Consider the following 106,167-nt stretch of genomic DNA (forward strand, 5'->3'; position numbering starts at 1 on the left):
AAGACCTTTTTTAAGTGAGAATGAATATTGTTTGATTTTCAGTGGAAGATAATTATGGAAAGTTCCTTGAATGAACAAAACATTTTTGTCAAACAACGTGGAAATGCTTTTTGGTAGAATCTCTTGAATTTTAAAATTAAGCAAATAATAATTGATAAGTCATGTTGCTTTTTTTCAGTTAGCAAGGAATGGATCTTGTAGGCATATTTTTCACTTAAGTTGCCTTTCACGTTGGAAGAGACCTGCCTGAATCTGAATTATACTGCACAGCACTTAGGAATAAACAACAATAATAAAAATGTGATAGATTGAACATAGACCCGAGGTTTTCAAAGGGTATTCCAATGGTGCAAAATTAATTATTGTTCCTTTTCATAAAGATTACCTGAGGCAGAGTATAAACACAGTCTTATTGGAATGTCCGCTAGTGTTTCTGCAGAACAACACTAGTTGCTTTATTACAGTTTTTCACAATGATCTATGCACTGAAACTGGTTTTATAAGTACAATTTACGAAACTGAAAGTACATGTGGTGATGTTGATGAAAATCCCTAGCCTAACCCAGGTCAGAGGTAGGATGCTGAAGCTGAATAAACTTTCTTTTTTTTGTTACTGTATAATTCTTAGTTCTTAGTTAGATTGCCATACAAGTATTGTTGTGTACTGTACTGTACAGTATGTGGGCTACCTGTGGTATGTGGTATGTGTAATTGTTTTGGGAATGTCAAATCAAATTCCAAAATAAAAAAATAACAAATACAATCTGTTTCTGTGTGTTTTCTAGTAACAGAATGTGCACAATACAGTAGCACTGTAGCACTGTAGCACTCTTGCAAGTGCAAGAGTTATACTGTAGTGGTAGTACTGGAAATGGTAATTGTGTTTTTAATTGATCTCACCAGTGTTTAGTAGGTACTCTGTGGGGTCTATTTATTCAATGGGTTGTGTATGTCTTGAATGCAAAGTTTCATTCAGATGGAAGATGTTTTTAATAGAATGTTTACGTTTTTTTAGTCTTTTGCGGTTTGGTCAGTTTGGCATGGATTTTGCTTTTTGTGTTTATAGTTTAGAGTGCACGGAGTCTAATTACAGAAACTGTGTGTAAATGGTTGTGAAAAGCTGTAACTTTCAACACTCAGGCTGAGGAGAAGCTTTAAAAAAAATTCCACCTCAACACCAAATTAAATGTTACCTTTGCTGAAATGTAGTAATGGGGAAAATGATATTTAGTGAAAAAGCTCAATTTGAAATATGTAGATACAGTATAAAAGGGCAAGTACAGCAGAGCATTCACACTTGTCATTGATGGAAGGGGGAAATGTGTCAGGTACTGTATATATAATCTGTCAGGGATCTACTGTAGTGTTTAAACTAAGAGGATATTAACAGAGTGCTATTGAGTGACACATAATGGTGTATTGGCAATGGCTGCATGCCCACTATTGAGTGATTATCCATATTATGCAGGTAGCTCCAGTCTTAGATTAGTGCCTTCTTCCTCTGTTTCTGTTACCTGACAAAGTGAACTCTCCTTAAAGCCCAGTGTAATCGATTACTGTCCTTCTATAATATTCATTTAGAAACTTTGCTAGTAAAAATAAAAAGCCCAGGACTCAAGTAAATAAATACCAAGAAAAAAAAAACGAGTTGCGGCATTACTAAGTTGCAGACAGGGGGCAACATTTCCTTTCCTGCAGTTAGATATTGTGTGCGTCTGTACAGTCCCATAACCTGCAAACAGGATGTAGGAGAGGCAGAGCTCTTCACTCAGGGCTCGGTAATGAGCCAGGAAGACCAGCCCTCTTCCTCTGGGGGGACAAGTCCACAAGAAGGGGACAGGGCAACCGGACGTCCCTAGCCAGCCCCTACAACAGCACAGGAAGAACATGCAGACTCCACACTGAAGGGTGTGCGGGGCCAATCTGGGGCCTCCAGAGCTACAAAGCAACAGTGCTAAACCTCAGGCTATGGGCTGCCCTACTGAGAGCATGCATGTAATTAGATTTTCTCTCAGAGATGGCAAATATTCCTTATTTGGCATATCAGTTCTGCTTACGTGTAACATCTCGATATCCGTTTCCCGTAATTGAGAGATTGTGGTTTATACCTCTTACACTGCTTACTTACTGTATATTATTTGTTTTTGCTACCATCTGCATGACAAGTAATACTCCCTCATTACAATATAATAATATTATTATAAAATACTAACTTACTTATTCTGGAAAAACGCATTGCTGTAATCTGAACAATCTCCAAAGTTTCCTGTAACAATGAAGTCATTTCATACTAAATACTTGTTTCTTCCCTTTAATGGCAGTTTTTGAAAAAGTTTCACTTCTTCGTATAGCCCCTTTAGATTTTGCATAGACATTTCTAGAAAAAACATTGAGACACACAGGAAAGTTCTGTGGTAGACAGAGGAGGATATGAAAATAAAATAAAATACATTAGAAAGATTCTTTTAAAATGCTCTGTTCATTGAATATGAACAAAAATACAAATATATACATGAGCTTCATTTGTTTTATTATGTGCAAGTTGTTATCAGGGAATCAATAACCCACTGAAGTGATAGGGTAACAACAAAAACTGGTATTGGTGAAGAATCAAGGGCTTATTGGCATAGTGAAGAGCATTCTATTTATTCTAAATATTTATTTAGTACACACCTCTCTGTGTAGTTGAAGCTGCTGAAATCAGAGATAAGGCTATATGCTCACCATGGCAACATGTCCTGTTAATTAATTTTGACAAAAAATAAGAGTGTGTGAGTCAACCTTTCTTTACAAACAGTTGGTCCCAGATGTCACTGTGTTTGAGTCTTGTACCTTTGATTAAAAAATCCATAGAACGTTGCACAGATTAAACACTTGTGATCGTTGCCAATCAATTTTGGATGAATAAAAGGGTGTGCATGTCTCTCCTTTTTGAAAAAAAAAACTGGCTTAACTTACATAACTAGAAAAAATATTAAGGCCTCTCTGCCGGCCTCCAATCCCCACTGCTCTCAGAGCAGATGATTCTGGGATTGACTTGAAGAGTCATATCTGAGACATACTGCATTTCCATTACTGTCCCAGGTCAAAACAATGCCCAGATTGTCCCATGAATGTGCAGTTCAGCTCCAAACAGAATTGTCCTCCTCACAGCCTCAGCTTAGGGTGCACATATTTCACAACCTTGAGGAAAACTTGCCCTCCCACATGGGGATTCAAAATATTTTGGCCAGTGATAAATGCTGAACTGCAGCCTATGATATAACTGTGCCAATTAAGACTTTTATCAGTGCACACAAACTGCTGTAATGATTCCTGTCATTTTTCAATTGCCAGAAGACTCAAATGTTTTAAGAATTACTTGCACACTTGCTTGTTTATCTTGCAGAAAACAAAGTTTAGGACAAAGATGCTCACAGTCCAAAAACTTTGGGAAACTCTTGTCAGATGAACTGCAGCACCTTCTACCTAGAAAGTAATACTGACCTTTACTTACTTTTTTTTTCAGAAGATGATGTAGCTTGCTTTTTTTATGGAGTTTGTAATAAAGGTTCAGGAAGGATGACAATAACCAAGTTCAATCAGACTTGGCTGTCAGTAATTAGCAATCACTCCTAATTACTCATTTCCTCTGCTGAAACACTAGTAACTCTGTCTGTGATCCTCTTTTCTCCAGCAAACACATCTGTTGCATCCCACCTCCACCCCATCTCCACCTCTGTAGCTGCCCCTTGGTCACTCCTCACTCTGCACCCAGCCACCGCACCCTGTTTCACTAAACACTCCATAATCCTCTCAGGACACTTTATGCTTGGGTGTCGTTATTCCTAGTGGATTATTTTTAACGTTTTAGACAAAGCTCAAATAGATTGCCCATCTGTGTTTTTGTTTTAAAATATAGCAAGTCAGGGTGGCGCTAGTGTTAAACATCACTGCCTCACAGCTCTGGGGCCCTGGGTTAAATTCTGGACTTGGGTTACTATCTATGTGGAGTTTGTATGTCCTCCGTGTTTTCACATGGGTTTCCTCTCATTCAGAGTGTACCCTGCCTTGCACCTGTTGCTTGCACGCTCCAGCACTCCTGTGACCCTGAATTAGATGAAGTGATTAAAAAATGGTTGAATGGATATAGACAGTCATCTTGGAAGAGCAGTGTGCTGAAGTATGTTGGCTTGGCCATCTGCTATCAGCTCTCACGCTGCCATTTCAGCTTGTGCCCACACTTCCTCTTGATGTCCTTTTGAGGAATGATTACGGAGATTATTGTGAAGAGACTGCAAAGAAGGTAGAACACAACCCTGATTTCCTGGGTGCCAGCAGGCTTGCAGTGATGTCAGAAATGGACTGGATTCTGTCCATTTTGCTCCAAAAGCTTGAAGCAATTTACCAGGCGCCAAGTGCATTATTAGGTATTTACTTTTTGTGGGTCTATGTTTAAAATGCTGTGTTAGTTTTAGCAAAGTATCAAATGGGAGCAAAGCTTTGACAAAGTAATTTTGTTAACCACACTGTAGTGGTTAACATTCTGGTAATATCACATAAAAAGCAAGCAGAACTCCACAACCTTGTTAAGTTTTCAGTAAAACTAGACAAACTCCTTCCCAGTCAGTAAGCTGTAATGGAGCAAGATGGCTGATGACTGTCTCGACCTTGCCCTCACAAACACTTGAAGAGTGTGTTGTCTTCCTTTCTTTTTACTCTTCAAGGTGGAAATCACCTCTATGTGTTCCTTTGCAGACTGAGAGCTAACACAGTCTAACCTTGTCAGTTTTCTGACGATTTATAATTTAAAGACAGCGGCAAGTCTTGACTTTTAAGCACTTTTTGGAAACATGTTTTAAATAGATTTATATTTATTTTGAAATAGGCGAGAAGCCTGATAACATCCATGTCAGTAAAAGTGTAAAATTATAACCAAGAGACACAAGGTAATGTTAAGGAGAGTTTTTTTATTTTTATTTCGGACATACAGAAGATTTTTAGCAGCAGAAGCCACATCTTTGGTACAACCTGCAGACATCCTGTTTTGACCTGCTGCAATTGTCTTCTCACCTCGGAAGAAAAAGCCATAAAATGAGCTTGTGGTTTCCAGGTAGCAGGAGTTTGGCTGCATTCCGAGAACAGGCAGGCCAAGTGCCTTGCAGTGTCTGAATGTTTTGTAACACAATTCTTACATTTCCTTTAAACACCTAATATAAGTTAGGTTTTTTAAATTTGGTATTAATTTTAGCAAAGGTATTCACCTTTGATTTTGGAGAATTTCCATCACCTAAGCTTCAAAACATAAATGTGTATTTTTAGGCTTGGTATCAATAAACAACCCCTCTGGTTTTTCTTCCATGATGTCCTCTAATCTAAGTGCATTTGTAGTTTTGTAGGTCATCTGGCAACTCAAAATACCCACTTTGAGAAGTTTGTATGATTCATGTACTGTACATGTGTATCTGAGATAAATGCATTTTTCCAAAGACAAAATGGAAGACAACAGACCACTACTGTCTTCCAAGTGCAACCAGTGGTAAGAGCAAAAAACACGCAATGGTTTTGTGCTCAACCATATTTATTACATAAATACATAAATAAAAAAAATGCTTAAGCCAGCAGCCATATCACCCTGCAACTCACAACTGGCAACCCACTGAAGCTAAGCAGGTGTGAGCCTGGTCAGTACCTGGATGGGAGACCTCCTGGGAAAAACTAAGGTTGCTGCTGGAAGAGGTGTTAGTGGGGCCAGCGGGGGGCGCTCACCCTGCGGTCCATGTGGGTCCTAATGCCCCAGTATAGTGACGGGGACACTATACTGCAAACAGGCGCCGTCCTTCGGATGAGACGTAAAACCGAGGTCCTGACTCTCTGTGGTCATTAAAAATCCCAGGGCGCTTCTCGAAAAGAGTAGGGGTGTAACCCCGGTGTCCTGGCCAAATTTCCAATTGGCCCTTACTAATCATGGCCTCCTAATAATCCCCCTCTATGAATTGGCTACATTACTCTGCTCTCCTCCCCACTGATAGCTGATGTGTGGTGAGCGTTCTGGCGCACTATGGCTGCCGTCGCATCATCCAGGTGGATGCTGCACATTGGTGGTGGTGGAGGGGAGTCCCCATTACCTGTAAAGCGCTTTGAGTGGAGTGTCCAGAAAAGCGCTATATAAGTGTAAGCAATTATTAATTATTATTATTATTATTAAAAAAAGCGATAAAAGCACAGAATCCACAGATAAGGCTTACAATCTCTCCAGACAGCAACAGCACCTCCAAGACTCACTGGCACCCTGTTTCCCAAGACTCATCAGTTACCCTGTTTCATGAGAGTAACTGGCAGGAGCACACATGGACAGGAACAAATCACACTGCTGGGCAAATAAACCATGCCAAATAAAGCATGAAATAATGAAAAAGAGCAACAATTCTAGAACTCTTTGCGGTATGAGGGTGATACAAGGTTGTTTGCATGGTGACTCTATGAGAACTTTTAAAGGATGTACCTGACATGGAAGTGATGATCCTTGCCGTTTCAGGTTTTGGAGCAGGTGATAACATTAATAGACCAAAGTCACGTTGCTAGGTTCTCTGCATCGGCTCTTTAGTCATGTCCAAGCATGGTGGTCAAAGGTGTTCAAATGAAGTTCTGTGTCAAAACAAAAAAAGCTGGGGGTCATTTAAACTATCTTTCGAGCTCATCAGGAAGTTGTTTTTCTCTCTTTTTAGAAACATTGCTGGTTTACATTCAGTTATGTTTGTGCCTGCTGTGGACAGACCATTATATGCTTTGGCTTTGTGCAGAGTTGAGTACTGCAATGCCTTACTTGGAGGATGGTCAAGGAACACCTTACAGAATATCTAGTTACAGTATGTTCAAAACTCAGCTAATTCTGATAATTCATGTTCATGTTGCTGCTACCTTATACAGGAACATTTGATTTGAAATCCTGAAGTTTGCTTTTGGTTTAAGTTTGTACAGATGATAGTCAGGACTTTCCACATGCCATTTAAGCGCTTTAAAAATATTTTTTTCTTCCTTATATTTCTAACTCACTGAGGAACTCCATGCTTAGCTAAACACTCTGGTTTTCTGAAACTGGTCTCTTTGTTTGCTTGTACAACAAGATTCCAATCTTTGGTTGACAGAATCCTCCTGTCATGCATGAAAACTGTTCGATATTCATCACACTGAAATGGGAATTTTGATATTTTCAGATCTTGCCATAAAACGTACTTATGTAAATTGGCATTCCTATTGATTTTATAATGTCTGTAGTGTATTGTAAACTATCAGAAACTTTCTTCCTGATTGTATTATAATACATTTAGGAATTGTATAACCCTACAGTTTTAAAATACTGTATATACATGTTTTATTAATGCTCTGCCTGATACAAAAATGGTCAGGCCTATGTGTTTCAAACCCCAAAATAAGGTGATGCAATCATGCTGCTCTAGCAATATGTACTGTTCATTTTTGCCACTCGACTGGGATGTAAGAGAGTTACGCATTCTTCACAAACCACTTCCCTCCAGATGTCGATGTCATGTCAATGGTAAAACCATGAAGAATACTGCACAGATAATTTCATGTTAATCCAAGTTCAAAGTTTATTTGCCATTTGTAACGAGTACATTTGAATTTTCACGCGCACTTGTTCTCTCAGTGCACAGACATGGGGAAGATAGCAATTAATAAAAATGGGAAATGGGTAATGCAAAAAGACAGTATCATCCATTATACAATACAATTCAACATACTGTACGTATTGTATAGAAAATCTACAATTAACAATATAAATTGAACACCAGTGTTCAGTATGCAGTGCAAAAAATGTAACATTTATAAGTCAGTGGTAATGTGTTGTAGTCAAGTTAGTCAACTTGCAATTAGCTATTAGTAATTGAAGACGATGTATTAATGTATTTCTGAACCTGGTGGTCTGTGTTTTGATGCTATAGTACAGTACCTCCTGTCAGACTGAAGAGTTGAAAACAGCTTTGTGTTTGGAGTGGTTATAATACTGTATTATGGCACAGGCCTTATTTCGGCACCAGTTCATACAGAAGTCTTCAATCGTTGGTGAGTCAGATCCTGTGAGGTTTTTGCTGATGTCACAACTCTCTGTATGGCCTTCTTGTCCTGCGTGGCTGTGTTGCAGTTCTATAGTAGTGATGCCACCAGTCAGGACACTCTCTGTGGTACAACGATAGAACTCAAGAGTGCCCACTTACTCACCCTGCATTTCCTCAGACGCCTCAGAAATTGGAAGCACACTTGCTCATGACAGTATGCCATTCTCTGGACTGAAAGAGCATTTCATTTTATACATTTCATTACAGCTCTTTTGGGCAGCACAGTACAGCACAGCTTGCTTGAGTTTATATGTTCTCCTCATGCTTGTGTTGGTCACCTGTAGGCGCTCTGGTTTCCTCTCACAGTCCAAAGACAAACAGGTAGGTTAACTGGCTTCTGGGAAAATTGGCCCTGGTGTGGATTTGTCTGTGTTTGTGTCTGAGTGTGTGCTACGATGGACTGTCGTCCTGTCCAGGGTGTACCCTGCTTTGATCTCAATGCTTGAAGGTATAGGTTCTGGCTCCCTTGTGTCCCTGAATTGGATGAAGTAGTCACTGTAGGAAATGGCAGGATTACTGCTCTTTTTACAGTATGGGGAGAGACACTATTACTGTATCCTTATCCAGTCCATTTTTTACTGCCAAAACATGCCTCAGTCCCGACTGCTCATGAATATGATTGTAGTCAGCAAGTTCTTCAGTAAAGAGCTCCGACTAAGTGAAAACATGGAACGTGTAAATTCTAGCAAAAATGTGTGAGGAAGGGATGCCTCTAAGTAATGTCTCAAAAAGGATATCTCAAAAACCTAATCCTGACCAGAGCCGGAACCTCAAAAACCTAATCCTGACCAGAGCCAGAACCACAATCCTAACCCTAATGACCGATTTTCATTTACAACATCATAAACACAACTTTATAACCAAGACTCTGAAGAATGAAAATATTTCTACCCTCTCAATAAACATTTCTTTATTTGAAATACCTTAATCTCAAGAAAGATATTGTTATGCAAAAATAAACCATTTTAAACCTATTATCACTTGTTATTACAAGTCATTGATTTGCAGTAAAAATAAAAGTTAATGTAAGTTTTACATACAATTTAAATGTTGTGCTGATTGTGTTTGTCTACATTTGCAAAACTAAAACAAGCAATACAGAAACAATGGATGTGCTTTCTGCAGGTTTCTCCGTTCAGCAGTCTTGACAGGAGTGGAAAAATAAACAGAAAGATTAGACGCAGATTGCACGAGAATATAGCGGTGTGTTTACCGAGACAAAAATAATATTGATTTTGCAAGGAATACAAACTGTAGCTACACACACCAAGCAGTTCACACAGTAAATCAAAATAGTAATAACTAGCACCGGCCCTTTTAATGCATTCTACAATAAGCTGACTCTACCTAGCTCATAAGAAAGCAATAACACACTTCAGCAACATGTTTTATCTCTACAAAGCATCTGTATATTTTAATATAGGTCATGGTTAAGTTGTATATGAGGCGTTTTGACAAAAACATTAAAAACACACATAGATTAGAGGGCCAACATGCAATTATTTCTGAAATGCCTTTGTTGCTTTCCATTTAATATATTTATATGGCTGTTACTCACTTTTTCGAAAGAAAAAGATAAACAGTCGTGATTACCTGTTAAAATGGCATACATGGTAGCTAAGTAAACAAGCTTTAGAATCATATTAATTCCTCTGTTTGTTACGACAGATTTAATTTCTCCTTTTTGTGTTGAGATGGGAAGCCTGAGCAGGGCACGGGGTTTTTCTGATTTGAGACCACTCCTACTTCTTGCTAACCCTTCAGAGGAACCACTACATAGTGTTCAAAGCAGCACAGAGCTCTGAATGGAGTCCCACCTGCCACTGGTTTGGGGAATTTCTGCAGTGAGTGTTTTACTTCAGCTACTGTACCAGGCAGCCTCTGCTCAGAGCTTGTTAGATGAGATCCATGGAAAGGTGGGTAAACTTTTATATGAAAAGATGTGCTGTATTAGTAGTGTCATACACTGTATGCGGACACAACAATCGAAGAACCGGTGCTTCATTTATTATAGGAATATTGTCGGCCTTGCACTAATTTTGCTAATCTTAATTTCTTTAATCTAGAATACCAATGGCTATAAGCACACATCGGAACTCCCAGTGCCATTATGATCTTGGGAAGATACGGTATCTGCAAACAACAAAGATCTGAAGCAATTTAGAGCTAACGGTATTGTATAGTTTACTTTAAATTTAGCAGCTTCAAATACTGGGCCTTCATTAAAATATACCATGAAAAAAAGCTGTAATTGATTTCCATGTGCTTGCTGCATGACTTTATGTGGATTTTATTCACTTATGTTCAGAATGTTTATTCAAAACAGTCTCGGACAGTATTTATTCTCTATGCATTTCACAGGCCAAGCCTCTGCATAGTATGACCTTTTGATTTTGAAACTTCAAAAATTATGTTATCCTATAAGTATAATACTGGACAACACACTCTATATAAGGAGCATGGAAACTCTGTAGTCATTAGATTAAATTTACTAAATTTGCTAATTTACACAAGAATAAAGATTCAGACTCATAAAACACCCACTTGTTGAATACTACAAAGTCTTCAATCACAAAAATGCTTTGAGTTGGAATGTAATCTGTACCCATCTCTCTTTAAAATCCCATTTTCCAGGCTTCATCTGCAGCCCAACCAGCCTGGGTTTGTTGTGTAAAATGGTTTAAGTAAAAGTGATATCAAGAACAAGTGTTTTGAATTGAAATCCATATATCAACACAGGGTTGTAGACAAATTCTTTAGGATTTGTCATGTTTTTAAAAGAGATCTTCGACATGGAAATTGATGCAGTTTTGGATGTAGGACATTTGACACAAAGGTCTGAGGCCTTGTATTCCTGCTTCCTCACAATGCTAATCATACAATGAAACCTGATTTCAATATAATTATGACATCTGGATTCCTACTGTTTAGATTAATTTCCTGTTCACGATCTTTTTAGTTGTTGTTTCCTTATTGCGTTGATCTTTCAACCTGATGAAAGAAACAGTCACTCTGAAACTTGGGTATATGAGAAAAAACGGGCTTCCTGCAACAGCCTTCATAATTTATAAGTGAACTCTATAAAAATAATCCTCAGAGGCCTCTGTCTTTCATTGACTGCTCAGTCTTACGAAATTTGTGTTGGGAGAGTTACCTGTACCTACGTTACCTCAAATAATAAAAAATGTCAGTTTACATACAAGTTCAACTGCAGTATTCTTTTCTTTTTTAGGAAGCATGAACATATCCAACAGCACAGATGACAAACATAATATTGAAGAAACAATGAAGACCTACGTACACCTGCTGGCTTTTATCTTCACCTTTGTTTTCAGCTATTGCATCATGCGGACCATCAGGAAAGAAGCAGCTCTGAGGAATCAGGTCCGGTACATTCTTCTCTGCCACCATCTCATCTGCGTTGTGGCTTTCTTTGGAGTAGGCATTTTGTTCCATGGCCTACGGATGTTTAGAGTGGCTGTTCCCAGGATTGTCTGCTGGATTATATTTGACATCCAGGTAACATTAGGGAGGGGGATCATCCTGACTTTGACACTGATGGCTCTCAACACATGCTTGTCTGTCTGCGCTCCTCTGCGATACCTGTCCATCATCCACTCTCTAAAGGGCAAAGTCATTATCATTATGTGGATATTGGCAACACTCAACCCAGTCTGGTCCACAATTCAAGCAAGTTGCACTGTGCAGCTGACCTACTTGACGGAAAGAGACCCCACATGCCCAACTGCCCTTCATGGGACAGACTCGCGGATCGCTGCCATAGTTTTCCTTTCTCTGCTTTCCCTGCTCATCATCTTCAGCTACTGCCTGATCTACAGGGAGGGCAAAAGGGCTGGGCACTTCAGCAGGTCTAACATCAGGGGGAGAAAAACCATTCTCATTCACAGCCTGCAAATGAGTTTGCACATCATCCCTACCTTTATCATCCTAGCAACTGTGAGGAAACCCTTTGAGGTTAAATTGCTCAGCTTTTTGGTGTTCTCTGTAGCTCAGGCCTTAAGTCCTATTGTTTTTGGACTAAGAAGCAAGGAGCTTAAAAGTAAGCTTCCAGAGATCAAACTGAGCTGTCGTTGGATTTGTGGCCTTAAGAATTGCAACAAAATTATGGACACAGAGGGAAATCAGCCGTCAGTTTCGGTTCTAAATGACTCTGAGTCCTATGAGTGAAAAATTATATTTCTTCAGTATTTTTAAAAAACACATATTTATTACTCTGTTGATGAAAAACAGTCAATTCCCATTGATGTCTTATATCTTATTTTTGTTAAATATTGTTTTTTTTTACAGAATTCCTGATCAGTGCATATAAGTTATAGGTTATATTTGATGCAGGATTGCACATGAAAGCGCATTTAAAACCGAGAAGAGGAGGAATCTTTTTACTCATTTTTTGGACCTGGGGTGTTATTTGCATGGAGTTTGTATGTTCTCTACATGTTTGCACGGGTTTCCTTTGTATGCTCAGGTTTTCTCCCACAGTCCAAAGACATAAAGGTAGATTGATTGGCTTGTGGAAAAACTGGCCTTGGTGCAAGTGTGAGCATGTTTGTGTCTGTGTGTGGCCAGCGATGGAACAGCAGCCGATCCAGACTGCATTTTTCCTTGCACTTGTTGCCTGCTGGGATAGACTCCGGCTCTACTGCGGCCATGTATTGGAAGAATGGGTTGGAAAATGGATGGATGGAAATGATCCAATCTTCTCTGCTGTCACCTGTTGGATATAGATACGACTGTGAACTCTGAAGATGAAACTTAGGTATTTATTTATTATGTTCTCACATTTTTCTCATGGGTGTCAATATTCACAAGGAATAACATGTTTAGGAGAAATGTATTGAGGTGTTCAGCCATAAGAGGCTTTGGTTTTAACCTGCTTGTTTGAGGGCCGGTCTCCTGGCTGTAGGACGAAGAAGTCCTACACAGGCCCTCGCACAGAGAGAGAAATTCAGCCAGGCTCATCTGGTGGTATTAACATTTGTTAGGAAGTGACGTCAAAGAGAGTCAGAGTAATAGAGGATAGGTGGCTGTCATTCCTTTCAAAAAACTTTCATTGAAAACTCCTTTAAATCTTTTTTTTTAAAGAAAGTATATGAAGCTAGAAAAACTTTCAGTAATCATCCACAGTACAGGGGCAGGTGATCCAAAGCTTTGAGTAGGTTTGGGAGATGAAACGCAAATGTCACTCAATTCTTTCCAAGTGTTCCTCCAGATTTCTATAGGAACATGATGAGCTTTGACCTGCTGTGACTACAGTATAAGAACAAAACAATAAGCCGTGATTAAACAGTTAATGTCTTTAAATGCTTAACCAATCACTCAGCACAAGACATTAATCTCCTCGGATGTATTAAACATAAATGAAATTCAGCAGCATTCTGGAAATGATAAAAAGTCTGCTTTAAATAAAAATAACACATTCTCAATTACTCTAGCCTTTGTGCTGTTTTTTTTTTCTGTTATCTATGAACACAGTATGAGTATTACAGTTTGAGTACAGTACATTGCACAATGATACACACATTTTAACAATAACTGCAAGCCTCATAGCAATTAATATTTTCGGCTGTCTGGAATATGCCTCTGTACATCTTGTGTAAATATTTTCACTTTGTGTAATACATGGGTCATTTAATTTATTTAAAATTAATCATAGTCTGTTTATTCGTGTTCTGTGATCCATTCCACTATCTTTGAATAAGATTCCTCGGTACTATTATGGATTGGTTGATACTGAACTGAACGCTACTCAGTTCAAACGAACGCATATCAAGACTAATAGGACAAATACGTACGTAAAATGAATTAGCTACAAACAGACCTGTCATTTGGGGAACCTAACAAGCGATATAAAGGGGGGAAATGGTAAAAGCTTAAAATGCGAAGAAGCTATTGTATTGTATATGCAGGTAAGTGGGAAGATAAGCTGTGACGCTATTGTTTAATTAATCAAAACGTGAAAACGCATACATCTCACGCAAAATTTCCGGAGTTAATGCATAATCTGGGTCTTTCCGTTATGTTCCATCAAATAAAATTAGACAAATGTTTTCAAAATAACAGGAAGTAAAATCATCTAGTGTTTAACGACACATCTTCTGAGTTTATTTGTAAAACTATACACTACCTTTTACTTTTATTAACATGGGATTAAAGGGCTAAACCTTTGCTAAATTAGAGCGCGGGAATGACAAAACAAAAGTCTCGAGCAATATTTTTTTGCAATTTTAAAACTCGCGAATATTTTTTTCGATGTCATTTGAATCAGTCCAGTCATATTCTATTATCAGGTACCACACTTAATACCAATTTAAGTAAAGGTTTAGCTGTCAGTCAATTTACAAGTGAATTAATTTCCGTTTCACGACAGCATTTAAATGTGCAACTAGATGACATCCTCCAATTAAAAAGAATTACGTAATGGATAATCAAATCCTGTATTTAGGGCATGGGTGATGTTTTCATATTGTTTTACTTACCAGTAGGCATTTTATCACTAAGGCCGTTTCTGTTGCCGATCACTGGATATTATCAGTGAGTTTTAAATATCACTGAAATGCATTTGTGTTTTAACGAAACTTCTAAATTTAATTCGACTGACTCGGAAAAATAAGCTTGAAAGCTTCAACATGTAATTTGAGTCTTCTGCCTTGTACTGTAGTTTCTTATTGATCACAAGAGGGCGCGCGATGCCAAAGTACCGTAATTATTCTTACTCAAGGGCAGGAAAGACGAACTGGAGAAATCCGCAGACACCACGGGTGACGTGACTGAGCATAAACCAAAGATGAAAAGAACAAAACCAACAGAAAACAGAGGAATGCTATTCGCGTGTTTGTTTTTTGTGAACCGTTCTCTTAAGTTTTGATTGTTTAATCTATTGACTGCCCATTTGTACAAATTTATCTCCATTGTGATACATTTTTGAAATTATTTGTTGCCTATTAATAAACTACTACTTCTGCTGTAATACTGTTATAATATATTTATTCTTCATACCATAAGGTAGAATCAGCTTCATTTTGTTCTATATTATCCATTATTATTGTTCTATATTTTAGATCATACAGTTAATGATAATTGTGTATTATAGCATAATAGAAGTAGTATTATTACACTTAAAATGTGATAATACAATGTCATTTAGTGGAAGGTTAGTTACTATGAAGCATGTTACTCAAAGGTTAAATGTTTAAAATAGCACTATGACTATTTCCTAATGGTCTCAATTGTTTAACAGTACTTATATGTAACTAAAGCACCATTCAGGTCGATAATTACTATTTTCTACATCTTAACTGAAACCAAATATTCGAAGTAAGAAGAAGGAAAGTTGGGATGGGCTAGTTTTTGCTCAAAGGACGAATATGAATCCTGTACGGTAAACAAAAAGTATCCAAAACCCGCCGGAAGAGAAACAAAATGTACTCCCAGAAATAACCAGAACAGAGAGAAATATATCGAGGCGCCACCAGGAGTGGAAAAACTCTGGGCCCTCTGCACGGTGAGGAGAACTGTTGAGTTTGCTCGGGAAGGTCAGGTGAAGGTAGCTGGCAGGTGTTCGCCGAAGACACATATAAAATTATGGAGTCAGCAGTGAGCGGTAAAGGTTCATGTTTATTCAGGCAGTGACGACGAATAACGTAAAAGTGTCCTTAATTTATTTTTGTGTGGTACTTGCCCAGACTTACGCATGCACAGTAGTATTCAGCTGTGCACTACAAGTCACAGCAAAACAGGGAAAAACATTTTTTTTTAACATACAGTAACCTTCCATTAAAATGTTACAGTTTGGCACATGAGGAATTTTGCAGTATAGCATTTTAGGCCGGAAGCGTAGATTACCGTGACAATTGTTAATCCAAGCAGAAACAGCTGCAGGAATTGACACATACAGTACTTAGACAGCAAGATCGTAACAAGTATTTTCAGAATGAAAGAAAACAGCGTCCACTGATTTTAAGCTCATATTATTCTAAGATTTCTTATTTTTTGTATTATTTATCATGGTGACCGCTTCTCTACACGATATTGTTTTTATTGAATAAAGGCATAAGGCTTATTTGAAGGCATAAGGCTTTTCACAACGTGTGAAGGCATCATATTCAGATTTTAAATTACTTTGAAGAAGAAGGCCTATTTCAAAGAGCAGTTTTTATTCCCGTTGTGGGAATCTCTTGTATGACAGTCACATAGAAGTTTAACGTCTGACATTTTCTATTTCCATCTTTATTTTTGTTATTTTAAAGCGCTTCTTTAAAACAGAACTAGGCAGGAATACTGCGTGTGGTGTTTCTTTCCCGCTTTGTTTTTTTTTTCAATCGTTTTTATTTACGTGGCTAACGTATTTAGCGAAAGCGACTTATATTTGCACCTTTATATACAGATGGGTACTTCCTGGAGCAATTCGGGTGATGTACAGTACCTTGCTCCAGGGTACAACAACAGTATCTAGCCTGGGATTTCAACCTACAACCCAGTTAAGAGTCCAGAGCTCGGACCACTGCACCACGCCGAATGTGGACTCTTACATGGGCTGAAACCCGAAGTAGTTAGACACAACAAAAAATAGTGCATATTTCTGCATCTAGCAACTTGTTCGTTTACAGTCTCGTTGGAGTAACTTGACTGTTGTGTGATCATGATTGTCACAAGCAAAGGAGAGACCTGAGAGACTGCTGTGGCTTGAATAATCACGCACACAACGCGTCTATTGAATAAACTGCTACTGTATGTGCCAACACCAGTATGACTTTATCAACGCCATCGTTTTGTCCACAGGCCTGGGGTCACCTAAACAGCGCACAAGTTAATTAGTGGCTGCTGCTCCTCCTTTGTAAGGAAGAGTGTAACAAAAATAGTAGACACAAAGCGCCAAAAGCAAAGAGGGTGAGAACAGCATGCTGTATATTAAAAAACAAAAATACCATATTTCTGTTTATTTCCAAGTACTATTACAGTATATGCAATAGTTATATACTGTATTATTTGTATGTACAGTATATACAGTATGAACAGAAAATTCTTACCCTAACACGGTATGATCATTTTATTTTGAAAACCAGAAGACGACAGAATAAAAATACCCTATTCCTTTCAGTTTTCTGGATGTAATGAAGGGCAGCTCCGGGGGATCTGAGAGCAAATGGGGTCTTCTCATGCCTGGTGTTGTTTCTTCCCGTCTGTGATAGTTTTCCAGGGCTGCGTCATGGCCTCACCGGGTCACTTGATGCTGCTGGCAGGCTCCCTGCTCCTCCGCGCTCCAAGGCTGCTCCCGTGACGCAGTGCTGACAGCAGGCGCGGCGCTGGTTCCAGGGCCCTGTCAGACTGGCTGGGGAAGGAGGAAGGGAAACAGGCTCACACAGCAGCCCAGCGGGGCCAGAGAAACCTCAGGAGGAAGGTGTGGAAGGTAAATCCTTTAATCAAGGTTACTGTGAAAATGCCAAATACAAACCAAGGGCCTATCAAATAAAATGCCCTGCAAGGCCGAAGAGTTAAGTATTCAGTTACTTAATACTATAAATGTAATACTGTACTACGTCTTTGCCTTAATATGTTTTGAATACACGGGTTGAAAGAAAGATATTGGTGTCTTTCTGAACATCTTTTGTGGCTCAGCTATCAGAACTGTAGACTGCAGATTAAAAGGCTTGGTTCCTTTTCGGCACAAAACGTTTTCCTTGATTAAGCAGACAAGTCTCACAAATGTATGGGAGGTCCCTCTTTCTCCTTATTTGTAATTAAAGACGTGTTGTTCCGTCCAGTCTTGAGGGTTGATTGAAAACACGGAAGGTCCCGCATGAAGCAGAGCTGGGATATTTCTGTACAGGGCTGTAAGGGCTTGCAGCCTCTACTGCTGAGCGCTGTCACTTTTCCTGCGCTCCATCTTGGAGACAACGCGCTCACTTCCGCCGGCCAAACGCTTCCTGCCCTGCTCCAGGACAGCCAGAGACGCCATGTTTCGATACCCGTGTTTATTTCAATCTCAGGGCCGCAGCCACAAGCCCAAGGACACCTCCACCACACGTTTAATCATCTGTACTTTTTATCAGGGTCTCCTGAAACCCGGATCTCTTTGTAAAGGCAGCCAGGCATGGTGAGCAAAGAGTTACGGGTTTAAGCATGCAAGTTACTGCATGCACACACTCCTAGGGCAAATTTATTAATTTATTCATTAGTTTAATTTAGTATGAATTTGGCTGAGCAAGCAACGTTAGCTTCTTGATATTTGGATATCGAGACTGCAAAAATTGAATCTCTGTCTATACAGCATGAAATATAGGAATGTAAACATCAGTGTACAGTAGATGTATTTAATATAAATACAAAGACACTTTCATTGTACATTACGAATGGGAACTTTTTCTCTTTGCCTTCACTGCTGCTTTATACCTGTTTTGAAATTGTCTTGGTGTTGTTCATTTTCAACGTGCTTTCAGGTTCATCACATCTACACTGAAAATTGCAAGAAGTCCCTCAATTAACACACCTCAAAGTGATTATATGTACATGTAAAAACTAAAGGCATAATTCACTTGTCCATAAACAGAACAAAACATCTACAGTATATAGCCAAAGCGCCTTTTCATGTACTGTATATACCAAGCTGTATCTGAATACAGTTCTCTAGGATCAATCGGTGTTGGGCTTGGATAGCTAATTCCTTGTAATACAGTATGTGTAATTTCTTAGAAAACACTTTCCATGATTACGTATTTATCAGCATGCATTTTCTGTTCCGGTGCAGTTGATAAATCACTTGCCTGGGCCACCTTAATAGGAGAGCACCAATAAACATCTTGTTTTAAGGAACAAGTAAAGGTTTATTTCATGCTGAAAAGAAAAAAAAAGAAATGGTGTGTTTAGGCTGTGGAGTCTTTTTCGGGTTTGAGGAGGTGGTTAGAAGGCTTGGTCTTGGAACAGATCTCTGTGAAGAGACGGAATGCCGGTTTGGTGAGAGAAGGGGGCAAGTAGCCCAGGGGGAGAAGGAATGAAGAAGATTAAGCAGAAGGCATAGTGGGACGCAGCAGAAGTGAGCCGAAGTAGTTCAAGATGGTGGCTGCGTTAGCATACGCAGGCTGCAAAGGAACAGGTAAAGGCTTATTCCTGCTAAAAAGAGAAGAAAAGAAACACAACTTTTTGGCTGTGGAGCCTTCCAAAGAAGCCAAAGAAGGCTCCACAGCCGAAACATATTTCTTTTGTTCTCTTCTCAGCATGGAATAAACCTTTACTTGTTCCTTTGCAGCCTACACATGCTGACGCAGCTCCCTACTGAACTACTGAACTATCTTTTTTTAATGACCATCTCACATGTGCACTGTCCTGAGATACTCATCACAGGATAGCACCATGAATGACAAGGTCCCAGCATTCACAAAGAGCAGAGCAACAAAGAGCTTATGCCTACAATTCTATATTACACTATAGCATATCTGAGAAGAAACGGCAAGGTAAGATGCCATTTGGTATTTTACTTTATAGTCTCTTAGACAGAGTGTGGGTGCCTTTAAACAAAATGTTATGGCAAGGGACTGGTCAGATTTGCCTGAGAGGATTCATTCACATTTACAGATGTGAATGCCAGCCGATCAAATTGGTCTCAGTTGCTGGATTCTGTAAACAGACATATGGAAACAGTCAGTCAACGGCAGTTATAGAATACCAGAATTATTAAAGGACAGCACTGAGACACATCTGAGGACTCTGAGGACAAATCGCACAGTAGAGGTTGTGCTATTTTACATAGGTGTCTAGACTGGGAAATCTCATGGAGTTGTCGGAGCAACAGTGTTGGTGCTTCAGGTAACTTGAAAGTTTATGAAGAACACGCTGTAGAACAGCAGCTCTCTCTCCTCATTATCTCCTAATTTCAGCTGATGTGTCAGGTAAAAAGAGAAAGGCCTTTTTTGGAAAATGTTGCTACTGTTAAAGCTTCATATGGTTAATTCTAATAAGAAAAAACAGCACCTCTTATTAAAAATAAAAATAGGCCAACATCATACTGTCTTTTAAAATTTAGTCTGGCATAAGTGTTCCCCATTCTGAAAAAGCGCTAACTCAGGAGGGCAGCGATTCCTAATCCTGGTTCTGGAGTTCCACATACCTGCTGGTTTTTGTTCCAGCCGAGCTCTCAGTTATGCAACCGAACGCTTAACTTTCTTAATAATAGGACTGATTACGATGGTTTTATTTTTGTCAGCTCTTAATCATGTAGGAGGTTGCCTTCTTACTACTGTGTTTCATGAGTAACAGCAAACACCAAATCTCGAAGTAACAAAAACTTGCAAATGTTGAAATCAAGCCACTTTATAGTTCGTTAAAGCTGTAATTAAGTAGTTAAATGTGGCTAGTATGAAAATATTTTCTGAATGCATCTAATTGCTCATACACTGGGACAAAAAGGTCTACAATTTGTTTACTTAATTTACTATACACACTGGGTTCTATCTAAACTGTCACTTGCATGCCATTAGAAGATACAATTCAGGATCAATTGCTCAGTTTTATTTTTTTCTTTTGGTTGAGATCATCATCCACAGTTACAATAGTGGTAAGAATAAATGTGATGTTTGTGGTGCTAATGGTTAACAAGTACATGGAAAACAAAAAAACAAAACTGGTGCAGTATAAAGCTGCATGTGCTTGAAAAGATGGTATAAAAAGCTGGTTTATAGCCCCTTCTCTGAGAGCAGTTCACATGGCAGAGTAGGGTTTTTGTTCAGGTATTTTGTTCAGGCATAATTAAGTCTTGTTTATAGCCAAAGCTGGCTAGATAATAATGTAATCAAGAACCAGCTTCATGGTTACAAGAACGATACAGAGACAAGATTAATGAAGATGGGTTTATTTGACCAGGACTTTGCGTTAGGAATGAGTAAAGTTATTTCCATGTTAAAGAGCAGAAAGGAAAAAAAAAACATTGTTTTGCATTTGTTAAGCCTTCTTCAGGTGTGTCAGCCAGCGTTTCATGCTTGCTTAACCATTGCTAATCTGTTCAATATTTTGGCAGCATTAAAGCAACTGAAAACTCTTAGGCCTCAAAACCTGTAAAGAAATGGAAATAAAATCAATACATTAAAAGTTTCTTCAGAGTTATATAGTTATTTCTGCTAAAATGACTCATTGGCAATACAGCATGAATGTCGCCTTTAGCCTGGGAGTGGTTTTGGGTCACAGCGTTAAAACTTTTGTAGAATTTACTTGTTTGTGGTTTTACTTCCCCTCCTCGTCTAGAAAGCAGAGCAAGGCTGAAAAGGGGCTTCTGGCTGATGGACACAGGAGACGGCTTGAGGTGGTGCTGTTCACATATTCCCAGTCCAGGTAAGACACAGCCGACTATAGTTACCTGCACTCTGTTTTTATAGGTAAGACATGCATGGATAGACTGGAAGATGTACAGTATCCTACCCTTTTCTGCCTTCCGTACAGCTATGAGTAAGAACGGAGCAAGGCACTTGAAGTAAAGCATTTTCCATCAAGGTGCAAAATGTTGTACAACGAATGCAGCAGCAGATACACAAGTTGTTACCTAACAGGCTGAGCTATAAACAGGTTAGTTGAATCCCAGCTCCCTAATCCTAATTAATTGTATTAGCAAAGGCTTCTGCACATCCTCAGAATACTTCATATTTCAGAATGCCGGGTGCTCACGCTTTGTAAGCACAGGTTGCTTACAAATGTAAAACCCGCTTTAAAATGTTATCAGTTCTATTGATGTGCTTTGCCCAACCATTTTCTCCAATCACAAAAAGTTCCTGATTCATAATTGGGAACAGTCAGCATGGAAATTAAACAAAGGGAAAAAAATCCCACACAACAGTTTGGATTTTTTTCTTTATTACTCTATTTTCGGTTGGTAACTTCTTTCTCAAGAAACTATTTATGTCGAAAAAAGTAAGTAGAAATGCGAAAGGCAAATAAGCTAGCACCTGTGGACGAGTAGGTTAGGACTTGTTTTCATGTGCAGCTGTTCATTTTGCAGACTCCTGCACATTCATTTTGTGGCAAATTACTTGAATTTGCTTATAGATCTGCTGCTGCCCCACTCATTTCAGTCACTGAACTGAATGATATGAGAAGCAGGCCAAGATGATTATCGTAAACATAGTACTCGATGGCTCATTTCATTCCCCAGCGTGTTCTTCTTTTCCTCTTGTCCGTATCTTTGATAACACTGTCTGGCAGGTGGCATATTAGTATTGACTAGAAAATAAATGTGGCTAATGATCAACCCCCCACAGAACACAAATTATTACTATTTGATCATAATAATTATTAAGAATAAAAATGCCTGTAAATGTAACAATCCCAGAAGATTTATAGGCCTCTCTTAATGAGTGAGGATGGAGTAAGTAAGGTAAAAAATAATGCTGGCAAACCACATGAGGTTAAAGAGTACACTGCTACAGTATGTCTTTATTGGTAGCATGGTGACGTTTTTTGTAATGAAGTTCCCGATGCTTTGTGCTTACTCTCACTATATGTTTCCAAGTACACCAGGATTCATACCATGATAATTAAAATAAAGACTTAAACCTTTGCTTGTTTTGGCATATCTTTTGAGCTATTTATTTCCCATCATCACAAAATTAGTCAGCAAATTCCATACAAGTCATCAGTCCCTGAAATAAGATCCAAAAAAGTAATTATACAATTGTTTGTGTAATTAAAATGCAGTAGGTGTATGTTTAAAAGTTGGTGTGCATTTGGCATGGAATATACTAGCATCCTTTATTGTACTTACTATTACTTATTACTACTTTTTCCTGTTTTTGAGTACAATACGTAGTATTGTACTGTTTGGAAAGGACATTTATATCAAGAGCGATACTGAAATAGTGGGAGGAAATCATGAAATGTCAGATTAATAGAAACAGTCTTTCTGGGACTGAACAAAAACAACTCTGCAAGGAACCCTCAAAGAAACTTCCTTTTTCATTTATTTTAATGTATAGTGTAATTACTATTATTAACCTTATATCCTTTTGATATTTTAAATTTGGAGATTTCCTCCAAGTCAATTAATGCTGAATCTGCCATGAGAAGTTTTTTGCTTCCTGTAATTTAACAGGCCATCTTTGCGTGAACGTTGTGCTGATTGTGCGAAAATAAAAAGTTCAGGTCTGACTCACTAATATGACGATACTGTCTAGCAAGCTAAAATTATCTGACAGGAGAAGTTTGTTTTTCTTCTCAATTCAATCCTATATTGCTGCTCCTTGCTTTACTATTTTGTCAAGTCAGTGCAGAGAAATGAATACAAAAAAGCGATACACATAAAAAATGCTAATATTCCTTCTAAAAGTTAAAGCTGGTTAATTGCAACTTTGCAGGCTGATAGATATATACACATACTGTATGTACTTTATTACCTACATCTGTGTAAAAGATAGACAGTGTTCAAACAGAGCCACTTTTTGTTAAAAATGAGCCTATATTTTCTTCCACCATCAGTGCTCGTATTAACCAGCTTTTTCAAAATCAGAAACCTAACAATTTTGCATACCAGTTCTTGTTTTTAGCAGCTCCATCTGTTCATTTATAAATTAGTATGTCTGTGTGACTGAAGAATCTGAAATAACTTTAAATTTCCAAGTCCTATGTGTGTATACTGTATAATGTACTGTACATTACATATTATATAAGTACATTACTATATGTATATAAGAACTGGGCATGTTTCTGAAAGGCTGTCACTGTAATACGTGTACAGTATAATTTCTCTGCTGTTTACTGTGGACTAGAATTTTTAGCACTGTGTCAAATTCTAAGACAGCTTACCAGACTCAGGAACATACTGTGAAGGCTTTTCAGTTTTTGCATCATAACATTCAAAAAGAGGGTAATTGATTTTCCTTTGTGAAAATAAAACTTAGACAGCAGAAGGAAAACAAAAAGCAAAGAACACTCGTACCACAGCTACGCATGCAATGTACCAACATGTCGAATCAGAAACACAATAAGTAATTTTAATCTGGCTTCTGAGCACCAAAATATGTCCTAACGGCAGGAATGAAACGGCGAGCTGTTACATAATGAGACAAGCAAGTACGCTGAAGCTAGACAACGCTTATCTGGCTGCAAGTCAGTAGCAAGCATGAGTGTGCGCATTTTAAGATGGTTGTGTTCAAGAGTGCTGCCTGGATTTCAGCGCAGAAAAAACTGCATTTTTGGACTTGATGATGTCAGAGGGACGAGGGACGTTCATCTAGCAAAATGGCTGTGCAGTGTGAAGATAACCTGAGGCAGATTATGGCTATTTCATTTAACAGTTGTGCAGGGGTTTTGTTTTTCTAATATTGTACTGATAAGGCATCTCTGGGCTCGGCTTTTATGTTTTGTCGCTTAGTAACATTTCAGTTTCCTGGCTGTGGTCCTCAGCATATGATTTAAATCTGCTGCTTTCTTCCTTACTCTTTATAGGTCAGTATGAGTTCAAGTTTTGGCTATTTATCTTGCATTGTGTGTTCACAGGATTGATTGTGCTGGTGAGATTTTTGTTCAGAATATTTTGCATCTAAAAATCACTGAAAATGCACAGCTTAGGACATGGATCATTGCCAAACAAAGGGCCTTGTTTACTTCTGCTCCTGCAGCAGGGCTAGAAAACGTTAAGGTGACGACTAAGGCTCATTAAAAAAACACCGATGTACCATCCTCTAGAAATAGTTCCACTGTATGTGCTTGTGGTTAATAGGTTGCAGCGCAAACATAAACAGGCGCTCATGTGACAGAGCCCGTGTCAGTGAGCAGGGTGATTGTTTGCAGTGCTGAAACACACTTTAGGTGATGCACTTCGGGAAAACAACAGGAGCACGCTGCCTTTGTCTTCCTTTACTGCACAGCCTCCACTTTCTCCTTAAGAAAGAGCAATCGTAACAATAACCACATACGCATAAACGCACTGCTTTCCTACTGACACAGCTATGAAGAGCTTCACGATCTGCACCGCCAAAAAACACTATGAATCTTGTAAGCAGGACTGTTTACCACTGTGCATTACAAGCAGGTGAGAGGGTAAGTTTCACGCTGTTTAACAAGCATCTGCATGGGAAGTGCCAGCTACCCGGTCTCACAGCTGAATTTGGGTTAGCTCTCCTCCCTTTTGCAATCGGGCTCATTTCGCATCACCAGTTGATGATGACACTGTTCCCCGTTGCCTCCTACTGCCCCATTCATCCTGCGCTCTCTCTGTGGCCGATAGTGCAATGTCAATGTGTACATTAATCAGCTACTGCTTTTAAGGTGAGCTGTCCCTTACATTCTCCCTTTGCAGAGCTCTCTGGTGTAGTGTAATTTGCTTCTCTCTGTCTCTCTTTTTTTTCTTAAACTGCACTCCTGCAAGCTTAAAATGGCAGGCAGGCAGACAGGATTAACAATGCCTCTTGTCTCTGCATGCTTGCTATTGATTTTATTGTATCATCTCTGGTGTTGTGGATGTGAGTTTGTAAATGCTGTACATATGTGTGTATATGTATGACATTGCGCTGAACTGTACCTCTGCTTTTGACGTGTTCTCTGCTGCGCTGTAAGGTATTTAAGATTGCCTGCAAGTAGCTAAAATATTTTGTTACGCGGTGTAGTCATTGCTGTACTATCTGTACTTCATTCATCCGAGGCATGTCGTGAATCCCAGTTTTTGCAGTCACAAAGTCAGATTTTGATGTGATGCGAAATGCACTTCTGGGTATTCAGTCTGCACACAACTAAGCTAAATAAAGTTGATGTTTCCTCTTCGGCTTTAAATTGCTCTGGTTCGTGATGCAGGTTGCAAGCACGATAAGGCTATTTTTAACTTTAATGCGGTGCTGGCGTTGAAGGAGGCTTTGGTACTTGTGCTTGTGACTAATATTTTCGGCACTGATACCAATAGGTTGATTTTCTGTTAGCATGACAAGTGCCCTTTACGATGGTCAGCTTTTGAGTTCTGCAACCCTGAGAGAAAAAGGAAACAGCTTCGCGAAGGAAGTCTCTCCGAAGCCTGGAAAAGGGAGAATTGCACCGAGCCTTGATCAGCTGAAATGCCAGGAATGAAGTCTGCTCAAATATACAGCTGCTTTCGCCTTCAGTTCATGAAGATTTTTTTTTAAACGTAGAAATTGTATAGGTTACAAATCGTAGAAGAGTGTTACTGCACGGTTTCTTTTTGCGTTTATATTCTGCGGCATAATTTTCACTGATGGTTTCAGGTATGTTATGCATGTTATTTATCAAAGACAACCTTTTAAATAAGACAGATGGAGAAAAATGTTGAGCCTCTTACAGCTATAATTTAAGGATAAATTAACAATGTTTTCACTCTTTTAGCAATATGCCTTTTATTCCAGACGCGCTGCACTCCGCACTTTGTGACAGAAAGAATTGTCTTTTCGAAAGGTTAGCCTTGTATGTTATGGAAAAACAAACTGGATTTTGGGCGTGGCTGACGGTGTGCCCTTAAATGACGACTAGTCGTTTTGCGCTAAACTTAAATAAGACAAAGCACAGATCAACGATGACAAAAAAATATTTTTTCCAAATAATCAGCAGAGGAGAAAAATATATAAGCACGGTATGCTAAATTTTACCCCACAACGACAAATAAGTACCAGCCTAAATTATGGAACATCAGCCTTTAGCACTTAAGGCTGGTGGTGCCAGTGACAGGAGCTAAACAAAGTGCCAGATATTGTACGAATACAGATGGCATGTGCCATTTGAAATGCATAATGTTGACATAACAATTCTCTCATTACAGAATTCTCTAATAGTAATTGGGAACTACCATACTTATTTCGCAATTCATCTCTTCCTTAGTGCTATAGATTTATAAAGTGATGAAATGGATATTACTTGCCATGTATATGCATAAATCCCTAGACAGCTAATGCAGTAGCTTAGAATTCAGTTGAATCCCAATAAATACTGCGCCACAGCCTGTTTCCTTGACAACCACATCCTGTTGGAGGCAGAGAGGATAAAGCATTACTGTTTTCTCAATGTTAACCTAAGTACAGAGCAGGACACAGCTTTTCTTTCGATTCCGATTCAGAACTAAATAATACAGATAATATCACAAACAACCATAGAGGGCCTAAATGAAGTGCAGTTTATATCTCACATCTTTGCACAGTTTCACCTTTCAGAATGATTGTAAAATGTATCAGGCGGTGATAGAAACTGGTATTTCTGTTAGACTACCTATCACACCTTCATAAACTGGCTGGAGGTCGATATTTCAATGTACATAAATGTTTACTGCTCAGAACACAGTACATGCGGCCGAAAAGCAAATATATTTTAAAAATGTGTTCCGTTGCATTTTGTGTTTAAACGGAGATTGCACTCACATTGAACAAGATATTTCCCAGCTGCATTCAAAGACGATCAATGTAATAAATGCATTGATTTGAAAATAATCCACTTTTGTAACAATTTGACTGTGAAACATTTTTTTTCTTTTAGTGTCCAGAATTATGTTTCATTCCCTTTTGTAAATATCAGGGCCTTGATGGGCAGTTTTTTTTCTGTTAACCTTGTCATCTGCAAAATTTTAGAATGCAGAAAAAATCTGCAAATCATAAGACAAGTGACTAGTGACTGAGAAAATTCTTCTGGGCTGCCTGGTTACGTATAGTCTACATGTCTGGCAGCCATTTTATCTCTCTACCATCGACTGTGAATCAGGGTAAAATGGCTACTCAGCATGAGAGAAACAGTCTGATTGCACCCTCCTGACACTGAGCTTTGCGAAAAATGAGTCATTGTAAAATTGAGCTATGTTACTATAGTTCTTGCATGTCACGTCATTCTCTTCAATGACATTATCCGTTATATATTTTGATATATATATAAAAAACGCTTGCCCTGAATTTCGCACAAGTAGTTGTTCATATCAGAGAAGTCCATTTCAACTCCCCACACTAAAGCTCCCCCTGAGTAAAACTGAAAAACACTGAATGCAAAATATGTTTCCCACATGGACCATCTTGTAAACCAACCTCGGCCTAAAAACGAAAAGCTGAGACAAACACTAAAAAGTGGTGATAAAAATTTACTGTATATAGTTCTATTTATGCTCAAGACGACTGTACGGCCTGCGTAACGGTGTCAGCTTTGAACTCAACTATTTTATGCATATCTGTAGAATATAATTGGTTTCCCCACAATCCTCCGATACAATTAAATTAATTCTCATATACTGTATGTGCACAACATTCTTATATATGTGAAGCGTACCTGTATTTCAGAAGATTATTGAGCTGAAAACAAATTAATGCTTGATTTCTTAAGTGTATATTTCATACAAGATCAACAAGATTTTGTTGTGCCTTATAATGGCATAAAGTACAGTAAAGAAAAATGGCCCATACAGAATATACAGGTTCTTATTTTGTTACGAATGTATATATTGTTAGATTCAGTTAGCTTTCAGATACACTATATTGTAAAAAATGATTGGCCTGATTGCTATTCGTTATTTGAATAGTTTAAATTGTATTACTGAAGGCTCCTTCAGTGTCAGTAAAGACACTGCTTTACTAGGCTTACTCTCTTGAGTCATTAATGAAAGAAAGGAAAATCCTAAAAACCATGTCTGTAGAGGACTGGGAAGCTAGAACTTCCACAGAAGCAGCTGCTGAAGCTACAATTGTCAGTGCTGTAGAGACCTTTTTTCCCTTTTTGCACGCACAGTACTGATGGCTGCTATGAATAACAGGAGAATGGATTCTGACAGAGAGATAATTGACCCATTTTGCACATTAAAACTGCCAGCTGAGCAAAAAAAAAATAATTACAGGCACTTTGCTAAGCAGTTATATGTGGGCAGGAAATTGTTTTTTTCTTCTTTGTGCAAAATCATGAACTTGCACATTCATCACTGGAGGCTGATGCAGATGACCTGCCACTTCAGACAGCTGAGAAACAGCAGTTTTACAACGCTGAGGTGCTTAAACCCTGATAAATGAAAGGCACATTAAACCAAAGGTTAAAGCAAGTGCTGGTGTGCGGGTTTCTTCAGAGCAAAAGCAATGATCACTGCTCTGGTGTACTGGAGAAGTAGCCCATGTGTAGTGTAGATTTCTTCTTGGCCGGAAAGAGCTTTGGGAGTTACGCCAGTAGAAACATTCCAGCCTGCTTGTTTTTCCACCTCGAAACGGTAAAGGCTACCCGAACAAGCAGCTTTCACTTAGGCAAGCATTCGATTCTTTCTCTAATTGTTTGCAAAGCTCCTAACTAAATGCTTAATTTCATGAACTCTTGCACTTGCCTACCACTGAGGAATCCACGGGGTGATGAGAGCAGAGACAAAATTTCTTTTTTACAGTAGTTTAGTGGATTTGGTCATTATAGTTAAGTCAACCATAGCCTGAGCTAACGTTTTCTGTTAAGATTCAGCCTCCTCACAGTCATATTTAACCCTTTTTCTGTCTGCTCAATTGGGTGTTTCAAAAATGCCCAACCTGGGGAGTCTTTTATACAATCAGTAAACTTCCACCTATAGAAATCTGCAGTTTTCTTCTGTCTCACAAGTGACATTTAATGTAACCAATAATAAATTACATCTGCTTGTATAAAATTGGGTTAGTTTCAAGGCATTTATTATTTTAAGCTGAATAATGTTGTGCTACGCACTATCAAATAAAAAAAGAGAAGCATTTTTATTTTTAAAAGTACACACTGAACACACCCAGTACTGAATTGATGGAATCTAAATTTCTTTAAGACACAGGTTTCTTATCAGTTTAAAATAATAAAAATGAGTACCACCTGATGGCCTTACAGGAACGCAAAGCACTTCTCATTTCAAAATTAGGTGAATTTTCTTCGAAAAAGTTTAAGTCAAGTCACAACTGTTACTGGTAACTTCAGATGATAAAAACTAGATGAACAAAATTAAGAAAATTAAAAAGGTTCTTGCTTCCTCTAATGTCGCTACTTAAATTTGTTCAAAAATGACTTTAAATCTTTCCAAGATCAAATTACATCTTTGAAAAACACCAAACTAGTCAGCAATTTTTTAATAATAAAATACGAATTTAATGTGCTCCAAAAATACCAAAGAATAAAAAGCTCTTTTATATAAAAATTACAAGACAGGGCAGTCTCCTATCAGGACCAGGGTGTTAGAACTTGCGCTGATCAATTTCAGTCGGAGCTTTACTCTTTTCTGCTTTTCTTGTACTGGATTTCTAGGAGATGCACAAAACCTGTTACGATGTTTGTTTTTCTCTAGAGGTTTGTTTCCTCTACTTTCTGTATTTTTTCTTCATCATTTTTATGTTCCAAGATTTTTATGTCTCTTGCATGTTTCTACTCTCACGTCCTGAATTCTCACATCACTTACAGTTTGGGTTGGTGGTATCAGCCCCTTTATTTGGACTGGTTGTGGAGTGTTTCTAAATCTCGCTTGGCTCAAACTTTTCCCAGCTATCTACTATGGTCATTGTAGAGCCTTTCTCATCTTTTTTTTTTCCCCGCTCTTGCTTACGGCTCCTTTTAGATTATCATTTTCTTCTGAAACGCTCTAGTTCTTCTACTTTTTTCTTCTGCTAGGGCTTGATCTTTCATATCTGGGGTCTGTGTTGATTTTCTTTTCTCTCTGCCTCGGTAACTCCTATTCCTGCTTCTCAGTCCTTCTGATAAAAGCTTTTTTCTCTCTCTTACTCCTTGAAATAGGCCTTGGTTTGAATCTAATTTTGTCAAATAGACAAAATTAATTTCTCACTTCAAAGGCTCATGTGAGCAGCTTTAGTTTATGTTCTGAATGTATACCTCTGGAAAGAAAATTCTGCACATTTTTATTCCAGATGCTTAATAAACTCTTAAATGTGTATTTCACAAAATAAAACTATTTCCAGTACCGTACAAAGGTAAACTAAAACAGAATTTGAAGTAATACAGGAACGTTTTAAGTATTAATCACCTTCATAAGTACATGTATCAACTCCAAAGACACAGAAATTTTACAATTTTGACATTTAACAAAGATGCAGACAGAGCACCAGTTTTGTGTTGCTTTTCCTTTGCTGAAGCACACAGTGAAGAGTTTTTTTACCTAAAATCATGTTTTACTTTGGGGTAATGTGCGGCTGACATGTTACTGTTGTGTTCGAAAGAAGCTGCTTTGGTTAAGTTAAAGAACAAAAAGTACAAGAGCTTGTGTCTTGTTAATTAAAAAGAGCAAAGGAGGTGTCATATTTATCTCTGAATATGGAACACGCAGAAGTTAATTCTGTGCTGAAGTGTAAAAGAGAGAAAACACACAATGTTTTGAGTGCAGAGTGTTTCAAGTGTGTGAAATCTCCACAGCTGAAACATTGCGTTCTCTCTTCCATCTACTTGTCAGAGTGGATTTAAACTCCACACTTTCACTTTCACATTTTTAAAAAAACCTTTAATTATTACAATAATTTAAGATAACTCTAGAGATGCTAACGAAAGCTCATAATATTGTTTAGCTTGTAAAATAATTTAATAGTTACCCCCCAAAAATAATTTGAAGATTATTAAAAAATTTAAGATTTAAGATAACCTTTGCCTCAAACTTAGATACATTTTTTGGCATCAAGTATTACTTTTGCGTGAATAATAGTTAAAGTCAGCGAGTCGTTTTTGTCCCAGTTAACGGTCTCCCACTTAACAATCGGTAGAGTAATAAATGTTTCACCTAAATGAGCACAAAGGCCTAGACGATGATTGTGCATTTAACCTATACTATCGTCTTATTAAGAGTCATTTATGAGGCATATGTTTAGCAAGACTAAACTAATAAATTCATTTACTCTATATTTGTAGGCAGTGCCTCACATCTTCAACTTCAGGAGATTAAATGATGTTGAATGATTTAAGCATGGTTGTATATTTTTACATTTTATATTGTAATTATATCACAAATATAATATTATATTTTTTCCAATGAAGGACGAAATATATTTCTGTCTGTGTTTGCATCACTTGCAAAGTGTGCTGGAAATGTATAATACGCGTAAAAAACAAGGATCTAGTTTTGGTTTAGGTGATAAAACCTCACAGCCCCTAACCCTGTGTATGCTGTTGTGCAACAAATAGCTTGCTGACACATACCTCCCAGGCTCCACATGCCTAATTCTGAATCGCTAAAAAAAGAGAAGATTAACATAAATTCTTGTTAGAATGATTGTTGTCATTGCAGCTAATTTTGAAATTCTTAAAACAATAACTCTATACATTTCTGTAATAAGATTCACAAGATACGGTATCTAAAAATCCTAAGAAAACATGCTGCTACTGTATGTCAGGCTGTTTAGTTTGCAATTTGTGCCGAATTATCTTTAGTCTCCTGATATGCAGCCTTTGCAGGTATACTGAATCAGGTGACGGTTCAAAGAGCACAGTTAAATAAACTGTGGCTGCAAAGATCCAGCCAGCTAGTCCTAGCTGCTGTGTTTATTTTGGAATGACGAAAGCAGATACCTAATGTTTAAAGGCAGTGGCAGAAGGAAAATGTGGACTGACTCAGTATTCTGATAATCACAATTAATACAGTTCTACAGAGTTGTTATTATTATTATTATTATTATTATTATTATTATTATTAATAATAATAATATAAAGTAATAAATCACCTACCATCAACGTGCAGCATCCACCTGGATGATGCGACGGCAGCCATAGTGCGCCAAAACGTTACCCTCACACTGGCTATCAGTGGGGAGGAGAGCAGAGTGATGGGAACAGAGTTCCATCAGCTCCCAACCACCTCCTCTGTGGGATCACTAAGTCTGGACCGGCCATCTTAGTCCCATCCTGTCACCTGTGTGTATAAATGTAAGGGTCCCAGCACCAATGCATATTTCATGCTGGCTTGTCTGTCCTCTTGGGTAAATGCAATCGTTCAGACCTTTTTCTGTACTGTCTGGTAAATGACACAGCCTTTGGACATTTATATTCCACTGTAGTTCTCATTTTAAACTGCATTATGGCCTTATGCATTACAACATTAAATATCCCTGGAAAAAGAAACAGCAATAGCTGTTCTGTCAGCAAACTGTTGAAATATCTGTATCAATAACAGGCATCTGGCCACACCCATGAAATAGGAGATGAAAAAAATCTGAAACGACAGGTCATGTTTTAGAGTATGAAACAGCAGATATGCTTCTCTGAGTAGTCGTATCTTTCCAAATCTACAGCATACATCTGCCTAACCAGTGATTTTCAACACTATACAAGATATATAAGAGTTCAAGTAAACCTCCCCAGGACGTAAAAGGTCAATATCCCAAGCTGAATAATTCTGCTCTGAACTGATGTTTTTTGTTAGGAAATATTTCCTAGGATGGCATCTGTGAAAGGCTGCTTACTGATAAACGTTATCACTAAAGCATATGTCTGAGCCTACATTTCTATCAGTTTACACCACACTTTATACAGTGTACAGGATACAGGGTAGGAGAATGAAAAGATGTAACCTATTGAAACTTAACATAGACTACTGGTTGGTGACACTATCCAATCGCATGTAAGAACCATATACGTTATGCTTTCAAGCTGTGGAAATATGTATCTATTGATAGCAAGTGATTAAATATCTATTATAATTAAAACGCTTGAAGAAGAATTGTGTTAAGATGTACTACTTTTAAATAAACTGGAGTGAATGGGATGTAAAAAAAAGACCTCATGCGTAGTTATAAAGCGTATAGTGGTAACAAGAAGCAGAACAGTACATATTTTTTATTTTTATAATGGCAGTTGTATTGATAAATGTATGGTTTGGTTTTCCCAACAATATTAAAATACAGATCTTTCTGAAAGGTTTCTCTTTAAAAACGCTTACAAGTAATGTTAACCGTAAAAAACAAACAGTGCGAGTGTAACTGGAGCCTTTTTTTCCCCAATCGCCGTTGATTTTAAAGTACTACTGCCACCTAGTGTGACGATAGGGGAGAAGTACAAAAAGTGGCTTTTCAAGAACGTAGTTTCAAATGTTTGCTTGAGAATATAATTAGAGAAATTAAACTCACGTTTCATTTTCTAAAATGTAATCCCCACACTTCATCTTTATGTAAAAACGGTCAGTCAAAATCTACACATGCACAGATTTGATCATGTTCTTCTTATGCAGGTCTTGATTTCCTTTAACATTTAATGCTCACTGCAAAAAAAAAGATGTCAGACTGCCTCCCACCCTCTTTTGGTTTTCTACAGAAACTCAGTTTTCCCATACAGCCTTCTCAACTCACTCCAGACTACAAGCCGTGAGCCTGATTTTATCACCCTGCATGGTACAGTTTAAACATTAGAGTTTAAAATAAGAGTGGGGGAGATCTAACGCAACATGCCTCTTGTTTTTTTTCTCTCTCTTTGCAGATGACAGTCATGTCTCCTGCATCAGAGAGCCTTACGGACAGCTCCCACTTCCAGACTGTTCTCTGCTGCTTAAATGACCAACGCATCCAGGGCATGTTCTGTGATGTGACGATTGTGGTGGAAGACATCAAGTTCAAAGCCCACAAGAACGTGCTGGCGGCGTCCAGCTTCTATTTCAAGAATGCCTTCTCCTCTCAAGAATTCTGGGTTTCAGGTCAGGTCCTGGAATTGCTGGACCTCAAGTCGGACACATTCGCGGGGATCCTGAACTTCATCTACAGCGCGAAGGTTGCCCTCACGGGCTCAGAAGATGTCAAGCTGTTAGTGGCTGCTGGTAAGAAATTAGGAATTCCTTTTCTGGAAAACCTAGCGGGGCAGGAGAAGCGATCTTCAAACCTTGATGCAGTCCAGAAAGCGAGCCCTGACAGCACCCTCCTTTGCACCGAGTCCCAGTCCTTGAAAAAGGAAACTCCTAACAGCTCCAACGAACCAAGAACTGAAGAATCTGAGTGCGCAAGTGGGCCAAGGATCACCAATGCCTTCTCTATTTTTGAGGCAGGGCCTAACGATGAATTGTTTTCCCCGCTTGACCTGAGGGCCAATGCAAAGAGGTCTCAGGATCCTGAAAACGTCCCAGAGGGATGTCCCACCCAAAGCGTGGCAGCTGCAGACTGCGAGCAGACCCAGGCTCTATCAGAGCACTCTTATGCTGCAAACCAGATGCGCAAAACCACAGAGCAGAGTGAAACCGAACTGAACGACGGAAGGAAAGAATCCTTTGTGCCCACAAGAGTACTTACAAAACCAATGATGAGCCTGAGCTGTAGTCCACTGAAAAAACGCCACAGACTCAGTAGCAACCTGATTAAAACCACCGTTGTGCAAAGCAGCGAAAGCCCGCAGGCCTTCCCGAACACTACAGGTGGTCCTGTAGCATCATCAGAAAGCCAAAATGACCCTCCGAGTTCTGCAAATGGCTCGCTGGCAGAAAACACACCTGCAATGGAAACAAGCACTCCTGCACTCGAAACACTGACAGATCCAAGTCAAAAGGTCGAGCGATGTGAATACTGCAACGAGACCTTCAGCAACAACGCACTGTTTCACATGCACATGCAGGTCCACAAAAAGAGATTTGTCAGCCATCTGTCTTGTAAGTTTTGTCGCAAGAAATTCATGCATTTAAAACGACTGCATAATCATGAGCAAATTTGCTCCAAGGCCCCGATATTGGAGTCTGAGCATGAATCGAGCTGTGATCAAGCATTAAAGGGCTCCGATGCAGATAACATATCGAGCACAAAAGACAATACACCCCCTACCTGCCATGAAGGCATCTCGGACAGTAACTCCAGAAGTTCTTTCCAAATGGAGGCCAGTGAGACCCTGCAGCAGCTGCACCGCACCATGAAAGTTGTGGGCGGGCACAGGACATATGTATGTGGTGTGTGTAAGCGCTCATACGTGACTTTATCTAGCCTGAGGAGACACGAAAACGTCCACTCATGGCAGAGGACATACCCGTGTCATTACTGCAATAAAGTCTTTGCCTTGGCCGAATATCGTACAAAACATGAAATCTGGCACACAGGAGAGAGGCGCTACCAGTGCATTTTCTGCCTGGAGACGTTCATGACGTATTATATCTTGAAAAACCACCAAAAATCTTTCCATGGAATTGACCCGCGGTTAGCTGTGAATAAGAAGTCATCGAACGGAGGATTCAAAAGTAGCATTTACCCAATTAAGCTCTACAGACTTCTGCCCATGAAGTTCAGAAAAAGGCAGTATAAAACATACAGCCAAACGTTTGCCGAGAGCACAGAGTGCAACAGCCAAGCCTTTCCAGTTTCTGTAGCTGAGAGTTCCCAGAATTCCTTGAACTGCAGATCACCCTCATCTGGCTTTGAGGAAAACATCCTCATGAGCGGAACAGAAGGTGGTTGTGTGGGACAGCCACTATTTTCAATGCCAGTGACCTTCATGGCCACTCCAAAGGTTGTTGCCTCAGTGGCACCTCATATTACATTCGATCACACAGGAGGAACTCAACCGATATCTCCCGAAGCAGACACGTGCCCACAGAAAACGGTGAATTCAACCTCTCACGACACACAGGTGTTTGATGGGACAGCAAGCAACAACAACAATAAGGGATCTTCCATCACCAGCTATGGGTCTAAAGTTCCTTCTGTTATAATGCAGACCAGACCGGCGTCTGTCATTGTCTGTGGCAACGATGCAGGCTCTATAGCAGCTCATAACAACAATGATGATGGCAGCCCCATGCCATTCCTAGAAATGAACACTGCCAGCTTGCCAGGATCGAACAACGATAAAGGTCAAGGAGGAGCACGCTTGGAAGGATTGTCAGCTGTGCAAGGTACAGAGACTGCAGTAAGCCAGGTATCGCAGCCAGCTTACAGTGTTGCTTCTGACAGAACTGCAAGTGCTCACTGCGTGGGAAGCAAAACCGAAACGTACATTGCAAAGCCTGCGTGCCCGGGCCCTTCTCTTGACAGCCAGGTCCCTCCTCTCTGCCAGATCACGGTGAAAATCGGGGACGAGGCCATCATTCGCAGGAGAATAAAGGGGACGAAACTCTTTCAAAGGAAGAGGAAGAAGTGCAAGCAGAATCACCTGCCTGACGAGGATCGGAGCGCTCTCACAGGGCCCAAAGAAAAGACTGGCAAGAATGTCTGTCTGCGCTCCAGGACAGATGTGACTCCCATTATAGAGCCCGAGCTGTACGACGATATGACCGATCGTGACACCGGTGACAAACTGTGGCGTCCTTATTACTCCTACAAACCGAAAAAGAAGCCCAAAGGGGCAAACAAACCGAGATCCAAGCACAGGCGGAGAGGCAGGAGGGGCAGGACACCTGGAAGAAGCTCGAGATCCAGTGAAAAAACATCAGATCCAGCCGGTGCAGACCACTACCTGGACACAAGTTCCAATGCACATGGCAGCATCTCGTCGGACATGACAGGAAATGGAAAGCACCTTAGAAAGAGCATCCACAAAGATGCCTACTCCTGTGACATTTGCAAAAGTCTCTTCTCCAGCTTGTCCACTCTGAGGACGCACATAATTAGCTGCCGCCCCAGTGAGCCGCTATATGTCTGTAAAACGTGTGGGAAGCACTGCCCTTCCAGTGAGGTGCAGAGTGCAGACAGCCCCTACCCGCACGGTGACAGAGACTTTGCCTGCAAGAACTGCATGGAGGATGGCTCTTGCTTCAACAACACCTTTAAGAACCACAACACAGAGAAGCGCTACCGCTGCTCCTTCTGCCCACAGCGCTTCCTGTACCTGGCCACCAAGAAGAGCCATGAGAAGAAGCACGTGGAGCAGCCTGGAAAGGGATACAACTGCTACTACTGCCCGAAGGTTTGCAAGTCTTCAGCTACCCTGGAAATACACACAAGAAAGCATTGCATTAAGACTGAAGAGGAGGAGGTGGATGATAAACAATCAGCCAAATTGCTCTGCAGCATTTCTAGCGTAAGAGAAGGGCTGAAAACGGGGATGTCAGAGAACAGTGACACGGATATAGCCGTAGCCCCAAAACTTGAAGATCAGAGTGAAGTAAGCAGCAACGGGCACTTCCAGGAATGTAAGAGACCAGAAATCAAGAGTTTCATATCACCTCAGCCTGAAGACGCATTATCTTTCCCAGGGTCACCAACACCGGTGCCACTGATCAAAGCCTGGAACAGCAACCCAGGGTTCCAGGAGCACGCCAGAGGTCAGCACTCGGAAAGTGACGAAGAGCAGAGGCAGAGGCACGGTTTCCTGACGGGAGGGTCAGGCCCTGACTCCTGCCTTCCGCTTGTGGGCCACAAGAGCCGTCAGAGCTACTCGGAGCCCTTTCCGCCTTCACGCACTGTGATGCCCGTACTCCTCAGCAGCACACGGACGGACGGACGAAAAGCAGAGTGCAAGCAATTCTGCAAAGAAGAAATGTCCTTTTCAGCCAATTACTGATAAAACTTAAATGCACAGAAAAAAAAAATCTAAAAGGCCAGTATTGCAAACATGGAACTTAGACATATATAATGTGAAATGAGGACTCTGAAATACGCCATTTCCTCACAGTCGCGGAAGACCAGGTAGTCAGAGATCTCACACATCTTCTGGACTGTACAGTTGTTCGTACCTTTGATAAATAGTTTTTCTTGATAAGCTGCTGCTTTTCCTAGAGGCACAAGAATTCTTTCCCAGACTGAAATGAACGTGTACAAAAACAAACAGAAAAAAAACAAAACAAACTACCCCTGCCTCTACCTGGATACTTATGTCTTGTAAATGTTTAGCAAAAAACAAAATATTTTTCTTCACTCTGCAAATAAACGTTTGGTAGTTTTTCATATTTATAAGAAACATTGTGCCTATGTTTTTGCTTGGTTTTCTGGAATGCTGCTTAAACAATTTACTTTTTTCAATTTTCTACTACGTAACCAATGAATCTGATTCAATTGACTGATGAACTGGCAGTGACCTTGCTTTCTGTATTCAATTCACAGCTCTCTCACAGCCAAATAGCATTACATTGCCTAACAGAGAGTCTACTATTGTAACAAAAGTATCACCTATCCACCCATTTCCTAGCTGCTTCATCCAGTTCAGGTTGGTGGGGGAGCAGGAGCCTATCCCAGTGAGAACAGGTTTGAGGTAGGATAAACCCTGGGTGGGTCACCAGTCCATTACAGGACACACACAGGCACAAGAACGGAGAAAACCGGAGCACCTGGCAAGAACCCATAAAAACACAGGGAGAACCTACAAACTCCATACAGATAGCCCCCCAGGTCCAACACTGAACCCAGAGTCTCAGAGCTGCTAAACAGCAATGCTAACCACTGTGCCACTGTGCCACCTTAGCAGCACCTCCTCAAAACTTACTGTAACCATACTACTGTAACTATACAGTAAATTTCCAACAAAAATAGTATCATGACTGATTTTTTTTAGCAAAGTAGTGTCCGCACACATAGACCAAATATCTCACATAAAGCAACTTATATGACTTTCTCTCTAACTAATGAAAGTCGAGATTGCTTGAACCCCAAATCAACATACTCAGCAGTTTCTAGAACAGATCTCTGAGAACAGACAAAAAATTATGTGATATGAAAATCAGGGTTATCTGAAGCAAAAACCATTTTATTTAACATTTCCTTAAAGTATTTAGGATAAATAAACGGTCATAAGTACTTCACAGTTATATTTATTGTTTGATGCTGCCTTTTGGTTTGCAATAAAGTGATTTCCCCTTTATCTAAGGCTACATGTTTTACATTAGGTTTAGGGCTTTATGGATATATCTTGAAAATTCAGGTCTTACAAAACTAACTTTTTGAAACCTTATTTTGGGAAGAGCAGAAATCAAAGATTGCATATGAAACACTCACTCGATTCCATCAAACACTGCAGCATTTAGAAGACAACCCCCATGAATCATTAGCCACATGTTCAGTATTTCAGAGTTGCAAGTAATGTGTGTTACTGTACAAGATCAAAGGCAGTTTGTTCACAAAGTGTTCAGCTGGGATGCATGGTTAACCCAAACCCTGCACGACCATCTTCCTTTCTGTGCAAAGGTCAGCAGTAATTCTTACCATTGTCTACAAAAACATTTTAGCTTTTCGCTATGTTTTATTCATTCATCTGAGTTCAACACCTCCTTGATTCTTAGAGCGAGTCAAAGACCAACTTGGCAAGCATAGGGCACATGTTAGGACATCACTCCATCGCAGGGCACGTACTGTACATTACCTACCTGGGCAGCATGACTGGGAGGAAACCGGAGTATCAAAAGAAAACATACACAAATGTGGGGATAACACAGAATCTCCTTACAGAGTCAAATTCAAACCCAGGACCTGGAACTATGAAGTGACAGCGCTACCCACTGAACCACCAAATGTCCACACTATACTTTCAGTTACAGGAAATTATACTTATTGTATTTCCTAAGTCCATGCCAAATCAAACTGGAGCCCAGTTCACCCATTGCTTAATAGCAGGTTTCCTTTGGGGTTTTATAATAAACAAAGAGTCACCATCCATCTCTGGTTCACCATTTGGTAATGATGGGGGTGTTTAAGTCTTGATTTGGGCCTTGCTTAAATCCCATTGTGACGACAATCAAGAGATCCACAATGGAAGCACTATCCTATAACACAAAGTTTGAGGTAAAAGTAAAACATACCTTGTAAAGAAGACTATTAGATGGCTTGTAAAGTATCCTTTTATGTATTTAAGTAAGGTTCTCCATCATTGGTTCACAAAGCACTCAAACATTGTGCTCACTAAGAGGAAGTTGTACAATTGCCATGGGCCACACAAGGATAAGCTTGTGACATACAGTAGGAGTGTTGGAGACAACAGTGTCAGTGTTCCTCCAGCCAATGTTCATCAAACTTCATTTCCTGCTTACTCCTTAAGCTTCACGACAAACTGATTTGTGATATTAAATAGGAGACTTTAAACATCTTACTTAAATAAATGTGTGCGTTAATTTTCCACGCTCCGTTTGACACTTTACCCAGAACACATCATTCCATGTGAAATTGTCTTGTAAATCTATGCGATTTGGATTTTCAGTGAGGGCAACTGCTGCACAGATAAGAACTACAGTACCTGTGCTTAACATCAGTGACTCAGGCTTGTCCTGTACATTCAGATGGAAACAAGTCTCTATTGCTACAGGTACAACAGGCAGGCACTGAGACTTGCTTAAACAGTGAAGGCCTGGGATTGATAAATTAGGGATCCAACAGCAAATCAACTAATGGAAAGGTAATAGCTGGTCGTAATGGACTATCCCTAAGATTAATACGATAACCAAAAACGAAATTCTACAATCCTTATTTTCCTTGCAGACTGGCCATTTCACAGCAAATGGATTGGATGGTCAGAGTAGAATCACTCCCAATGTCTTTATGATATTCTCATTCAGCAGAGTATTGTATGCTGCTTTGTCAGCAATGCTGCTGTTACTGGCATTGGGTTTTACCTGTTTTATTAATGGCTGCAAGATAGTTGACATACTGTATTTCTAAGCAGAACCTCAGTTCAGAATTGGTCAAATTCCAGACAGCTGCTAGACCCTGAATTCATGTAATATTCTCGGCTTTATACCAGCTGTACTAAGTCTTGCCTACTTTTTTCTGGCAACGTTTTTGCATAACAAAAACATACTTTAAAAGATGCTTGAGCCTTAGTACTGTATATCAGACCAGGAGTCAGCTTATAATGTGCAATTATCAGCATGTCTGAGCAATGCAAATTAAGGAATGGCTACAGGTGTCATGTAGTGACCCAGTGACATATAATCCTTCTACTCTGAAGCCAAAAGCACAAAAACACCATCAGAACAACATCAGAATAATGTCGACGTGCTAGTCTGTAACTGTGCTACTGTAGGAACTAGGCTCTGATTTCTCTGGCACGCAGAGGATTTCGACACGTGCGTCTTATACTTGGGATAAAACCCTCTGCCATTGCTTTCATTTTCTCTAACGAATCTCAACAGAGAGCTGACGATAAAGTTCTAATACAAAGTCTAATAACGGCCCACGCGTGTTAGTACTTTTCAGTGTCAGAGTAGAAATGGAGTGTCGCTACCCTTCCAGCCTATTTTAACATTGTGTCTGCAACAGAAGAAATATTTACAGTACTTCGCCCAGGTCTTCATGAATGACGATGCAATAACAATATTCTATTGCTTTGGATGTTCACCAAATAAGGTGACTTTTGGAAGTTGATGTAATCGACTAAGGGACAATTTACAGACAATTAAGCCACCAAGGCCTTGAGATTTTGGTAACGAAGCTCTTGAGTATGTTTTCTTTCGTTCTTGAAAAAAAAAAATAACTGGGGAATTCCAACTCACAGGCACAACAGAAAAGACCTGTTTGCTCAAAACGTACCTAAAACTATGATCATAAGGAGGACGTTGTTTCTAAACACTGCCTTTATATTCTTACCAGTGATACCACTATAAAGGATTGCTGGTTCCATTGTACTGAACGTGTGCTTTTGAAGTACGTGCAGTACTTAATACTGCCCTTATGCTGCCACCCCCGCTTGCTGGGCTGAGGCTGTCGGTAAGTCGGGGGAGTATCCGGTCAGATATGCATGTGCCCATAAATTGTCTGTAGATAATGTCTTCGCAGTCACTTTGTATCGTGCAGAATGAAGAGCTCATATTATCAACTGATCAATTACTGGTCCAAGCTAGTGGCCAAACACAGAAAGCAGGGAGCAGAGGAAGCTGACACCTTTTCTGTCCCGGCTGCGCCCTCAGTTAACAATTGTCAGGACTCAGGATCCGAGCAGATGGTCCGGCTGTGAGCATGTTGACAGTCCACATTAGGAAGGGGAGTAGTCGGTTTTTAGTTCACCCCACCACGTCTGTTTTCTGATTATTATCTCAACAAAAGAATTCGCAGCCTTTCCCTGTGTTATTACTGCCCGCATCGGCACCAGTTTCAACAGCAGCGACGTGAAACTGTTTCCAACAAAGTTAGATAAACAACCACGCAAACTCTCTCCTGCATCACTCAAATGCATAATAAAAAAAATCAAGACACAATTTCGGAAATGTACCTGCCATGTTGCTAAACACGACTCAAAATATAACGTCAGTACTCAGAAGTACGGAACCGATAAACTGGCACAAGGCGTTTAATGAAATTGGGTTGGTTAAATAAGGACACAGATTTTCTTACCTCAGAGATGATTCAACCCCATGAAGACTTTGAGAACACACTATTTTTAAAAACCTTCCAAAATTAAGAGGGCCCTTTGCTTTCTATACAGGGGGGAAAGAAATAATCCACCTACGCGCGCACGTCGCCTCCCGTTTCCCAAGCTCTCTGTGTTAACTCATAAAGTGTCCTTGTCTGCGCAAAACAAAATGAAACAAACAACATTTCACCTTTTAAAAAAATAAAATAAAAATCTGCTCCGCTGTATCCCTTCCTTTTCCCTCTGTGGGTGCTTCTGTTTGTTTTTTTACTAATTGTGTGTGCCGCAAGATTTTCTCCCAGTTCCTGCCGGGTCTGGTCGCGTAGCCAATCGACTCTCGGTGACGCTCGGGTAGGCCGGGCCTCTCGTCTCACATTCATAAACGGATGTGATAAGAAGTATTGAATGTACCGACTGCTCAGACCTGAGTTGCACCATGGCGGAAGAAGACGACACGGGGATTCGGATTTTACAAAGCCTCAGGGGAAAGATTTGTAAGTGTAAATAGTTATTTGTTTGGTTGCCGAGTTCGTGCTTCGGAGGGGGAAAGCGAAAAGCAAAAGGCACAGGAGAGGGGAGAGGGCAGAGGGCGCGGTGCGGACCCACACGGTTTCGCGTTTAGCCGGAGTACTAAGCATTGTTAAAGGCAGATTTTAAAGTGATGTTTCAGTCGGGCCTGACTGACTTACTGTACTTCTGTTTTCTTTCCCCCTTTTTAGGTTACTTATGATTACCAGATAGCCCTTAGATGAAAACGCGTTTTATTGTTTTGTGCGACGTACCACTACAATTTATTAAAACACAAAGAAAAAGGCATGCTATTCGCAAACGGCGGTGCCATGTTTATTATTATTTCAACTGTAACGTTTGCATCATAACAGTGCTTAAGAGCATATTCTCTTCTTGAAAATTGTCAATGTCCTTGAATAATAGGGAAAGCAGTTTCATTTGATTTTCTTTTGCTATAAGATGTTCTATAAATACAATTCTTTTTTAACGAAACTTGCGAAATGCTGCTGGCAGGAAGTTGGCTCATTGCATTAACTACTGAAACTAACTGCGGTGCTGCTACAATTTCTATTTTTCTTTTGAAAGAAGAAAATTGAATTGTCGAGGAATGAATTTTAAAACAAAATCGCTTGCAATGTAGTCATTTCTGCGCCTAGCAGTTGGGTTACAGTTGCTTCGTTGCGTCCCATAGTGGCAGGATGCTGCGGCTTCCTGACAGCTCAGTAACTAAATGAAAAGAAAATTAAGAAAAATGGCTTAACGAGTTCTGAATTTAAAAGCAGTTTACACAAGAATCGAATCTATAAATATTTCAGGAGATTTCTGAATCAGTTTGGAGGACATTGTATTCCACGTGATTCCCAATTCGTTTATTTGGCCAGTAAAATGGGAAAAGGAATAAAAGGTTTGGACCAAAACCATAAAGTTTGCTAATCTCTCTTTAATAACAGATAACAGGACAGCATACATGGTACAGTGGTGGACTGTAATGTAGTCTATTACTTCAGTATCTGCCCCGTTTAATGAATAGACCTGCATTACTGTAGACAAAGCTCACAAGGTTATTTTTATTCAAAGGTTTGTTTTTATTCGTAGGCTATTAAAGTGATTGATTATACCAGAGTATGCCGACATCTCTGAAAAGCAAGAAGCTAGGTCACAAGTGTTTTTTTTCTCCTAAAATAAAAGCTGTGAATGAGACTTGAGTTTGAATCGGGATCCCTGGGTTGAGGAATGCACTTTCCTCTTCCTTGTCTCCCACTGTTCATCAGTTGTGGATCTGTCCGCGCAGTTCTCCAGCTCCATCTCCAAGTCACACGTGGTGAGGTGCAGAATGTTTTTCATTTTTAGTGTTCAAGGTTAAAATAGGTTCATTTTTTAATTGAGGTCAGTAGTGTGCTTTTGATTAATATCAAGGGTGTTCTCAGTGTTCACTTCCAAACAATGTATAGAGAAAGGTTTTGAATAATGCTTTCGTGTTTCATTTTAGGGCAGTTTTCAGATAAGAAAGCCACTGCTATTTATGAATTAGAAATGATCAATGAGATTTTGTTCTATTTTTAATTTTAACTTTTTGGCAATGTTTTTAATGGCAGACGGCAATGCAGGAAGAGGTGCTGTTTTGTCACATTTTGTTCTCGCAAAGAAACACTTGACCGATGTCCACAGAAGGGACATTTACTGTGTCTGTTATCGAAGGATAGCCTTTAACAGCATTAAAAAACGGCCAGCAGGATTGCACTGTAAAGCAACAATGCATGTGTTGTTGGAGTGATGGAGTTCTTTTAAAACTCATTACACCTGTAGTTTATTATTGTTTAGAGCCTCTATACTTGATGTAGACCCATATAAAGGGCAGCATTATTTGCTTACACTTGAGACACCTCATAAGAAGGAGAGAGGGAGTGGAACTCCGAAGGTGGGTTTAGAGAGTTGACAGTGAAATCTGGTTTTATCTGGGGAATGAAAGGGAAAGCTGCGTAAGAGACTGAGGAGACCGGAAAGCCTGAGCTCCTTGCTGAAGAGCGACTTAGGCTTGTAGGCTGCATTTTGCCTCTCGTAAGGGCAGAGTCTCTCTCTTCTGGTCCACACAGAGTTGCTATTGTGGTGGCTTGCATACGGCATGCACCTGTGCACCGGCTCTGGTTTGTGAGACAGGGGTGTGTGGTACAAGTGGGACAGGTGTTGGCAAAGTGTACTCGACAGAGCGGGGGAGGGGGGGGTGTTGATGTTTAGGTGAAATCTTTCACAGCAGGTGTCGGCAGCTCATCGTGTCTGCGTTTGCTTGTAAGCCGTTCCTCCAAAATCATAACACAGACAGGTGGCGGGGAGATTAACCCTTTTAATTTAGAGGCCCTCTCTTTTAGTGCAGTATTTGTCTTGCACAAACAGAGCAGCCAGCGTAATGGCTTGTTCTGTATGACATACATAAGGAAATGTATACTTTGAACTTGTCGAGTTGTGCCTTGGGCCGTGAACAGATCTGCTGCTGTTTAGAGAGATGAGGAAACTTCAGGACAAGCCTATTTAAAGAGCACTCTCTAATACTATTTATTGTGGGGTCATGATGAGGATGATCGTAACTCTTTTTGGATTAGGCACACTGAACCCATTTGAGATAATTATATTTGATGGCCAAAGTGTTTTACACTTTTTGGTATGTCAGTGCAAAATGTACTCTGACGTGCCAAGCCATTCCAGTGTTAGGCTGCGAGTATTAATATTGATTTTATTGAGAGGCTGTTGCAGTTCAGTTTGGTTTTTGAGCTTGTTTTGGTTGGGGTAATCCTTCAGCTGCACAGCCACATCCTTCTACCCTATAATTATATAGTCAGGTTATTCGATGTGTTCATACATTCAGCAGCAATTTTCTGTTTTAGCTGACTTGCTTAATCTATGTACAGTAAACACAACAGACAGTCAACACAAAGTTATTCAGGGGACTATGTTTCCAAAATAGTATGTAAATGCTTAGGAGTAGTTTCTTCTAGTTTATATTCCTAAAGGACACAGCAGCGTGTGCTAAGGTCCTAACCTTTCATTCACATATTGCTGAACTGAAAAAACCAGAAACAAGTCCTGGGTTGTCCTTGTTCTATATGAACTAATGTGGTTTTCACCTCCAGATCCATGTTGCTCTGTTTTTTGTACATGTTCTGTGGACAGAACCACTTCCTGACAACTGTACTGTAGCAGGATTCTTTTTTTTTAAAAATGTCAGCTCAGCTCTGATACCTTGCTATGATGGTTCTTTATCACTGCGTGTAGGAAAGAAATGTCAGTGGTTCTACGGCTGTCCACGAAGCTTGAAGAGCGCTGAGGGAATGTTGAAAACATTGTGACTTTTTATAATTCAGACTACAGAAACAAGCAGGGTTTCACAGAATCTGCATCTTGTTGGTATGCCACCCGATTTAAACAGGTCTGCAGAGGTGGTTAGTGCTGCACTACTGAAATGCCATTTTCCAGAAAAAAAAAACTGTTACTTTGATTAATTGAAGCTGTTAAAAGGTAAAACAACAAAACAGGAAGACTTGGAGTTCAGCAATGCTGGCACACGACTGATTAAACTGCAGCAGAAATGTGCACAGCAGCCCAAATAGTATCTTTGCTCCTAGTCATACGCAGTTATTAAGTAAAAAATACAGGGAATGGGAAATAATTTAGCCAAGTCTGAACTGTCCTGGATGAAAACCTTTATACAAAAGATGCATTTTTTGATAACTGCATAACATCTTGATTAAAAAAGATATTCTCGGCTTAGTTTTAAAATATTAAAAGTGAAATGTTGGTCATGCATTGGTTTTTATCATCTGCAGTTTGCTGATATCTGGTTATCATTCTTCAGCCATGTATTTTGCTGAGCTAATGAAAAAAGTACTTTGTGACAGGAAAATGCCTACAATTAGGTACTGTAACCCCCCATTTATCAGCCAGTTCAAGAGGACTGAAGGACAGATGCCTTTGTATAAAGGACAGTTACCAGAATGTTAAGGAGTTCAGCTTAAAAGGCTTTTCATCATCATCAAGAGTAGCATCCACCCTGGTGAACATTTGTGTAGGGACTTTTTGAGATTGGCCTTATTTCAAGTGATGGCTTTTGGGAATGTGCTATTCCCTTTAAATGGGGAAAAAAGCAGCCTTTGATTAAATGGTCATTTAGATAAAAATAATCTAATCCAAGATAAATGCTTTTTCACTTATTGATTGGTTGGACTTTTGCCCCAGTTCAACATGCTGGATCTGGTTGTCTAAAGTGTTTTAATTTGAACAAAAGTTATCTTTTTGGAGTGAGAATTTGTACATATATACACAACATTTAAACTATACTTTTGTGTAAATCAGTCCTTTCGTCTAGTTTTGCAGAAAAGAAAATGTGATTTATTCGGACAATCTAAAAGCATGGTTCAAAAACTTGTTCAGAATATTGCCAAATGGGCCAAGGTGATGTTCTGATTGTGAGGAGGAGTGCAGTGCCCAAACACATCCGTTTTCAGCAAGGGTATTCATTTTATCGTACTTTTAGAGCGCACAGTTTCGCAACCATGTTTTATTAAACGTTTGGGAGGCTCAAAAAAATTAGAGGAAGTACCTATAGATGTTACAGATGAAGGCTTTCCATCTTATGAAACCTTTTTTAAGAGTGCGCAGAAGACAAGAGCCGCCTTTATTAATGTCCAGTTTTCCTTCCAACTTTTTGTGCATAATTTAGAAGTGAGAATTATATAGACAAAATTATATCTACTTTTATGTTGTATTATCACCTCTGCTCTTTTTCTTGTTAGCAGGTTTCTATTCATGAAGGAAAATTAAAATCATCTGTCTGTAGAGTGTGATATACAGTATCTGTGGAAGAAAAGGATCTGTTGATTAGCATGATCTGTAGTAAGAAATTAAGAAATCTTAAAGATGTGTATTACAACATAATTAGATTTTCAGACTGTCCCTTCTGTATTCTTTTATAGAATTAATAATTTGTTAAGCATGTCTCGTAGCACCAAATTACGTCATTGATACTAATGTTTGTTTTGTAACATGCTGATGGTCATTAAAACTGGAGTGTTCTTCAGTACTGTTTCTGCTAATGGTTGATATATTTGCGTTTAACACTTTTGCAATACATTTGGAACCACTGATTGTGGTGAATGCTTGGCAATTGTTTTTAAGTTATACCAATTTAAGCATACAGAAGCTTTAATAATAGGTTTGTCTCAGTTGTACACTTAGGCTTTGAGTTAAATTGAGAAGGCGGTATGGAAGTCTGGCATAAAACCGTTACACAGAAGCAAAATTGATCAGCAGTGATCAAACGTATACAATTTTGACAAATCAAGGCATTGCCTTAGTCGTGCAATTGCTAACCCCAAATTCTTATATTCCAGGTCAGTGTAATGCTTAATTAATAAAATCATGTTGTAATAATTTTTTTTAAATCATTAAGAATTAATAAAAACTAAAATAGTTATTCTCTTGGTTTTAATTTATGGGGTTGTAGAGTATTTTTTGTGAGATCTTTTAAAATGAAATCACTATTTTGTAATTGTCCTGAAACAATTTTTATTTGGGGCTTTCGAGCAAAGAAATTATTTCACAAGAAATCAGTTTACCCTTTCCATTTCTCACAGTGACTAGTTCGGCACGAAAGACAAGTGACCACAGTCTTCCTGCTTGTTTCCGTTATGCTGGAAGTGGTATTAGGTGAAAAAGCTAAAAGAAGTAGCTTCTACAGCGACAAGAAAAAAGAAATCACAAAGACACTCTCATTAACCCTTTGTGAATGTTTGCACATGCTTGGAACAGATAGTTCTTTACGCCTTTTCACTTCCTGCCCTTTTTGCCTGAATAACTACTTGGCTTAGCTGACAAAGTGGGCTTTGTGGGCAATAATTGGTGTTGCTTTGCAGGCAGCCCAGTGTTCGTAATGTACTGTGCTGTCAATGCTCTGAAGCACTAACCACTGATTGGTATAAGAAGGTCACCCCAATTGTGGCTTTATTCATGACTCCTTAAAGCAGTTCAAGCATGCTTAATAAAAATGAGCAAAATATGAATGAACATTCACATTTTGGTTGCAGACTGGGGAAAAAAAAAAGCTGAAAGCTTTATTTGTGGGAATCGAAGCAGGGGTGTGCACGCATGAAATGAATCTCAAGCACACCATTGCCAAGAAGTGCATCCTTTGTCTGCTTTCAGTGAAAGACAAGCCGGGATCCCGGACGTAGTATCAGATATGATGAATATAAAATGAGCCTGAGTTTGTGACACAGTGGTGTTTGAGACCTAAGGGTTGATTTTTCTAGAGATGTGTACATGGAAGGCCTTCAGAGCACTGCAAAGTGACGTTGAAGGGTATCTAGATCGATTCATCAGTTTTATTTGTAGGGGAGGTTTTTATGTTTTATGAGTTTTTGTTTTTTGAGCACATGACTTGAAGCTATTTCGCGAGACATGGTTTGTATCAGGGCTCTGAATCACTTGTACCACACTGAGGATACGAAAGAAAAAGGGCTGTGCGAGAGGAAATAGGTGCTGAAAACAATATAACCACATGTCACTGTTTTCATATCTCACTTTTCCATAGGCTTCATTCTCTTATTACTACTATACACTTGTTTTTGTGTCTTGTCTTAACATAACCGATTAACTCTGCCACCTGTGTAGTAGCACATTATAAAATATTAGGTCTGGCATTGAACGTTAATAGCAGTTACAAATGCAGTGCCTGGTTTAAATATGTAAATTAATCAACTGTAAAAAACGATTATTGATCCAGGGCCAACTGTGTTTGGAGTTTCCAAATGGCTCCTTTTAATTGTAAAGGTAGACTGTAAAAATAGCCGTGGACTTATTTTATCTTGGTGCTCTATTAAATTGCTCAGTGTATGTGTTCACAGGGAAGTTTTTTAAACTAAGTTAAGAGAAGATGTTTTAGTAAGGAGGTTGTACAAATGACAAACCGCCAAAGTCATGCATGTCCATGTTCACTTTTTTCACTTGTAGAATTTCCTGATTTTTTTTTTCTCTTAACTAAACCTTAAAGAATGTTAAAAAGTTAATATCTAGGTTAAAAAACAATATGATGTCATTATGGACTGGCAAGTGCTTAGACATGCAAAGCAAACATCAGGAATCCCTTATTTCACCAGTTTACAGTTTTAATTTCATTCTCTGGTCAAAATTTCAGATTAAGCCTTGGTCTGGTTCCGAAGCATATCGTTAAGGCTCTCAATCATGATGTAAAGTACTCAACATTTTCTGACAATTTTATATTTTTTATCTATTGGCTGATAAAACTGTACTGCCTAAAATGTTTTACTGCTCCGGTGAACGTTAGTAATTACTGAACATGGTTTGAAGGAGATCATTTTAGCCCCTGAATCAAGATTTGAATGCGGGTTGTTGCCTCTGTTGACATTTCAGGGGCTTGAAGGACACTAAAGCAATCAATATTGATTAAATGCAGTCAAGGGGTGTTAATTATTGGGGCAGTGAATGCTGCAAATTGACAATGTGGTTCTTTTAAGTGGCAGGCCATGTACAACTTGGAAATGTTCCACTATGGAGGTGCTTAACCATAAGGTATCTCCATAGATATCCGTGTTCAAGAGCGCAGGATGCATTTTTTTCCCACCAGACAAAAGATTGCCTTGAAAAAGCCCGAAACAGTGTGGGTCACTGTTTTGTTTTACAGGCAGGGTTTTGTTTTACAGGAGTGGTTGTTGAACTGTTGGGTTGAGTATAGCATTGTTTACACAACACAGCTCTTTAAAGTTTCTCCTCCTCAGCAAGGACATGTTTCTTTATAACACTTCTGTAATGGACACTGAGAAAATATATGCTGCACTGTTCTTCATTTTTTAAAATCTGTTTCATTGTAGAGTAGAAAGTAAACCTAATCAAATTGTTGTTTGCTTCTTTTCTACAGATCAGTCCAACCAATTAGTATCAGCGCTGGTGCAACACAGACATTCTAAACTAAAGATTCCTATTATGATAATCCTGTTCCATTGTTGTATGTTCTTAGATGATGGTTTGTTTACTGAAAATAAATACTACTATAAGCCTGTATTCATGTGTGACATTATCTCCCAATCAAGGTACAATCTTAAGTTGAAAAGCACAAGCTTTGCTCAAGGACATGCACGAATCCTTCTACTTTTATCCTTTTATTGATTTTCACTGTAACGGGTCACGTGGAGATGTCGGCACAGCCTCTTACAAGAGCATGTGTAGTTACTTTATCTGGAATGTTTTATGATAATTAAACAGTACCTTAAGACAGGGCTTCACAAGTCTGGCTCTTAGGGGCAGAGAACAGCCAGCATTGTAGAGTAAAATGATCTCAAAGCTATATTGGACCAGTTGTAGCCCACCTGCGCAGATCTGAAACTGCTGATGAATAGAGAGAAGCTACAAACCTGCTGGCCTCTCGTAGATCAAACTTAGGGAAAATCCCTGCATTTAAGGCCTGGGGAAAGTCGCATGAAGTTCAGAGTGTAAGTGACATGGGAATCGTCTTGCAATAACAGCAAAATGTACAGAAGAACAAGCTTTATTTAGTGATAGCATTGACCGCATCTGTCCCTCTTAATGCACTGTTAGGCTTTTGTCAGGACTGGGTAGAAGTGACATAATGAGCACACTGCGAGCACTGTAGTCGCTTTCATGAGTGCCATGCACATGAACAGAAAGTCCTGTGGTGCTCGTACTTACAATGGGGAGACTGTCACCGGCAGATGTCCAGGGTTGTTGCTCTTCCGTCTGGCAAGCTCCACGAGCCATCCCAGGATGAAATGTTTTGGCTTTGTGTTCCATTGTGGCAGCTGACCTAGATTTCTGTCCAATGGCGCCCAGTGGTCGCCACAGTGAGCCTACATGGCTCCGTTACCAACAGCATTCCAAGCGGCTTGGATTGGGGGGAAAATTGGGGAAATGCGTCGTTCACCTTTTTAAATAAGGGATGATTTTGTTGCAGTGTTTACCAAGTTGATGTTCATCTCCACAAACATTTGTTGTCCCTTTCTGTTTTATTGCTTCAGACTTCCTCCTGCCTGCAAAAAAAAAAGCTTTCTGAAAGAGAGTTGCACTTTTGCAACAGTGCTCTCCTATGCGACTCTGTCTGCCATCCTGTTTCAGCACTCCAATTTTCTTTTCTTAATGATGGGAGATACTGTATATCGCCAATGTAGTTTTCATTCCATACAGTTTCTACAGGGGGTGGTTTACTTCAGAAAATAACTTTCTAGAACCTTTTTATTAAAATTTCCTTTCCCCCCCACCCCTCCTTTGAATTAACAGGTGAGGCGAAGAACTTGGTTCCGTGCCCTGGACCGAACAGGATGAGAGATTGTTTCTGTACAGTAAGCCTAGATCAAGAAGAAGTCTTCCGTACGAAAGTATTTGAAAAAAGTTTAAGGTAACATTAACAAAATTGTTGTTCATCTTTTCACCTCACTAATTAGAACACAGAAGCTTCTAGTTTCTTGTAATGCATTTCAAAAGTCTTTTGATGTCCATTATTTTGGCAGTGAAAATACCTCAATAATGCACTAGGGTAGAGTACTTTCACATTGTATATTGATTTCTGACCTTATATTTTACCAAATAATGAACAATTTACATCAGATGTGACTCATTTTAAAATGCATCTCTACAATTTAAAGTTTGATATTTTAGTCCCTTACCATTTTCGTTTAATATTTTGCTACTTTTGATGTTTCAAGAAGTGAAAGGGATTTAGTATTGTACATTTAGGAGCTGTTTACAAGTTTTTGTATTTAAAAAAAAATAAAATTCTTGTGGCACATTTTAGCATGGGGTGGCATGAATGTCAGAGCTGCTGTTTCACTGCATTTGGGTCCTAGCTTGGGTTCTGGTCAGGTGCTCTTTCTTTGTGGAACTGGTATTTGTGCCCTGTCTGTGTAGGTTTTCTACAGGTGCTGTGTTTCTCCCACCTAGATTGACATGCTGTTAAGATTTGATGGGCTATTCTGAATTGCCTTGCCGTGGGCTGGTATCCTGCCCAGGTGGGAGATGTCATGTGCTTACAGGATAGGCTCTGCCCCTCCACAACTCGGACTATATCAAGCAATTTCTGCTAATGACTGGTCTTGGATGTATGGTTTAAGGAGAAGGGTGCAGACAGGATAGGTTGACAGTTTCAATTGGCAATTCTCTTCATTTTCTCACCTTGGATAACTTGTGCAATGGCAGAAATTGTTGCATTCCAATTGTGGGACAGACAAATTATTTTTGCTCACTTCCAAAAGAACCTCAATTCATATGCTGTAATACACTACAGTTATTTGAAACAAAGTTAAAAGCAGTGATGTTTAGTTTGTAATACATAGGACCTTCTGCAGTTTGATGTAACACATTTTTTCAGAAATCATCTGCCAAATATTCTGCATTGCAATTTAAAGGGTATAAGAATGTACCTGTTGTATAAGGATGTGTGCATTTAAGCCTCTGAGTGCTGTAATTACTAATTGATGTCTTTATATAGCTTTCAATGACTTTTAAGTGCTGTTGTGCCATCTCAATTGTATTTTTCCATTATTGTGGGTGAAACTCTATTTTTATTCCAACCCAGGGTTATTTTATGTGTGCTAAATATCATCCTGTTTTGTGAAACAACATTGACTGCTCAAGCGTGTGCCATAATGCAATATCCTGTTTGTCACTTTCTTTATAATTTAGCCTGAAAGTGCTGTGGCTGCAAATCAGATCATTTACATACCTACTGAAGGAGCTTATGTTTGTTTTGCATGCTTATATTGGGAAGTAGCATAGTACTTAAAATCCAGTTTTTTAAGAAAAGCAAAAACCCTTTCACCTGTGAATTTGCATGCTAATTGAGATTTAATTTAATCCAAATTAATAATAAATCCAAAAGTAATGAAAGTAGCCTAATTTTGCACCAATTACCAGGTGGTGATTTTACTAAAGCAATCTGAGTGAAGTGTCATGCTCAAGGTACAATGTTAGTGTCTCATCTTTCCAGTTATGAGTCTCTAACCACTGCACAGATATACCAGAAACTTTTTTTTACTGTCTATAATATTTGCCTCCTTTCCTTCATTTAAATATAAACTTGCCAGAACATTTACATTATTAATAACTTACTAGATAGAAACAAAAAGAAAAAGAAAATAATACACTGATCAATATAAAAGATGGCATCAGTGAAGGTATCCTTCAGATCGAAACATATGAAAAGCTCATATATAGAATAGTTTTTAACCTGATTTTAAAAGTGAAAGCAGTTGTAGTCCTTTACATACATTTTCATATCCTTCCTTAATGTTTGGATTTAACAAACCTCGAATACCAAACTCTCAAACTGTATGAATTGTACATAATTTTTAGGTGGATTAATAAAATCCTGGCAAGGTCCTGACCTTTTTGCTTTAAGGGGCTAATGAGATTTATCACTTAACTTTAACACTAACTTGTCTTCCTTTGTATTAATATGTACCTGTGCCTCTTGTTTATTTCTAATGGCTAAAGAATATAGAATATAGAAAAAGTGAGGAAGGGAATGGACATTTTATTATCTCTGAGTGACTATTTGGCTACTCTGAGCAGTATTTAAATGCCCTGTACAAGGCCAAATAGTAGAAATAATGAATATAAAGTTGCTGGACAAAAAATGTCAACACCAAATATGCTGTCATGTTACTTAATAGGGGATTGGCCACTGCACATGGACAATATAGCATGTATGTGCTGTTACATACTTTGCCAGCATCTGGAATTTTTTAGGAGAGATCCAGCACCATTCTTCCACTAGAAAGTCAACCCACTTGTGCCTGATTGATGGTGGAAAGCACTGTATTGTTTCAATCCTGAATATCCATTTAAGTGCTTGATTGGGATTACATTTGACACATGGTTAACATCGGTATCACACTCATCAAACATCTGAGCAACCACCCATACTCTGGGTGGTGGCACTGGCATTCTGCGAGACGCCCCTCCTGGCAGGAAAGAAATGATGCTACGTGGGGTGAAGATGATTACTCTATACTGTACCTATAAGTAGAGATTAACATTGATCTTGAAACCAAGCACTCAGAGCTTTAAGCGTTCTTTAGAATGGCGCCAAGTGTACTCATCCATTTGTTGAGAACATGCAATGCGGTCAGATGAATCATCCTTCGCTATTCCTCCACTGCTAGGGAGTCCAGTGTGTGTGCCCCTTGCACCACTGGACTCCCTATGCATTGAGGCATACAGTATGGTGAGTGGTTTGTACACTGCAGCCTGACTATGGTGTCCCTCTTTAGAGTTCTCAGCCGACAGTTTTTGAGGAATATGTTTGATTATGCCATAGGCTGAAATTATAGTTAGTTGATGTGCCGTTGCTTACATGGTTTGTCTCGTACTTCAAATAAATGTTGGAGTATGTGTTTCTGGCAACTGTTGCCCTTTGCCAAAGTTGTCTTTCTGCCAGTTTATCATTGTTACATTGTGTGGCTCGTGTAACCAATTGAGTTGTTTTGGTCACTTAAGATCCTGCCAAATGATTTCCAGTAATCTCTCTTCTTTAAATGCTACTGAGAGCCCCTTACAGCCATGCTTTTAATAATTATAGGCAACACACCCTAACCAGAATTTTTATACATGACCTAAGGTATGCTGGGGTATTTAACACATGAGCCACACTTGTGTTGAAGTCTTTGCTTTTAATGGGGTCTCTCATCTATCCAGGTGTTACCATTTTTTGTCCGCTGGACCACTAATCCCACCATGATCCGTGCTCCTGGGTATGTTGTATGGTGTTGCTTGGGAAATCGTGTCTCATGATGTAACCCAGGATCGAACCTGATCACAGCGCTCAGTCTGTGCCCAGGAGAATGACGTTAGCAGTTGAGTCACTCAAGAGGCCCAGGAGGTCATTTCTGGGATGGGTTTGAAACTGCTGTGACCAGTCTCCTGGTAGCGAAGCCACTTGAGAAAGATGCTTAGATTTAGCTGTAAGCAACTTTAACCACTTTTAAGTGTTTGGATATTTTTCTGTTCTTTAAAAAAGTATGATATTAATACTAAGTAAACAGATGTAGCTGTTTATTTTTTAAACCTTGAAGTACCGTGCTCTGTATAATAGGCCATTAAGCCAATTATAATATGCAGTGCCACCAAACCATATATCCTTAACAGTTGAAAGAGACACACCTGAAGAAGGCTCTGCAGCCGAAATGTTGTCTCTTTTTCTTTTCAGCATGGAATGTACCTTTACCTTTTCCTTTGTATCCTAATTTATTTTTCAGATTCTCTACAGACTAACTTATTCCTGTCATCTTGTCCAAATCACCTGAAAACAATTTTTAGAACATTCCTAATATGACCCTTTTGACCCATTTCCTTTATTTCTGTTTGACTCGTGAAACGTGCTATTTCTTGATAACGGTGAAATCAGTGTTGATTTATTTTGAGTACTGTATGTTGTACATTCCACCTTAATGTTCAACACAGTTTTCTCACTGGTTAGACATATGCGACGGCGTTTGGTGTTGGAGTTTTGTAGCTTGGTTGTCCAGATGGTAGCATCCCAGGACAGGGTACGAATCAGCTTGAACTGACGTTGTATCATGAAAAAATAGCCAGAAAATGAAATGAACAACAGATGACGGATGATGCATACTTCAGTTACGCTGTAATAAAAGGGAAAAAAGTGAGTGCTATACTTCTACCACATGGAGTAAGGGAAATCACTTAAGAACCTGAGACTAGGGGGGTATCAGTCTCAATTCAAGAAGTTTTTTTAATTAAGCTGTTAATTAATTAGCATAACTGTGACATCTATGGTTCCCAGCCCTGGTCTTGAAGGGAGGAAGACTCTGCTTGTTCAGCTCAGCTAGAATAAAAATATATCCACTGTTAATTGATAACTTAATTGTTCTTCTTACTTGTTTAGGCTTTTAATTTGTTTCTTTGGTCTGTACTTTTACATTTCAAGTTGATCAGTTGATGATGAACAAACGCAGGTGCAACTGACTCTGTATCCGACTTGTCCATTTTTCTTTTGAACGAGGTACGGTTCTGAACATATGGCAGTCCTGAAACTCAGACGTTTGTACAGGATTAATACTAATAACAAATCACATTTTAAAAGCTGTACACAAATTTACAACAATGCCCCAACCAGAAAACAAAATCAACAAGCCTGTGATTAAGGTCACAGCTGGAGCAAAACCAGTTGAATCTGTGTTCCTCCAGGACCAGGGTTGCAAACCACTGATTTATAGGATAATTTACATTTCTAGACTTTTCAGTGTGATCCAGCTAAGGTCTATAAAACCCTAAAGTATTGTCCAGCTGTGTGAGTATTTTATGTCAGTGTCATAAGTGCACATTTATAGATGGAAACAAATTTGAGAGCACCGTGGCTTTCCCAAGTTTGACATCATAAACTTTGCATTACAGAACCTATGAGAAAGGTGAGATCATACAGACGTATGGCATATGTAAACTATGGACATGTGTAAATATAATAATTTCATTAAACCTGTGTAGGCAGCTAACCTGCTTAATATTTCCAAATTTTGCAAGCTGTATGTAGAAATATAAATATTGAATATCCCATCGAAAAAATAAAGAATTTTGCACTGTTACTGAAAGATGGTTCTTGCACCATAAGCTGGTACTATTTTTCTGAGGATATTTTGCAATAAAGCCAATAAATGGATTCCTTTCACAGTGACTTAGAGGAAGCATATCCACCCACACTGTTTTTCCTTTTTTCCAGTTAGAGCACGGGTCAGACATTTGTAATAGAGCAATACCACTTTTTCTAGGAACTCACGTGGAGAATTGTAAGCCGTGTACAATTAAGTCATTAGGTGTTTCGGTTAATCTGTTACTGTGTGGTAAAGCAAGTACAACCTCGACAGTTTCCCTCAGTGTCTGTCTGAAACAAAATAAGAGGGCAAAAGGGGAGGAACGATGTTTCAATTCGAAACATGCAAGGCCATGTTTTACTCTAAGCACAGTTCTCTTTCAAAGGATATTTGAAAAACATCCGTTTAAGCTTTTTAACCGAGATAGAAGAGGTTTAGGTAGTATACTGTATAGCTTTCCAGAAAATGTAGCATTTTAATGAAAACCAAAGGTTATGGATATTTCCCAAAGTTACTTGCTATGCTTCTCTCTTTTGTTTAAGAAAAGAAGGCCACCCTTAAAAGTTAAATTGTTTAGTATTTAAAGATTGATTAGTGTATCTTCTGGTAAAAGTGCTGTACATTTCTTGCTTGTGTGTTTTTTACCACAGAGAATGTATTTGGAGTTGTAGGTGTTTTGTGTTTGACTGACTCACTTCACTAGCCTTCCAAGTAAAAGGCTCTCTGAAGTCTGCAGCTGCAATCCTGCCCTCTCTAGCTTTTCAAGTGTGTGATTCAAATATTCCTTGCAGTGCTACAGAGCAGCTGGGTTAAAATCTAGATTCTGAGGCTGATGTTTCAGAAGCTTATTTGCCAATTCAGAAGAGTTTTTTTTGTACTTAAACTGCCTGATCAAAATTAAAAATGTTATTCTTCAAAGGCCATTTCAGACTCTCCAACTTTAGTCTCAAAACCTGGCCTTGGTAAGTCCCCCATCCTTCAGGTTTTATTGGAGACTTCATCAGTACCTGAAAATCCTGTTTATATCAGTTAAGTAGGGCAATAATTGGTTCATCTGGAATAATAACCATAAGGCCTTGTGATTTTGCATATCTTCATTTGGAGATTTTAATGTGATTGCTGGTCTTGTACTTTTTTTTTTATTGAAGTTGTGTATAAAACCATTTCCTGTCGTGATGGTGACTTGTTACAGACAACAGGCTTTGTTGTTATTATTTTGTTCATTATGAGTTTCTTTGCTACCATTGCCCTCGTAATTTTATATACAGTATGTAATTGAACTGGAAACATGGCTTCAGAGGAAAAGCCAGCCATATTCATTTGAGATGAATGTCAACATGTGCCAACAAGGCAGAGCATTACTGTCAGTGTCTCACCGGGCTTCATCATTCATCTTCCCAGGCATGAGTAATGATTTAACAGAAACAAGGGAAGTAGGGGGGTGCAGCTATTTTTATCAGGCTTGTTTAATCATTGTGGAGAACAGTGACTTGGTCCTCACATTCTTCGCAGAAGGTACACTTTTTTTTTTATTTGCACTGTCAGTTTCCAGTGTATTTCAGTTGAAGTCTGTGAAAAAAAACTGTATGTAATGCATCTCTTGGACTTTCTTACCCAACCATGGTGAAAAAACTAATACTCCTGCTTCTCTTTTTGTCCTTGCTCAGCCCCTTCTATGGAGAAGACTTTTACTTTGAAATTCCACGACCTTTTCAGTATTTATCCTTCTATGTGTATGCGAAGGGTGTTTTCCAAAGGGATTTATCAGTAGGTAAGTGGCGAACATCATTTTTGCCCAGGCTATGATTAGTCTGCAATAGGTGTTCTTTATAAGTATGGACAGGTAGCAGTTGTTTAGTTTCTGTAGTGAAGAACACAAAATTGAAAGTTATCCTCCTTGATATTTTAGGAATCTTTACTAGATTTAAGTGAGTCCATATTGAGTAGGGATCTTGTCACTAGAGGAATAACCTGTTTTGTTTTTGCTGTGTGTGTGCTTATTGACTTTTGTTTGCAATTGCAGGGAAAGTAGCAATAAGAAAAGATGAACTGAGCAAATACCATGGAAGAGAACACTGGTTTAGTTTACAGCCTGTCGACCCAAACTCTGAAGTTCAGGTAATGCATCAGGTAGCCTGAAACACAGGCTTTCGGGTGATTAGTGACATCAGACCTTACCGAGGCATTTAGTGAAGTAAGAAAAGGACTATTTTAAGACATGCCTTGTTCATATACAGCCAAAACTATATGAACAACCAGTTCATATGGTTCTCAAAAAAACTATTGACTTGATGCAAAAGGTAATCTTTGAAATATGGGGACGTTTATGTGTTACTAAGAAATTCTGTGAACCTCTTTGCTTTTGTGTAGATCTGAACAGTATTAGAGATTTGTTGGTAAACCTAAACAGACTTTTGTTTTGGTACATGAAATTAAAATTAGTGATAGGCCATGACCAAATAAGCTGTGAAAAAGTTTAAAAACTGATCATTTAAAAATCATAAGCTGAACTTGATAATTATATTTTGTGCTCTAAATTTTTATACAGGCAAAATGGCAGATCCTGTATTTCTCAAAGTATTGTATTCTTTATTATATTGTTTAATGTAAATTGTGAGTTCGAAACGAATGTTGAAATGTTTTTGGTAACAAAATCATTACCTTTTGTCCTATGATCATGAAGAGTACTCCACATCCTGTTTTTATTATTTTTTCAGAGCATATCTATTTATGTCTGCCTGCAGGTTTATCTGTGTTTGCACAAGACTGCAAAATTGGTCAAGTACTTTTTGGTTGCAACAACCATATATAATATCAGCTGAAAGCTATTTGCTTAGTTGAAAAGCAAGGGTTTCGCAGTTGGGAGGCTAATGGATGGTGATGGTAATTGTAGCAAAGGACTGTCTGTCCATTGCCCTTTATGAAGGATAATTTTTTTTAGTTTAAAGCCAGAAGCTAAATGAATGTGCAAGTTTGTCTATAGTTATAGTGGTTATAACACTTCACAAATTAGTTTTGGGTCTTAAACCTGAAGCTTACTTAGGTCCCAGTTGCTGCACTCTTAAAACACCTCCGTAACAAGGCTCACTCAGAAAAGCAGTTGTTTTTGGAAAGTCCGTAAAAATGTGGCAGTATTAGATAAACCAAGCTTTAAAATTGTTTTTGCAGAATGTTAAAAATGAATACTTTGTCATACGTGGTCTGAGCAATGTGATGTGTAAACATGAATGGAAATGAAACATTTGTGTGGTCTGGTGATGCCTAAGTTATTGCAGCATTAACATGGCCGTGTTAAGCATTTAGTGCTGTGGTTGCTGGATGTTATCTTCTATTAACTATCCGAACACATGTTATTTTGTGGCAGACTTTTTTTTTAGAAGTTAACTTCCTATACTAAAGCAATGTCCTTCTTGGTTTGAATTGTGAATGCTTCATGAATATTATGGGCTAATAGTATCAGTCACCATACTGACATTTTTTATGTACTATAATGTTAAAAAAGTGTCGACCTGTTGCATTGGGGATGTTTTTTAATAAACGAGCAATAGCTAAAAATATTTTTCTTTTCAGGGGAAGGTTCATCTGGAGATGAAACTGAACGAGCTGATCACTGATAATGGCTCGGTGTGTCAGCAGCTTGTGGTCCGGTAAGTAACTGGTGCGCACTGATAAAAACAGCCCTTAGAATGGGCACAGGCTCACGCTTGTGTCAGATCTAACTCGGTTATGGAAGAGGGTTCTGAGACTTCAGATGCTACACTTTTGGCAGTTTCACTTTTAAGTGTTTGAATCTCCAAGAGGAGTAAATTTATTAAATGCAAATTGTAAATTAGTTTTTTTTAAACATTACCCCACTATAGAATATGTAGCTAATTGTGTTACGTAGTGTCTAAATAAGCAGTTGTGATGTAATTGTTCAAGATACCTTGGAGGGAAGTGTACTTCAAAAAAGTAATGTTTGATGCTGTTTGTTGGACTTGTTTTGCTGTAAATGGACACTTAACCTGAAGTTGCAAGTGTTGTTCACATTGGTTACAGTCATGTACTTACAGCTGTGTCATCTGAAATGGAGCCTCATTTTAATGCAAGATGCTAGTGTTTGATTTTAATAGAAATATTAAGCATAGATGTAGAGTGGAAGCTAATGCACTTTTCAGTGAGCTAGTGAGTCAATTTCGAAGGCTGAAGAAGTTTGTTCTGTGTAATATGATGGCATCAGCAATCCCATTCACCCCAGATGGGGTCACAGGGCTTTTCAGAATCCCCTGGAAACCCTGTTGGCACATTCTGCCGTTTGATGTTGAGTGGCTGTAGAGCAGAGGGCATGACTGTTCTTCTGGGTCCCTGGGGACAAGGCTTCTCTTGGATGTTTTAAGGATTTCTGGATAGTTTGTGGGCTTTTCAGTGGGAAGGGAATGACATCCAAGCACCTCTCAGATTAACAGGCATTTTCCAGAATGGGCTTTATATTCTCATTCTCTTTTCTCATTAGTCTTTTGCTTTAAACTAAATGTGGACTTTTTACTTTTCGTGTAAATGACGTTCCAAGTGTCCTCCAGTGAATGCCCGTGAATGAACCCATCCGTCCTGTTTTTGCTGAAAGATGGATAAAAGTTTACTTTTGCTGTAGCTTATTTACCTTCCATACCTTTAGAATAAAATAAAGATGTGGTGTTTCTATGATCTTTTTACATTGGATTTGTCACTCTTACAATCCAGTTGCTGCATGTTTATTTTCAAAATCTTGAAATTTGCATGAAAGACGTACAGTATACTAAAAGGACTCACCTTGAATAGCAGAATGCTCTTGAAGAAATTCTGAACTTAGTACTGTAGTTCTCCTTTTGGACATAAAATACCTGATAACGAAAAAGACTTCTCAATTACTGCTCCTTTTGTCTCAGGTGAGGCATTTTGTGATAGTTGATGTCAGAATTAAGGGTTGAACAAATGTTTCATCACAGTTCTAAAGAATCCTTCATTTAAACTAAAAGCCCATCATTACAGATCAAACTAATTGCAAAGGCAGTAAGATTTTAACGTTTTATCCGACATGCACTTATTTTATGAATCGGAATCTCTTTTCTTTTTTTAGTGGAGGATCTGTTGTTTCCTTTTTCATTCACATTCAGCTTTTAGCTTAGCTCAAGAGGAAATGATGCCATCCACACTTCAGATGAGCACAGCAGGAAGACGATGCACAGACCGCAGTGGTTTTGGTTGAGCGTCATTCTGATAACTTAGCAGTCTCTAGACCTATTGCCCTATATTGACAGCTTTATTAGGGGTGCAGTATCATCTAAATGCACTTGTTACCATGCCATACTCAATTCTACGTATTTGTCTTCTAAATAACTCTGGCTATATTGGCTTGGACGTCAGTGCAGTGATGCATGCTTTGTAAACTTCCTGTTTGTATTAACTTCTCTTTTGTAACTTCTTCAATTTTTTAGATTCTCTGTTAATATGCTTTCAAAAAAGTGATTTACTTTCAAGACAAGGCGATCCTGAATAAGAACCCGACAATAAACAAGGGGTTATTTCAAGTACTAAAATATAGGGGACTTCTTGGAATGTAGAGTTTTGTTTTGTAATTTGCTGTCGTGTTAAATGGCTTTGATTGACTGCAGTTTGGCCCTACCATAATAATCGTTAAGGGTAAATTTAGTTGACGCGTGCAACCTTATGTCATTCTCGTGGCTGCAGGCGAGATAAATATCGGCCTGAGAGGATCATCATTTTAGCTGAATGTTTTTGGCTGTCATTTTTTACTACCTGGCCAACATTGTTCGCAGAAATATAATATATGCCATCTTAACCTGAAATGAGTTAAATCTTATGTAGATTTGTAATAAGAGTGTGGAGATATTTGCTGTGATTGTACTACAGTGAAACCTTTATACACAGCTAATAATGGCTCTTCACAAACTAGAATTTTAATGTCTCTAAAGTGGTGTGGTTTTGTTTTCACTTGAAAGATTATATATAAACTATATGAAGTTTAGCTTTTTTATTATTTATTCATTAACATTTGGAATAACAAGGACAGTACCACGGAATACTGGGATTTCTAATTTGAGTTTCTGTCTACTTTTGTTCCAGAGTAATTGAGTGCCAGGGATTGCCTCTTATTAGTGGGCAGTGCTGTGATCCCTACGCAACTGTTTCTCTTATTGGACCTGCAAGGTAAGATCAAAGTCAGTGCTATGCTTGGAGCCCAGTTTTAAAAAACCTATTATTTCATTTTTTATTTATTTTTTTATTATTTTCATTTTTCTTAGGCCCTTATTTTGAAAATTAGTCCAGTTATTGGAAAAACTAGTACAATGTACATAGGCTTCATAAAATCTAAAGTATAGTAGTGAGCAGTAATGGCCCATAATACTTCTTTAATGTTATCACCTTAAGATCGGTTTCTTAAAACTGGCACCTCCTCGTGCACTTTCTCTGGCTGTTTTTGTACTGTTTCACCTATAAATTTGTCTTCACTCATTGTCAGGTCAGACCAGAAGAAAACCAAGGTGAAGAAGAAAACTAGTAATCCACAGTTTGAGGAAACATTTTATTTTGAGGTATGGATGGCAGACATAAGCCTGATGTCTATGCAGAAAGTGAATCCGCATTCACATTTGTGTTATTGTGTTTTTATTAAAGTTCTTTAACATAAACCATGACCAGGGACCATTAATCCAGAGAATGTGACCTTCAGCCTAAGAGGGCTTTAGTTTTGCATAAACAGCTATCAGCTGTTTAGCTGATAGCTACTGTGTTTTTTAGACCTAAGGACTGGATTAAATCCAAATCCTTTGACCCATCTGTAAATTACCAACCTAGTTCTTTCCTTTAGGCAAATGCATGAAAGCCCCTGATAAGAAACTCATGTCCTCCAAGAACTGGGTTTGGAATTTTATTTTGGCAGGTGTCTAGAATTTTTCCTATGTTAGAGGTTCATACTATGGTTTAATTGTTTCAAGATCTTCAAAACTGAAGTTCTGAAATACTCACCTGTGGCAAGGTGATTAAAATCCAGAACAGGATAGTTAGAGCTAAGAAATGTTGATTGGATCCATGTTCTATCCTTATTTGGTTTGGGGGAAAAAAAAGTTGCCCTTTTCTTGCAGGTTACTAGATCCAGCAGCTACACAAAAAAATCACAGTTTCAGGTGGAGGAAGAAGACATTGAGAAGTTGGAAATTAAGTAAGTTGACGTTGAGAATGCATCATGTACATATTGTTAATGCTTAAATTTGTAGGGACATGAAGTTAGTAGTTTTTAATCATTATCTTCACTTACAATTGACTAATGTTCAGACTGAAAAAATACAAGCTATTCTTTGGATAAGTGTAGTATAATTTTAATTTGCTATCTGAATACCCATTCTGCACACAGAAGTAAGGCAGAGAACACATTAAAAAAAGTACAAAATCAAAAGTAAAACCAACTTTTATAATACGTTTTATAGTTGGTAGAACCTGAACATTCCAACCTTTTGTAAACTGGTCCATTTCTATAGTTTTTTTTTCCCCAAATTTCAGTGTTTTCATTAACATTTCTGAGGAGCCTTCAGTAAGCATTGCATGTTTGATTCATGTAATACATTTTAAAAAATGAAATATTTTACTGCTGCCAAGCAAGACTGCTGGCGCTTCAGAAAATGAGTGCACATAGGCTTCTTTTTTGTAGTTCATTGCATGTCCCAGTGGAACTCGTACTAATTGTTGCATTCTTCTTAACTGTTTCACATTGCATACTGATATTACAGTGAGGTAAGATGTAGGGTGTAACATGGGAGGTAAAGATTGCATGCAAGTATTCATTTTAATCTTTCCATTCTGGACATTTGTGGATTTTCGTTTCATATTTTAGGTATACTGTCCTAAAATGGTAATGTCTTTTTTTGTTTCGAAAAAGAGGTTCTGTGCATGTATGTTTGCAGTATGCCGTGATGTTTGCCAATGTGCTCTCATGCAGAATTCAGATGCCACTGTGTGTGTTTTACTAACAATGCAATGCGTTTTCAGAAAGATGCGTACACGATACATTATGCTGTTTTTTTTCCTGTAAGCCCTGTGGCCATGGCTTACTTTTTACAGTGTGATGGGCAGCAAAATTGTGTGGGCAGAAATGGTTTTGTGAAAAACATAACCCTCTTTATGTTCCTGTTCAGTAGATAAGAATGTGGTACGGGTTTTGTGGAATATAGGCAGTTTGTATTCTTATCATTGGATCCCATCCTTCAGGCAGCACAGCAGTATTTTTTTGCTGTTATGTAGAATATAAGCTGGAGAAAAAACGAATATATGTTCGCCAAATGTTGGTTTTCTAGTTTACAGTTAATGGTATTTCCAGCCTTTAACAAAACTTTGCACTGGTGTGCATGAGTGAAAATGCAATAACTATGTTGTATTGTGTTCAGGTTCCCAGAAATCTCAGGTAATCAGGAAAAAAAGAAAATGAAAAGAAAAACACATTTATTCATCAAAACCCCAAAGATGTTCCATTATGTAACTTTTTTTCAAAATGAGCAAGGTTTCACACCCACATATTCTGTGAAGAGAGCGCAAACAAATGTTGACCATTGCAGATTCAGCTCTTTGTTTAAAATAGGATGTAGTATCTTTGTGGACAAGGCACTTACCTGCAAATGCAAGGATAAAAGCTTTTTGAACTGAGTGGGAATGTGCGTGGGTGTGTTGTGAAGTGTTTATTTTTTAGATATATTTCATCCTGTGTATGTGATTAACATATTTGGTCTGCAAAAGCTTATTCTAAAGATCTTTTTTTAAATAGCTTTTTTTTATTTTAGCCTGGGCTGTTTTCATGTACGTGTCCGTTAAAGTTTCATTTCTGTTCATGTTGGGGTTATTTCTAGAGTTGATCTGTGGAACAATGGGAATCTGGTACAAGATGTTTTCCTGGGAGAGACGAGGGTTTCTGTGAAGATTTTAAGAAACGATTCTTCACACCGGGCTTGGTAAGAGGGGGAAAAACATTTTTTGTCCATCTAATTTACATCTATGTCCTATTATTTAGGTAGAAAAAATATTGTCCAAATTATTTTGTTTGCTCCATTATTTTTAAGGTTATTAGGTTGCCAGTTCAAAAACAGCCAGTGTCTCAATTTTGGTATACGTGTTGAATAAAGGGAAGTTGTGGTGTCCAAGGGGCCAAGGTAGTGTCCCAAACCTGAGGAACTGACGTGTAAATTAGTTCCAGTTGCCAGGGCTCCTAAGGCCAAATCAAATATTAGTATTTTGTATCTCTGAATCAGTCAATACCAAATCTATAAAGAGAGATCACATATAAGATACAGTATATTGATTGAGAGAGGTTTTAGGATGCTATGGTTTAGAATTGGGGTAATGGCTGGAATAATGCAATTTTATTTGAGCTCTTATCAAATACAGTCACAAAACACAACAGAAGGAAGATTTAGGGGTGAAAAGCACTGCAGATCGACTTGGTGAAACCAAGATGTAAACTGAGCATTAAAAGCCTGAGTGAAAAGCTAGGTATTTTAGACATTTTCCAGACTTGCTTGCTGACAGAGTCCCCGACAGATTTGGCCAATGTTATCCTCAGTTCAAGAACTTTGTGTGAAGTCTGGTCTCAGGCAGAGTAATAAGGCCTGAATTGGCAGATGTCTGATTAAGAACCCGGCTATAATCATGCAGTAAGTTCTTACAATAACTAGAAGCTCAACCATTTGATCCTTTATACAACAGCAGGAGAACCTTGAAGTCTGCTCTAAATGTCAATAAGAGCCAGTGCAGTTCACAGATGACGGGAGTTATGTGCTGATGTAATTATATTAATTGCTCACACTTATATAGCGCTTTTCTGGACACTCCACTCAAAGCGCTTTACTCAAAGGATCCCCTCCACCACCACCAATGTGCAGCATCCACTTGAATGATACGACGGCAGCCATAGTGCGCCAGAACACTCACCACACATCAGCTATCAGTGGGGAGGAGAGCAGAGTAATGAAGCCAATTCATAGATGGGGATTATTAGGAGGCCATGATTGGTAAGGGACAATGGGATATTTGGCCAGGACACCGAGGTTACATCCCTACTCTTTTCGAGAAACCCCCTGGGATTTTGAATGACCACAGAGAGTCAGGACCTCGGTTTTACGTCTCATCTGAAGGATGGCGCCTGTTTACAGTATAGTGTCCCCGTCACTATACTGGGGCAGTAGAACCCACATGGTCTGCAGGGTGAGCGCCCCCTGCTGGCCCCTCTAACACCTCTTCCAGCAGCAACCTTAGTTTTTCGAAGGAGGTCTCTCATCCAGGTACTGACCAGGCTCACACCTGCTTAGCTTCAGTGGGTTGCTAGATGTGAGTTGCAGGGTGATATGGCTGCTGGCTATAGTAACAGGGTTGGTACCCACCTGTTTCCTGTTGTATCATCTTGTACTCTGCTGGTACCAGTGACCTAAACCTTGTTTTGGTTAACAACAGTGTTCTCTTATATCAAGCCATGGTCATCAATGAGCATGTTTTGGAAATTCTGAAGAGAGCCCGTCACGTCATTCTTGAGATCCTGCAAAAGCTATGGGATATTCTAAGTACAAAAAGAACAGCATGGGTGGAACAATTCAGTATTGCATCATGTACACAATTAGATTATCCATGGTGTAGCCTAAAAAAAAACACGAGACAATATTGCAGTATGCATCCATTTTTTACAGTTATCCATGTTATTTGGGTATAAGTAAAGGCAAATAATAAAAACTAGTATGTGCTATCATACTGTCTTGTTGCAGATGTGCACGGCACTGATCATGCCTGTGCAGTCACACAGGAAGTGACTAAAAAGTCTTCACGAATTTTCACAATCTTTTGTTTTGATATTGTAGCTCAGATTATTAATCGTCATCTGCCAGTTTTGTTATTTTTAATTTTCTACCTGCTAGTTGAATAGATTACTAATTTAAAAGCTTTTTAATCAAAGGAGTAACTGTTGAACCAGCCCACTAAGGACATCAAGAAGAGTTTAAAAATATTAATACAGTTCCCTGTAACACATGCACAGCTTTAAGCTCGGAATGATCTAAAAGAATGTAAACAGAAGCACTACTTACAGATGGGGTCAGGTTAAAACTGCTGACTGATTTTGAAATTTGATAAGTCTTGTCTGATTTTTAGGCTGCGTTACAAAGACCTTAACCGCTTTACAGCGTAATTTGGTTGCAAGCTTCTTACATTATCAGTAAATCAAGTATGAAGTGTTGTCATTCTGACGTCAATACCCCCCCGTGTCCGTGCATTGTGAATAGTTCGAACATGTCGGGAAAGCCATAAAGAAAGTTTAAAAACTATTTATAAATTCCACTCCGCTTTTATGGTGAGCATCTATATAGATGGTGCTTAGATCTACAAAGCGAAACAAATTGATGTGCATAATTCCCGTTTTATTTTAATGACGTATGCATTTAATCAAACGTCTAACACAAGTGAAAACTGTAATGTCTGTTTTCAATGGACACTTTATTTAAAGAATAGTTCAGTCTACCCAGTATTGTTATAGGTTATATCTGGCAGATCAAGTGATGCTTATCTTGAATGTTTTGCATAGAGATCATATGATTAACGTGTAGGTGGGTAATTGCTTGCTGCCAGTGCATACAGCTTTAACTGCTCTGCTACAATGCAAAGAACATGAGTGAGAAATACATTTTTGCTGAAAGACTGGTCACAAGCCTAAAAACACACTTTTTTGGCCCCCTTTCACATGATGACGGCATACAATTGAAACTTCTGAGTTATTAAAGAATTAATAAACTATTCACTTTACTGTATATGAACACATAATGATAACTATATAATGGCTTGAGAAATTGAAAGGAGACATTCTTTCTGCAGTTGCTTTGGTTGCTTTACACTGTGCATCTAATAACTTTAAGTCCTTATCTTTTTATTTTGTAGGTATTTGTTACAGCCAAAGGACAATGGCAACAAAACCTCAAAAGTAGATGACCTTGGTTCTTTGAGATTAAATATAACGTACACAGAAGACAATGTCCTGCCTTCCAAGTACTACACTCCCCTGAGGGACCTGCTGCTCAAATCACCAGATGTTAAGGTATATTTCACCTATTAGTACTTACCATTAAGCATGAACTTTTAGTGGGAAATACAATTAGTTTTGTACTGCAGATGTCATTAACATTGTGCCTTTGTGAAGTTCAGCCTAAAGCTAAATTCAAAGGCCTCACGAGTGGCTCAAACAGTAATGGCACTTGTTTATAGGGCAGATTCAGTTCTATTGTCATTCAGGTGTGGGCAGTGTTCATTGTCTGGTTGTGAGCAGGATTCCCCATGTGGTGTCATGCAATTGACAAGATGCCGGGATGGGAATGCAAAGTGACCGACGCCAAAAAAGTGACTTTTTTTTCCCCTCTGTTTCATGTGACAAAGGCTAAAAACTCTGTGGTTTGTCTAGGCACTGGTGAGCAAATCCTTGCTCGAAATAAATTGTAAGCCTGTATTACACCTACAAGAACTCAAAAGATTGCCGAGGCTATAGTGAGAAATCGAGATGTAAATTGTGTACTTCTATGTGACCTCTCATAAATAAGTGGCTTCACATTTTGCCTTTATACATTTAATCTACGTGTGGTTATGCTTATGTGTCCTGTGGGTGAAGGAGGCAGTATGTTATCACTCTACCCTTTCCTCCAGCTGTGGCTTTTCCAATAAACCATGGATAATATGAGCTATGAGCCATTTCTTTTTTTTAGTAGGCAGACTTCCTAAACGCGCAGGTGAGCCTAATGGCAGATCCATCGCCATCACCAGAGCTTCACGGTTTTTAGTGTAAGACATTGTGCATTGGCAGGAATAACAGACCTGGGTCCTCATCCCTCATCTGCTGTTTGTTGTAGCATATCTCTGCCTCTGCTGCTCACATCCTGGGTGACATCTGCCGAGAGAGATACGAGGCCGTGTTGCCTGTTGTGCGGCTGCTGTTGCATCACAACAGGCTTGTTCCCTTTGTCACTGCCATAGCTGCGTTGGAGCTTGAGCAAACGCAGTAAGTGACTTGCGTTTTTGCACCGTTGGAACCATACGTTTTGAGAGGGGCAGCTCTGGCGGCTCTTGTTGATTTTTTTTTATTATTGCTCTTATTCCCATAAAACTGTTTTGAGATCTTTGTTTTTTAAGGAGAAATGTTATTTTGCAAAAGGAATTAAAAGACTTCCTAGTGGTCCAAGCACTTGGGGGGGGGCAGACTGAGCTCTACAGTCCAGGAGTCACCAGTCCAAGCCTGTGTCCTGTCACTGGTCACCTTCACCTTAGTTGAGCACCACGGAAACAGAGTTAATATTAGGTGGCAAAAGTAGCTCTGCAGCCTTGTGGTGACATGGGGGAGAAGAGTGCCACTTGTACAGTCAGCACAAAGCCTCCTGCTAGGCTCTGGGAAGTTCAGCACTTGTAAAACCAAGAGATTGTGTCCAGGCATCTTAATCTCACCTGGATGGCTACAGAGATCTGAATCTTTAAAAGGCGATTCCAGATTCGGTGGGCACACATTATAAAAAAAAAAAAAAACACTAAAAATCTGTGGTGCCGTTATTGTAAAAAAAACTAAACTTTTTTCTCTTCCTCCAACTCTTGTGACTTTCTAGGGAGGCCAATACAATTTTTCGAGGAAACTCCTTGGCGACTCGATGCATCGATGACATGATGAAAATTGTTGGGAAGCGCTACCTGACAGTCACCCTGAAGCCTGTTTTAGATGAGGTACTGCTTTAGAAGGTGTAGACTGTCTACAGTTTTTCTTCATGGTATTCATATGTGTGAATTTTCTTGTAAGATTTAAACAGCCTTCCGTTTTGCTTTCATTTTGCAGAAAAAATTGTCATTCACAAAGAAGTTTGCTCTACAGATTGTAATCAGATTAGTTTTGCTTTTTTTTTCAGATTTGTGAATCCAGTAAGTCGTGTGAAATTGATCCCATAAAGCTCAAAGAAGGTGACAATGTAGAAGTGAACAAGGTAAAAAAAAAAATTAAGAAACCCACCTCATACTTTCAGTAAAAAAGCTCCAGTGTTTACTGCCCCCAAGTGTCCTTTACCTTTTCAACAGTGGCCACACATCACATTGGTAGTTTTCTTTTAGGCAGTGGTGTACGTTTTCACAGGTGATAATAAGTATAGTTGCATAGATGCATTGTGTTTGTGTTGATGCATGGGTAAAAGTGTGACAAGCCTTGAGCCATATAAAAGAGTTTTAGGGTTTTAAATGCTTAGCCTCAAAATGACAAGCAGTGGTCGTTAACCACAATCTAAAGCCTTTCACTTGTTAAGGCTTGGCAGTGGTGCTGTCAGTGCTGACTGGGATCACAGCAGAGATCAGCTGGTCATAGTAGGCGCCTGCGGAGGACGTCATGTCGCAAGAGACTAGTGAACTATTTCTACACCTTGGGTTTCATATCCCCTAAGCCTGAGCTTTGAAGCAATCAACACCTAAATGTTTACAATTCCATTTTACTTTGTGAATGGGTGTGCTGTTGTGACTTAACTTGCTATTCAGTTCAGTCTTAGCTGGTAGGATAAGTCCCCTGTATACAGGCTACTACAAAAACAAGTGACAAGTATGCTTGGTGACAACTTGCAAACGCTGATATGTGATAAAGAATTATGTTCATGGCTAAACATAAATTTATATAGATAACCAGCTTTTGCTGATGTAACCCCCAACTCAAAAGTGCTTAAATAACAGAATACAGTGTAGGTATTCATTTTTTACCATTTGCATTTAAGGAATGTATAGGGTTATCTATATATTCTGTATCTAAAATTAATTCAATAAAAAAAACTGTATTAAAGAATGGTGCAATCAAGGTAATGAGCTGTTCTTGGGTTTTATTAGATGATTTCAATACATGCATTGCAGTGGATATTTATAACTTCACTCTCCACATGTGTTGAACACTAGATGGTTAGTGGATTTTCACAAGAGAAGTGAAGAGCTGGTCGGTCACATCTCTTCTTTTCAGTGCGTGTTATTCAGTAAGCCCTAAAAATACATCCTTTATGAAATGACTTCCAGTGCTTGTTGTCAAAGTTCAGTGATAACATTTAGAGCCTTTTAAAGGTATTTTTAGCACCTATTTAAGTGGGTGTTAAGCTTTTAAGTGGAGAAAATCCTTTATATTCAGTAAGGCTTTGGGTGCATGCTTATTCATTCTTGTATCTCAGGTTGGCACAAGTACTCAAAAAAAACAGGAAATTGTTATGAAGTGTCAAACACTTGACCGTATGAATGTTTGACTGTTTTCATTTCAGGAGAACCTGCACCTGTATGTGCAGAAGGTGTTTAACTCTATCATCCAGTCCAGTATGAGCTGTCCCACCGTCATGTGCGATGTGTTTAATTCCTTACGGCAGCTGGCTACTAAGCGGTTTCCTGGTGAGGATCTATGTGTTTGTGTGCATTAAATCAGATTTCATATTTTTGTGGCAGCCAATTGCAATACTAATATAAGAACAGCTTGGCTGGATTGTTATTGTCCGATTATCTAAATGTGTGCTTCCACATTCATAAAAGGAACCACTATGCTTGACAGCATAGAATCCAACCTGAGCCAGCCAGTCACATATTCCCAGTGTATGCTTCTACTGGTAAAAGTCATAAGCAGATGGCCCTTCTATTTTCAGAATATTTTTTGCTTTGTTTGTTATTAATCATGGAATCAGTTTCTTCTGTCATTTTGTATGGAGATCTGTGTTCTACTAGTGCATTTCTATTGACACCTTGTAACATGGAGGGGAAAATATGAAGAAACTGGACTGTAATATCATAGATTGTTTACTATATTGGAATGCTGTTTAATAAGCTTCCACTAGGTGGAGGAAATGACATGTTACAAAACTGAGTGCTCTCTTTCTATGTCTGGTAAGGTTTAGATCTCTTTTGTTTAATCTATAAAAACAGAGTTCTTAGAATTTGAAGGCAATGTATTGTGACATCTCCCTTGTAAACACATTGTCTCACATTGCTGTTTAAATGCTGTGTATGAAACAGTGTTGTACCGATTGTTGGCCTTCTCTTCCTCCCAGATGACCCCCATGTACAGTACTCGGCAGTCAGCAGCTTTGTGTTTCTGCGTTTCTTTGCGGTTGCTGTGTTATCTCCGCACAGCTTCCAACTACGAGCTCATCATCCGGTGAGTCAGAGATCTAAAGTTTTCTCTTTTACTTTTTTTTCCCCTCCTATCTGACATTTCAGCCTTGTGGTTAGAGACCTGGATGATGGTGAGGAAAGAAAGTTGTGTGCTTGACTGTCAATAGCGAAGAAAAAAAACCCCAAACAAAACATCTGCAAAATGCACTTAGGCAGCCAAGCGCACAGTCTCTCAGCATGGCGTATGATCAATCAAGTGGTTTCAAAACAAAACCTGTGTGTTGACTCTTTCAGGACGCAGAGACATCACGGACGTTAACGCTTATTTCGAAGACGATCCAGACGTTGGGAAGCTGGGGCAGTTTATCAAAAAACAAACTGGTATGACCTAAGAGTTCTTGCTGGCTTATGTTTGACCTGCCAGTAGTTTTTAATTCAGTGTTGATTCTGTGTTTAAGATAAAAGGGAAGTGAATATTAAATTTCAGGATGAACCCCATGCCCTGTGCATTTCCCTTCTGAACCTGATTCACTCTCATTTGGTCCAGACCTACAACTGTGGTGTTCACGTTAGCGTTTCAACAGCAGCAGCTGCTGGTCCATGTAGTTCATCTTTCTAGATGAGCAGTCCTGTCAGAACCAGATAAAAATATCATCTATTTTCTCATTTCGTTGACCTCTTAAAATAAGTATCTGTGATGATACATTACATGTTATAAAATTAATATTTTCAACATGTGCTATGATGATAAAACTGCGCCATTTTTTTATTTCAGTCTAGTTTTAAAGAATCATATATGTATGATTTCTTCAAATCATTCCAAGAGGAGAAATATATAGAAGAAGTCAAAAAGGTAAAGTATTTCATTTTTGCATATGGAAGCTGGGTGAAGGATCACAGACTGTTGCAAAGGAAATTTAGCTGACTTTCCTTTGTTCATCTAAATGCAAAGTTTGATATCAGAAATTTACTTCCGTTGCAACTAAATGTTTTGTGTAGGTCAATACTTTTCCTTAAAGCAGCCTTGGGAAATGTTTCCTTAGATCCAGCACATGATTATATTACTGAGAATCAAAAGCATTTTTTCAATGTGCATGCATGTGTATAGTATGTTTTATTTTAAATAGTAACTTCAAGACCTCACAGAGCTCATTGCAACATTAGAAGTTTTTAAGAGAAATTATTCAGATTTTTAGATGTTAATGTATTTGTGTCATTTTGACTAATTGATAATTCATAACTGACTCAGTATCTGAGTAACATAATGCTTTACTTTGTTGGGTGACTATCAAGAAAGCATTTACAATGTTTTATCTTAAACTTAACTTTATAATTGAATTTAGATGTGAATTTTGTGTATAAAACACAAAATTCCAATGTGGGGCTGTAATAGGGAATCATGCACTTAATTATTATGTATGCACTTTGAGGGTCATAATGCCAACGCTCACTTCTGCAATATTGGGCAACATGTGCCACCTTCCACTAATGTGAAAAATAACTGAGAGGCCAGTGTTCAACAGTGAACCACAACCTCTCTCCTAATTTAATTTTGTCTCGATTTTGCACAAAAAAAAAATCCTGTTACTGCAGGCTCAAACCTTTCATTTTTAATTCAAAACTTGGGTTTGTTTTCAGTTTTTAGATGAAATTTCTTCAAATGAAAGCAAAGAGTCCAGTAGTGTGGAGGAGTCAGTCATTCTCAAAGAAGGGTAAGTCATTAACTTTCCCTAACACTGCTCATATTCCTTTTTAAACCAGTTACAAGTTACATGTGTCATGGATTACTAGTCAAAAGTAGCTTTGGATTTTTTTAGGCATTGGTGTACCATAGTGTGTATGGTTACTATATAAAGTAACTTTTCAAAAGCAATAACCTTATTCTTATCCAAATTATTAATCTAACAAGGTGATTCCTTAAACAATTTTCCCCAACACTGATCCTTTTTATATCCCACCCCAGAGCTCAAGGCAAGAATATCCAGATCATTTTGAAATAATACAATGGTAACTTTTAGAATATACACTCCTGTCCTGCCCTCTAAGAAAGGTACCAGATACCCTGTATAAAGACTAAGAGAGCACTTATTTAATTTATATCTAAAAGCATTCAATTCTTTGTTGAATAATGTGTGGGGGGGGTTTGCCGTCAGGGATCTTATCGTTTTTGACTTTTTATAAGCGAATTGCCTTGTTTTTTCAACCTTATGGCACTGTTGGTCAGATGTAGTTTTATCTATTGTTGTTGCATTATTGTCGTATACGTTATGTTGTTGAGCTGTTTTTAATGTGCAAGACCAAATTCTCTTAGGGGCAATAAAGGTTAATTTCATTCAATTCATGTTCTTGTTCGGCTACCCTGGCACTGGCTTTTATCAGTTGTATATTACTTTTGCTAAACGAATCTTCAATTTTAAACCAACGGGGTGGAAAATAAAGTCATCTGCAGGATGTTATGCCCATTTTGTATCTGGCAATGTAGCAGTGAGCTAAATCATGCCATCAGTAAGTAAAAATGTGCATTTTAAGAAGTTCAGTATTAGTAGGGAAATAATTGGCTGCCTTGTTTTTATTTGCAAAGCGTCTAATTCACAGTTTTAAACTAGAACCATGTTACTGTCATGCTCGTTTGCTTCCTAACTTGAAAATAGCACCCATGAGATTGTGAAGTGTCCCCAGACTCATTCAGATTGTTAATCTATGAATGCCCACTGGCAGAATGTTTCTTCTCTGTGCAATTTGAATTGTCATCTGCTTTTAAAGGCCTTAAAAAGCTTTGTTGTGTGTCTTGTTAAGTTTGAGTGTGGCCCAAAGTGCCTCATTCTGTTTCCACTGGCTTCAAAGTCTGCACGAATGTAGCTTATTAACAGAGCTGTTGAAACAGACAGCAGAGATACTGCATCCAGATTTGCTTTTGGTATGTAATCCAAGTCATCATGAGACGTAACTTGTTTTGTAGTATGTGCCCATATGTGCAGGGTTATCAAGGCTAAATCTAATTTAAAAAGACAGTCAAGATTTTTGCATCACAAAATATTTTGTACAGTATACAATTTGTGAAATGCAGACGTTTGGTTTGGGCTTTTATTTCCTGTAACAGAAATGCCTTCCTGTGAAAACCACACAGTTTGTCTAACGTTTAAAAATCAAATGTAACCATTTTCAGACGGTAATCATTAACATTTAATGCATGGATATGGAGCTCTTGGTTCATCGTACAATGGCTGGATTTCCCTGAATGAACATGGAATCGGACATCTTTGTCATTTACTTTCGCGATTCAGCCTGTTTGAAGTCTTTTCACCCCCTCTTGTGGTAAAATGATGAAATTGCAGTGTTTATAAAATTCCAGATAGATTTATCTTCTTGCTTTTTACTCCCCCCCCCCCCCCCCCCCCCCCTAAATTTGGATTTTAGGGTGCCTTCTTAGGATGATTTTGATTAATCTCACATTCTGCTTATTTTGTGATTTAATGTCATTTCACCTGCCAAGAGATCAATCTTTTTTGTAAAGCCTTGTAGTTTTCACATTCTGTTGAACCCTGTAAACTGAAATAATGCATTGTAAAGATCGTAGTTTTCCCATGGAGGTAAGTGTAATCCTTCACAATGTCCTTGGAAAATAGCTTCATTGCCAGGAAAAATAAACTAAAATCTAATGTAAGAATAGAAAGATAATTGGAAATATGAGAATGCGATTGACAAGAATCATTTGGGGGTTTTTTTTTTTCCTCAGGGAAGTTCACAAAAGAGCTCAGGGAAGAAAACGAATTGGAAAAAAGAACTTCAAGAAGAGATGGCTTCGTCTAACCACCAGAGAGCTCTCTTATCACAAGCACAAAGGTAATACTTGGATTGCAAGATACCCAACAACCAGAGATTCTAAAAGTTCAAACTTGCCAAATTGGCCAGTCAGGCTGGGGTGTAGCATCTTTTAATTCTATCAGCTTGAACAGTTTATCAAAACGTAGTTATGTGGATTTTGACCTTGGTGCATCCAGCAGGTTCCTGTTCCACCATTTGTATGCCCTCTTTTAACAGGATCAACACCTTAAGACACAGAACTTACAGATACTGAGTGGCTTGAACTGACACAAAGACAAAAATGTCTATTCCTTATTTTGTTGTGGTAGATATATACATTACTAGGGGCATGTTGTCTTTGGGTAATCCCACAGATGTGTGCAAATGCAACATTTTATTAACATTTCTTGGGAATTCTGCCTCCCTGATTTATACTGCATTCTTTCCATTCATCGCTGTTTATAGCTCTAGCTTATAGACCACATAAAGAAATAATGGTCTCTAACTTACAAAATTCCAACCCCCACTGTATCCTTAAGAGCTTGAAGTTGTTGTTTTGATTGACAGTTTTAAAGCTGGCACCTCTTTAACATATGTTTTTCCATAAATACCTGCTGTTTTACGGAGACTTAAGTGTAAAATTCGACATGCTAAACCATGGGGTAGGATCCACACACAACAACACTGCACACTCAGAGGCTACTGCTGTCTATTCATTAACACCTAAAACATTAGGTTCTGGACTTAAGGTGAAGCTTTTAATGTCTCCTGTGATGAAACCGGGCTTTACACATTCAGTTAATTGTTTAATATTTTGTTTACCCACCGAGATTGACATTTGGATGCACCAAGGAGTTTTCACAGTTTTCTTGTCCGTTTCTATGAGTTTTTAAAACCTGGACTGTGTTACGTAAGCTGCTTAAAGGGGAACTGCAATGCAATTTCTCAGACCAGTTATTAAATCTCGGTAAAAAAATACATTGACAGGATCACAGAATTTGACAAATTCCAAATTCACGATTTTGCGCTTAACGTTTTGTGTTGTGTGAATTGTGACTTGAGGAGGCGCTTCTTGCTCACTGCTCACTAGTCACTGTAATGAGTTATCTAATGAGATGTACAGGTTGTGCAGCAGACATTTTACCACATAAATATTCATGCATGATCTGCATGTAGAGTTAACAAGTAGGTAGTATTTTTCAGCAAAACTGTCTTGTAATCAAGATAAATATTTCTAATGGATTAAAAGAAATGTATTCTCAGGTCTGTTTGTTTATAGTGTAATAGGACTCTGAAGGAAGGAAAATAGAAGGTTTTATACATTACTGTGTACATTTTGCTTTCATTGTGGTTTGAAATGCAAACCATCAGTGCCGATTCTTTCTAGTCCGGAAGTACAAAAATAGTTTTCCTTTAATAAGAAGGAGTCATGTTCAGTTTTCCCCGATAGCTAACAGACTCCTGTTCGTCACAGCTCAGTGAACGTTCTTGTATGTTCTTTCAAATCTTTTTTTAGAAAATTGCAGTGAAGTTCTTGGTTTTCATAGATCGTATGGTCAGACTTTATCACTAGTGCATCAAGTTTATAGTGTGAGTGGCATGTTACCCCATGGACAGTTACTGGGGTAAATGAAGCAGTCAAGCTACTGTAACTCAGGGATACATCCGTGATTTAGTTCAGGACTGGTTGATAGTGGTTTCCATTATCCCTAGATGATGTCCCTAGAGAGTCATTAGCACTTTAAGGCTAGAAGAGATTAGTATTTTTCATCTGAATAAATATAACCTTTTGTTAAATTCAAAGTTTAAACTATGTTAAGACTTGTTAGAACACTCTGGGAAGTTTTTTCAGACATTCAGTGTCTAACTTGTTCTTGCCAAAATTTTAAACATTTTTTTAAAGTTTTCCTGAGTGTATATGAGTGCTAGTGTGACTTGTGAACATTTTGTTTCTGAATTTAACAACTTTTTTCTAAGACCGTTATTTTGCAGCTGTTAAGTGCTGCTTTTATTTATTGCTTTGATTCCATCAGATGTTGAATGTGTGCCCATATTTATCATATTGTGTATTTGGAAGCATGGGTAACGGTTAGACATGTCTTCTTACTGTGAAAAAGAGAACATACAAGCTGATCATCCAGTATGTCCGAGAGAGGTTATGCTGGGAAATGCTTCTTGTGCTCCTGACTGCACCAGACGTTTTTAGTCACATTATTCAACCTTCCATCCCACTACTCAGAATATCTGTTCCCCAGCCTTTTGGACTTTTCAGACTTTAATAATGGCCTTCATTTGTTTTTTGAGCCATTGACTAGTCCAGGTGCTGTTAATTGCTTTTTTTAATAACTATGGGAGAGCAGATTTTAAAGAGTATTGCTGCTGTTCCAGATATTTACTTCATTTCTCTACTGTCCTGATGCCCTGCAGGTCTTATTTGCATGAGTGAATAAATCTTGACAGATGTTTGCCTTGTACTGTGCTAGATGCATTTTAAATGCATTTGTCTAAAAAGTGAAATATTTTTGCAAAGTAATTTCTGAGGGGGAAAACATTTCATTGGCAAATAATAAGTGTTTTAAAATGTACTTCAGCTGTACGGAAAGAGATGACAAATAGAGTTTTGTTGAAAAAAGATGAAAGTTGTGTTAAAGCTGTCAAGTATATGTATTAAAGTTTGAGAAATCTAAACATCGGAGTGTTTTCTGATGTGTGCAGATGTTTGAGCTCTAATTTCTGTCTATCTCAATTTTATGTTTTAAATTTTGAAGGTTGTTTTTGTGATGGGAACGAAGCAATAGCACTTTAATTGCATTAATGATCATCATGTCATTTGCCAAACTGCTTTATACCTCACGGTGTCGCGGGAATCCAGAGCCTACCCAGCAAGCAACAAGCGCATTGCAGGGCATCGCAGGGCAAGTGCAAGCCAATCATACATGGGGACAATTTGGAGGTTACAGTAAAGGCTGAGGGAGGAAATTTGGCTCGGACACCGGGATAACTCCCTGCCACAGTGGCATTCTTTGCCACTTCTTTCGGCTGAGATGTTAAACCGAGGTCCTGACTCTCAGTGGTCATTAAATATTCCCGGGCATTTCTCGATAAGAGCAGGGAGTTATCCCGGTGTCCGAGCCAAATTTCCTCCCTCAGCCTTAGGACCCACACACACCGCAGGGAGGGCACTCCCTGCTGGTCCCACTAACACCTCTTCCAGCAGCAACCATAGCTTCCCAGGAGGTCTCCCATCCAGGTACTGACCAGGCTCAACCCTGCTTAGCTTCAGTGGGTAGCCACTTGAGAGCTGCAGGGTGATGATGAATGTATTGTAAGAAAAGTGTTGGTAGGAGTGTTTAAAATGTCCAACACCCCTACCAATATTGTACTTATAATTCATATAATATAGGCAAAGAGGATTCAGTTCAAAAGACATCGCTTAATGTGAAAGTGCAGATCTTGTAAACGTTTTTAAATCATTACCAGTATGTTTTCCTGCCTTGTGCATAGACTTGATCAGAGAACTTGTAATAGAATTTGCTATTATTGTGCCTTTCCTGCAAGGATCCCTTGTGTAAGTCATTTAGATGAGTGAAAGCCGTAGACCCATACAACATCTGCTATTCTTTGGCTACAGTACACAGGGATGCAGAGGAGTAAAACCAGGCTGTATTAAAGTATTCCTTGGACAGCAAAATAAAAAGAAATCTGTGTTTTGTGTAACAAAACTAGAGGCAGGCATCTGGCAAGACAGTGCCAAATACTTTACATGTATATCATTTTTGAGAGAGCGCATAATAAAAGCCTTTACAAACAATTTTGGTTTTAAGGTATTTAAATTGACAGCACCCTATAAAATGCATCTCAATGAAATTATGCAAGCCCCTTATTTACTTCTTAATGGGGAACTTGGAAATGCAGTCTTTTGGATAGTGATTTTAAACCCGTTTGTAAAACCAGACAACCTCTGTCTGGCTTTACCCTGTGCCCAAGGTACCCTTTCTCGGGGAGTTTCCACGGGAGGATTGTTGCATGCTGCATAATGACCCAGTACCTCACAATAGGATGTGCGTGAGTCAGGCTTGCTGAACAGTACTAGTAGAAGCACAACAAAGAAGCAGTAATATCAAAAGAAATTTTAAACAATGCAATAAAATTCTATACGAACATAAAGCCAACGCAGCTGGTGACTTGTGTGGATGACAACATTAAAGATGTGGATAACATTCTGCAATTAAGCTTTCTTTTCTTTTTAAAACCTTCAAGATCATATTTAGACAATTTCACGATGTGGCAAAGCTTTATAGTATTTTTTACGTGAAGGAATGTATTACACCCATGTCAGGATTATTTCTGTGATATCTCTAAAACACCATCTGTTTTTACATAGTGTTGGCCATGATTTTACAATCAACATTTGTCTACCCATACTGTTGCTATCACAGTATAGCTGTCTGTTCCGTGCAGTGCATGCAGCATCGAGCACAAATAACCTCAGTGTCAATGACAGGAGTTATAAGAGTTGACAGCTATGTGGAGCAAGTAGCTAGCTGTTTTGATACACTTGAGCTTTAATGAACCAGAGAAATACTGTAATCCAGTGTAACTTGGCTTTCAGGATACTCACAAATGGTTTCCATTGTTCATTACATGCCCAATTTGGTTTTAAGAATGTTTGCCATGTCTGCACAACTGTTTGTTCTTTTTTTTTTAGCTTTTCTTCACATGATATGTGAAGGGTACTTGCAATCAGTCTGAATAATCTTTGGCTTTTGTATATCCCTAAAGGAGCAATAATATAGCACTACAAAGATCTGATGTTAGTTTTGATACTTTTTTTCCCATTAAAACACTATTCAAACTTATTGAAAGGATATTTCTGTTAGAAAACAGCTGTTTCATATTTTCAAACTATTTTTTAACCTTTGACCTCTTTTTCTCAATGGGAAACATTTTATATCAAGCAGTGCCTGGAAGTATGGACTTTAATTTGTGTAGTTTTCTCATATTGGTCATGCATTCTGTTGGAAAAGGTGGAGTGGATTAAATTCTGCAAAAGCTTTTACACCTTTTGTACAGTACTGTGCCTGACTGAGTTGAGTACTTTTATCTGGGATCTCCAATTTGAAAGCTGACTTTTATCTCCGTGTAGTACCCTGCCTAGTAAATTATATGTTCATCAGTCTGGCATCCTGCAATAACAGCCCAGCTTGTCATCAAGGTCCTCTGCTAAGTGGATAACAAGTTGATTCTATTTGGCTGTCATTTTGCTTTTTCCTGTCTACCCTGCCAGACTACACAGGAAATCGATCTTTAAGGTTCCAAGAGAACATTTTAGCTTGGAGCAGTATAAATAACACAGACTTTTTAATATGGTGTCACATTAAGAAAACTGCCAGCTCGGCAGCCGTTTTAAAAGGTAAAAATTATTAATTTCCTTGTAGGATTTTCAGATAACCGAAAGCAGAAATCAGGAGTTTCCTCAGTTCTTCATTGTGCTTCCGCAAGGCTTAAGAACTTAAGCCTTTTGAATTAAAAATATAGAATCCACTGTAATAAATACTCTAATGCATTTAAAGTTTTAAGAAAAACAACTTTGGAAACATTAAACGTCCGTAATACTTTCCTGTAACAGCACATTTCTATGATGTGTGCAATACAAGCTTTCTCATGAAGCCCTTTGAATCATTTTTCCAGTGCATGATCTATCACAAGTGCAAGGTGATGAGTGGCATGGGCAATGAAAGTTCATTTAATGAAAAAAAGTTCAAAATAACTAGAACGATTCTTGACTGTCAGTTTCTAAATTCTGTTATCAGGTGAAAGCTCTTTGACATGGAACAAAAAACAATTATTGGTTTATTTGCTACATGATTTTTAGTGCAGCCAGCCTGTCCTGATTCACAAGAAAGGTCACGATGCCACTTATCACCTTTTTTTTTTACACTGAAAGGAGGGTCAGTGGTTCCTAAAAGTGGTAGTTCCTAAAAAAGCAAAGTTAGATAGTCGCTCAATTCAGTCCTCTTGGAGAAACAGATATGGATATATTTGACATTAAGGCGTTGCCCCTGCTATGGTCAGAAAACAGCAACGATTTATAAAGATCACTGAGAATCACATGGGCTATACAACAGTCTATTTTCATTGTGTTATTCTATTGTGTTATATGTAGTGTTTGTGCCAGGAATTCTAATTCTGAGCTCAATTTGATGACTACAGTACTGAATTGTCTTGTTGCTTGATCTGACTTCACACAGAGGCAGTTTTAAGCTCTGCTTGACAAGTTGGATGGTGCATACAAGCTCATTCATTCACAGCAGTGTAGGATAAATTGTGAGAAGAGTTTGGCACTCTTCGGGGAGTCTTGATGCAATCAAAATCTTTTTGTCAATAAAAGGTCAAAACTACCCCCAAACTGGATAATGACACATGTTTCTAACTGACATCACAGTGCGCCCCCGTGAACCGCACCATCAGTGTTGCCGAGGTTGGATTGCACATGTACTCACTTCAGACGTTTCTCATAGATTTCAAGGTTTCCAACATTTTTGTTCAACTTTCTTGTAAGTCAAGACAGCATTGATACCAACAAGCACGGGTTTGGCAGTGTTACATGCAGCCTGTGGGGAGGGGGTTCTGTGGTGCACACTTGAGGTTACAGAGCCAAATAATTGGGTTTCCTGTTTGAGTTCTAGTCTGTGAAATTTGACTGTTTTGGATACAGTGGTATTTTTCCCGCTCTCTGCATTTTGATCTGCATCTCTCCGTCAACGGATAAGTTCACTTCTGAAGCCAATTCTTTGTCACCCCAGAGCCAGTTAAGAACTAAACACTCAGGCTTGTGAACTGCTTAAAATATTAAACCACAAGCCTGTGATTGGAGAATCACAGACGGGGAAAGCAAGTGCGAGGATCACTCTTAACGGTGCCTGCTTCTTGATTTGTTCATGAATCTGCTGAAATATATTATTCCCATATTTTATGTTCCCATCTTAATATTTTAATTGTGCTTTGTTTTAGAAATTAAAATTCAAATAAACAAGGGAATTTATGCTCCCATCTAATTGTCTAATCTAAAATGTTTAAACAATATATTGCGCATTGAAGTGCTGTACTTGTGTATCTTTTAAGAAATATAAATCATGGGTGTTGGATATTGATTGTTTTTCCATTCTGATGAGCCTAATTGTTCATTTAAGACTGAGCATGATACACTCAAGCAGCTATGACTGCTGAAGTAGCACTAGGTCACTAGGCTATTGATTTAGGCACAGGTGTGGATGTGGTTTAACACGTTGAATGTCAAGCCTGGTGAAAATCAAGAAAGAAAACCAGAAGGGAACCGATATGTCCTTCTTATGAAAAGACCAGTGTCTTTGCGTCACCAGTATGTCAGACACAGGACTAAGAGTGCATTGTTTGAGGTGTTTGCAGCTAGAAAAGTCCAACCTGGCAAAATGTTAGAGATAAACACGACAGGCCCTGATCTAGGAGATCAAGATTTACAAGACCTCTCCCGGGTTTCAGAGAGGTCCAGGAGTGATGGCCTGGACAGGAACGTCTACTCAGTACATGACTGATGGCAGCCTGGCTGCATGGCACTATATTTATCCGGGCCTAGGACCCCACGTGCAGGCACAAGCTTGTCCAGGCTATACGAGAGGAAGGGGAATCCCAAAAGACAGCATCTGTTGCCGCGTGTAACGTGTGTCTCGCAGATGTGCAGCTGGTATTAGTTCTGATGGTGGTCACACGTTACTAGCCCTTGACAGTAGACCCCCTATTGATGACATTGTTAATCAGCCTAGTAAATTTACCATTTGTCATATTTGTTCAATAAAATGTCAGTTCCTTCAATGCAAGATTTTCTTATTAATATCTGAGTTTGTTGCAGTTGTGAATGTTTGTTTTCAGTACACTATGCTATAGGAAGTAGGAAATCACTTTTTCCACTCAGGATTTTTAATGTTTTTAAACTTCCACTCTACCACATGTAGTGTTACATGTTAGTTTTTCTTAAAATGGTGCATTTTAGTCATGGCTTTATATAACCTATAAGTAGGTTCACTTGGAATGCAGTAAGATAAACAAGGTTTAAGTACATGAGCCTGCAATAGAAATAGAAAAATAGTAATGTGGCTCCACAAGGGCATTACTGCCAAGCAGTTCCATTTCTTAGTACCAGTGCATATGGAATGTCTGTGAAGAAATGAACTGTGGGAAGGTTCATTACTGGACTTGATCTTAATGTGTGTGTGTGTGTGTGTGTATTTTGCTTCTGCTTCATTAGCTTTAAAGCTTCTCAGGATTTATCCGTTTGTCAAGTGTAGAATATATAGTCGCTTAACTTCTCATGTTTTTTTGCACTTTAGATAAAACTGATATACAGTACTGTCTCACAATGCCAGGTTTGATTGTACTAAACAATATGCTAATCTGTTTTGGGGGCTTTATGCTTTTATTTATTTGAATTTTATTTTATTTGAATTGAGTACCGCTTACACCCAAGAGCATGTTCAGATCATTTGTGCAGAAACATTTTTTTCTTATTGACCACACTGAATGTTGCTGAGGCACATAACTTTGATTCTTTTACATGATATACTGTAGATGAGTAAGGGAAGATGTACTGAGGGTGTTTTACAATCCACAACATGAAGTGTGTGATTTTAAGACATTTAAGCCTTAAATTGATTTATGATTGTTACAAATCAGACAATGCACCAGCACCCTCTTGCAGAATTCCAAGTTATCCGAAAGGCCACAGATGAGTGAAGGCCATTGTTCATTTTGTTCATGTTCTCTGTAGGACTGGTAGTGGAACCAAAATCCTACCATGTATGAAATCCCCTTAAAACCTCCTCTGTGGAAGGGGACAGCACCAATTACCTGAACAAACCTCACCTACAGTAGATGTCAGTGGGCATGGACAGAATGTACAAGCTCCATACCAAATGGGCAGTCCCACTGGAAATTGCACTCTGAACCTTGGATTCCATTCATACTGTATATGACTGTTATTCTAGACTTTCTGTAACTTAGACTTCCTAAACAGCTGTATATTTTTTTATTTGAAAAATTTTGCAGTTGCTTTAGGATTGCATAGTGTTTCCTACATCAGGTACACGTTCATTCCTGTAAAGGGAAATTGATGGCATAGTGTCATAAAACCATATAGGGGTACAGGCGGGAACCTGCAAGAGTTGGTTTCTGCAGTACTAAAAGGATAAGAGGTTACTACCATAGACCCAATTTTATCATCCACTATTGGGGAGGACAGAGGCATTTTAGTCATGGTTTTACACATTTTGAACATACTTTGCTTGCATTGCAACTTAAAAGAGGGTACTGTATATGTAGTTTTAAATGATGCCACAAAATCTTGCTTCAACCAAATTCACAAATAGTCTGAGTTGGTATTTTGTATATTTCTAAGTGGTTCAACTATTTACAGTGTGAATATTATAACTCCAAGATAGTCTAACAGTCAAGTTTACAAAAAAATGATGTACAAAGGAATTATTTAAAAAATATTGAATATGAGTGTGATTTCGAGGTGCACATTTGCTCGCTACATCTACCGTGGTAGTTACTACCCAAGTTATCCAAGTATCTCATCTAGTCATTTCTTGAAAGAAACTAGGCACGTTTTCAGAAACATGGCTGCATACTGTATCTTGTTCCAGACTCCCACAACCCTTTTGGGTAAAGTAGTACTTCTCTTATTCTCAGATCTAAATTTACTTCCCCATAACTTTACACATCTCTTGTTTCCTGTTTCCCTGTTAATTCAGATTAAGTTTATTTGGATTAACTTTGATTTTTTTTAAATCTTGAATCAAGTTCTTTTGAGATCTTCTCTGCTAAAGACTAAAAAGTTATTTATGTCAATTAGTTTCTTTCAGTGTAGGACAGTCCCCTAAGCCTGGTATTTTCTTGTCACTCTCTTTTCTGCACTGGACAGCATCTTTGTTTTTTTTTGTAACAGTGACCAAACATGAAGGTGATGTTCTAAATGTGTTTGTGTGACTGTGGAGACTAACCTAGGGCACAGTAAGCATGCTGAGCAGGCAGCCTTTGATATCCAGCAAGACCCAGTTCAAGATCTTTTAAAACGTGTTTTCTAGGTCTCAACCATCGCCTTTACTTGCCTTAGAAGTCACATTAACAGAAGGGATGAAAATTGAAGAATCTTTGCTAAACGGGGATCTTCATTTTGATAGTGGAGCATTCCAGGGAGGCCTGACCTCTTGGAAATAAACCTTGGATTATCCATTTCATGTTTCATTCTTATAGGGAGTCCTAACATAGTTAGATACTTTTGCTAGTGTTCTATTCACAGAAGCCTATGGATACATCATTTTTTGCTGCTGCTGCTTGTTGGTTTACTTCCATTGATTCTCAGAACAAATTTTGGAACAAGAAAAAATAAGCACTATAAAAGGGTCGGAAACAGCCTTCACCATACATAGGAACAAGTAATAGTAGTAGTAGTAGTTCAGGTGGGTAGCTGCGTCAGCATGCGTAGGCTGCAAAGGAACAAGTAATAGGTTTATTCCATGCTGAAAAAAAGAAGAAAGAGAACACAACGTTTCGGCCGTGGAGCCTTCTTCAGGTGTGAGGTTCACCATACATAGATATTTGGTATCTTCAGGTTCACCATACATAGATATTTGGCAGTTATCTAATGTGGTTGTTCACCTTCTTTAATACTCTGCGGTCATTACAATCCCTTATATATGACATACTGTATAAATAATTGCCTTGTGAATCCTTTATTTAACTGTAATTCACCTTGGGACACCAGTGATCACTCCACTGATGATTTCTACCTTTGTGGCATAACCACTTGCAATTCCTCATAAAAGGTTATATATTTTGCTGTGTGTAGATGCAAAGCTTAAGTATTTTTCCATTTCTGTTTTGTATGTTCAAAGAGCTTTATAATTACTTGTTTCAATGTTGAGAGCCTTTTAGCGGATGAGCACTACATTAGCAATTTTCCGCTTTGAAATATTTGGATATTACCCTGTATTTTCTGGTATTTATTCCATAAGCTACCCACTTTCCCTTACTGATTCCCGATTTTTGGATCAGCTGGCTTAATTATAGACTCCTTATGTATTTTAAAAGGCTCTTTTCTGTGTTTTATAGGACTAATATTGCAGCGAGCCAAGCAATGCTTGTAAAAAAAAAAAAATCATTTTCTCAGACATGAGTAGGTTGTTAAAATTACAATAAATTTTAATGAAGCAGAAAATGTTTTTTCAGTGACTTCCAAAAATCTGAAAATCTTCATAGGGATTGTAAGATTAAAGAACAATATTAGGTTATTCTTGGTTTAATCTAAAAGGGTAGAGACTGAAAATCCAAGCTTTTCAAACCCCATCTTTTCTGTCACGTTTATAGTGAGAAGTTCACAGGTGCTGCTGATTTAAGAATTCATTTTTCCTTTCAATAACTGTTCATCCCTCTAGTAAGAAACACAGGGGCACTTAAAGCCTGTGATGAGAGAGGGGCAGGGGGTGCATGGAAACTCTACAAACAAGGTACCCGGATTAAGTACCCTGGAGCTGTGGGGTCACAGTGCTAACTGCCAAAACACTAGTGGCCTAAGTATCAAGCATTCTAACTATTAAAATAAACGGGAAGTCATAATTCTTGTCAGTCCCACAGCCTTTAATGTTTATTTTTGTATGAATGGTCCCGTTTGTTAATAAGCAAAAATGAGATAATTTGGATTTTCTTTTAGACCAAGAAAAATTCTGCAGCAGTTATTTTCTATGTCAAATAAAATGTTTAGGTTTGCTCTTGCATAGATCAGTGACTGAACCACTGGTATCTTTAGTTTAAGGAAATGGTGTCTTAATATAAAAACTTAAAACTCAAACTTTGCACTTTGATTTAGGGATATAGGGAAAGATTACATTAAAACCATTCACCCTTTAACTATTCCCACAAGTGGAGTTTTGTGAATTTTCAATTGTACTGTTAGTGCCAAGGCCTTGTGTATCATTTTCAGAATATTGAGAATCTTGCCCTTTTCTTGCACTGTGTAGAATAGCAGGAGGTATTCAGGTTGAGAAACATTACTTAAGAAAGCGTGCTTCAGACACCATGGGAATATACAGTATGCCGTTACTTTTCTGCTCGAATTAGTCAGACATTTAAACATGTAACTAAAGCCTGGAAACCCTAGCTATACAGATGTCATGTGAAATACATTTCTAACTAGTGAATGTTGTGAACAAAGAACTATATAAATTGCAAAATGTCTGATGTGCACACATGGCTTTTCAAGTGAAGTATCAAATACAGTAATGTTGTGTAAATTGTTTGATTTTAGGGATTTGAATGAATACAATTACCAGTGTAGTTTGCATGGCGTGGTTCCAAAATTGTAATTAAATAAAAAAAAACACCCTGTCCCTCATTCCTTCAGAGCTATCATCCTGTTTCTCTGCTTCCACACCTCTCTAAAGACCTTGAGTGGGCTTTATTGCCATTGTCACCGGACATCACTCTTTTCTCCTGTCAGCTCTTCCTGACTTGGGGTTCTCTGGCACTGCTCACCCCTGGCTCTCCTCCTGCCTTGCTCATCACACATTAGGTCTCCTAGCAAGGAATGCTTTGTGCCATTACTCTCTTGCATCACACAGAAAGTGAGGAGAATTGACAAAGCCACAATTAAAATCATAAAGCTCTTCCTGTTTAGCTCGAAGCTGCAGCTAAGACATCTGCTTTGGAATCCAAAAGGATATAACAGAGAGGGGTATTAAAATCTCCAGAGAGGAGCACCTGCAAATTTATCAGCTTGTGTAAATCTGAAGATATTGGCATGGATGTGCAGTTTCTGGAGTATTCTATACAGTACGTTTAGCAAGTAAATTCTTTGGCTGATGGCTTAAATATCCATTTATCTACCATGCTGTAGCTGATCTGCTGGAAAATGCATGTCATTTTTCCCCAAAAGAAGGGGATTTCCTGAAAGACAACTGGATAGCTTGAGCCCTTCTCTATGCCATTGTGACCTTAAAGCAGTCTTTAAATAGTAATATAACTTTAAATAAAGGTCTATCATGGTTACCATGTGGCTCCACTATTCAGTTAGAGAAACCTGAGTGACTATCGGCCAAAAAAGTGACTTCTTCATTGGATTAATAAACACTGTTTTTTTTAACAGGCAAAGACTCACTTTATGTCATTCCAATAAAGAACATCTTGGCTGTGGAGAAACTTGAAGAGAGTGCCTTTAACAAGAAAAATGTAAGTTTTTAACTTGCTGTGTGTTGTATTTTGGAGTATGGCCAAACTATACTAGCAAGTATGACTTGCTTTGAATAGTACTCAACCTCATGTTTTACTTGTTGGTCTTCAGCTGCAAAACCACTTCCATGAACAGAGACATTTATTCCCAGTAAGGGTTCATTTTAATTAAAACAATTGCACTTTTTTATGGTTTGCTTAATCATAAATCCCTAAACTGTAACCGTAAATCTACCCCCAATTTATTACTTTTTAAAAACTTCTCAGCTTTCTTCTGCAGCCTCCTATAATGCGTGGGCAAAACAAATACCCTTGAATGTACTCCTCCTGCATTCCAATCTGTCAGAGCTATTTACCCTGCTTAGAGCTGTGCTGTGCAGGGGAGTTAACATGGATGAGTAGAGTGAGGTGAGCCAGACGCACAGCACTGTAAGCTCGTAGACACCTCACCAGTCCTGGGGGTTGCAGAAGGCCAAGCTCAAGCACTGGTGGCCGTCAGCCAATCATTCACCTTCTTTCAGGGATTCCTGAGGTCATTGCTGCAGCAGAGATTGTTTTTTTCTCCCTCCCTTCCTCCTAAAAGTCATATGGAGGGTCTCAGGGTTTTCTGCTAAATCAAAAAATGTGTGTTTAGGCCTGTCTGGGATAATGAGTCATTTGCTGAAGCTTAAAACCTTCCATTGAACGGTATGAGCACATTTGTTTTCCTGAATTTTGGGGTCACCAATTTTTTTTTTTTATCTTCCCAAATTGAAATCACTAGTTGTGCAGCACCTGGACCGTTCAGGAGAGTGAGACGCACATGCTTCTCTACATACAATACATGCCCACTTGCAGAGCAATTTGGTATTTAATGCATTGCAAGCTATGTGGACCCTAACAGGAGTGTTAAAGCTGACAGGAGAAGTGGCCCATCGTTCACTGATGTCATTGAAAGCCTGCAGCTGGCTTGCAAGTCTTTGGACTTCCTCCTTGCTGGAAAGCTAACTTGATGGATGAGCAATCATTTATAGATACCAAAGAAAAATTATCCATATAATGAGTATTGCTTTGCCAGGCAGTACACTGGCACAAAGGCTTTGCAGAATAAACTCAGGAAGGCTGACTGACCTAATGCATTGCAGGATTGGTCCAGGTCTGTAAATGCAACAAACGAACAGGTGTACGTGATTCTCTCTTTTCACTGTGAGGTGTGTATGTGTGAACGCAGATGTTCCAGGTCATTCACACCGAGAAGCTTCTTTACGTCCAAGCAAACAACTGCGTGGAGGCCAACGAGTGGATCGAAGTACTCAGCAGGGTTAGTCGTTGCAACTTGGGAAGGCTGAACTCGTACCATCCCTCTGCTTATATCAGCGGAAACTGGCTGTGCTGCAAGGCCACAACCGAGACTCAGCCTGGCTGCAAGCCGTGTACTGCGTGAGTACAGGACTCTTAACAGCATGTTTAGTTTCCTTGGTGAACTAAGCATGCTTCGCTAAAACAAGGCACTAAGTAAAAGTAAAAACTAAGTCCTTAATTTGAGGCAAAGTTTAATCATTACTCTCTAGATATGTTTTAATTATGTGCTTGCTCTGAGATTACCACTGCGGTTCACAATGCGAGTTGAAAGCTTGAAAGCAAGTAACTTTCTACATTAAATCAAAAAGCAGGCTTTGTAAAACTAAAATGTGATTTAAGTGTGTAATGTTCTTACAAGTGAATAAAACTCCAGTCTGTCTTCTAAGTTAATGTAAATATACATGAATAATCCTGCTCTTTCTTTTTTGTGACTGAAGCTGATGGCTATGCTGATGAACTGGTCCGTTTGTTTGTACAGAATATTTGAAATACCAGGCTTCAGCGCAGTAAGTGGGAGTTCCTTAGACGGTCTCCTCACTGAAAGAACTGCAATACTGTCATGAGTTATCACATGAAAGCTTTTGACACATCTGCTGTGTTAGATGGAATTTCTTAGGCAAAGAAGGGGAGAAGGGCATTAATTGCTTTCTTTTTTTTTTTTTTAGGACCATGCCAGCAAACATCCAGCTGGACATAGACTGCGATCGAGAAACGGAGAGGATCTTTTCATTATTTGTATCAAACAGGTCAAAGCTACAGAAGATGGAAGGCAAGTGTGATTAGTAATGTACAGCACAATAACAAGATCAGTATAAACAGCCCTCAATACCATTATAGTAAACCGAGAATTGCTTATAGTCATTGTTGAACATAGGGAATCAACTGAGCTGGGAAATTTGCATAGTCCTACCATACCAACATTTCATTTTTTTTTGGTGTACAGCAACATTGTGCTATGTTGTAGTGGGGTTAGTTTAATATTATAATTAACCTTGGACAAAGGGAAAAGAACAACTCTCCTCGCACAATATGTACATGCTCTTGCACAACATCTTTAAAAATGTTTGCCCGTTGCTAATATTTTTTGTCTGTATTCATACACTACTTTTGACAAAGTCTCTAATGAACTAGTGTATGTTCTCCCCTGAAACCAAAAGGGTGCTTCTGTCCTATGGTGTCTTGGATCTTGTTTATGGTCATTGGCGACCTGAGCCCCAGTTGTCAGCTTTCATCTTTGCCCTGTTCAGAATGACCAGTCCTGGTCAGCCCTGTCCCCTCTGGTGACTCCCATTTCTTCAATCTCTGCTTTCCCTTCACCGTTCATGAATAGAAGCTTCTTGCCAGGCTCCTTCATTAATTACTCTTGCTCGTCATTTAAAGTAAACCACCACCCGAAAAGCTTTAGCTCTCACTGTTTTTAATTTTTTAATGTATTTCTTGATGCGGTCTTGGATCGGCCGGATCACAGAGAGAGACTGGTCTTGAGTAACAAACCTGTCACATTGCAGATGCTTGTGCAAGTATTGCAGTGTACCAGGGCCCCCAGAAAGAGCAAGACGATTACTCCCACTTCACCATCCAGGATCCGAGGGAAACTTTCAACACCATTAAGCAAATCCATGAAATAACAGAGCAGCTCCAAGAACACCATGAGACATTCCAAAAGAAAAGATCGACAAGTGCCAAATATGGCAGTGAGTAAGTATGCACACTAGGTTTTTGGAGGGTGTTGTTCTTGAATGCACTCTGGCCTGGTGCCGCAAGTGTTTGAAAATGGAAAGTAAAGTGCAAGTTTAGAAAACAGCATGGAAGCGCTTTCTTCCTTCTGACGTTTCTTAAAAGATCTTCTCATGATATAAAGAAATTTCAGTAGCCATCCTCGAGTAAATTAGAAGGACGAGTAACAGCAAGTGATCTACCACACTAATATTGTGTTACATAAGTTGTGCTTTCATGGATGAAAAAAACTATCATGGACACTGCAAAGATGAGGCTTTTAACTGGGTAAATGCATTTGTAATCTACATTATTCTTGTGCAGCAGGTCACATACTGAATGTGCTACAGTAGATTGTACCATTCTTAATTTAAATTGTTTTCTATTTTTGTTGGCTGTTTTGACATTTTTAGAGTCACGTTTTAATGTGAAGTTGCCCTTTTTTTAGGCAGAATCCAATTGTGGGAAAGACCTCGTAACTCAAGAAGAGAGCAAACTCTGTTTTGGAAGAAAACTGCACGTTGACAGTCTCTCAATGCTCCATTGATGTATTTAACACTGGAAATGCACAGCATGTGGATATGCACTGAAAATGCTGCTTCTGAGAAGACCAACACACTCATAGTGTTAAGGTTTCAGGTCTGGGAAAAGACTCTAAATGAAAGAACAGACAGGTTTTCTGGCTGACTCTTAAAGAGCTGTTTATTTCCTCCTTGAACAGCTTTTTTTAAAGTTGTTTCTACTTTAGAGGATGTTAGAGATAATATTCTCTTACTTAATCCTTTACAGTTCCAAAACACATGGCATTAATAGACACTTTTCTAAAACATGGGATGCAAAGGCAACTGTAATGTTTGAGCATCAGATGTTTTCTTCTGTACTGAACTGTTCAAAACAATGACTTCACAAGCAACTTGAGCTGTGCAAATAAGCAACCTTCGAAATGCTGCTAAGTATTCCCCATTTTTAAATGTTTTAAAAATCTAATTCTTTGACAATAATGAAGCCGCTTTATAATTTGTTTTATCCTTTGATTAACTATAATTAAAAGAGAAATCCTTTTTATAGTTTCCATAAAGGGAATATTAGAGCTTTTCAACCAACAGCATGTGTGGTATTAGACTATGTGCATGCTTTTAGCGAGTACGATATTGAGCAAACCTAATCTGCCTTATTTTTGATTTAAGGATCTCTGTGTATATACAGGCTAACATTAGTTTGCCTATTCAGAAGCTGGCCTATGCAAGCTACTTTATTGTGAAAACCGTGCAGTAGGGAGCAATGAAATGTGGTACATATGCAGATGGGATCTTCCTGGGACACAATGGTGACAGAGAGCTGTAGCGCCCTCTTGTGTGTTGTTCATGGCAATTAATTCTCGGTAGACACCTTTTTGTTGGGGCATCCAATTTGTGTCATGGTGCAGTTTTCACAATGGATTTGTTTGAATAGACCAGCTAACTTAATAAGCACCATATATGTAAAAATATGATTGTGATGTTCTAGTGAGGGAGAAAATCATGTTGAAGCACTTTAAATATATTTGGAAAATTCCAGATTACTACTTTAGATACGTGGTATCAATTTATTACATTTTGATCAGTTAAATGATCACAATCATTTTGTAAAGTGTACAGTGGCATTTATATTCTATAGGTTTTTGTAGTTGTTTTCTAACACCAAAGATGACATTTTTTAACTAGTTAACTTGAAACAGGATTTTAATCTCTTTTAAAGACGTTTTGAAAAGGACAAAAAAGATCTAACGGGTTGATATCTCTGAAATATTTTAGGTGTAGGGTTGATAACTCTTTGGCACCGTTTTTACAAAACATTTTCTTTCAGTCTGATCTTACTACATCAGTATGATCTTATGTCATATCTTTAGTGAATTCCTGTCCCAGGCATTCAACCACTGCTCACATTAATATCACCTCTTTGTGGTCACCATAATTTGTGAATTTAAAGAGCCTTTTACAGAATAGAACAAAAACTAATTGCTTATTGGCAGTATATTTCATTCTCAGTTGGTTCATTCACTTTCCACTTGTTAACAAGTCTTGAGTTTGTTCTGTAAAACAGAACAATATGCTTTGCTAAAAAAAAATTACACTAACCTTTCTTCTTAATTGGGTAGACCCAGGTTTAAAAATTACTGAGAACATTTAGAATTTAAATTTCTTTTCACGTTTTATTTTAAGAAAACAACTTTGTCAGAGCTTATTTTTAATTGGTGAGTGATGGAAAGGTGTACAGGGAAAAAATAGGAAGTCAGCTGTGAAATGTGTGTATATGTGGTATTTAAATGATGTATACCTACTGTAAAAGCTTGAAATTGGTCATAAATTACCATTACATGGAATTTGTATTTATCAACACATAAATGGCTAACTTGATTACATTCCTAAATTATCAGTGTAATTTTTTAATGTTTTGGTTAAACATTTTGTGTGGTATGCATTAATATTAAATTGAAATGCAATTGCATGTTGCACTTGTGTTATATGGTGCATTAGCTGGGCTGTTCTTGAGGGCTGAAGTGTCTGGTGTCTGGTGGTTTTCTGGGTCTCTTTAAACAGCAGTACAAACTTTGTAAATGAGACCAGTTAAGCCAATTAGTGTCTGGCCCTCTGGGACCAGGATTAGACACTCCTGCTTCTGTTCTTTCAATTAATATTTTGTAATTACTGAATTCAAGTTTGGCTGTAAGCTTACTCAAAGGAAACATATGAATATGGCAATAAATTGGATTAAAGAAATCCAAGGACTGTAATTTTACATTTTTGGCATTCCCATACTGAAAATGGTTTTAATATTAGTTGAAAGAATTAATGCATAATGTGAAATTAAAATGCTCTTGAATTAATTTAATGTTAATGCCTTGCAAGAAGTTACCAACTTTCTTTTGCTTTTACAATTTGCATTCTCTTGACATTCTAACAATGTTTTTCAAGGTACTACAAATTTACAGAAAACCAGATTCCATAAGGTATCTGTTAAGGTACTCCCTCACTCACCTTCCATTTGTTAGTAGTTTTGCTCACTTTTCTTTCATCGAACAACCATTTGATGGGTAAAAGGGTAGCTGAATCATCTTGTGAAGAACACCCCTGTTTCTCTTTTTTTTGTAGCACCTGTAAAATTTTAAAATAGGCATTTTAGTCATTGTCCTCTTATTTTCATTTATTTATGACTCTGCTTTCAAATTTTTAGCTTATACTATACGTGTGCATGCAATTATACACATTTCTGTTAATAGACACTTGGCGTAAAGAAGCTAACAGGAGTGATGGTTGAGCTTTTTTTCTTCAAAGCATGTTAAATGTCTTGGAGATGCCTGTTCATTGCCAGTTGCTTAAATCAGAATTTTTCTCTTTCCCACTTGCATATTTTTTGTAAAACACTGTGATTTGTTATCTTGCAATACTGTGCTTGAAGGGTACCTTCCATAAATTCCGAGTGGTACTAAACAGTTTAGCAGCCTTAATTATAGCTGATGCAAATCTGTGGTACTGTACTTACACAAGACTGCTACTGCCATTCAGAAATTAAACTGGCAACCTTGTGAGATTCCTGATTTATGTCTTTTTTTCCTGTGTTGGACTTGGGTGTTTTCATGTCAAAATGATATACAGTTGAAAGTGAAGAATTCTACAGAGCTGTGCTTGTCTAAAGTGATTCGTTAAAACCTGCTCCCCACTGATTCAGTTTGTGGTTGGGCTTTGTGTCACTTTGCTCGGGAATGTAAATGTGCTGAACAGTCATTGGTATGCATCACTGTCAGTGTTAATTATTTTCGAAGGTACTTTACTTTTGTAGTTTGTGTAAGATTGCAGTGCTTTTTTCGTAATTCTGCTCTTTGCATTTAGTGTAAATAATCATAGCATAGTTCTTGCTGCTTTTTTAGAATTCCATTGTAGTTTAATTGGATACATATGGCAGTATCTGTAATCCACATCTGAGTCCTATATTTCCCACAGATAATCAGAGTCATTATGAAATATCTTCTGGATGTTTCTCTCTTCCCTCCCTGGTGAGTATTACTCCTTGGAACAGCACTTTGAGAAAAGGAAAACTGAGGCTTTGTATAAACCCATGTAATAATGAGTAGGGCTTAAAATAGGTAAAGCTTGGCTGAGGCTAAAACTAGTCATAACTGCTTCATAAACACTGCACAATAAAACAACATGCATGGAAACCTTACGGCAACATAACATTTAGCATAAACATGCCAGAAGAGCTGAGTTGGCACAAACTGTGCCTTAATGGTGTCTTCCATCATTTCATCTGCCTGGAGTTCTGTTCTTAGCTTTAGGCTGAAACTAGGTTTTACGAACCATTACAAACATTTGCGTGACTCTAATATCCTTTGCACAAATGTTTATTAAGGATTAGACATGTTTTATCGTGTCGCGTTGATGAAGATGTTATGACTGCGTAATCTAGCCACTTTTAAGAAAATTTGCCAAACAAGATCAGCACTCCAGAGGTAATGCTGCAGTGCACACCGATTATGGAATGGAAATCAGGTGTCTTCAGAAGAAATTGTCCCAGAGTTATCTTTCAGCAGGTTGCGACTGTCCAATGTCCTGCTTCTAGGCTTTCGGCCAGCAGGAATTTCACATGGTATCGATCTATTTTTGATGCGCAAATGTACTATTGAAGAGGTTGGGATGGTAAAAAACACTGGACCTCTGTTGGTAACACAAGAGCCTATAACTGGCTCCATGCCATGGTTCCCTAAAGTTTTATTTGGCGCACAGGATGCGGCTTAGAAATGAGTGCTGTCCATAAATTCAACTGATTAATTCCAGATAAAATTTGTTTGAAAAACGAAGACCCGAGCCAGAATCAAAGCATGGTTCAAATTTTATTGTGTATTAAACGGCAGTTACCAGAATATCAGTGTACCGTTATTGGCCATGAAAGTTTGTAATGCATGAATAATAATTTGAATGTGCTTCTTAAAAATTAAGCTAAACACTTAAGTATCCTGGTGTTCTAGGCGACTGCATTAGTGAGTGATGTGAATAAATTCAGCAGAAAATCTTAATCATTACTTGTCTTTTGTTAACATTTCCATAGATGTCCAAAACCTTTTGTTTATTGCGTTCTGTGCAATTGGTCGATTATTGTAGATCTCTCTTGGTAAAGACATTGCAAGATTGTTTGTTTGAACTGGTTTCGTAAGACATTTTAAAATCTTGTAACCTGTAATAAAAAAAAAAAGATCGGGGTTCTGGTTTTTATCATTCAGTCTTTTGCATGGGGAGGAAAAAAAAGCTTTCAGTGGTTCTTAATCCTGGTCCTGAGGCAACCCTTAGGTCTCTTTTGGTTTTAGTCCAGTTGAGTTCTTAATCACAGCCTAATTGATTCCACTTTTATTTGAGGCATATTTTTAAATTTAAGCTCCTCTCTTAAAAAGTTGAATGGAATTTGTAATTGCTATCAACCCTGTACCAATTTGTGAGCTTAGGAACTTCCTCTGTTGAGGAATGCTAGCTGAATTGTTACCACACGCCCCTCTGCAGAAAGGAATAAAGTGTTTGATATACTGTCCTTCCCACTAGTGTTAAGCATAAACCGGTCATGTCTTACGAGTTGTTTAGACGGCACCAAGGGAACAGACTCTTAACACAAGGAGAGATTGTACACATTTTGTCTTCTGAAATTGCTGGGATACATTTTATATTGGTTACTTTAGAATCCAAGCAGTGAGTGAGAGCAGAACCAGAATTGTAAGCAGAATTGTACACAAGGAAGTGAATCAGTTAAAGGTCTCAATCGGCAGCAGTAGTTGCGAGATTAGGTGGCATGAAAATCAGTAAAACAGGGTCATCCAGAAATAGTTGAGAACCACTGAATTAACCTATAGTTTTGCATGAAGAATGGCCACTTTTGGCAATACTCCAAATACATTTTCAACCTTGAAGTGAGCACGGTAATTCACAATGCTGAGAAGTTGTCTGATACAGAACATTAGAATGAAAATTTAGATTTTTCTATGTCAAAGATTTTGTTTTGCTTTAAATGCATCATCCAAATTTTTACAGTGATGTTCTATATTCATCAGAATGCTCTTTCCTGGTGCATCTTGTTTCAAAAGGAATTACCTATTTCACTGTAAGGTGGTAGCTATTGTAACTGATCAGCATCATCCAGGACAATACTTGTTTGTGTTTGGAACTTATCTGTACATTTTTCTGTGACAGTATACCACTCTCAGGACTTAACAATGAACGTATATACTTATAAACAAGGTCAACTGTACATGAGTAGACAACATGAAGTCCATCCTTTTTCTAACTGCTTCATCCCATTCAAGGTCACAGAGGACACGGAGCCTATCCCAACAAGCAATGGGTGCAAGGTGGGGGTACACACTTGACAGAGTAAGGTAGAGACACAGATACACACACTTGCACCAGGGCCAGTTTTCCCAGTCGCCCACCAGTATGTCTCTGTGGGACTGTGGGAGGAAACTGGAGCACCCAGAGGTAAACACAAGGAGAACACAAACTCCCCCTAGATAACGCCAATCCATCAATTTTACTGATCGTATTGTCAGAGGTTTCCCGTCTTGGACATTTCTTCCTCTCCACAAAGGTTTACATTGGTAGTACAAATTCTAGTTTTTGGGTTTGGGATTAACTAACATAATTTCAGTAACCCTTGCTATAGAATGATTTTTGTTTGAAGACGGTAAAACTGAAAAGAGTAGCGCAATGCAAAATATCTAAGACTTTTCGACAGCATTCCGTTATTTGCCAGAGACTTGACCCTGCAGTTATTCGCATGTGTATCCAGTTATAGTGCTGGAATACTTCACTCTGAAACCTTCCGAGTGAAGTAACTTGCTCAAGGGTACAACAGAGGTGTCTCATCCTGGATTTGAAACGGCAATTAGCAGTTACAAGTCCAGAGTCCAAACCACTGCTTTTCCTTCATCTACAGTTGCAAAAAAAAGTTTGTGAACCCTTTGGAATTACCTGGATTTCTGTATTAATTACTCATAAAAATGTGATCTTAACTTTAACTAAGTCAAAGTAATAGACAAACACAATCAGCTTCATCTAATAACACACAAACAATTATACTTCTTGTCAGTACTGAACACATCGTTTAAACATTCACACTCTAGGTTGGAAAAAGTATGTGAACCTCTAGGCTAATGACTTCTCCAAAAGCTAATTGGAGTCAGGTGTTCCAAGCAATGAGATGAGATTGGAGGTGTAGGTTGGACGTGCCCTGCCCTGTAAAAAAAAAAAAAAAAAAAAAGGCACACCAAGGTTGGTTAGTGACAGAGTCTGCTCTTCTCAAGAAAGAGCTGTTCATGTGAAGCATGCCCCGATCAAAGTGAATATCAGAGGATGTTTAAGAAAAATAATTTTAGAGATGCATAAAGCTAGAAAAGGCTACAAAAGCATTTATAAAGGCCACAGTAATTGTCTGCAAATGGAGGAAATTCAGTAGTGTTGCCACTCTCCCTAGGAGTGGGCTTCCTGCAACCATCATGGCAGGAGCGCAGCGTGCAATGTTAAAGGAGGTGGAAAAAAAACCCTAGGGTAACGGCAAAGGACCTGCAGAAATCTCTTGGACTTGCCAAAGTCTCTGTTAATGTGTCTACTATAAGAAAAACACCGACCAAGAGTGGTGTTAATGGAAGGGCAACCCGGAGGAAACTACTGCTCTCAAAAAGTTTCCAAAAGACCACCTGGATATTCCACAATGCTTCTGGGACAATGTTCTGTGGACGGATGAGACAAAGGTTGAACGCGTAATGCTACTTTTTGTTGGGGAAAAAAAGCAAAGCATTTTAGGTAAGATCATGCAGTCCGTATGAATAAGAAATCTTGAGACAATTCTGTCTCCTATAGCACTGTGGTACAACAAGATCTGCTATAAAATATAAAGGTTATCCAAAGGTTTTGAGGTGAGGTTTTTAGCAGTGAATTAACTGTTCTATGGTTTTCAAAATACTGCAGCAAAGGGTCAGATTGTTGCTTCTAAAGATCTTCCTGCACCTGACCTTCAGATGAAAAGGACTTTGTTTCTTCTCTTGGGCCTTGAGTCTGTGCTACCACTACTAAACAACTTGCGTCATATTCATCTCCAGGTGCCCTACTGTCTAGGATATATAAAACTTAAGTGGGTTAATGTGAAAAGCTCAAATCGGCAGGTGAATCTGTAGCATTTACAATAATCCTCATTTTTCGGTCTTGTATACTTCTGAGGAATCTTGCAGTTCACCTCAGGGTGGAGTGCCTCCATGGAGTAAAACTTAAAAATATTTTCTCACATTGGGCTGAGAAATGACCCGAGAATGCCACTCCAACTTAAATAAACAACGGTATCTGTTCTCACTGACGTAAGAAAAATCATTGCTTACAGAAGCTTACTGTAAAAAAAAACAAAATAAAAAACAAAGCTTGTCTGGTTTCTCGTGAAGTGTACTTGACTTTCCCCTTATCTCACTCCTGGAGTCAACATCATGAAGGTCACAATGATAACCTGCTTGTTTTTCTTTTTTTTTTTTTGCTTTCTTGTGACATGCATTCTTCAAAAAAGACCTGTATGTGCTCATTTTCAGTAACTACTGTGTTTATTGTAAGTTGAGTGACATATTGTCTGTTTAAGGAGAATAATTTGGCTCCTTTTCAACTTGAGTCAATATTACAACTCTGGTCCAGTCTAGTTTGTGACAGTAGTGCCCCAGAAATGTTTAAATCAATAGAATAGATCACACAGTAGTTTACTAAATGCGCAGGCTTTCTTATAGTGAGCTGCTGTATAACATTAACACTGCTGTTGAGGTGCTAGACTGCATCAGTCATGCAAGTTTTTTTCTGTCGGTTTAGGACAGTTCCCTGTAGCTTATGGAGAGACACGTGCAGCTAAAAACATTCACATTTAGCCTTTTTCCTCCCAACACCTTCTCCTGGGGTTGTGTTTTGAACAGCAAACTCTCTGTGGCCTTGGTGTTGTAGAGCCAGGCCTGTGCATTGCTCAATTAAATTTAAAATACAGCCTTTGCTCTGCTCAGTCTCCATTCCTCATAATGCCTTCAAGCCCATTTTATACTTTGTGTTTTAAGGCTGAATGCAGGAAGGTGTCTAATCACTGTAGATCCTAATATTGGGATATTAACATGTTTCTGTTTTTCAATTTCTTCCCAAGCTGGTAATGGAATATTGTTTAAAAGAATTATACTGAAAACAAAATTGTGAAGCTAAAGTATTTTCAGCAGAGAATACATTCACACGTTTCTTTCACTGGGAGACATTGACTTTTAGTCAATATTTTTACGCTGAAAGTTTGGGAGCTGTTCTATGAACCTTCGATGGCCAGTGATACACCTTCACGTGAGACAGCTTCATGACAGATAAATTCGTTTAAACTGAAGAGTTTTTTCTTCCCACAGACTATCTCAGTCTTGAATACGGTCACCGAAGGTATGAGCTATGCATTTATCATCTCTAGAAAACGCAATGTCTATCTTGACCTAGGAAATCGTATAACAATGTCCTACAGCTCTCTAACATGATATATTTTATTCACGATCTCTTATTTATTTTCTGATGGTATTCTGCTGGGTGGAATGGGTCCAGGTCTGAAAACATTTTGAACTTAAATGAAAGAGCTGCTAAATTACCAAGTTGCTTGACAATTTTATCTAATGTGCTGTACGATAGTCTCGATACATTATATGAAGCCTGGGTATTCCAAAAAGCAGATTCTATGTTTTTGCTAAAGGCCAGGTAAAAATAATTTGTATAATAATTAAAACACAAGTGTAATGTGGATGTTTTCAAGTGGTTTTAAATCCATATGGCTTAATCTAACTCAATGTTGGCTTTTCTCAATGTTGTATTCCGAGTAATTATACATTTTTCCATTCGCCAGGATCTTTGTAGACAAAGTGTCTCGTCCTTGACCTAAGTTATGTGAGAATGAATGTTACATATTTTAAGGAAGGACAAAGGAAGTAAGAAGAACTAGAGGTTACATAGTGAAAACCTTAATGCACAATGAAAGAATAAAATTCATTAACAGTTATCAAAGCAGCACCGGTAGAAGTCTGATATGTGTAGACACCCATGTGAACATTAAAATAAAATACAATTGAACAGAGCACACATTTAAATAATTTGAGTAGGGAGCTGTGTCAATGTCCATTGCCTGCAAAGGAAATGCAATATTTTGGCTGTTGAGCGTTTTTCATCTATACCTTGAAGAAGGCTCAACAGTGGAAACGTGGATTCTTCTTTCTCCTTTTCAGCATCAAATTAACCTTTTTTTACATAAATTCAGATCTATACTCAGAGTGTAAAAAAAAAACATTTATTTCTGTCAGCTGGCTCCCATCATATGCTGTACAGCAAGAGGTGTTTTATTCTTTACTGAATCCTTTTTTACCACAGAAAGAGTCCAAATGTATAATGTCTAACAGGGCTTCCAAGGTGTTTTCAAGTGGGACCAGAGAGGTCTGGAGCCTGGCAGCCTGAGCTTTAAAGACAAATGCTTTGAATACTTCCATCTGTTTCCTGCACAAAAAATAAGTTTAAGCCATAACACATGTTTTGGGAAGTGTTTGAATGTATTTGTTCACCTGTTTGCTTAATAACGTGTCCCATTTAAATACCTGATTAGCAAGATCCACAGTGAATGAAAAGTGTAAAATAACATCCACAGAATTGCAGCTTCACATGGCACAAGAGTGTAGTGATTGATTGTTTCTGCTTAATTTGTTCATTAACCCCAGTGTCATCCCTTTCTGGAAGCGTGGCCGAATATGTAGTTTGTCTCATCTCGTAGTAAGATGCTGATATCCAAGAGATTGTTGATCATTGATTCAGAATACAAACATCCTCACATCTGATGATGACAATAGTCAGGTAAAACAAAATTAGGTATTCCACAGCTAAAAATGGTGGATTGGAACGGATTCCTTCACATACAATTTTTGTACAGTAAACCGAAGGGAAAGACCTTATTGCTATAGGCAAGGGTTTGTGAAATTAATATTCCTAGTTTCTCAAGCTGTTCTTAAAAAAAGATCAGGACTCAGACCTTGCCTTGGGGCCAAAATGTAACTCAATGTTCATGCTACGCAGCTGAACAGCAGAGAGGCTATGGCAGGGCAATTAATTTGTGCAAAGGATTGGTGCTGGGTCTTGAAACGATGTTTATTCATACCTGCTAGAGAAAACTTTGCTCATTTGAAAAGACATAAAAAGCAGAGGACCTTCCAAAAAAAAAAAGAGAAACTTTTTAAAAATCTCTTTGTATGAATGTATCCATACTGTATGGACATAAATCTTGCTACAATCTCCAACAGTAATAACTACCCTTCCTCTTCTTCCTTAACCTTTGCAAAACAGTACAGTGCATCCTCATGCCAAACCATCCCTTAACACTGTACAACGTGTAAAAACAGACATCCTGCAGACAGGAATACTTCTAGTGGGAGTCCTTCTGGCAGAATCTCACAGCTAAAGCAGCTGAAAGCCCAGGCACTGCCAGAATGAAGCCTGCTTGGGACAAAA

At 38.6% G+C, this 106,167-nt stretch overlaps 3 protein-coding genes and 1 long non-coding RNA gene across 15 annotated transcripts; 3 read left to right on the forward strand and 1 right to left on the reverse strand.

The window, feature by feature from the left end:
• Positions 1 to 6,185: 6,185 nt before the first annotated feature.
• On the reverse strand, positions 6,186 to 43,515 carry LOC148676793 (uncharacterized). 5 transcript variants are annotated; one of them, XR_015928580.1, is made up of 4 exons: positions 43,211 to 43,513; positions 17,165 to 17,466; positions 6,485 to 6,627; positions 6,186 to 6,349 (listed from the first exon to the last, which is right to left on the reverse strand). It is a non-coding gene; the product is annotated as an uncharacterized LOC148676793 (long non-coding RNA). The 5 variants fall into 5 exon arrangements; XR_015928579.1 differs by having other exon boundaries at positions 6,186 to 6,352; XR_015928581.1 differs by having other exon boundaries at positions 6,186 to 6,627; positions 17,222 to 17,466; positions 43,211 to 43,505.
• On the forward strand, positions 11,355 to 13,564 carry LOC148676794 (putative G protein-coupled receptor 148). Of its 2 annotated transcripts, XR_015928570.1 has the most exons (2): positions 11,355 to 13,248; positions 13,295 to 13,564. XR_015928570.1 is itself a non-coding variant. In XM_088613247.1 (1 exon), the coding sequence occupies exon 1, from the start codon at positions 11,355 to 11,357 to the stop codon at positions 12,303 to 12,305; it is 951 nt and encodes a 316-aa protein (XP_088469373.1). In that variant the 3' UTR covers positions 12,306 to 13,564. The 2 variants fall into 2 exon arrangements, 1 of the variants encoding a protein (XP_088469373.1); XM_088613247.1 differs by having other exon boundaries at positions 11,355 to 13,564.
• On the forward strand, positions 17,421 to 38,855 carry zbtb38 (zinc finger and BTB domain containing 38). Of its 7 annotated transcripts, none has more exons than XM_088613168.1 (3): positions 17,421 to 17,544; positions 21,369 to 21,455; positions 34,470 to 38,855. In XM_088613168.1, the coding sequence occupies exon 3, from the start codon at positions 34,470 to 34,472 to the stop codon at positions 38,457 to 38,459; it is 3,990 nt and encodes a 1,329-aa protein (XP_088469294.1). In that variant the 5' UTR covers positions 17,421 to 17,544; positions 21,369 to 21,455; the 3' UTR covers positions 38,460 to 38,855. The 7 variants fall into 7 exon arrangements, with proteins under 7 accessions (XP_088469294.1, XP_088469340.1, XP_088469285.1 ...); XM_088613189.1 differs by lacking the exons at positions 17,421 to 17,544; positions 21,369 to 21,455 and adding exons at positions 25,161 to 25,379; positions 26,024 to 26,323; XM_088613214.1 differs by lacking the exons at positions 17,421 to 17,544; positions 21,369 to 21,455 and adding an exon at positions 23,902 to 24,557.
• Positions 43,516 to 43,572: 57 nt separating the features above from the next.
• rasa2 (RAS p21 protein activator 2) lies at positions 43,573 to 98,191 on the forward strand. Its single transcript, XM_088613229.1, has 24 exons — positions 43,573 to 43,723; positions 53,037 to 53,154; positions 60,028 to 60,131; positions 60,384 to 60,478; positions 61,931 to 62,007; positions 64,463 to 64,546; positions 64,860 to 64,932; positions 65,482 to 65,558; positions 67,234 to 67,335; positions 70,298 to 70,454; positions 71,257 to 71,405; positions 72,001 to 72,115; positions 72,295 to 72,369; positions 73,663 to 73,786; positions 74,437 to 74,543; positions 74,795 to 74,881; positions 75,276 to 75,353; positions 76,139 to 76,212; positions 78,237 to 78,343; positions 91,482 to 91,564; positions 92,775 to 92,983; positions 93,571 to 93,674; positions 94,414 to 94,603; positions 95,070 to 98,191. The coding sequence occupies exons 1-24, from the start codon at positions 43,666 to 43,668 to the stop codon at positions 95,098 to 95,100; spliced, it is 2,478 nt and encodes an 825-aa protein (XP_088469355.1). The 5' UTR covers positions 43,573 to 43,665; the 3' UTR covers positions 95,101 to 98,191.
• Positions 98,192 to 106,167: the final 7,976 nt, after the last annotated feature.

The sequence above is a fragment of the Lepisosteus platostomus genome, chromosome 2 (genome assembly GCF_059453375.1).
Source record: "Lepisosteus platostomus isolate fLepPlt1 chromosome 2, fLepPlt1.hap1, whole genome shotgun sequence".
Taxonomy (NCBI): Eukaryota; Metazoa; Chordata; class Actinopteri; order Semionotiformes; family Lepisosteidae; genus Lepisosteus; species Lepisosteus platostomus.

Excerpts from the sequence above, each read along its gene's own strand:
- LOC148676794 (XM_088613247.1), top strand. The coding sequence starts at position 11,355 with ATGAACATATCCAACAGCACAGATGACAAACATAATATTGAAGAAACA.
- zbtb38 (XM_088613159.1), top strand. The coding sequence starts at position 25,098 with ATGAATCTTGTAAGCAGGACTGTTTACCACTGTGCATTACAAGCAGGT. Across the intron at positions 25,152-34,469 it reads CATTACAAGCAGGTGAGAGG|ATGACAGTCATGTCTCCTGC; the intron begins GTAAGTTTCACG and ends CTCTCTTTGCAG.
- rasa2 (XM_088613229.1), top strand. The coding sequence starts at position 43,666 with ATGGCGGAAGAAGACGACACGGGGATTCGGATTTTACAAAGCCTCAGG. Across the intron at positions 72,116-72,294 it reads TGAAGCCTGTTTTAGATGAG|ATTTGTGAATCCAGTAAGTC; the intron begins GTACTGCTTTAG and ends TTTTTTTTTCAG. Across the intron at positions 93,675-94,413 it reads AAAGCTACAGAAGATGGAAG|ATGCTTGTGCAAGTATTGCA; the intron begins GCAAGTGTGATT and ends GTCACATTGCAG.